Source organism: Camelus dromedarius, chromosome 12 (assembly GCF_036321535.1).
Source record: "Camelus dromedarius isolate mCamDro1 chromosome 12, mCamDro1.pat, whole genome shotgun sequence".
In the NCBI taxonomy this organism is placed as follows: Eukaryota; Metazoa; Chordata; class Mammalia; order Artiodactyla; family Camelidae; genus Camelus; species Camelus dromedarius.
Window position 1 is genome coordinate 11928284 of NC_087447.1, and position 136787 is coordinate 12065070.

The 136787-nt window shown below is 50.0% G+C and overlaps 6 protein-coding genes and 2 non-coding genes across 17 annotated transcripts; 3 read left to right on the forward strand and 5 right to left on the reverse strand.

Annotated features, from left to right (window-relative positions):
- Positions 1-7686: 7686 nt before the first annotated feature.
- SERPING1 (serpin family G member 1) lies at positions 7687-35467 on the reverse strand. Of its 2 annotated transcripts, none has more exons than XM_064492318.1 (8): positions 35389-35467; positions 17638-17715; positions 16241-16760; positions 14666-14800; positions 13029-13232; positions 12702-12841; positions 9247-9466; positions 7687-8195 (listed from the first exon to the last, which is right to left on the reverse strand). In XM_064492318.1, exons 2-8 carry the CDS (start codon positions 17689-17691, stop codon positions 7942-7944), a joined length of 1527 nt encoding a protein of 508 aa, XP_064348388.1. In that variant the 5' UTR covers positions 17692-17715; positions 35389-35467; the 3' UTR covers positions 7687-7941. The 2 variants fall into 2 exon arrangements, with proteins under 2 accessions (XP_064348388.1, XP_010992642.2); XM_010994340.3 differs by lacking the exon at positions 35389-35467 and adding an exon at positions 18232-18322.
- UBE2L6 (ubiquitin conjugating enzyme E2 L6) lies at positions 35463-45890 on the forward strand. 2 transcript variants are annotated; one of them, XM_010994341.3, is made up of 4 exons: positions 35463-35626; positions 39336-39431; positions 43514-43700; positions 45428-45890. In XM_010994341.3, the coding sequence occupies exons 1-4, from the start codon at positions 35600-35602 to the stop codon at positions 45577-45579; spliced, it is 462 nt and encodes a 153-aa protein (XP_010992643.1). In that variant the 5' UTR covers positions 35463-35599; the 3' UTR covers positions 45580-45890. The 2 variants fall into 2 exon arrangements, with proteins under 2 accessions (XP_010992643.1, XP_031315416.1); XM_031459556.2 differs by lacking the exon at positions 39336-39431 and having other exon boundaries at positions 35507-35626.
- TRNAV-CAC (transfer RNA valine (anticodon CAC)) lies at positions 40132-40204 on the reverse strand. Its single transcript has one exon. It is a non-coding gene; the product is annotated as a tRNA-Val (tRNA).
- Positions 45891-46947: 1057 nt separating the features above from the next.
- On the reverse strand, positions 46948-57064 carry SMTNL1 (smoothelin like 1). Of its 2 annotated transcripts, none has more exons than XM_010994343.3 (8): positions 56935-57064; positions 52342-53012; positions 51961-52093; positions 51798-51846; positions 50569-50727; positions 50274-50388; positions 49972-50123; positions 46948-47247 (listed from the first exon to the last, which is right to left on the reverse strand). In XM_010994343.3, exons 2-8 carry the CDS (start codon positions 53008-53010, stop codon positions 47103-47105), a joined length of 1422 nt encoding a protein of 473 aa, XP_010992645.2. In that variant the 5' UTR covers positions 53011-53012; positions 56935-57064; the 3' UTR covers positions 46948-47102. The 2 variants fall into 2 exon arrangements, with proteins under 2 accessions (XP_010992645.2, XP_010992644.2); XM_010994342.3 differs by having other exon boundaries at positions 51798-51849.
- A 3539-nt stretch (positions 57065-60603) lies between these two features.
- TIMM10 (translocase of inner mitochondrial membrane 10) lies at positions 60604-62895 on the forward strand. 3 transcript variants are annotated; one of them, XM_010994344.3, is made up of 3 exons: positions 60604-60736; positions 61245-61359; positions 62608-62895. In XM_010994344.3, exons 1-3 carry the CDS (start codon positions 60607-60609, stop codon positions 62807-62809), a joined length of 447 nt encoding a protein of 148 aa, XP_010992646.2. In that variant the 5' UTR covers positions 60604-60606; the 3' UTR covers positions 62810-62895. The 3 variants fall into 3 exon arrangements, with proteins under 3 accessions (XP_010992646.2, XP_010992647.1, XP_031315417.1); XM_010994345.3 differs by having other exon boundaries at positions 60686-60801; XM_031459557.2 differs by lacking the exon at positions 60604-60736 and adding an exon at positions 60831-60853.
- Positions 62896-71940: 9045 nt separating this feature from the next.
- Positions 71941-94488, forward strand: SLC43A1 (solute carrier family 43 member 1). 5 transcript variants are annotated; one of them, XM_064492321.1, is made up of 16 exons: positions 71941-72303; positions 72518-72617; positions 73608-73774; positions 80745-80922; positions 81036-81091; positions 81214-81290; positions 83502-83594; positions 85337-85470; positions 86482-86660; positions 87760-87906; positions 88001-88036; positions 88259-88385; positions 90132-90273; positions 90534-90607; positions 92269-92392; positions 93467-94488. In XM_064492321.1, exons 3-16 carry the CDS (start codon positions 73621-73623, stop codon positions 93611-93613), a joined length of 1668 nt encoding a protein of 555 aa, XP_064348391.1. In that variant the 5' UTR covers positions 71941-72303; positions 72518-72617; positions 73608-73620; the 3' UTR covers positions 93614-94488. The 5 variants fall into 5 exon arrangements, with proteins under 5 accessions (XP_064348391.1, XP_031315421.1, XP_064348392.1 ...); XM_031459561.2 differs by lacking the exon at positions 72518-72617; XM_064492322.1 differs by lacking the exon at positions 71941-72303 and having other exon boundaries at positions 72371-72617.
- TRNAS-AGA (transfer RNA serine (anticodon AGA)) lies at positions 80268-80339 on the reverse strand. The gene has a single exon. It is a non-coding gene; the product is annotated as a tRNA-Ser (tRNA).
- A 6806-nt stretch (positions 94489-101294) lies between the features above and the next one.
- Positions 101295-115402, reverse strand: RTN4RL2 (reticulon 4 receptor like 2). The gene is made up of 3 exons (XM_031459564.2): positions 115032-115402; positions 108874-109355; positions 101295-102088 (listed from the first exon to the last, which is right to left on the reverse strand). Exons 1-3 carry the CDS (start codon positions 115060-115062, stop codon positions 101339-101341), a joined length of 1263 nt encoding a protein of 420 aa, XP_031315424.2. The 5' UTR covers positions 115063-115402; the 3' UTR covers positions 101295-101338.
- Between the last annotated feature and the right edge of the window lie 21385 nt (positions 115403-136787).

The following is a 136787-nucleotide window of genomic DNA, read 5'->3' on the forward strand; positions in this document are numbered from 1 at the left end:
GTCTTTGGTTGAGGCCCTGGAACATGCCCCGCCAAGTGTGGGTCCTTGGCTTCACACAGGAAAGCATTCAAGTGTGAGCCACCGGTGAGTAAAGGTAGATTTATTTAGAAAGATACACAGTGCATAAAGTGTAAGGCAAGAGAAAGGCAAGGAAAGAGGTGTGGGAATTGGGTGCTCAGGTTAAAGTAAAAGTAGGTACACACTCCATAGACAAAGTGCGGGCCGTCCCAGAAGAGGGACTAAAAAAAAGCACTGCTAGGTGTGGTGTTGCCAGTTTTTATGGTCTCAGTAGCTTCGAAGGCCTACAAGTGGGACCATTCCAACTGCCCTGGGGAAGGGGCTGGGATTCCCAGGAATTGGGCCACCTTGGGACTGTCATGGCGCCTGTGGGCATGTTGTTTATCATGCTGTTACAATCAGCATATAATGAAGCTCAACGTCTACTAGAAGTCAAACCTCTTAATCTTTAAGGCCAACTGGGAGTTGAATCTTCCACCATTTTGGTGTTAAATTGCTGTCATTCCTTGAGTGGCTGTGCCCTGCCCCCCTCCCTCCTGTCTCATTGCCACAGTGAGGCCATCCTCCGGCTCCCCACTCCTCTCACCCTGGCTGTCACTGTGCGTTTTCTGCTCAGCCCCTGACCTTTGGCCCCTGGGGCTAGTCTTTGGTCTCCCACTGTGGGACTCTTTCAGACTTTGGCTCTTAAACTGAGAGGAGACGTGGAAGTGCCAGTGGGGTTTTCCAGGAGGAAATGCTCAGCAGCGTGCAGGCGCTTCAAACCTGAGCTGGTGAGCTGGGGAGTCAGCCACGTGGAGGTGGGGCGGGGGTGGGGGGGTGGGAGAAGCACTGGGGTCCTGGGATATGCAGACTGCAGAACCTGATGTGAATAGCATCTCTCACCTTCCCAGCGGGGTGACCCTGAGCAAATCATTCCTTAGAGGCTGCTTTGCTTCATTTGCAAATCTGGCAAAACATACCGAGTCACAGGCTTTTTGCAAAGTTCCAGTGAAATACTGCAAATGAAGCCCAGTGTGGGGCACATGGTAAAAGCCCGACTGAACAGGGCTTATGCAAGGGAGGGGGTAGGAAGCTTTGCGTGAGCTCTCAGACTGCAGAGAGACGAGCAGAAGGCTGACCATTGAGCCAGAGCGAACCCCTTGCTCTGTGGAGCCAATCTGTGCGGTCACTCAAGGAGAAATGGAGTGGAATGGGGGCGGGGGGCTGGGAGGCCGGGAGGTGGGCTCCCCAGCCAGCCTGTCACTCCAGGATGATGGATGAACCTAGTCGTCGGCTTATAATTAGTGCTGACTGGCTCTGAGATTCTTCCCTTGGGAGAGTGTTCCCTGCTCCTCCGTGCCTGGGAGGCCCTCCTCAGGGCTTGGAGCTGAGGCTGGATGTAAAACTTGCCCTGACTCTGGCACAGACTTCCAGAGGCTGGTGTGTGTGTGTTTTTGTACAAGTGTGTCAATGTGGGTATATGTGTATATCTGTGACTCTTGTGACAGTGTATGCATGTACACATGTGCACATATGTGTGTTTGTATACACTTATATCTACCTATATGAGTGTGTGTGTGTGTGTGTGTGTGCTAAGTTGCTAGCCAAGACAAGGTTAAATATGCAATGAGAGAAATACATAAAAGTCTAGATTTTTGTTGGGGTCATTTGAAGCATCAGTTTGAAGAAGTCAGTTGACACGTTGCTCTCAGTCATCCAAATGGCAGGCAGCCCCTGTCCTGAGGAAGGAAATAACATATACGCCCACGGCCCTCCCTGAGGTCCCTGGTAGCCCAAGGTCAGCGTGAAAGAAGTGTCCCAATTTGCATAAGGGTTTTTCTGGGATAAGGAGAATTCCTATTTCCCCAACATCTCTTCTGAAGATTCAAAATTGTGGTGAAATTCTGGAAATGGGAGAGTATAATTTCAATCAAGGCTAAGGACAAAGAACAACAGGAAGTTCTCTGAAATAAAATTACCTTGAGAAGAATGGAATCTAGGTTCCTAAGCACTGGGGTCTAATCCCATCTCCACTGTTCATCAGCTATAAGACCTTGAAGGGGTAGATTGATTGTTCTCTAAAGCTTCGTTTTCCATCAACAAAAAAGGGGATAATAATGGCCCAGTGTTATCATATATTATGTAAATTTGAGTTATGCAAATTTGGAAAACTGTAAGTATTCCTAAATTAAAAAAAAAAGTCATCAAGTTTGAGTCATCAGGTTTGCATGATTTAAAAATTGGTGTGCCCAGTGCTCTGCAGGCTGTTTACAAGTGTTGCCACAAATCTGCATCATGTGAGCCTGCAAAAGTGAAAAACCTCCATCAACGTTTCTGTCGTGAATCAAACTGTTGTTTCTGTGCACCGTAACTTTTGGTAGCAACATTAATGACTACTGTGCCGTTATGCTAATATTCAATGTTATCATTCAAAATATTTTCTGTATCCTAGAAAAAGACTACCTTAGAGTTCATTAAATAGTAGGGTTAGTGCCAAAAAAACACTCTCCGAAGTCAATAACGTAACGTAAGTTAGACATGATAAAACACCATGAAAAACCTCGAGTAACTGTCATGACATACCAAGACCTTAACTGAGGATTTCCCACTGTGTGAAACATGAGATTTCTAGTGTTCAGTAAATTTGAAAAACAGCACAAAGACAAAACTATTCTACAGTGGTTCAAGACTCCTCTCTCTACTTTTCACAGTTATTCTTCTGGAAAAATAGTGTCAAATTATGTAAGTCTTGAATTATCCGAGATCTTCAGTAACATATCCTTTTCATAAGGTGTGATCTCCTCCTAAATGAAATGATGTAAGCCGTGAACATTTCTTAGCTTGGTAAATGCTGGATGCCTCAATGCACGTTCCGTAGTTTTTGCCCCAGTTGTGGTTCCCAACCCCAACCCTAAGGGTTTGCAGGGACCAGGCTGATTCCGACGGCAGCATGTGGCTCAGGTCGGAAGTCTTCTGGAATCCAGTCAGAACCTGAAGGTATTGATCTTTTGGAAATGGTGGCCGAATTGTTGTAAACTGTTAACTTTGGAATCCAAGGTTGAATTCCTATGTTGGCTGTCTAAGAATCTGAAACCTTACAGGGAGTTTTGTGTCCAAAAGGCTACACAGGACAGAGTTTCAACAGTGACACCATGTGGCCACAGGGACTAACTGCAATGGAACTCTAATCACGTCAGGTTCTTTCTCAGAACACCCTCAAACCAAACCCATGAGTGAAGGATTCTGTCACTATGAGACAGGAGGGAAGGGGGCAGGGCACAGCCACCCAAAGAATGACAGGAATTTAACACCAAAATGGTGGAAGATTCAACTCCCTTATTGGCCATAAGGATTAAGAGGTTTAACCTCAAGTAGACCTTGAGCTTCATTATATGCTGATTGTAACAGCCTGATAAACAACATGCCCACAGGCGCCATGACTGCCCTAAGGATAACCGCAAAAGGCCAAAGAATGGGCGGTGGCCCAATTCCTCGTAATCCCAGTCCCTTCCCCAGGGCAGTTGGAATGGTCCCACTTGTAGGCCTGTGAAGCTACTGAGACCATAAAAACTAACAACACCACACCTAGTGGCCTTTTCTGCTCCCTCCTCTTCAGGGGGACTGCACGCACTCTCTCTATGGAGTGTGTACCTACTTTCACTTTAACCTGAGCACCCAATTCCCACACCTCTTTCCTTGCCTTTCTCTTGCCTTACACTCTATGCAGTATGTATCTCTCTAAATAAATCTACCCTTACTCAACTGTGGCTCACACTTGAATGCTTTCCTGCGTGAAGCCAAGGACCCATACTTGGCGGGGCACGTTCCACCGGGCTCAGTCGAGACCTGGGACATGGCCCTCCTCACACCCCCACATCCGTTTTTCCTGCATCAACCGGGGATCGGTGGTGGATCGCTGGAACTTTGCCTACCCCAGGGTAGGGCTGCAGGGCAGAGCCAGAGGGCAGGGGTCTTAGATACATGTGTTTATGGGGGGTTGGCTCTCTGTCTTTCTCAAAAGTCACATGTACAGGTGGAGGAGCTGGGGGTGAAGTGTGCCAGCCGCACAAATAGCAGAAAGGAAAGAGTAAAATTGTAAGCAAGCAGCATGAAACTTCATGTAATAAATTGTCTCTAATACTATATGACATAGAAAAAAATTCTTGATTCTTTTTTTTTTTAAGTGGGGTGTGGTGCAGGTGATGGGGAGATAAGGGAAGAAATTTCTGTTGTTTAAGCTACCCAGTCTGGTGATTTTTTTTTTAATGGAGGCATTGGGGATTGAACCCGGGACCTCATGTATGCTAAGCACACGCTCTACCACTGAGCTATACCCTCCCCTAAAAAGTTCTTGATGCTTTAAAGAAAATCTCAGAGTAGCAAATTGCTGGGGAAAGTTGCTAATAGTATGTCTACATAGATGTAAGGCCACTCTGGTAGATGGGGGAAGTGGCCACAATTACTCACGGTGCCTCATATGCATGCCCTTTGCAGAATGACCCTGCGGATCATTTCTTTAAAAGGGGGCATGTTTTCCTTACTTTGGTGACTTGCTTTGGCCAATAGAATGAGGCAGGAATGATGTTACCTTAATTCCTGGTTTCAGACTCAAGAAACTTGGCACAGCTCTGCTCACTGCAACGTCCATCTGAATTACACTAGATCAGCCTCCAGGAAGATGAGAGGCCAAATGGAGCAGAGATGGTCAGCCGATTCATCTCAGCCGAGGCCCCTGCCACGTGGAAGACCTACAGGAGGCCAGCAAAGCCAAACCCCATCAGCCCTTCCAGCTCACTCCTCAGCTGACTGCAGCAGGCTTGCAGCCAGGGCCACTTTGAACCTGCTGAGCCCTCACGGACTCAGTGACTCACAAGTGACATAAATGTTTATCATTTTAAACAAACAACCCCCCCCCCAAAGAGTTTCACATCCCCTCTTAGCAAAAAAGCTTCAGAACAGAAAATATTTAAATTCTCTTCACTCTCGGATTTTCTGCTCTTTCCAGATAAATAAGAATCCCCCTTTTTCCCCTACCAGGATGTGGTGATTCATTCATTCAATCACCCTTTTACTCAATAGATTCTTTTTTCCCCCAGTGGAGGTACTGGGGATTGAACCCAGGACCTCGTGCATGCCAAGCACTCACTCTACCCTATTTTTAAATTTTTTTTAAGTATAAGGCACTCCAGTAGGCTTGGCGAGGCACATGGTGCAGGGCATAAAACAACACAGGTCTGATTGATATTCTAGTTGGGGCAGAAAGGAAACAAACCCAGCCAAATAAGCCACCTAGTACATTTGTATTCGGACAACGTGGGATCAATTTACAGCTGCGTGACCTTTGGATAGTTACTTAATCATTCTGAGTTTCTGTTTCCTTATATCACAAGCAGGAATAATACCTGGCTCTCAGCATGGAGCAGGGGAAGTTAAAAAATTTGCAAAGCTCTAAGCCCATAGAGGGTCTGGCTCACTTTCTTCTTCAGACTTTGGGTTGGCGCTCAGCACCATTTTGATCACATCAGGATCCCCCCATCCTTGGGGGGATCCTCCTAAATTTGGGAGGTGACTGCTTTCACTAGTTCCTCACGTAAGAATCAGTGTGGGACCAGCGCCCCTAGAAAGGAATTTGGTGTCTTCTCAACATCCTGAGAGACTGACCAAAAAGAAGGGAAGGGCACGCGGAGATGGCTGTGCAGATTAAGCCTGATGTGAGGTGATCTCCCTGTGCCCTGGGGCCTCAAGTCAAGCCTGGGTGACTTGTTTGGGTCTCAGCCTTGGCTGGGAGACTGTGCTGCAGGGAAAGCCTCTGACCAGGGATCTGGCTTCCTGAGGTTTTTCCCCAGAAATAGTCCACACAGGAAGCCAGGACCTAAAGCACAGTCCAAGAGCGGGAAGTGAGCAGCCGGAGATGAACAACAGGGCAGGGGGTCAGCCACCAGCACCCACCATGTCTTCTTTCCTCCCCTGTCCGAAACCCCGGACCTCAACCAGAACATGCATCAATGAGAGAGCCCACTGGAAGTTTGGGTCACTTCCCATCCTGCATTTCAGCTCTGAGCTTGGCACCCCAGCCCAAGCCACAGAGAAGGGGATGAGTCCAAGGGGCAGAGCGCTGCAAGACCAGCTGCAGTCTCCAGCCAGGTCAGTCCCGCACTGCCCTCCCACGCCTGTTCCTCCTATCACCAGGGTATTCTGTGATTGGGGATGGGGAAGCCAGACTCTGTAGGTGGCTGAAGTCCCGAGGGTGAGAGCAGCAGTGATGTAAGCATATATCCTGGTGGCTTGGATGGCCCCCCAAGAAACATTTCAGGTGGGACTAGTGCGACCTAAGTTGAGATCCTATTAGAAAATCAAATCACCATGTAGTGCAGATGCTTGATGAATGTCTGTGGACTGATGGCTGAATCCCCACGTTCAGTCCTGGGGGAAGACATACCTCTGGGCTGTTTGTGGCTGGGAACCTGAGTGTCTGGGTGTGTGAGAGAGCTGGTGAGGGGGCCAGTGCGAGGAAACAAGAATGACTAGACCTGCAGCTGAAGGGCTAAAGGCAGAAATCAGTCGGCATGGTTGGGTTGACAACACGGTAACAGGGAGAGAGGAAGGAAGGGAGGGGGGTAAACAAATGCGGTGGGGGGCAGAGAAAAAGACAGAGACAGAGACAGCGGACTCTGAACTGGAAGTGAGGAAAACATATTAAGAGACATCCTCAGAGACTAAAAAAATGCTCTGTGTTAATATCAATCTTCCTATCCATCTCCCCCAGCAAGCTATAGGTTTTGAAGGAAGGCACTCCAGTTTAAGTCATCTTTATAGCCTCTGTACTTATTAGCACAGTGCCCAACACATGCTAGGTGCTCAGTAAGTTTGTTGAGCAAATAAAATAAGAAGAAAAGGCAGGACTTTAAGACAGAAGGGCAGAGACATAGACAATACTGGCTATAAGCTCAGCATTAAGAGTCAGAGGGTTGTGCTTTCAAACCCCACTGCTGCTGTCTGACTGCATGCCTTTGAGCAAGACTTAGCCTCTCTGAGTTTAGAGTTTACCATATAAAGTTGGTGTGAGATTAAATGTCCGCAAAGCTCTTAGGAGACCACCTGTGTAAGGTCCCAATAACGTTAGCTACTGTTACTACTACTGTCACAGCTTCGCAAACAAATAAGCAAGATAGAGGTTGTGGTAAATGGATTGCATAAGGAGCCCCTAATTAATGACTTTACCCTGTCACTTGGTCCTGTGTTTCCACTCTAACTCAAGTTCTGGCCACGTGACTTGCTTTGGCTGGTGGGACAATGGAAACTTGATGCCAGCAGAGATACAGGCTGTGAAAAAGCCTGCCCATTCTGACTCCTCTCCTGGAATTCTGCTACTATGGGCCAGCACTGCTGGAAGGATGTAGGAGACAAGCAGAGGAGAGCAAAGGTGTTCTAGCTAAGGCCATTGTAGAGCAGTCATCCCCCAACCAACCCACCAACTATTATAGATATATGAGCAAGCCCAGGGAAGGTCAGCCAGGGCCAGGCCAGATCAGCAAAACCACCAACCCCAAGACTTATATGTGACAAAATGAGTGGTGGCTATTTTAAGCCATAAAGTCTGGAATGACTTGTTACACAGCAATAGCTAGCTGATACAGAAGCTGTGGAAACCCTTGTCCTCTAAAATTGAAAAGCAAATGAGAGAGGAAGTTATGATCTGCTAGGTTTTATTTGTAGTCTGGTGTATTTGGACCAGAGAAAGCTGCAAAAGTGCCTTGGAGAGTCACAGGGAAGGGATGATAGAAGCAGGTCTCCCTCACCAGACCCTAAGGAGCCCTTCACGGGGAGGGCAGACCTGAGACGGGAAGTGGCTAGGGGCAAATCCAGGCTGGCAGCAGCAGGGCTGCAACTAGGAATGCTGAGGCTTGAGGGGTAGGGCTTGCCCTAGTCTGCCCCCTATAGGTCTCAGGTCCTGGGGTCATATACCCGCCCCATGAAGACAGGGAACTTGTGCTGCTGGTCCCAGAGCAGAAAGAGGAAAGGCTGCTGCACGTCAAAGGTCAACAAATTGCGGGCCACAGAGATAACCGAGGCTGCAGCCGCCTCCACCCCGGTCTCTGTCAGCTCCAGCATGGACTGATGCTGCATCCCAGAAACCTGAAGATCCGGGTCCTCGGTCAGCCCACACAGGTTGAGGTCGTAGGAAAAGTCAAAGAATTCTAGGGCACAACCAGAGAAAAACAATGAGGCAAAGGCCGGCACAAACCCCTTAGCTGCTGGAGACAATTTGTCCTGAATTTTCTGGATTGGTCCCAAATTCCAAGACTTCCTTCCTCTTCTTCCTCTTTGTTTATCCAATTATATATCATGCTTTCTGGTCCAGCTCATGGGATCTTCTATCAAGTGGGCCCATCTTTACTCCAACCACCACTTTCTCTCAAGTGATGAGAGGCCATGCCTGTAACCTCCAAAACCCTGAAAAGTGATGCCACCACTTCCTTGTCAATCAGGACCTTGGAAGTGAGCTAATATATCAGAAAAAGGACATATGTCCTCAAATGAGGTTATATGCAAGGGTGTGATGTCATATACTAGGAAACAAGATCATCTCTGAGGAAGTCAAATTCGATAACAGAAAATGCAGTGATGCATTTGGACATGAGGTCAAAGATAAGGAAGTGAGGCTGTTATTTAAGAAATGGAGTATCTGTTGCCTCTCCTAGACTCAGATGCCTCTAGACCCTTTTATCTAGATAGCTTCTTGCATATTCCATGGGGTAGTTGAGTTCTGTGAAATGTCTCTAAGGGAGGAGCGTCCACCCCCACCACGGTCACCTGTTTCCCATGTCTATGTTACAAGGAACCATAGTGGAAACAGTCAGGAGGGCTAAAGACCTGGATTGGGGTTCTCATTCACTTCCAACTGGCTCAAGGGACCTTGAGTAAGTCAAGCCAACTTTCTGAGTCTCAGCTCCCTCAATGATCCAATGGGATAGAAGCACCTGCCTTGCTAACTCAGAGGATTGAGGGACAACCTGAGATTATGGATGTAAAAAAATACTCAAGAGTATTTCTTTTTTTAGTGGAGGTACTGGGGATTGAACTCAGGACTTTGTGCATGCTAAGCACACGCTCTACCTCTGAGCTATACCCACCCCCACCCCAGCTCCCTTAACTGCGTTTTAAGGCCCGCCCCTGCCCCGCCCTCCCCCCTCCCCTAGTCTCTTCTCTTCTGATGGCCTAGGGGCAATCTAGGCTGCTAGGGCTCACCGAGCTTCTCCATGATTGACAGCATGTCCTGGTTGCTCTTTACTTTGATGCGAGGCATCATCAGATGAGTGGGGTGGAACTTGAGGGACTCCAGCTTCTCCATGACGGCCTTGAAGACAGGGGTGCTGAGAGCATTCTCTATTTCTTGGAGATAGTGTTTCATCGTAAGGGGCACCAGGATCACCAAGCTCAGGTTGTGGGACAGCTGCAGACGGCCCACCTGGAGAACAAGAGGTGCACCTTATCAGTCTTCCCGCCTGAATTCTCTCCTGGCTCTTACCCACCATATCCCCGGGCTGATCTTCCGTCCGCGGCTATGGTCTGTACAGTTTCAACAAGCAGCAACCAGAATTAGGCTCCCAGGCTTTGCCATGAGATGCGATGCCCGCTGGAGCAACAGTGCTGGTCTAGCTCTGCACTGGTGAGATGCAGAGGAATGAGCATGAGTTTCTGAGAATCACATCCTGACTTGACTACTGATTAGCTGTAGAAGGCAAGCAGATTGAGCTCTCTGAGCCCTGTTCCCTTCTTCTCAACTATTTTGTTCATAATGTACCCCTTAAAGTCCTTTTAAAGGCTTTTGATGGCTTTTCACTGCCTATGAAGTTAAGTATAAATCTCTTGGTGTGGCATTCAAGACTATGTACAAACTGATCCTAGTCTACCATTCCAGTTTGCCAGTAGAAGGACTTACAACTAGTGGCCAGACAAAAGTATGAGAGAAGTTCAGGACTCATGGGTTCAGTACAGAGGAGTTCTCAACTCAGGGCGAATTTGCCCCCAGTGGACATCTGGCAATGTCTGGAGCCAGCAGAAACAGAGGTTCACCGTGTTACTGGCATCCAGTAGGTAGAAATCAGGAATAATGCTAAATCCTACAATGCCCAGGACAGCCCTTTATAAACAAAGACTTATCTAATCCGAAACATCAATAGTGCCAAGACTGAGAAACCCGAGACTCATAAGATATAAGAGACTATCACTGAAATGGCATCATGGTTGAGGCTGAGAGATGGACAGGAATAAGCTACAATACAGAACTCAACTGGGCAATGAGGAAATTAACTGGAACCAATCAATTGTTGAATTTGACAAAAATGGCCCAGAATCAGCAGGTTGTAAATTGACTAATCAACTGATGAGCATGGACATGGGGTCCCTGTTGACAGAGGCTCTAAATAGGGTACACATTTGGCAGTAAATTCTCACATTGTGCTCTTGAATTTTCAAGCCCATAACTTCAGCATACCCGACTTGGTAATCCTAACCCTCTTCGTTGGGTAAATACTCTTTAAGTCTCAGGAAAATTTAGAATTAAGTACGGGAATGAAAACTTAGAATTAAGTATAGGAATGACTCTGTAGTATTAAGACCAGGTATTAAGACTTTTCAGTTCAGGGTAATCCATGTTTGTTATTTATTTATTTATTTTTTTTGGCAAAAGGGAAGTAATTAGGTTTATTTACTTATTTATTCATTTATTTATTTTAATGGAGGTACTGGGGATTGAACCCAGAACTTCATGCATGCAAAGCACATACTCTACCACTGAGCTATACCCTGCTCCCTGTTTTGTCTGTTTTTTTAAATAGTATTTATAAGTTTTGGAGACTCAGACATGCCAGTTTTATGCTTTTGAGCAAAAAGGTATAGGATAATTTCATTAAGTTTGAGAATGATGTTGAGATGTTTGTTGAAGGTTGATTTACTTTTCAAATTTAATTTTCAATTCACAGGCAGGCTTTAGGTACTAGGAAGATACGGCCAGGAAGGGTTGTAATTCTGTCCTGTCACGTACCTGACATGCTAAAAAAGAAAATCAAGTATATTAAATGTATAAAGTATATTTATAAAGTATATACATAAGCTCAAAATGTTTATGGGAATATTAATTAACCATATTTATAAGTGAAACAAATGGTTTAAAGGAGTTTTATCTGCTCAAGATGGCTTAATTAATTAAAGAACAAATGAAAGTTAGTTTTTTAAATAAAATTACTATAAATAATACAGAAAATTCAGCTTAAAATTTAAAAGCTTAAGTAAAATTTTGATTTTGAATTTACAGCATTAATATATTAAATCAGGCATTTGTTTATAACCCATATAGAACTATAAATAGTGGTTTCCGTGCAAAAAACTTCTCCTTCTTTAATATTAAAAAATCTTACTTTGATATCCTCTTCCCATATACTCTGAGTTAGAGTAAAGCCCAGGACATGCCATATATATTCACTTTTCTCTGTCTTATGCATGTTATTTCAGTTCTGTTAAAGAGCTGGGAATGTTCAAATTCATTGGATAGGAATGGATGGATGGAAGGGTGGAAAAGTGCATGAATGGTTAAGAATGGTCAAAAGTTCCTCCTCCACGAAGTCTTCCTAGTCACTCATACTAAGTGAGTTGCTCCCTTTAGCATCTGCCCCTGAATTCATTCCTTTATTCAGCAAACATGATGAACACTTATTATATGTGACATTGTTCTGGGCTCTGGGGGTGTAGTAGGAAAAAAGACAGGTAAAGTTTGTGTTCCCAAGGAAAGAGACACTATCTGAGAGAGAGAGACAATACTGCAATCAAATCAGCAAATAAACAACATAATTTCAGATAGTGATAAGTACCACGAATATAATAAAACAGGGTGAGGTGGAGGCTACTTTAAGGAGGGCGAAGCCTTCCCCACCAAGGTGACCTTTTAGCTGACACTTTGGGGAGCAGAAGGAACAAGTTATGCCAACATCTGAGTGAAGAGGCCCCAGGCAAAGGGAAAAGCTGAGGAAAGCTCCCAAGGTGGACACAAGCCTGGCGTGTTCCAGAACAGATCCTGTGCTTCTCAGCCTGGGACCACGTCACTGGGGACCTCCTGTTGTTTTCCATCCCATAGGTCTGTTTCTTGCTGCTCTAACAAGGCAGAAATCTCTGGTCATTGGGCATGAGACAGTTTACTAACTAGAATCTTCTGGGCTCCATATTCTCTCTTCCCTCCTCATCCACTGTAATCCTTCATGCTGTTCAATTTCTGCTAAGGAACGTAGAGCCATTTAACACATGTGCACACATGCACTGACCGTGTGCGCTGACACATGGAGATACCTAGACCCGTGCACACATATAGATGCATGCAGTACCCAGGTACATACACACTAAGCCACCAGGGTCTACTGGTGGGTTGACTGGAAAGAGACACAGAGGCACAGAAAAGGAACATGACTCACTTTTTGCCATTTGATGCAGTAGAGATGCATGAAGAAACTTTAGAGTCCTGCTCTCCAACCTAAAATATATAATGCCTGCCTCGACCAAGGCTGAAGAGGGGAGAAGGAGGAAAGACAGGGTGGAGATACGGAAATGCTGAATTAGTAAGGGTGTGCCCCACACCAGTGAGGTCACAGCAGAAAAGAAATCAGGACACGCATGAGGCTCTGAAACAGGAGTGGGAAGGGCCAAGAACTTACCCTGGCCTTCAACGTTCTGTCCACGAAATGGGCCACAGGGTACTTCTTGCTAGTCAACATGTGCACTTTTATCACAGAGGATTTGAGGTAAAAGGCCTCCTTGTTTTTTTGGACGGGATCAAATGTTATCTTCCACTTTGCTGGAGGGAAGAGTGGAGCAAGGGTTACTCTAATGCAGGTGGGGAGAGATGCTAAAAGCTTGCTGACCCAGGGGTGGGACAGGTATCACAAGATCCAGTGGTGGAGCTCTCAGCTGGGTGGATTTTGAAGCCAGCAAGGGAAGGAGGACTCAGGATGGGAAGATGCCCTGGCCCAGGGCCCCCTTACCACTCAGGTAGATGGCGTTGAGGAGGACAAGGCGGGTGTCGGCAGGCAGGCTGTTTAGCAGGTGGCTGATCTTGTGGTTGGTCTTCTTGGCCACCCAGTTGTTGATGAGCTCCAAGTTGACACTACTGTCATTTCCCAGGGCTGTGGGTCTGCTGCCATACAGGTTCCCAGAGGCGTTTATAAATGTGTCCCTGATGGTCAGGTCTGGCAGTGGGGGCAGGTGGAGAGAGAGAGGCCTGAGTCCCCTGAACACGCACTCCCCTTCCAAGAGCAGGCTTGGAGAGGGAGCTTGTTTCCCATCACTCTGTCTGCTTGCTCCTATGAACACAGGATGTCGGAGCAGGGGTCCAGCCCACTCCCCTCACAGACGTGCTACGTGAGGCCCAGAGAAGGCAAATCCTCACTGAAGAGCGAGAGAACTCATCCAAGCTCGAGGCCCATGCTGCCTCCACTTGCCATGTGACCATGGCTTGGCAAGGTAACTCTTCAAGATCTTAACTTCCATTTGCCTATATTTTATCGTTTTCTTCCCTTAATTCAGCAGGGAACAGACTCTGCTTTGCAGCCTTAGTGGAAGGTCGTAAGAAGACCTCCCAGGTTTTGCTCTCTCAAGCCTAGTTCCACTAAGAAAATAAGGGTTTGAAAGAGACATTTTTCCTGGACTAATTAGGTAATATTGAACGCAGTTGTGTTTTCCACCAACCTAGCAAGACAGAGGACAACGTCGATTTATAACAAGTAAGTAAATGCAACGTTTCTTGAATACCTCTGAGCCTGATTTTTTTCCATCCCTAAAAAGAGGCTGTGCTTTTTTTTTTTAAAGGTAATGGTGTGACAGGTGAGTTTCCTTTCTTTCTTTCTTTTTTCTTTTCTGTGTTTTCTCAGCTTTCTACAATGAACAAGTTTGCTTTTTTAGTTAAAAAAAAAGAAGACAGAAAAAAATTGTTTCCTTATCTAAAGAAAGGATGACACACTAGCTCTGTAGTTTTCAAACTGAGCAGAACTGAGTTTCAAGTAAAGTCATGTCTGAAGCCCACAATAAATACAAAAGGGCTCTGGTTGAGGCTGGGTGGCAGTTCAGAGCCCACCTGGCTCCTTGTCACAAGAAGCGGTACCTCACTCCCCACTCGGCCTCCCTAATCCCCCGACTTGCACCAGGACTCCAGCATCAGCTCTGCAGAACCCTAGGGCCCTGGGGAGCAAAATTTGAAACAGCTGCGTTAGATCTTTTGGGAAGCTTATTGCCCTTACTGCCTACATAATAATGTAAGGTATGAAAAAAACAACAAATTCATGTAACACAAAAGTACAAAGAAGAGGAATCCCAAGATTCCCCTGACCCAGATTAGCAAATATTTTTGCCTATTTTCCGCCCTAGCCCTCCAGCCCTGTCTATTACGGAATGCAGGACAGTCTTACTCTAAACGGAGTTGATGAATGCAAATGACTTTTCCAGGGTCTCCCCCGAGTACCTGTCCAGCTGCCACCTGGTACTTCTGAGGCCCTGACCTGCTCTGCACTCCCTCCTCATGTTCTAGCTTGGACATTCCCTCTGTCCTGTCTTTCTCCAGTGCTGGGTCCCCATCAGAATCCTGAGGACCCTGCCCAGCAGCTGCCATCCTTCCCCGAGCACTCACCTGGGCTGTGGAAGATTTGAGAGACTGAAGTGAAGCCTTCGGATGTGAAGGCTTTCAGGGCCTCATGGACACAGGTGAAGTCTTTGGGGTAAGCGAGGAGGCTTTCCAGGTTTTTCTTGGTTTCTCCTCCAGCCCCTACAACAAACAGCAGAGATGAGGGGCAAGAGCAGGAGGGGTGGGGAACTACCACTGGGGACTAGAGTGGAGGGACCAGGCTGGAATGGGGGGGATCACATATCATCAGAGCTAGAAGCATTTTGGAAGGCAATACATGTCAGAGAGAGAAGGGTGGGAGAATTAGGAATAAACAAAGTTAGGCTTTTCTAGGGCTTTGCGTACTCTCTTCTTCCCTTTTTCTCATTTTAATACCACTCACCTTCCAAAGCCTGGTCTAATCACTGCGTGTTCCACGTTAACTATTATTTAGTTGGTTCGTGTTTAGTTGGTTCTTAAGCAGAGATACTAGATCACTATCAAGAGGAGACATTGGAGAATCATAAAAGAGGATGGATGGTCAATACCCTTTCCGTTATTCATTATTAAACATTTATTGTACACGTTTTCTGTGCAATAATAGAAAAATTTATAGAGCACTTATTTGGTTTCAGGTATCGTAAGTGCTTCTCCCGTCTTATTTCACTGAATCTTCACAATAACCCTTTTCTGTAGGGACAATTACTCTCCCCATTATACAGATGAGAAAACTGAGGTTTAGGAGAGGAAGTAATCTACTCATTTTAAGATCACAGAGTTAATAAGTGGAGGATGGAGAAAGGACTCAAGCCATATCTTTTGGGGCTATAAAGAAATGAACTGGGACCAGTCAATTGAAATGTGCCTCCCAGGAGACATTTGGCCATGTCTGGAGACATTTTGGTTATCATAACTGGAGGGTGGGGTGCTACTGGCCTCTAGTGGGTACAGGCTAGGGACATTAGGATTCTGGGACTCCAGAAGAAAGGTTCTTATATGTTCACTGTATTGTCTCTAATAGCCTTCCCAGAATTCCCCCTTGGAGTGATAGTTCTGTCCCCTCTGCTTGTAGCACTTTGTTTTTGCCATTCCTAGGGTAATTACTCCATGGGACTTGACAGTGCTCTCTCAGGAAGGCAGAAGGATTAACATTTTTTGACCTTCTACCAAGTCAGGCACTGGGCTTAATTTTTTTAGGTAAATATAACCATTTCCATTTCACACATAAGGACTCAGAGAGGTTAAGTGATCTGCCCAAGGTCACACAGCTAAAAAGTAGCATTATCACAATTCTATTCTACGTCTCTCTCTTATAGTTCATCTTCCTTATTGCCTTATCTTGGTCGCTGGGACTTTATTTTATGTATTCTTGTATATAATCAATAGGATTTTATAAGCAATAGTGCCTATTACATCATTGTTAAATGAAGGAATAAATGAATGTTCGAGAATAGAAAGATTCCCCTCCCCACCTCCCACTGCCAGTGTAGCCCATTTTTACAGCTTCCTCCCTGAGGCATAACATTGTAGGGATCCAGACAGGTACCCCTCTCCTGGGAACACCTAACATATCACCCAAAGGGAACTCAGTCAGGTTCTTACCAAGCAGGACTTGAGTGAGGAGGCTGGCGATGCTGAACGGGGAGAAGACCATGTTGGTCTCAGGCTTCTTCATTGCTGAGAAAGCGTGGTAGAGCTTCACGGAGAAATCGGTCAAAGCCTCCCCCAGCACGGCCTCTGCTGAATGGCTTTCCGAGCCAGAGCAGGAGGTGTCAGGTGCTGGGCAGATGGGCTCAGTAGTGGGCTGGGTGGGTGGAGTGGTTGTCTGGTTGAAGGGTTGGGTGGTGAGAGCAGTATCGGCTAGGATGATGGTCCTGTTGGTTTCCGGCAAGATGGAAGAGCCCTCGGTGCGTTGAATGGGTACATCGTTCAGAATACCTCCCTCTGAGATATCTCCTTTACTGGGTACGTCCTTGAGAACATCTCCCTCTGAGCTATCTCCTTTACTGGGTACGTCCTTGAGAACATCTCCCTCTGAGATACCTCCTTCACTTTCCCCTCCTTGCACGCTCTCTGGATGCACAGGGTTGTTGCGGGTACCACTTAGCCAGGATGCTCCATCCTGTGGTTCAAGAAACTGAGTTTCATTTTTTTTTTTTAAATTATGAGGCACAGTCCCCTCAAATGCTCAAAGCAGGAAGAGAGGGTGGGGACGTAGAAAATGTCCCACATCAGAAAATTCTTCCCGGGAAAGCCTGGTGGGAGAGGGGGATGCCCTGGAGCTACCACTACTAGTTCCTTGGGAGAAAGCATGCCTTATCTCATTTCACAGATAAAAGAAAGGGGTGCTGAGACAAATCAAATGACTGGACCAGGGACTCACAGAAGCCAGAGGGAAAACTAGGAGTCAAACTTGGGTCTCTGATTGCAGATCCCCTGATTATCTGCTGAATCTCGAAGGGCATTGCCAATGCCAACTTCCACACACATGCACGGAAGGCAAAGCCAAAGTAAACACTCACCTTTCTCCCGGGCTCATCCCAGACCCCTGACCTCCCACACCAAGGGACCTTTCTTTGGGATTCAACCCCACCCAGGCCCAGGTGTGTGGGCAGCCACTTCACTCCCGTATTCACAGCCCCCGCCTGGCGAGAGCCGAGTTCTCAGCAGCCCAGCCCCAACCCCGTAACTCAGTTTTCCACAACCCCTTGCTTTTATATCACAAGATGCTGTCCATCTCCTCTGCTGATCCTTTTGCTTTATTCTCCACTTGGTAAATCAGAACAGGGAGGTTCGGAGAAGTGACTGGCTCGAGGTCACCACGGCTACAAGCCCGGATTAGACCCTGCGTGGGTCTGAGTCTCCCACTCTCTCCACGAGCTCCAGTGCGGGAATCACACTTGCTGATCCCAACAGAAGCTCTCCTCATTTTCCGGAGCCTGAAGGGTTAATCCTTAGCCCTGCCCGCCCCAACCCCACCCCGGGAAGGGGCCACTCACCCCAGTCAGCAGCAGCAGCAGCAGGAGGGTCAGCGGGGTCAGCCTGGAGGCCATCTGGGCGGCGACGTCAGCCCGGACCTGCAAAGCCGGCCAGCGTCGGTGCCAGCTCCAAGCCTCGTGCCCAGAGAGCGTCCACCCCTCTCCACCCCGGGGCCCGCCCCCATGCCATTCCAGGCGCTAGCCCCTCTCAGCGAGTCCACCGCCCCTCCCTCCCTCCCGAGGCCACCCTCTGCCTGGCTCCTCCCCCTGTTTTGTTTTCCCCAAACCGCTTCCCTTTCCCGGCACCGGCTGGCCCTTCCTTTCCCCCCAGGCCCGGGTCTCCGTCCATCTGTTCCATCCAGAGGGTCCTGCTTTAGCCAAACAATGAGGCCAGGGGCAGGGGGAGGAGGGGACGTCCAGAGGGGGCTGGGCACCACAGCCCTTGAGGAGGAGATGAAGGGAGAGGAGGGGGCGGCAGAAGTCTTAAGTGGAAGCAAGCCCACGGAAAGCCCACGGAGACTGCCCAGATAAGGGGTGGGGGGCCCTGGGGGAGGGAAGGAAGATATGAGAACGAGGAGACCTCCTTCCCCCCCACCCCCCGCCCCAGCACCAAACCTGCTCCAACTCCTGGTCACTAGGCAGCTTCAGTGCAGACTGAGTGGAGAGCCCCACGGGTTCAGGGAGGGTGGGGTGGCGGTGTTCCGTCTTAGCTATTGGCTGGCCCAGGACACTGCCCAGTTACAAATTAAGGATGATTGATCGCTGGTGTGAGTTCCCGTAAATCAGGATGGGACGGACCACTTGGTCCAGCTTTGTAAGCCAGGCCAGGAATTTAGCCCAAAGCCCCTTGGGAGCCAGGGCTGGGGGAGCTTGGGTGCTGCTGTCAGTTCTACACAACCAAGCTTCCTTCTCCTCCATCATCCTGGGTCATGATAAAAGCAGCACAGACACCAAGTGTGACAAAAGTTTACAAGAACCCGCTTTCCAGGAATCGCTCCTCCATTAATCCTCAAAATAACCCTTTGGATATAGGCCCCATTGTGCCCAGTTGATAGTTAAGAAACTGAACCTTATGGCCCTTAAATGTCTGGCTCACGATTGCCCTCACTTGGAGATTAGCCAGGACTGGACCTCCTGAGGTCCTAACCTTGCCCCTGTTCTCCTCTGTGGGTGTTCTGTTTCTCCTCTGGCAGACCCGGAATCGGTGATTCTTCCCTTGTATAGTAGACAAGGAATCTGAGGCACCCAGCCTCGCAAGCATTCCTCATAGGTAAAAACCAGAAAGTTGGGGTATATGTGTTGAGGGGTGCGAGGCAGTAGACTTGGCTGTGAGACCCTGGCCAGTGGTTTTCCCTCTCAGCACCTAGCTCTCCTCTCAGGGTTGCCCAGTAAAATACAGGAAGCCCAGTTAAATTTGAATCTCAGATAAACAAACAAAAAAACCCTTTATTTGGAAATACGTCTCATGCAATATTGGGGCATAGTTATACTAAAAAATATACTACTCAGCCATAAAAAAGAATAAAATAATGTCATTTGCAGCACATGGATGGATCTGGAGATCGTCATTCTAAGTAAGCCAGAAAGAGAAAGAAAAATACCATGATATCACTCATGTGGAATCTTAAAAAAGAAAAGAAAAAAGAAGACACTAATGAACTTATTTACAAAACAGAAACAGACTCACAAACATAGTAAACAAACTTATGGTTATGGGGGTGGGGTTAAAGGGGTGGGAAGGGATAAACTGGGAGTTTGAAATTTGCAAATATTAACTACTATATATAAAAATAGATTAAAAAAACAAATTTCTTTTGTGTAGCACAGGGAACTATATTCAATATCTTGTAGTAACCTATAACGAAAAAGAATATGAAAGGAATATATATGTATGTATATGTATAACTGAAACATTATGCTGTACACTAGAAGTTGACACATTGTAACTGACTATACTTCAAACACACACACACACACATTTTTTTTTGGTCATTTATCTGAAATTCAGATTTAACTGACATTTTTTTGTATCTTATTTGCTAAATCTGGCAACTCTACCTCCTCTGCAAAAGCAGCTGGTCTCTGATGACCTAGTACAGTTCTAAGGTTTTATGATCACCTCACTGCAGGGCCTGCCTTGTTTGGCACATTCAGGAAAGCTGGCTGCTTGTACCAGAACTGCTGCTCTAAGGGACTGACCAAGGACAGAAACAAGAGAGGATATTTGTGTGGCTCCCTGGGGACCACGTCTCTCTGAGCCCGACATCCTGTATTAACCCCTATGAATTACTGGCACATGCCAGGAGCCAGCCTGAAGCTGGCAGCAGAGGGCACATTCTGTGTCCAGGTGTGGAGTGTGGCGCTCTATGGACTGAAGCCTCGGGGTGGACAAGGACCAGCGGAGAGGTCTTCGCAGCGTGTAAGTATACTTCCTGCAGATGTCTTGGCTGTCTGGCTGACACTCCTTCTTCCGTCTGGACATTGAGAGGGTGTCTCTGCTCTGTGGAGACTGTCCCGTCTGGCGAGGCTGGTGCCAAGCTGAAGCCGTTCCCTGACTAAGACACTACTCTTCCCCCATCTGTGAATGGCCCGATGTTGACTTAATCAAGCCATTTGCAGAATGTCTTCTTAGTGTGGGCCTTCGGATAGTCAATCAGCTTTGGGTTCTGCACTCCTGGGGGCAGGTCCAGGGTTTCTCTGCCATGAGAAGCTTCCCTTCCGGTGGGTGAGGAGGGATGAGCCCACAGGAAGCTCCTTCCCTGTGTCACGTCGTATGTGATCATGGCCTCCCCTCCCTGCGGGTTTCCTGATGTTGGATGAGGTTCAAATTCTTGCTGAAGCTCTTTGTGTACTCAGAGCGTTTTATCAGATTTTTCCTCTCGGGTCCATCCTCGTATACTGAAGGTACAAATTTCTTGCAATCTGTACACCTGTAGTTTCCCCTCCAAAGAAAAACTACTCAAAACTTGGAAATAGGGCAGAAGAATCAGGGCCACCTGGTTCTCAGAACACAGAGAATCATTTGAGAGACTATTTCCTCAGCTCTCCCACAGACAGCCCACAGTGAGTACCACCATAGATGCAGAGAGAGCTTGATCGATCACATACAAAGAATGTCTTGGGCATTAGGGCTCAACCATCTCTTCAGAACCCTGGCTGAGAAATACCATTCGAGGAGAATTAAATTTTCTTTGATTTCTTATTTACTATGGATCAGGGCCCAGAGTCTGTAATGTCAGATATTGACCTGCCAAAAAGAATAAGATTCAAGTGGGAGGGTATAGCTCAGTGGTAGAGTGCCTGCCTACCATGTGCAAGGTCCTGAGTTCAATCCTCCAATGAAATAAATAGATAAACCTAATTACCTCCCCCTTCCAAAAAGTTTTTTAAAAAAAAGAATAACATGCAATCTTTTTTTTTTCTTTGTCTGGGAGAGATGAGAGTGAAATGGAAATATTTAGAAGAGAAGATAGTGATTAACCTCAAAGGTTATGGTCTCACTGCCCTGTAGGGCAGTTGCCAGTTTTGTAGGTAACTTAGCCATGTTATCTCAGAATTCTCTTTTCATTTGTTATGCACATGCGTGTGCGCACGTACACACAAACACACACACGCATGCACAGCCACACACCGCTTTCTTGCATGGTTCTCTGAACCAGCGTTGTCAATTTCATTAATGTTCATTAATGTTCTCGCTGTGTATTTGTGTGAGAATGATGCTTCTGCCATTCCGAGGACTGTATTTTGGCTTTTCCTTGTGTGGGTGATTGATGCTTTGTAAGTAAAGTCTGAACACTGACTGAACCTTGTTTCTTATTTCCTACAAACAGTGCTCTTCTCTGGGGTAACGGCCCAGCTTTGGCAGCCATGGGTGAGAAGGCAGTGGGGGTTCCTGCTGCCAAGGCTCCCCTGACCTCTTCTCACCAGTCTGGTGCCCCATGGGCTCTTTGCTGCTCAACTTTCCAGGGACCGCGCCTTCCTGGGAACCCACTAGAGAGCCTTAATTCACAGGACCTTCCTGCTGAAGACCCTCTTCTCAGACATTAGCATCCCCGTGTTCATTGCAGTAGCTAAAATGTGAAAACAATCACGCAAATCTGATATGTACATACACTGGAGTCCTAGTCAGCCTTAAAAAAAAAAAAGGATATTCTGTGATAAGAGACAACATGGATGGGCCTTGAGGACGTTATGCTAAGTGAAATAAGCCAGACATAGACAAGTACTGCATGATTCCACTTATGTGAGAGACCGAAAAGACAAATTCATAACATCAGAGATTGGGATGTTAGTTACCAGGGGCGGGTGGGGGAGGGGGACAGGGAATTATTAATTAACAGGCATAAAGTTTGGGTTAAATAAGATGAACAAGCTCTGGAAACCAGCTGTCCAACATTGCATCTACGGTCCACAATAAGGTACACTTAGAATTTGTTAAGAGGATAGACCTCGCGTTAAGTGTTCTTATCAAAGTAAAATAAAATCCAACACTCTCTCTTTCTACCTTCCTGTCAGTCTATCGGTAAGAGACAGATGGACATGAGAGACAAAGACTGGGATTAGATCCAAGTAATTGTTGAGAAATATCCCAAACCCTAGACTCACCACCTGTCTGAATGCTCTGGAAGGCCAAAGAATACAAAGGTTTTCTGGGTGGAACAGAAACATATGATCAGCCCCTCTGGGTGTTCTAAATGAGCTTGTTTATTTCTTCCTAACGAAATTTTATGTGATGCTTTCAAAGTGATCACTGCCATGTCACATGCGTACTTCGTAAACATTTTCAAACAATCCAGACATTTATCAAATGCAAAGTTATTCTAGATACGACTGCTGGTAAGAGTTCCAAATGCATTCCTTGAGACCTCCTCTCTATCAGGTTATCCTTACCCCTCCTGCGCGCATGGTGATTGCCCTTCCGTAACTTTTTTTCTCACTTGAGCGTCTTGGACATTGTTCCACGTTGTTGCAGGCAGCTCTGCTTCACTCTTCCTTCCAGCTGCCTAGTGTTCTGCTGTGTGGATGGTGTGCCTACTATTCCATGGTGTGGGTGGATCACAAACCCTTCCTTAGATCTCACACTGGGAGACACATGGCTTGATTCCCAAACCCCCTAACTGCATTCTGGTTCCAGAAGGCTTCCTCTTGCTGGCCTGCTTTTTTTTTTTTTTTTTAATGGAGGTAGCGGGGATTGAACCCAGGACCTCCTGCATGCTACACATTTGCTCTACCACTGAGAATAGCTATTCCCCACCCCCGCCATCCCGCTTTTACTCCCCTTAGCAGCTAACCTGGTTTCTCGGCCACATTTCTGCCTCTAACCTTTGACTCCAGCTCTCTGCTGCCACCTCCGTGGATAGAAAACCCAGATTTGGGCTATTAACTCAGCTGTCAATTTGGTTCCCTTCAGATTGTGATTTCTTGTTTTGACCTGCTGCACTGCTCCTGAGGATAAAAGTGCCTGCCTCAACCCCAGGAAAGCCACCCTGCCTGCCCCACCCCTCATTCATCCATGCCTGACAGGGGACAGGAAGCCAGTGTCCTCGTGCTTACTGCCCAGTCTGGACCACGCGGTCACCTTCCCAATTAAGGACTTTTCTGTGCTCCAGCCTCTCCTATATAATCACCTTTGCCCTACAAACCACGTAAGTATCTCTTCATCCAAATAGTTATCTGCCACGAATGGCAATTTTTTTTTCAGATAGAAGAATGGCTACACATTTTCTACCCCCAGGGTCATGTGTTATTAGATGCAGTGCCTTTGAGTCACACTGACTTGGACTTGACACTTGTTTTTCTACTTACTAACTGTCCAAGGGAACTTAACCTCTCTGAGGGGTCATGGTTTCAGAATCTGATAATGGGGGTTGTGTTGTCTCCCCTACAGAGTCATTTTGAGGATTAAGAAAACCAGGTGAAAAGTACTTAAAAGGTGCTTGAAAAGATAGCAGTTTTTGAGTGGTGATGGCTAATTTCCCATAAATTCCAGAAAAGTCTGCCATTTCTGTTCCCCAATAGAGTGGTCATAAACTGGGGGCTCATGAATGGAATTTTGCCTGAAGGGGGGTTTATTCTTGAACAAAGCATCCTCCTCGTAGGCCTAGACTTTTAGTTTCATTTTCTGGTGAGAAACATAATGCAAAAGGAATGCAATGGCTGCCCAGCCTCTTTGTGTTTGTAGCATTACAAAAAAAACCCAAAAAACAAACAAAAAACTATAGTGAGTAATTCAGAAAAAAATTACATAAAATAAACATGCATCTTAACAAAATATTATAAAGTTCACATCCATGGAACCACTACCCAGTTCAAAAAATAGAATTTTTTTTAAATAAAGATATTGAGGATTGAACCCAGTACCTCATGCATGCTAAGCATGCACTCTACTGCTGAGCTATTACCTTTCCACAAGAAATAGAATATTATTATCACGCCAGAAGGGTCCTCTGTTCCCCTCTTTTTTTTTTCTCCTTAATGGAGGCACTGGGGATTGAACCCAGGACCTCATGACCTCATGCGCGCTAAGCATGTGCTCTACCACTGAGCTAACCACCCCCACCCTGTCGTCATCTCAATCACAACTCCATTTCCCTACAGGAAACCACAGTCTGAATGTTATAGTAATCACTTCCTTACTTTTCTTTACATGTTTGCCACTTGTGTTACCACTCCTAGGCAATATTGTTAGTTTTGCCCATTTGGGAAGTTTATATCAGTGAAACCGTACAGTGTGTATTCTTAAGCATCCAACTTCTCTCCCTCAACATTCTGCTTTTAAGATTTGTCCATATCATTGCAGGTAGCTGTGGTTTGTTCATTTTCATGGCTCTGTAGGATTCCATTATGTTAACATACCACAGTTTTATCTGTTCTACTATTGACGGACACTTGTTTCCAGTTTCAGTCTCTTCTGTACAATGCTGCTATGAACACACCTGTGCATTTAGCCTTTTTCTCTAGGGTACATACATACCTAGGAGTGTCACTGCCAAGTTAAAAGATGTGAGCATCTTCCAATTCTTCTACCATTTCCAAAGTGGTTTTTACCAGTTAAATCTCCCCACAGCAGTTGAGAGAACTGTGGTAGAAAACCTTGTGATGGTTAATTTTATGTATCAAGTTGTCTGGGCCATAATGCCCAGGTATTGGTCAAACATTATTCTCGATGTTTGGATGTTTCTGTTGAGAGTGTTTTTTACAGAAAAGATTAGTATGTAAATCAGTGGACTTTGAGTAAAGCAGATCATCCTGTGTAACATGGATGGGCCTCCTCCGATCAGTTGAAGGCTTTAACTGAACAAAGACTGACCACCCCTGAACAAGAAGAAATTCTGCCAGCAGATGGCCTGTGGACTCTAACTGCAATTCTTCCCTGAGTCTCCAGCCTGCCAGCCTATCCATTAGATTTTGGACTCAACGAGCCTCCACAATTGAGTCAATTCCTTAAAATAAATCTTTCTCTCTCTCTCTCTCTCTCTATATATATATATATATTCATATACACATATATAATGGATGTTTAGATGTTTCCTGCCAGCCTGTAGAATTGCTGAAACAAATCAATCACATCTTCCTCTTGATATGAAGCCTGCTTCCCAGGGCCCCTGGTTATTTGCTCTGCTCCTAAGTGCAATCTCTGTGTGGCCCTGTACGGTATAAGGTGTCCTCCCCCTCGGGATATAAGTATATGTGACAAATAAGCTGCTGTTGATCTCAACTGTCCTAGTGTCAAGGGTTGTAACGTGTTTGGCCATCACCCTAACTATCGGACAGGAACCCCTCCCAACCAGTGGAATGAATGAGAGGTGTTTAAAACAAAAAGCAACTAAGCCATGAAATTCTCAGCAACACTTGTTGTTGCTGTAATTTAAACTTTTAGTCAATCTAGTAATATCTCATTATGGTCTTAATTTCTATTTCCTTGATCACTATGAGACTGAGCACCTTTTTATGCTCATTGTCCATTAGCATTTTTTTCTTTAGTGAGATGCCTTGTGGCAGAAAGCAACTGGCTGTTCATGAGAGTTATTTCCTTTTTCTCCTGGCTGTACAGCTTGACAGCATTTCCCTGCTTCCCTTGCAGCTATGTGAGCTACATGGCTGAGACCTAGCTAAGGAAATACTGGGGGCAGTGACATGAGCCATTTCTAGGCCTGGCCTTGAAAAATGCCCCACCCCTGAAACTCTCTTTTCTCCCCAATCTGCTGGTTGGATTTTGATGTCCAAGATGTCTTTGGAGTGTCTGTCAGCCTGGGTACCTGAGTGACCTTGTGGAGCAGAGCCAGTTAGAGGGGATTCCCACTGTTAGTCCCTGACAATTCCATCTTTGTGGTCCCTCTCCATCCTTCATCTGAGTAAGTCAAAGGAAGAAGGCTACCCATAAACAGGGAAGGGTGAGTGTTAAAAGAAGCACACCAACTGCACCCCAGTGTCAACTGCTCACTCCTGCTGTGGCTGGGGGCTGATGTGGACCATCCTCATGGTTCAGAATCAGAATTCTTGCCTGCCTTGTGAGAGGCTCGGATTCCATTTCTGGTCCATGCAATGTCCTTTCAGCCCATTACCGGGCATGTGGGAGAAACTCAATAGACATTTGTTGACTGATCGGATGAGCAAGGTCCTTTGATACTGACCATCAAGGACACAGATGCAATGGTCCTGCTGTGCCTCTAGTGGTGATTTCGTCCCACCACCCATCCCTACAGTCACTTGAAGCAGCTGCTACCAGGAGGCTGGTGATGTCCATTGTTATTGCCTCTAACGGACTGATAAGGCTAAGAGAGGAGAGACACAAAGGTATTACACAGAGGTGGGGGTGGAGCGGCAGAGGGGGTTTACAGCAAGCCCTCCCCCAGATTTCAGAGAAACAGCTGCCTCAGGAGCACATTAACAGTTCAAGGCTAAGGCATGATCTGTACCCCACCCCCACCCCAATGTAACTTTCCTTGTGACTGCCAGCCCTGAGTTCCTCTCATTTTCCTACTTTATTAAATAGTTAGAAATTTAAACATTGACATTCATTACCTCCATTTACATGTGTGCTCCAAGAAAATGATCTTTTGGTAAAAATTATAAAATGTGACAAATAAGGCTAGACTGATGTTTTCCACCCAACCCAAGTCTTTTCTATCATTGCTTAACCTCATCCCTGCATTTATTTGCTCAACTTAGGAGTCACTGGGGATCAAACCCAGCTGAATCTTTTCATTTAGTTGGAAGCTCCCTAGGGCCTTTCTGGGCCATGCTTCAGGCCTCGGGGCAGCTCAGACTAGTGGCAACAGTTCTCAGCTCAAAGAGCTCGTCTCCTGTCCAAATTTTCAAAGACTACGCTTTCATGTCCCACCACTGTTCTAATTTGCCATCTGGATAGCTGACCCGGAAAGCTGACCCACTGGTGGATTCTGGCTCTCCTGCTAGCCTCTGGACTTTCTCCTCAGTCTCTTCTCCTTTAGGCTAAAATGGAAAAGTAGTAGAGAACAAAACCCTGAGGAGAGAGGGGAGTAGGGTAGCCAGGGCCCTTCTTTCCACCTCAGATGTGTCCTCTGATCAGGATGTGGTTACCTGGGTGACAGGAGTCAGGCCTCAGGCCTTTGGAGAGGCCCCCTAGTCAGAATGCTAATTTCCTCTTCTTCAAAGCTCCCTCATTTCTTTATTATTATTATTTTTTTTAACAAGGTGCTGCCGCCTGGATTTAAAGGGGCTTTATCCTTTGTTGGCCTTTCTGAATGGTTTTTAAAGCAATGTTCTGATGGAAATAAAACCCATTTCTGAAGTAATTTCCTCACAGGGTCCTCTGGGCAGCAGACTCCCCAGGACCTAGGGCTTGGCTCCAGGGTAAGTGTCACATCCCTGTGTGGACCCTCCAGGCAGGTGGGGAAGGGATCATCCTATTCCGGGGAGGTGACTTGTCACAATTGTCCTGAAGTTTTGAGAAAGCTTAGGAATTCCAGTCCTGACTCCATGAGGCTCTATATTCCCAGACCTCAGTCCCATCTGTAAAACAGTGGACTTTTATTTTTCCTATATTCTCTCACCACTGTAATATTATGTACTTACATATTTGTTGCAGACTGAATTATGCCCACCCCTCCCCCCGAAATTCATATTTTGAAGCCATAACCCCCAATGTGATTGTATCTGCAGGTAAGTCTTTAGGAGGTAATTAAAGTTTAATGAGTGACAGATGGTTGGATAAAGAAGAGGTGGCATATGTATATTATTTATATATATATATATATATATATACACATACATATATATATACATATATAAAATATACATACAATGGAATACTACTCAGCCATAAAAAAGAACGAAATAATGCTATTTGCAGCAATATGGATGGAGCTAGAGATTGTCATACTAAGTGAAGTAAGTCAGACAATGAAAAATACCATGTGATATCACTTATATGTGGAATCTAAAAAAAATGACACAAATGAACTTATTTATAAAACAGAAACAGACTTACAGACATAGAAAACAAACTTATGGTTATCAGGGGGAAAGAGGGGATGGAAGGACAAAATGGGAGTTCTGGATTCTCAGACACTGCTGTATATAAAATAGATAAACAACAAGGTCTTACTGTATGGCACAGGGAACTATATTCAGTATCGTGTAATAGCCTATAATGAAAAAGAATATGAAAAGGAATATATTTTATGTACAAATGAATCACTATGCTGTACACCAGAAACTAACACAACATTGTAAATTGACTATACTCAATTAAAAAAATAAAAAATACAGTTCAGTGAGGTCATAAGGGTGGGGCCCTAATTCAATACGATGGGGGCCTTCTAAGAAGAGAAAGAGACCCACACAAAGGCCCCCTCCACCTGAGGATGCAGAGAGAAGAGGTCACCTGCGGGTCCAGAAGAGGGACCTCCCTGAACGCTCTTCTATGCCATCACCCTGATCTTGAACTTCCAGCCTCCAGAACTGTGAGAAAATAAATTTCTACAGTTTAAGCCTCCTCATCTATGGTATCTTTTTATGGCAGCCCAAGCTGACTAAGACAGCATTTTTTAATGGACTCATTTTGTTTACTTGAATACACTTACATAAAAAGGAAGTTTGACATCGCCTCTGTAAATGGGAAATCGATAGCCATCATTATAAATAGAATGAATCAGGGCCAACCAGACACAGGGCCCCGAGCCCAGAATACTTTTAGGGGCCAGTGAAAATGCTTTCATTTTAATTTCTTTTAAAATCAGAAGAAAAAAATTAATACAGTAACAAAAATCCAGCCTGGATTATATTCTTATTTATATCAATGAAGTCTTTTTTTTGTTTGTTTGAGTCTCTAGTGTACAGAATGGTGACTCAGTTATACACACACATACATATATTCTTTTTCATGTTCTTTTTCATTACAGGTTACAAGATATTGAGTATAGTTCCCTGTGCTATTCAGTGAGACCTTGCTATTCAATGAAGTTTTAAAATGTAATTTTTAATTTTTTTTTTTAATGCAGCAAGGGACCCACCAAGGCAAAAATGCCTAGGGCCCATGAAGATCAGAGTGTGGCCCTGGAATGAATGCACCTATTAAAAAAAAATGCAATGAAAATGAAATTATGTTCCTAAATTCCAGTAGCTTCTGCCTGCTGAAGTCTCTGTATCTCCTTCCTTCTGTGCCTCCTCATTCTTTGTTAAACATGGAAATTAGCATGTGTTAAGTATTAAACACGGATTAGCACCAAAATGATACTTTGTCCTCAAGAAATCAAGAAGGATCAAAAGAAATTAAAAAAAATAAAATAAAAGCTTTCTCAATCTGTGACATTGTTATTTAGTACCACCTAAAATTGCTTGACATCCCTTCAGTGGGTTCACCTTGTGCTTGGGAGACACTGGATTTGATGATGATGGTGATGATGGTGATAATGTTGACCCTTAGATTATTGTGGGCTGGGTTTGTTAGGAGTGCTTACCATATGTCAGGCCTCGGCTGAAATTTTTCATATTCAAATCTCACTTAATTCACAGAGACACTGGGAACAAGGTATTAATACCTCCATTTTATAGATAAACTAAAGCTTAGAGAGGTTAAGTAACTTACCTGCAGTCATTTAGAAAATGTCAGAGCTTTAAATCCAGATCTCACTGACCTTGAGTCCCATATTCTTAACCTTAGGTTATACTTTCTATTTTTGTTTCTCTCTTTTCAATTGATTTTCTTAAAAAAATATTGCATTTGTTTACAGTTTTGAATGTATAGTTATCCACATAGTAGGAAAATTTTTTAAGGAAATTAAAAAAAATACAAAGATAGTTGAAAGGAAGTCTCCCCACTCTACCCCAAGACACTCAGTTTCCCTTCATAAACTGATAAACCATCCATTAGTTTCTTAAGCATCCTTGCAGTTTAGTCTACAACTGTTTAAAGATAATTTCCAGAAAAAGGTAAAATCATGACTATCATTTGGATATAAAATGGACACATGTTAAATATTTCACTCTACTCATTAATCGGCAAGAAAAATAGGCAGATGTTAGAATCAAAGAGAATCTGAAAACAGACACATTTATACATCAAGAGTATTGAAATGAATATGTAAATAAAGGCACAACTGGTTTTTTCATGGGGTGGGGGGAGGAAAGTCAGTTAAACCTTTTGATTTGGACAGAAAATATTTGCATGTCCCTAAGAATTATTTTGCATCTGTTACTATAAATTACAGAATTTCAAAAAACAATAAAAGGCATACAGTCTGAAAAGGGTATGCTATATGTAGACAATTTTTTTTCCTCCCAAACTGATAAGTTCTTTATCAAGTTCTTAAATATCCTTCCAGGCTCTAACATGCAAACATAAATGTATACACTGTAGTCTTTTAAACACACAGCTAAGATGCCATACTGTATACGGTGTCTGAAAAGTTTATGTGTGTGTGTGTGTGTGTGTCTTAATATATTTCCTGACTCTTTATTCAGATGGTCTCTGAGACCCCCATCAATGGCAGAGCTGTCAAGAAGGAAGGTCCTGGCTCTTCCAAGGGTGGAAAATGACAGTTCTCCCCTGAGAAATGCCTGTAAGGGTCTTGAGCAGGGAGCAGGCACTGTCACACCTCCCAGAGAGGTACACGTCTGCATCTGCAAAGACCACAGCCATCACAGGCATGAAAAACCCTGACCCTGGGAAAGAAAAGGAAGGAGAGGGTCTGCGGGATAGGAAGGTAGCAAGTGCAAAGAGATTCCAGAGCAGGGGTCCCTTATGGGGCCAGGCAGCTAAAAAAACAGACGGTGTTGGCCAGGTGGGGAGAAACAGGGAGTGGTGAGGACTGCGGTGAACAGGGGCATGCTTTCCTGCTCTAAAGAGGTAGTCCCTACTCAGCTCCAGCCAGCCATTGCCATGAGCAGGTATGAGCCTAAGTATTGCCAAGAGCCTCATTTTTCAAGAGGAGCCAGAAATAAAAAATTTTAATGTAAAACGACTTTGGTTTTAGATAAACAACAAATTTCTTCTGTATAGCACTGGGAACTATATTCAGTATCTTGTAGTAGCCTATAATGAAAAAGAATACGAAAAGGAATATATGTATGTCTATGTATGACTGAAACATGCTGTGCACCAGAAATTGCCACAACATTGTAAACTATGTTTTAATAAACATTTTTTAAATAAATAATTTTTTTAAAAGACTTCAATTTTAAAGAGAGAATATTTTTTAATTTCAATGTTGTTCGTTTTCGAAAAGATAGTGCATTCACATTGTTCATAAATATGGGGGAGGGTATAGCTCAGTGGTAGAGCACATACTTAGCATGCACAAGGTCCTGGGTTCAATCCCCAGGACCTTCATTAAAATAAATGAACCTAATTACTTCTACCTCCCAGCCAAAAAACCAAAACAAAGAAAAATGTAAAAGGAAGTAGGGTTTCTAGTGAAAAGAGGTCCTCCCCCCCCATACCCAGCCTCCTAGTTACCCTCCCCAGACACCATCACAGAACCTTGTGTCCTTCCTGAGATGCTGCAGGCATGCAGAGGCAAATATTTCTCCTTTACTTATACGGATTATAATACACTTTTCACTCTGTACTGTATTTGGCTTTTTTCCCTTAAAGTGTATCTTTAAAAGTCTTCTCCATCAATACACAAACAGCTTCCTCATTCTGCTTACAGCTGCCTAATATTTCTTTGTATGCATGTACAATAATTTACTTGATCAGACCCCTCGCAACAGACATAGTTTTGCTCTAATAAATAAAACCTATATTTATGTTATTTCACACATTGATAAATATATTTACAGGCAAAAATCCGAGAAGCAGAGTGGATGGATCAAAGAAATGCATACTTATGATTTTGATAGTTACTAACAATTTTCTCATAATAGAGATTGCACACATTTCCATTTCAGCTAGCAATACATAAGAGTACCTGTTTTTCCAGGCTGTCTCAAAGATGTGTATTATCTAGCTCTTTTATTTTTCATCAATCTCATAGGTGAAAAATGGTACCTTGGTATTGTTTTCATATGTATTTCTCCTACTATGAGCATAGTGGCTGGTCTTTTCACATGTTTAAGAATAATTTCTCCATGATTTTCATTGGATTACCTTATCATAACTTTCATCTGTTTTCTGCTAGAGTAGTTAATATTTTTATTTATGTGTAGGTGCTCTTTATATATTAGGAGAATTAACACTTTGTTTGGAATAAGTTGAAAGTAAATTTCCCAGTTTGGTGCTTATATCTCACTTTCAAAATGTTGCATCGTAGTTAAAAACAGGCACAAGCCACACAAACCATACCTGCAAAATTGATCCTGTTTCTGAGCCACCCGTTCGCCACCTCCATTTGCTAATCTGAAGAAAACCCTCCCCACCTTGGGAAAACCAAGATAGGGAGGCTGTAAATTGCATTGACCAGAGTCAGGCAGCTGTAAGTATGGAATTCACCATAGCCTGGTTCTGGATCAGGGAATGCTTTGTAAATGCCAGCTGTCCCTAATGGCAAACCAACAGAAAGTGTGACCTCTTTGCTCCCATCAAAAGGCTCAATTCAGAAAGAATCATGGGCTGAGGCTGAGGCTGAGGCTGAGACAATTGGAGGAAGCCTCTGAGCACCCACTAGACCAGGCATAGGGATATCTAGGTTCCGATCTGTGACCCCGGTAAGCCGTTTCCCCTGTCTGGGCCCCTGTTTTCTCACCCACACTGTGGGATGTTGGAGAGTAGAGTGGCTGGAAAACCCTAGATGATCTCAAAGGCTGACTGTGAAGATCATTTCACAGTATATACAAACAGTGAATCATCATGTTGTACACCTAAAACTAATATAATGTTATATGTCAGTTATATCTCAATAAAATTCTTTTAATAAAAATAAGATATACCAAAAAAAAAAAAAAAAAAGAAGATCTCTAGGTTTGGCTTATTGTCTGGTTATTGTGGGGAAAAAAATGAGATTGAATACAAGAAGGGCATCTTGTAGGTACCAAAGTTCTTTACCTGTTTATAATGCAGAGCTCTGGGCTAGAGGTTCGAGTTATTCAGAAGGCATCAGTACCCTTCAGAGCATCTTTGAGGGGAGGATTGGGTTAGAAAGGAGCAGTTGTCCTCTAGGCCCTCTCCCTGGGCTTGTTCCTGTCTGGGGCAGGGAAGGTTAATTGCAGAATCACTCTAGCCCTCCCTGTCTCTGCATAGTTCAGAGACGTTCTCAGGGAGCCAAAGGCAGAAGAGAATTTCCTGATTCTTTTGACTGAGGGAAGGACTCCCTCTTCCTGTCCACCTCTCACACCTCCTTCTTCCGGGTAAATCACAGGCACACACCCAGGCATGTGCAACCATCTCTTCAAGGGCCGCACCCCATGAAGGTGAGCCCTGCCCTGGTGGGTGAGGTGGAGGGCATGGAGCAGAGGCAGCCCTGGAGACAAGGAGCCCCAGGAGAGGAGCTGGGGGGACTCTTGCCCCCAGAGCAGGCAAATGGCCTGGTGAGACGAGGAACCTGCTTCCTCAGCCTGCTTAGCCACTTGCTCACTTGCTCCTTGGGATTCTCTGGACAAGAGAGGTAACGCTGATGACAATGATGCCAGTAATAAATGCTATGTACTGAATGTGCCAGGTTCTATTAGTCAGCTTGGGCTGGTATATTTTCTTTTTATTAAAAAAATTTTATTGAGATATAACTGACATATAACATTATATTAGTTTTAGGTGTACAGCATAACGATTTGCTGTTTGTATATACTGTGAAATGATCTTCACAATCAGCCTAGTTAACATCCATCACCGCACATATTTATAATTTTTTTTCTTGTGATGAGAACTTTTAAGATCTACTCTCTAAGCAACTTTCAAATACAAACTACAGTGTTATTAACTACAGTCATCAGGCTGTACATTACACCCCCAGGATTTAGTGTAAATTGGTACCTTTTGACCCTTTCACCTAGCCTATTGCTTACCACTTTGCATTAAAAATGCAGGGGCTACAGTCTTTTTCTCTGTCCCAGTAGTGGGAGAGCTCCTCAAGCAGGGGGACCCAACTTTCTTGTTGTGGCGTTCCCTAAAGTCAGTGCTTGGCACTTGGGAGTAAATGGTTGTTAACGGAGATGAATGATCAGAGGCAGATTTAGTTCCCTAATCTCCACCTATGTGAAGGGATTGTGGTCAGTGACCTATTCATTTCTGGCATACAGAATATGCCCAGTTAAAGTTTATTGAATTGAATTAAACAGTTAATCATTCTGCAAATACATCCCACATCTGAGCAGAGAAGTCTTTTGGGTCCAAGCACTTGGATTAAAAAAAATCAAAAAACAAAAACTACGTGAGGTAGTGAGCTCAGAACTCAAACTATGTGCTCAAAATACTTTCTGATTTCCTTCCTCCTCTGGACTGAAAGGGATGACAGTGTGGAAGATGCGCTCAGTCCTCCCATGGAGTCTCATTATTACTAGGAGATTCTACCCCAGATGATGCTCCGTGCTCAGGGGCTGCTATTGCACGGTGGCCCCAGCTTTATACCAGGGGAGGGGGTCTCATCCCTTGCACAGAAGGATGGAGGTTCCTGGCTCTGTGTCGGGGCACACAGGAGGCCCGCAGTTTGTAATGACCGATGGTAAAATAAGGGAGGCTCTTGAAGTCCATTTTGGGTCTCCCACCACCCAACGGTCTCCCAAATCTCTATATAGTAGGCACTTACTAATATTAAATGTAATAACGGACGGAACGGTCTACCAAACCCCCAAAGCAAGAGAGAATGGGTCCAACCGCGCCCCTTTGCGGTGCTCCGCACCAAGCCATCACCCGGGAGAAGCGTCTTTGCAGTTCCACCCCCGAATGCTGGACAGCACAAAGGATCCCAAGTTGCCAGGGGAGGGGTCTTTGGAGGGGATATAGTCTCCCACTCATTTTTAGAGATGGGGCGCTGGGCCCGGAGAGGGGAAATGACCTGCCCTGGGGGCTCTGGGAATTCGCTAGAGGGGCTTAGGGCGGCGGTGTGACGGTGGAGGCCACCGAGCGACCTGTCGCGGAGCCGCATTCGCAGAGCATCCTGGATTTACTTAGGGCGAGTGTGTGTTCGGGGCGGCGGCGACGGGGCTGACGGAGGTGGTGGAGCCGCGGGCTCGGCCTCCGGCGGCGGAGCTACAGCTAGAACCCGGATGGGCGGACCCCGGCCCCGCGACCCCGAGCGCTCGCTGCCTGGTGCACGGCGCCCCCCAGCGGGACGCAGGGGTCCGGCAACGCCGCGCTCTCCCATGCCCGCCCCGTCTCACGACAAAAGAGCTCAAGTTCCTGGGATCCGAGCCCACCGCGCCGGGATCCGGGCGGGTCCTCCCTTCGGTGGCCTCTCAGTCTCAGCGGAGGTGGTGGGGAGCAGGTCGACCCGCTCCGGGTCCCCGCGGGTGGAGCAGCGCGTGGGCGGGGCTCCCGTTGGTGGGGTTCCCGGGGCGGGGCGCGCAGAGTCCGCCGGCTGATGCACAGTCCGGCTGGAGTCCGCCGGAGCCCAGCCTCGGTCCCGAGATGACGGCGAACAAGCGGGTGGCGAAGGTAACCGCGTGTAGGATGACCCCTTTCTCAAGGCTTCCTCGCGCCTTCCTCTTCTCTTCTCCCACCCTCCGTCCCCCAGCTCTCCGAGCGCATTTGTTTGTCTGGCTACAAGGACTGGCTGAATCCCTGCCATCCTCGCCCCCTCCCAGAGGAAGAGTGGGTCTGCGAGAAGGGCCAGAGCTGGAGTTTGGGGGGCTGAGGGCATATCGAGCGGGGGTGTCGCTGGCTCCCTGAGCTGTGCTGGAGATGGGGAAGAGCCACCTCCCCCGCCTCCCCCGCCCCATTGGTTTCGGTTTCTTTTCTCCTACCAGAAACTTGTGGTAACAATTACGTGCTTCTCAGGTGCAGGAAGGGTTCCTTGCCGTCTCCTTGGGGCCAGGCGCTCTGCTGGGGGGAGTGGCGGGTGTGTTTTAAACACCAGGACAAGGTCCTTGCCTTGGAATAGCCGATGGCCGGCCCCATCATTTGGTACCCACATTAGAGTCCCGAGAGGTATGGGATGCTGTGTAGGAGTCGGGAGCTAAGTTCTCAGGATGTGTTCGGAAAGAAAAGATTCCCCGGGCGAACCTAGAAGATGTGCTGGAGTAGGTGGCGTGCATGCATTTGTTCTACGAACGCCGTTGATTGCCTCCTATGTTCTGGCTCCTGTTCTAGGAGGTAGGGAGGCAGAGCTGAACAAAAATCCTGCCCTCTTTGATCTTTCATTCCAACCAGGGGCACAATTTGAAGTGAAGTCGGGAAGGATGGGGAGGGGACGATTTCCCCCAGGAGATGCGAAAACCCAGGGTGTTTGGAGGATTGTGATGTGGCCGGGATTGGAGATGAATGGGGAAGGTAAAGCAATCGTGGTAAAGCGTGTGTGATACCCTTCAAGCTCTGAGTCTCTCAGAAGTGCCCTTCGTATGTGCATAGTAGGGGGCAGGCTTCAAGGGAGCAGGGTTGGCGCACTACAGTCAGTCTCTGAGAAGACGATCGCAGACTGGGGCACACAGAGCAGGCTCAGCCCAGAAAGACTGAAATTTGGAGCTTGGCAGCAAAATGGGACAGTGTCTCTCCAGCCAAGTGGGAAAGAGCTAGGAGCCAGCATTTCCTGCACTGGCACCATTAAATTCCCGGCAGTTTACATTAGTTATCTCATTCTGAAAGCAACCCTGTGAGATAAGTCATATACCCCCATTTTACAGATGAGAAAGTTGAAGCTTCAAGAGAATAATTCAGCTGTCCTGAGTCAGTAGGGAGTGGTAGGGTTGGGCTTTGAGCCCAGGTTGGTGGGGCTCCAACCCACAGGCCCTTTTAGTGGCTTCTCTACTTTCATTTTCTGTTCCTCTGAGTCAGATGATTTACTAACAGGCCTCTGGAAAGAGCTGGGTGTCCTTGCTTGGGTTTCAGCAGCCCCAGGCTTTGGGAAAATCTTGACAGAACTCCTATATAAGAGATAAAGCCCAAGTGCTTCCAGTTATAGTGTATATGTATATTTTTAATTTAATAGATTTTATTTTATTTTATTTTGTTTTTTGAAGGGGGAGGTAATTATTTATTTACTTTTTTTTAATGGAGGTACTGGGGCTTGAACCCAGTAACTCTGCATGCTAAGCATGCACCCTACCACTTAGCTATACCCTCCCCCTAGTAATAAAGTTGGGAAAATGTTCATTCCAGAGCTTCTCTGTCCAACCTGTGGTTTCATCCTTGCTAAAGAGTCACAGATGATACTGGAATTGGGACTTACAGTAGAAGATGCTCCAGTCTACCGTAAAAGCTAAATGAGGGGTTGGAGGTTCTGGGCGGAAGTTGCAAGAAATGGTATCTTGGTGTGAACAGAGATGGAGTATGGGCTGAAAGATAAGAAACAGGGGCCAGGGTGTGTTTGTATGTTGGGGGGCCGAGAAAGTTTAGCTGGTGCCCAGTGTTAAAGGACCCTTCCCCAGCTGTGGACTGGATCTGGGCACCTTTCTGTCTGCCTTTGTTTATACCAGGATTTTGCAACCTTGTCGCTGTTGGCATCTTGGGTCAGATACTTTTTTGTAGGATGTTTGTCAGCATCCCTGGCCTCTATCCCCTAGATGTAGTAGCGTTCCTCCATTTGGGACAGCCAAAAATGGTTCTAGACATTGTCAAATATCCGGGAGTGGGGGGTAAAGTAGCCCCCCCGTTGAGAACCACTAGCTTACACCCATTTGGTGTTCCAGGAGAGTGTGACTTGCCTTTGAATGTCTTTTTATCTATTGTTGTTTCTTAAAAAGGTTTATTGCAGTGTGGAGAGGGAAGGAAGAAGGGGCAATATAGGGGTAGGGGATTAAGAGGTACAAACTATTAGGTATAAAATAAGCTACAAGGATGTATTGCACAACACAGGGAATATGGCCAGTGTTTTATTATAAGTATAAATGGAGTATAACCTTTAAAAGTTGTGAACCACTGTAATATTGTACACCTGTAACATATAATATTGTACCATAACTATACTTCAACTAAAAACATTTATTCGGGGGATGGTAGAGCTCAGTGGTAGAATGCATGCTTAGCATGCACAAGGTCCTGGTTTCAATCACCAGTACCTCTGTTAAAAATATATATACATATATTTTAAAAAAGGTCTATTGTCCCACTTTGGGATGGACCCCAAAATGGAGAGAGGGGTTCCTTGGTCTAATACATTTGAGAAGTACTGAGTGCTTGGGCTCACATTTTGAAGAATCATGATACACAATAGCATTTTAAAGGCTGTGGGGAGTCCTGGGGGAAAGACATTTGTTTAGCCTAGTGTTTCCCAATGTACTTGACTGTGGAACCCTTTTCCTGTAATAACTGTGAACTTTGCACGGGACACGCTGTACACATTTGCTCTAACTGGGCACTCTGCCTTCGTACCTTTTCCCTTCTCTGCATGGCGGACTCCTATTCATCCTGCATGACCCAGCTCACAGAGTCACCCTCTGCGAAGCTATCCTGCTCCCCTCTCCTCCCCTTCCCTATTTTGTGTCCACACATTTTTTACATAATCACATTCGTGTTTCTCTCATTACTCCAATGAAATTCTTGAGGGCTGGGCCTTGTCTTAGTCCAGTGTCGATAGAGGATGCTCAGGAGAGGGGCTGTTGGGAGAACTCAGTGATGTCCAGGTGACTGGGCCACATATCTGGGAAGGTAAGTCACTGCTTGTCCCCTTGTTTCTGTGCTTGGTGTGTAGAGTTCTCCCCTGCTCTGGTCCACTGAGTCCTTTCCCTTCCCCAGGCCTGGTCTGGAGGAGTTTGACTGGGCCAGGGTGTTGTCTTTGGCTGCCTGCTCTGTCCTGCGCACTGTAAAGGCACCTGTTTCTGCGGGACACTCAGTGGGTGCTATGGAAGGGAGGGAGGACCTCGTGACTCTAGGAAGAGGACAAAAAGACAGGCATTAAGTACCTTGGTTTCAGGAGAAAAGGCTCCTAAGAGAGTTTACTCCTAAGTTGTCACAACTGGAAGCAGCCATGTGCATCTTCCCTCCCCCGGTACCCACAGAGCTGCGGTGAGGCTGCAATCAGGGGATTCACTTAAAGCCCTGAGCTCCATGCCTGACACATCCCAAGTGCTCAGGGCTTGGGGGCTCTGACTCTGCCAGCCTCTGTCCTCCAGGGTGGCCTGTTTGGGACTTGGGACAGCTTGCTGTGGGGCGGGGGAGGGGGTTGAAGTGGGGAGACCAGGCCAACTGCCCACTCACTGCACCCCTGCAGGAGCTGGAGGACCTGCAGAAGAAGCTTCCCAGGTACCTGCGGAACCTGTTTAGCGATGATGCCAATGTGCTCGTGTGGCACGCGCTCCTTCTGCCTGTGAGTAGCCCCGGGATCATGGCCTTGGGCTGGGACCACTGAGGCCAGGGGCCTGGGCAGGAGGGTTAGGACCGTACACAAATTTCCCTGCATTAGAATCTTTGTTTTCAGTGGACATTATCTTTGGCAGAAGGGATCTCTTTCTGAATTGATTGCTTCCGAGGTCAAGGCCGACTGATGAAGAGGCTAAAAAGCTTTTGGACTTCGTAGGAGACCCCTTCCTCAAACCAATAGCTACCAAGCCCACCATGGAGGCTTCAGCAGACAAAGGGCATCAAAAAAAAAAAAAAAAAAAAAGAAAGAAAGAAAGAAAGAAAGAAAAAGAAAAAGATCTCTTGGACCTTTGTCAGGGGTAGGGATAAAGTTCCTGTTTTCCACAGTTGTTAGAATTTGCTCCCTTAGACCTAAAATGAATTTTATTTTCTTTTAAAATTCATATTTCAGAAATTTGTTGTTACATATGACAACGCAGATAACTCATCTCTACTGTTCTAATTTTTCTCTATTATTAGAGATCATCTTGATAGAATCTCTCTTTGAAGGTAATATAAACAGAGGACCTGTCAAAGTGCAGGGTGTCCATTTTATCCTCTAATTATTAGTGACCACAGATATTTTCGTTAAAAAATTTTGGTTTTGTTTTTGTCATGTTTTGTTCTGGGGGGAGGTAATTAGGTTTGTGTGTTTGTTTATTATTTACTGGAGGTACTGGGGATTGAACCCACGACCTCATGCACGTGAAGCATGAGCTCTACCGCTGAGCTACGCCCTCCCCTCCCACAGATTATTTCTTTCTTTTTTTTCCCCCAGATATTTTCTTTGAGAAATTCATCTATAGACCTTTGGGTACTTAGAAATAAAAATGAAAACAGTTGAGCTTTTTATTAGCTCTTTGGAATTTAATGGGAACAATTCATTGGATTCTTTAGGATCTGGACTTCTTACTGACAGTGTGGTGGCCTGGGTTGTGCCATCTTCTCTTTCCACTGAGCTGTCTTCCAGAACAATGGAGAAAGGCTTGCCTCGGGCCAACATTTGAACCTCTGTGGTGTCCCTTGGGCAGCCGGGTTGAAACAATCCACCTCACCTGCTCTGGGCTGGAAGAATAGCAAAATACGTTACTGAACCCAGAGCTTCAGAGGAAGTAGGATTTTCTTAGCGAAGCCCTCTGTCTAGTCCAACTTCCTCGTTTTACACATGAGGAAACAGTCCCAGAACTGCTCGAAGCTGCACTGCAAGCTCGAGGCGGAGCTGGGGTGGGTTCCCGGGGCTCTGCCTCCTCCTTCCTCTAAGACCCCAGCAGCCCCGCCCGCAACCCCTGCAGAAGGATACACAGACACTCTCCTGACCTTTTCTGAGGCCTCCCCCTTGGCCTTGTGTCTACGTCCTGGGTCCCAGCCTCTTCTTGTTATCAAGAACATAAAAGCCAAGACTTTTTCTTTATCTGCCCAGCAGTTGCCCCATCTCACACACACCCTGTGGCTTCCTTTCAGCCTTCTGCTAAGAGCGGGCAGCGCTCTCAACACCTTGACTCTGCGCTTACGTCATACATCATTCAGACTCCTCTGTCCTGTCCTCTCTGTAACGAAGGTTCTGAAGATATTTGGAGCTCTGGAACCAGCCTGAGGGTCCCTGTGCTCTGTGCTGGGGTTTCCCAAGTTCCAAGGTTCCTCCCCACGAGGGCTGGAAAGTACTGCTCGTGTGTACTGTGTACTGACATCTTGGCACTGTCGCTGTGGCCCTGGGCGAGTTACTTACATACGCTGAACTTGTTTCCTCGTCTGAAAATGGAGGTGCTCATTTAATCCTTGCCTAAGCCCTATAAAGATGTCTATTATTATTTCCCTATGGAAAAGCACAGAGAGGTTAAGTTACTTGCCTGAGGTCAAACAGCTAATGAGTGGCAGAGCCAAGATTCACACACAGGTTGGGTGGTTCCAAAGTCCACGTAATTCCACGCTGTGCTGCCTGGGCTAATGCACAGAGTAGGTGCCCAGGAAAGTCTTTAGGTTGCTGGAGGTTTAGAGCATCTTCTGCTGGCTCTTGGCAACCCTTGGTCACTCCTGCTCCGAGTTTTTGTTTGTTTGTTTTTTGTTTGTTTGTTTTTTGTTTTCAACACGGTAAGCTCCACATAACAGTATGTGCCATTGGAACCACTTACATTTTGAGTTCAGTGACACGAATGACATTCTCATTCTTGTGCAGCCATCTTCACCATCTGTCTCCAGAACTTCTTCATCTTCCAGAACTGAAACTGTGTCCATTAAACACTAACTCCCTATTCCTCCTCCCCTCCACCATCTGGTAATTAATTTTCTTTTTTATGCCTATGAATTTGACTATTCTAGGCACCTCACATAAGTGGAATCCTACAATTTTTTTTTTTTGTCAAGCTTATTTTCCTTAGCATAATGACTTCAGAGTTGATTCGCGTTGTGGCATGTATCACAGTGTCCTTCCTTTTCAAGGTTCGGTGATATCCCATTGGATGGATACGCCATGTTTGGTTTATCTGTTCATTTGTCGATGGAGGTTTGGGTTGTTTCAGTCTTCTGCTGTTGTGAACCATGCTGCTATGAACATGGTCCCTGCTTTCAGTTCTTCTGAATAGATTCTCAGAAGTGGAATTGCTGGATCACATGGTAATTCTGTTTACCTTTTTGAGGGACCGCCATATGGTTTTGCACAGTGGCTGCACTATTTTATATTTCCAAATCCCTGACTTTTTTTTTTAATTCAAGTATAGTCAGTTTACAATGTTGTATTAATTTCTGGTGTGCAGCATAGTGATTCAGTTATACATACATATATTCCTTTCTATATTCTTTTTCATTATGGGCTATTGCAAGGTATTGAATATAGTTCCCTGTGCTCTACAGTAGGACCTTGTTGTTTATTCATTTTATATATAGTAGTTAGTATCTGCAAACCCTGAACTCCCAGTTTACCCTTCTACCCCCCCACCTTTCCCCCTGGTAACCATAAGTTTGTTTTCTGTGTCTGTGAATCTGTCTCTGTTTTATATATAAGTTCATTTGTGTCATTTCAGACTCCTTATGATTTCCTCATTTTCTCCCTTTCCAAGCCCCCAATGATAACATTCTCCTGTACTTGCTAACAGCTCCCAAAGAGAAACGTCTGTCCTTTTCTTCCATAATTCTCAGAAAGACGTTAAAGCTGCGATGACCATTTGCAACAATATGGATGGACCTCGAAGACTTTATGCTAAGTGAAATAACAGAGAAAGATAGCTACTGTATGATCTCACTTATATGTGGAATCTAAAAACAAAAGAAAAATAGAGTAAGAGATCAGATCTGTGGTTACCAGAGGCCTAGGGTGTAGGGAGGGGGAATTAGGGATGAAGGTGGTTAAAAGGTACAAACTTGCAGTTGTAAGATAAGTAAGTACTGGGGACGTTAAGAACAGCATGATGACTGTAGCTAGCGCTGCTGTGTGATGTACTGGAAAATTGTTGAGAGTAAATGCTAAGAGTTCTCATCACAAGGAGAAATTTTTTTCCCCTTTTTTTCTTTTCTTTTTATTGTACCTATAGGAGAAGATGGAGCTTAGCTGAACCTACTGTGGTCATCATTTCACAATATATGTAAATCAAACCATCATGCTGTACACCTTAAACTTAGTGACGTATGTCAGTTGTTCTTCGATAAAGTAGGAGGGAAAATGTTAATTATCAATATAATAAAAAGGAGCAGCTGAGATGGTCCTTAGGGCTCATCTAGTCAACTTGACCCATTTTTCAAAGGAGGGAACTGGGGCTCTGGGATGGGAGGTGGCAAACCCCACGGTCACACAGCAAAAGCCAGGACCCAGCTTCTGTGACTCCCAGGCCGGTGTCCTTTTAAGACTTCACTGTTCCTCTAATCCATGGCTCCGTTGCCAAACGAACGCATGTGCCATGGATGGCCCCTTTCACGTTTCTTCCTGGGAGTGGAGCAGAGGGTGCCTGGGGCCCTGGGGTGGGGGCGGGGAGGGGGGAACCAGACCGAGGCCCTGGGAGGAAAATGAGCGTTCAGAGCAGCCATGCCTCGGAGCAGAGCTTGCGCCCTTCTCTTGCACAGGAGACGCCTCCCTACAACCTCAAGGCCTTCCACCTGCGCATCTGCTTCCCCGAGGAGTATCCGTTCAAGCCCCCGACGGTGACCTTCACAACCAGGATCTACCACCCCAACGTGGACAGCAACGGCCGGGTGTGCCTGCCCATCATTAGCAATGAGTACTGGAAGCCTTATACCAAGACCTGCCAAGGTGAGGCCGGGTCCGGGGTTATGGGACCGATTTCAAGTTAGAAAAGCCCAAAAGAGAGGAGGTAAAAATTGTGGGTCTTGGCTGAGCCTGTCGTCAGAGAGATCCTGGGCTGGCGGACCTCCTCCTGCCTCTGTGCTCATACCTGGGCAGGCGTGACAGAGCAGCGTCACTCTGGGTCAGGGGAGAGAGGAGCGGCAGGGCTGCAGAGGGAAGGGCTTGAGATAGAAAGCCAGCTGCTCCGTCCGTGGACCTCAGTGAAGTCTCTGTCCCTTTCCAGGGCTCGGTGCCCTACATGGCAGTTGAGGGGATTGGCCTAATAATGCCAGTAATGCCAGATAATGCACATCACATAATTAAGCACTTTTGGCACTGTGCTAAGAGTGTCACATGCTATTTTTTTAATTCACTTTTTTACTCCATTTTATATTTTCGGTATCTATCCATATCTATCCATGGAGCCAACAACATTCAGGCATACAAAAATGGAGTTGGGCGGTCACTGAGGACCTGGTGTCAAGACACATCCCTGCATCACTGAGAACTTGAACTTTCTGTGAACTACACCGAACCCAAGGACACCAGCCATTTTTAACACACCAACCTCATTTAATGCCCCGCCCCACAGCCCCCTGAAATAGCGCTCTCATTAGCCCCATTTGATGGATGAGGACACTGAGGCGTGTGAGAGGCGAAGCACGTGCCCGAGCTGGCAGGCAGCAGAGCTGGGGTTTGAAGTCTGCTTGGCTGACTCTGGAACAGCGCTGCCTGGCAGAACAGTGAGGGAATCATTTTCTCACTGCCCTATCCAAGGCCGTAGTCACTAGCCATGTGTGGCTTTTAAGCACTGAAAATGTGGCTGATGTGACTGTGAGTTGAATTCCTAATGGCAGTGAATTTCAGTTGACGTAAGTGGAGATAACCACACACGGCTAGCGGCTACCATGTTGGACACTGGCCCCAGAGCATGTAGACATAATCAGGGTACCATCAATCCTGCCTCTGCACCAGCTCGGGAGTTCCTATCCTGGGGGGAAGGGGAGGAGTGGTCCTTGGAAGAGCTCCAGGGTCTGCAGAATGCTCTGAAGGCAGAACTGCGTGTCTGTGCATGTGCGTGTGTGCTCGTGCCTCGGGGATGATGGGCCACTGTCTTCACCAGGTTCCCAAAGGCATCCATGAAAGATTAAGAGCCACAGTGCAGTAGTGGTTTCCAGTCTTCAGCCTCAAAAGTTTATTAGGAATCCTCAGGGGAAGGTGTAGCTCAAGTGGTAGAGTGCATGCTTAGCATGTACAAGGACCTGGGTTCAATTCCCCAGGGCTTCCCCTAAAAATAAATAAACCTAATTACCTCCCCCACAAGGAAAAAAAGTTTATTTGGAATCCTAATGACAAAACAGAGAAAAGCAGAGTGGTCCTTGTTGAAAAGGGAATTGAACCCAGAAACAACTCTGATCTCACTGACCCCCATGATGGGAAATTTCTGTGACACCATGGAGCAAAGTTTGAAATCCACAGATGCAACCAGTCGGGGCTTTGGGCATCATCAGCAAAGTCTGTGAGGGGCATCTGATTTGGTTGTAAAGTCGTCCTGAGACATGGAACCTCCTTGGGGAAGGTCCCCCCAGGAGTGGATATGGCGTTTTGGGGCGATCTGGGAGTGGGCAGCCATCATCTCCTTCGCATGATTGTCTCTTTCCATCCTGATGTCCTGATCTGACCTCTCTCCCCAGTCTTGGAGGCCCTCAATGTGTTGGTGAACAAACCAGAGCCGGAGCAGCCTGTTCGGTTGGAGCTTGCTGACCTGCTGGCACAGGACCCGGAGCTGTTCAACAGGAAGGCTGAAGAGTTCACCCTCCAGTTTGGAGTGGACCGGCCCTCCTAACTCTGGCTCTGACCCGTCTCTGCACCAGATCCTCTCTGTGTGATGGATGGACACACCTCACGGACTGGGGGCCAGAGTCCCTTTGTGGTCCATTCCTGCTCATTTCTTCCGTGTTTTCCTTTTGGTTGTTAGTCATTCACTTGTCTGTGTGTGTGTGTGTGTGGCGGGGAGAAGGGGACTGGGGGTGGTATGTGGTGTGTGGACCCACTGGCCACAGGCGTGCTATTCCCACGCCCTTTCCAGCTTCCAGTCCAGGGGGAGCCACGGAGACCACGTGCTTGCCCAGCCATTAAAGTCACAGGTGAACTGTGGAGTCCAGATTGTTCGTTGAGGGGATGGGGTGGTTCATCGGGAGGAGGCTGGGGATTCAACTGCCATCTAGTAATAGCTGTGACCCTGCTTCCCATGAACTGATGGCTCATTGGGCGTGGGGAAAGCTGACCACGAGGGACTGGACCATCCTTGGCCAGAGGGGTGGTCAACATGCCCACAAGGGTTATGCCCCCATTTTATAGATGGGGCAACCAAGGCACAGAGTGCTTCAGTGGGTTGCCAGGTCCTCTCTACCCATCAGGGCAGAGTCCATACCTCCAGCTGCAGTGCCAAGCTGGCCGGTTTTGGATTTTGTGTTTTTCATGAGCTGTTTTTCATCAGCACACATGCTCCAAATGCCTGATGAAGCCAGACAGGTTTGTTAGCAGGACATTGTACTCGGCCCCGGGGTTCATCTTGAAGGAGCAGTGGAAAAACAAAAACAAGCCAAAACTTCAGCCAGAGTTGGAGGGATTAACTGAACCCAAAGAAAGAACTTTCTGGGTGCAGGGTTTCTCAGCTCCTAGAAAACCACTGGCTTTTAAGAATCAGAAATGTGGGGCATCTTTGAGTCAAGGGAATCACCCCAGGCCCCCACCAGCCTAGTTTGGATGAGATTTCTAGAGAATCTTCGACTCCAGCCCCTGCCCTGGAATTCCCTCACCTGAGAGAAGTATGAGGAAGTCCCACGCGTGACTGGAAGTGTAAGATGTGTGGTTACTTTGGGCCGCCACTTACAGAACTTTGGTGACAGGCCCCAACAAGGCTTTTCCTCCTGTTCATTATTTCATTTAACCCTCACAGCGCCTATGAGTTTGAACTCCTGTTATTCCTGTTCAGATGGTAAATGGAGACTCAGAGAGCTTAACTCACTGGCCCAAGGACACACAGCTGGTTAGTGGTGGGACCCAGGCCACTATCCTTTCCCAAATGCCTTTCATGGTTTTTGAGAAAGTCATGTCAGGTACGGAACCCTGGCAGCAGGGGCTTATTTTCCCAGAGTGAGAGAGGTTCCTGGGAGGGGTAGGGAGGGAGCACTGACAGGCTGGGCAGGATTTTACAAAAGTACTTTTAATGTAGTTAAGACTGGTGCCACCTGCCCCTGCCCGAGCCCCAGCACTGCTGCCTTCATGAAGCAGAGGTGAGCCTCGGGGCCGCAGATGGGCAGCTGGGCACCCTGCCCACCTCTGCCCACATGGTCGGCCAGCCCCTCATTTCTTCTTGGTCTTCACCAGCCCCTTCTGCACGAGGCTGCGGTACAGCTCCTGGATGTAGGTGTAGACGCACTTGGAGTCAGGCACTGCCAGCCGCACCATGTCATCGACCTCTAGCAGCTGGGCGCAGTCAGCCAGCTTCCTGAGGGGCAGGATGGGGTGGGGGAGGTGAAGAGCAGAGAGCCGCTATGTGCCAGGTGCTTTATCAAATGCTTCCCCTTGAATGGTCTCATTGACCCCACCCCTTTATCCTCAACGGGCAGAGGAGGAGCTCGAGCATTTTAGTAACCTGCCCAAGGTCAAAGTGAGCGACACAGCTGGGACTCAACGCCAGTCCTGCCTGATGCCCCTGGTCTCAGCTGTCCCGCCTGCTAAACCGCACGGGTGCAGCAGTAGGAGAAACCAGGGTCCTAGTGGAAATCCTCTGTTGAAGCTGAGACAGCTGGGCTGAAACCCAAGCCCAACTGGCCTGGGAGCTGGGGGAGGAGCACAGACTGGAGGATTTCGAAGAATGGGACAAGCTCCCTGCAACCAACACAGTGCTTTCGGCTCCTGGGTGGGGGCTGGGCTCCTCCAGCAGCAAAGCTGGTGGAGCCCCCTGGGCCCCCAGTGCTGGCTGTTCCATGGGAATCAGAGGAGAGCTCTAGAAGGGAGCCAGTGAGGTGTGATGGCTGCAGCAGGGGCCCCCCTTCCTTTGCACTCTGAATCGTCACACCAAACCCTAAGGGAGGTTCAGTCCCCTGCTGAGGGTCAGAGAGCTAGGAAGGAGGCAGATTTCACACTCAGCTCCTCCATCCCCACGCATCCCTGACACATTCTGCCCTTTTCACGTCTGCTTGATGCTTCCTGTCGGCCCATCATCATCACCTGATTATTCCCTCTGCCTTCCTGTGGCTCTGCTGGCTTGGAACCAAGGCAAGGCAGCTGTAGGAGGACAATGACCCGTGTGCCCCACAGGCCAGGGACACTTTGTCAGGGCTGAGCCACGTGCCCTTCTGATGCCCTTAGAGCTCTCAGCCTGACTAGGAATTTCACTTTCAAATCCCAGTTCTGTCACGGCCGGTTCAAACCTCGCAAAACCTCTCTACTTATATCCAGGCTAGGATTGTCGTGAGAGTCAAGGAGATGATCCAAGGAAAGTACTTAGAATACCTGGTACCTAATCACTCCCGATTCACGTGACTTGTCATCACTGTTAATGGTGCTCTGGACCCCCCAGCACCCCCACTGCAGGGCACGCACCCCATCCCTTGGCAGGATAATGTGAAACTGGAAGGGATCTTCTGGACCATCAAGGCTGGTGGTTTTCAAATGGCATCCTTGATGCCCTAGGGCCCTGTAGACATGCTTCAGGGACCATCTTGGCAAGGGAGTCTGGGCTCTGAGCTGGTGTGCTCCAGAAACCCCTCCCAACCTAAAAAGGTCTCCCTTAAATCTGTTTAATGTGCTGGGCATTCACTTAATATTTTGGAAAAAAATTTTGGAAAGCACAGATCAATGTCAACCCTCTTGTTTTGCCAGTGGGGACACGCAGGCCCAGAAAGGGGAAGATTGCAGCCCCAGGCTTCCCTGCAGGATGGTGGCCAGGCCAGGACTAGACCAGAGAGCTCAGCCTCCCAGACCAAGGTGCTGCTAACATCTGCAGTGACTTCTTTCCTGTTCTGGGGCTTTAGAAATGCACTCAGCCATCCATTCTGGGGCCTCAGAGATGCCCTCATTGGCCACAGCATCTCTATAGTCCGGTCTCTACCAGGAGACTCAGAAGCTTCTCCCAGGCTGGAAAGGATGGGTCCCCCAGACCTGAGCTCCTTGGGAGCCCTAAGGGGCCGTGAGGGTGGGTTCAGGTCTTGCCAGTGGGTAGAGATGGAGGCCTTTGGCTGAGGCTGGCTGTGGTAGGAGTGCCTCCCCCTCCCCCACCACCCGGCAGCCATGTCTTTACCTCTCAGGTTCCCCCTTGGACCACATTGTTCCTCACATCCCTCCTGCCTGTCCAGTCCATCCCTTTCCCCATCCCACCCCATCCCCCAGCACCCAGCTGTGTGAGCCTCAGCAAGAAATCCCCCTCGAGGTCCCGCAGTGAGTAACAATTATCCTAACAATGAATGGTATCATTCATTATAATAGATAAAACCGCAGCTAAGACTTTTTTGAAGTGTTGACATAGCTAGGCAATGTTAGAAGGACTTTACGTAATTATTTACTTAATTCTCACCGTAACTCTGCCAAAGAGGAAATGTCACGCCAATTTCATTTGTTTGTTTGAGGTTTCTTTTGGGGGGTAATTAGGTTTAATTATGAAATTTTTTATTTAATGGAGGCACCCAGGATTGAACCCAGGACCTTGTGCATGCTAAGCATGCGCTCTACCACTGAGCTACACCCTCCCCACTTTATGCCCATTTTGAAGATCAGAACATGGAGGCTCAGAAAGGTCAAGTAACCGGTCGAGGGTCACACCGCGAACAATGGCAGAGTCAGAATCTGACCTCAAGTTGCTGCAAGCACCCTGTCTGAGACAGTGGGCCTGCCCCCCCTTACCCCTTACCCTGCCTGCATTTTCTTTATGGCACCTCTCCCTCGACATAATATTTCACGTGTACGTGTGTTTACAGTCTGTCTCTCCCTTTAGAATGTGAGTCACAGGCAAGCAGGGGTTTTGCCAGTTTCACCCACTGCTATATCTATGTCCTAGAACAGTTTCTGGCAATGAAAACACATTTATTGGCTGCACGAGTGTGTGGCCAGAGCCTCTACCTGAGCACCCCATACCTGATCCCCGTGAATCCGACACTTGCCGTCAGCATCCCTCGAGCTCCCACCACCTCTGCACACACCGCCCCCCACCTTCGCCCCCAGTGTGGCTCACTCTGCTGTGGAGAAGGCCAGGGTGAAGTTGTGCCGGCGGTTTGTGGGGTCCAGTGCAGCATAGTCAAAGGCGTCAGGGAAGAACTTGTGGATGAGGGCACAGAAGGCCATGCCACTGCTCCAACTGGATGAGAAGTTCTGGATGTCCACGTGCTGCGGGCAGGTGGGGCCCAGAAGCCTTTGTGAGCCTGGCCAGAAGGCCTGGACTTGGCCCCCTCTGGGCCTCCCTCCCTCTGGGCTTTGCACCACTCAGACAGCCCCGCACTGCTGCCCCAGGGATGGGTCCCCTGCTCCCTTGTGCACCTCATACTTCCTCGTCATGGCCCGGCACCACTCCAGAAGCATGTTCTTAACACCACCGATGGCTGCCCCAGCGGCCTTGGTGTTCCGGAACAGAGCCGTGGGGCCTGAGGCTGCCCTGTGCATGAGGGATGGAGAAGGCCAGGCCGAGAGGTGGGAGGGTCCCATCAGGGAGGAGACCCAGCCCCAGATGTCAGTCCTCCCACCCAGGCTGGGTCTGTTCCTACTGCCTTTCAGGCCTCCCCCACCCCTACCCTCCAAACAACCCAGCCCAGCCAGCTCCTCGCCCACATCCTACCCCCCAAACTTGTCCACGATGGCTTTGCGGTTCTGCGCACGGGGCATCCGGGGCCGTGTAGGGGCTGACACCCTGCGCTCTGGTGCCTTCTCTTTCTTCTTCTCCTGGGAGGGAGGGGGCTCCGCGGGACTCTGGGGCACGTTGCTGGGCGAAGATTCACTGTGTGGGAAGGTTCAGAGATGTATGAGAGCGGTTGGGACCAGCCCCTCTGGGGTACAGGGAGGAGGCAGGGGGCTGGCTGAGGTGGGGGGGGGTTCCCCAGAGTCTCAAGAGGCAGACGAAGCTGTGGCCCCCACTCTCGTCCACATTTCCTCTTTGCCCAGCACAGGGTGGGCTTGGGAAGGAACAGTGAGGCTCAGTCTAACTCTGGGGAGCATGTGGTCTGGTGGGGTGTGTGGGCAGAACTAGGGCACTGCTGTGGTCTGACCTAAGTTTGGATCCTGCCTTTGCCTCTTGTTTGCTGTGTGATCTTGGGACTGTCATGTCACTCCTCTGAGCCTCGGCTTCCTCATCTGTAAAATGGGGACAAGAATAGCTACCTGACAAGGCCGTTGTAAGGCCTGCGTGAGAAAGGGATGGGAGAGCCCCCAGCCGTGCCGGCCACGGGACTGCCTGAGCGCTCAGGGAACGTTCACCAGCTACCTTTGCCTAAGAAGCTTTCCATGTAAAGGAAGACTTTTCTAAAAACTCAAGCTGTGCGAGGGGAAGGCTCTTATTTTGTCCAGCCCCCACCAGGCACCAGGCACCAGGCACTGGGCCGTGTGCTTTATACACGTACAGCACTTGAGCCGCACGAGAATCCCATGAGGTGGTGCAGTGGCTGTGCCCACTTCACAGGGGATGGGGGTGAAGGGATGCGGCCCAGGTCACACGGTGGCTAAGTGGCAGAGTCATCGTCCACACTCAGGCTTTCTGCTCAGGCCCAAATGGGTGATGCTGCCACGACGGAAGCTAGCTGAGAGCGCCCATGAGGAGCCGGCAGGGGACCTGAGGAGGAGGCTTAGGTGGTGGGTGTGGGGCGGACCACTTGTGCCCCCCCTCCTCTTTGCTCCCACACTCTGGCTCCTTCGGCTTTCTGGGCCCTGCCCTGGGGTAGGGGGCTGAAAACTATGATTCCTGGCACATCTCCAGAGCAGAGGCTGGGGAGACCCAGGCCCAGGGGGTGGTAGACTTTGAAGGGAGCAGGCGGTAGGGGGGATTCGATCTGGGGAGCTGGGGCTTGACATTACCTGGCTGAAGGACTGGTCTCCCCGGAAGCTGCGGCGTCTGGACTCAACCCTTCTAGGGGAAAGGAACAGGCAGGAGGGGAGCTGGGGCGACCCACGCCGCACTCCCCGCACGCCCTCTCTGGCGGCCCGTGCAGCATCCATGGGCCCCTGGGCTTTCACTCACCTGGGCTGAGGCCGCTGCCCTCCTCCATGGGGCTCTCAGGCCATTCGTCGGGGGAGCTGGGAAGCACTTCTGCCCCTTCCTCCGACTCTCCCTCCATGCCCTGGTCCTGCTCTTCATCGGGACCACCTGGCTCCTGGAACAAACATAATCTGCGTGGACTCGAAGTCACACAAGCACCTGTGCAAGGTTTTGTGAGGGCTTCAGAAAGATCTGGAAGGCAGCCTGGGGCCACAGTGCTGCATCCCCCACCCCAGGCTCTTGGCGTCAGTGGGAGGAAGACTGGACTTTCCCAAGGGCATGAAGCAGGGACAGGGCTTACCCCTGGGGAGCAGGGGACTCCGGAATGTTGTGCGGGCCTCCTCCCTCTTCTTTCTCACTCACCATCTCCTCCTTCACATCAACCTCCTGCAGTTCAGCCGTGGCCTCATCTTCCACTGCAGCCTTCTTCTGAGAGTCTGACTTGGCCTCTGGAGCACTGGCTTTCTCCTGGGCTTCAGCCTTGGCCTCCTCTTTCCCTTCAGCATCCTTGCCTCCAGCTTTGGCTTCCTCCTTCCCTTCGACCTCCCTGCCTCTGGCCTTGGCCTCCTGCTCCCCAGCAGCCTGCTTTGGCTCAGCCTTGGCTTCATCATTCACATCGCCTTTCTCCCTAGATTCAGGCTTGGCCTCTTTCTCAACAGCCTTCTGCTTCTCAGAGGCCAACATGGCCTCCTCTTTGCCCTCAGCCTCCTTCAGTTCCAAGTTGGTCTCTCCTTTCTTGTCAGTCATCTCCTGAGGAGCCACGGTGGTCTCTTTCTTCCCATCATCCTCCTTTTGAAGTTCAACCTCTTCTTTGGATTCAACCTTGACCTCATCCAACCCATTTGCTTCCCCATGGAATTCAGCTGAAGTACTGTCCTCGGCTGGTGCCTGCTTTCCTGCCCCATCTGGAGGCCCCTCTTTGATGATCTTCTCATCTGGGCTTGTGGCCTCTTTCTCCGCAGAAGCTCCACCTCCCACCATCTCCGGGGCGACTGCGGTACCATCCTCAGGCTTCCCTTCCTTCTGCTCCATTTCTGGAAAGAGAAGACAAGCAGTCCTGGTCACGCCCCTCCCTGTAGCAGGTGAAGGCCCTGAAGTCTGGGGGCCTGCAGTTCAGTCCTGGGTCTCCCACTGCTCGGACATGTCACACAAGCATCCACTTTCCCTCTGGTGAAATGAAAGGGTACAGCGTTGCTTCCGTCAAAGTGGGGTGTTGGACCAGCCACATTTACTTGATGTTGAATGATGTTCACCTAACAGCCCTCAGCAGGTTGTGACTTGGGCTTTAAAAAACACTGGATTGCATAGTGCCTTTTCAGTGATTTTGCCTCTTTTTGATGAAGCCTGTGAGGTGTTTACAACTCGATACTCGCATCCTGGACTCCTGTGGAGCAGTTGCTCCTCTCCCCTTTTTAATGGAGATAGTTAACCTCAGGCTACAAGTCCAAATTCTCTAGATAGAATTTAATAATACTGTTTTGATTTCATTGTATTTATTTTTATAGTTACTTTCTATTTCTGGCCAGTGATAGTGAGTTTCCATGTCCAATAGTGATATAAAATTTCTTTTAAAAATATATTTATTGAATTTAAAATAAGTTCATTCAAAGGTAGACATTCAGGAAAGCAGGATACAAAATACCTAAATCACGGAGGTGGTATGAAAATGCCTGGAATTTGGGAAACCCTGGGCCAGCTTGGTCTCTGGGTCTCTGCCAGTTCCGCCAGCCTGTGTGTGGTTCTCTGAAGAGCTGGACCTGGGCCTGGAAGAGTTTCTTTTGGTCAGGAACAGAAACATCCTCTCCTTAACTAACCTCTGCAGGGAAATCTGACCCTCCAACTGCGGGGGGTGGGGGTGGGGAGGAGAGAGAGACTACAACACTTTAACGTGAGGTTTCCTATTCAGGTACTGTATATACAGTTAGCTCTCTGTATCCGCGGCTTCTGCACCTGTGGATTCAACCACAGATGGAAAATATTTGGGAAAAAAATTCCAGAAAGTTTGAAAAAGCAAAACTTGAATTGGCTGCCACTTCAACTGTTTACATAGCGCTTACATTGTTACTAACAACTGTTTACATAGCATTTTCATTGTATTGGGTGTTAGAAGTAATCTAGAGATGATTTAAAGTATAAAGGAAGACTGTGTAGGTTATATGCAAATATTACCCCAATTTATATAAGGTATCTGAGCATCTGCAGGTTTTGGTATCTGCAAGGGATCCCAAGACTATTCCCTGACAGGCACTGAGGGACGACTATACTGCATGACCTATAAAAACAGGTGGGTAGGGGGACAGGGCCAGCTCCTTCATCCTTCTGCCCTTCTTGTGGGGGGGGTCTGTTTACAGAGAAAATAATCCCCAAATAGTGTTCAGGGTATGACTCAGGCAGTAAAAGAAGTAGACACTCCTGTCACTGGCTAAAAATACCTCCTGCTCTCTGCAGTGCCATCGTCCTGGGTACAGTACCCAGAGCACCTGGATAATTGGGACAGAGGTGGGAACACAGGTATACGAGGGAAAGGGCCCTGTTCCTGCCACCCCCAGATTGGACTGCTGGGGTCCCTGGATTCGGTCCCCCACAATTTCCTAGGAAGCAGTCTGGGATTTTCAAAGATGCTCACGCTGCCCTCCCATTTCACCCCTCCCGCCAGAACCCCTTCATGGTTCAGCAGCTCCAGCAATGAATTGAAGTTAGAAACAAATGAGCCCGGGAGATAGAATATACATCAACAGGGAGCCAGGCGCCGGCCTTGACCCCCATCTCCTGTCACCCACTCTGAGGCCTGAGCATGTCTCTCTGCCTCTCTGGAGAGAGCCTCAGTTTCCAATGCAGTGACAGAATTGGTCTCCATCAGGTTTTCAAACTGTGTTCAGTAGAAAACGAGGGTCTTCTAAGATACTAGCATGGGCTGTGGGTGGGGGTCGGGGGAGATGTATTCTCTGGCTGAGGTTCCAGAAACAGCCTACTCTTGACCCTTTTAGAGACATACAACGTCATTAGTGCTTAAATCGATTCCAGATACCCCATAGGAAACAAACCTTAACTTCCGTTAGCTTTATTTATCTCACTTTTCTCCAAACCTATTTGACCATGGATTTTTTTTCTTGCTTTGTTTTCTCTTTGCTTTCTTTTCCCTGAGATGCACATACCACCCTCTTGAGCGATGCCACCTTTAGCAGCAGGAAGTGTGGAAAATGCTGGTCTACATGAGCTGCACAACCGTTCCTGCCCTGCGCTCCAGTTTGGCAGGTGGCCTGGAGCAGTGGTGAAAATCATTGATTCTGCAGCTTCCCACGATGGGATCCCAGATCCCACTGTTGGTTACTCCCACTGTGACCTTGAGCGAGCTGCTTACCCTCTCTGTTTTGATTTATGGAGATAAAAATAGGTCTCAACTCATAAGGATGGTAGAGGGTTAAGGAAGCCAATGCATAGGAAGTACTTTGAACTGTGCCTGGCAAAAAGGGCTTGCTCAGTATACATCAGCTGTTACGGTGGATGTCGGCCTCTGTCCAGCCCTGTGCCAGATTAAGGTCCTGACCTAGCCAGGAGGGCATTTAGTTGGTAAGATGAGGCAAAGAGAACTGAACACCAGAAAGATGATAACCAGCCCTTTTAATTTTTTATTTTTATTTCTTAATTTGTTTTTACATTTTGGGGGGGGTGGTAATTAGGTTTATTTATTTATTTAATGGAGGTACTGGGGATTGAACCCAGGACCTCATACATGCTAAACATGCGGTCTACCAATTGAGCTATACCCTCCCCACCCATAACAAGCCCTTTTTATGCCTCAAGGCGTGGAAGTCATTGGCTGAGACATAGCTGAGTGTTCAGCCACATGCTACACTCTCAGGGTGGAGGGGAAGGGCAGGCAGATGCACAGGGACACCTCAGCCGTCCTGCGTTCCTCACCTCAGCTTTCCACCCTCCAGGCTTGTCATAAATAGATGAGGAGAGAAGAAGCTCAGGACGCTGAGACACCAGGATGACACCAGGGTAACACCAGCCACGCCGGCACGAACAACACCATAGTAGCCCTTTACAGCCTGCACCGCAGTGCCCTACTTTCCTCCCCTAGTTACTTGCTCTAACCCTTCAGAAGAAGTCTTATTGCCCCCATTTTACAGATTAGGAATTTGAGGCTCCAGGAGTTGAAGTCCTTTGACGTAAAATCACAGGGCGATGAAATGGCCAAACCGTACTTAGAAGCCAGGTCTCCTGATAGCTGATCCAGGGCCAGTGCCAGAGACGTTGCCCCCACCAGCCCCTCAGCCAGTGTCTCTTCAAAGGCTCCAGACCAGGGGGAGGGGCAGCCCACAGGTGGGGAGGGCACTGAACATGGCTGAGGAGTGTGGCTCTCTCTTCTAAGTGCACAGTAGGCCCACCCCTTCCCCAGGAAGCCGCCGTTCCATCCCTGTTTTGTGTCCACCTCAGAGAGCTCCCCTCTCCCTCTTCCTGCTTTTCTTGGCAGACCAGAAGGAAAAGTACCCAGGAGCTTGAGCTCCAAGCTCCACATAGAATAGATGACACTTGGTGGTTCTGCTCATACCTCCACAACCCTCTGCCACCCCATCTGTCTTCTGGAGGTCCTGAGGCTTCCGCCATCCCCGACCCCAACCAGGAACCCTCCCTTGGAGACACCACTCTCCGCTGCTTGGAGACCCTGCCTCCCACCCCAACTGCACGAGGCCCTCTATACCACTGTCAGGGCCTCATGGCTGGCCACCTGCAGGCTACTCCATGGATGATCTCAAGATTTCCAGCACACCAGGGCTGAGTCTCCAACCTCTAGCTTCAAAAAAAGTTGACATAGTGGTGGCGAGTTAGAAGAGAGCCTGGATTTCTTCAACTGTGGGGCCCAGCTTAGAGGCTCCGGCCCTTGGAAGATGGGAGAGGGGTTGGAAGACGGAGAGGGGCACTTAGAAAGGGGCCCAAGGCTTCTCCTACCTGTAGAGTCTCTGCCTGGGGGCTTGGGAGCTGTCTCCTTCCTCTGGCTGAGTGGCCTCACTCCCGGGCTGTCTTTAAGCCCCAGTGGCTTCTAGCCCCCAGCTCTTCAGTCCCCGCCCCCACCTTCACCTTCCCCCACCTTCTACCCCACCCCACCCCCACTTGAAGAGCCTTGGGCTGCAGACGAGCATTGTTTACTGCCCTGTTGGTACAACACTTTCCCCTGGACTGGGAGGCTCGGGTTTCCCGTGGAGCCCTGACAGGTGGCACCTTTCAATCACAGCCAGTCCCTCCCCCCGACCCTGGCAGTATCCACCCTGTGCTCATCTTCCTTCCCGATGTACTCTCCTGGCCCTGGCCACCCGGAGAACCATCTGCAGGCCCATGTGGAGCATGGTCACCAGCTGTCTGGTCTCCCCTGTCCATCCAGAGCCCAGGCTAGGGCTCCTCTGCACGCCCTCGACCCCTCCACACACCATCTTCCTCTAAATAGCCCTTTTTACTCTTCCTCAGACTAACACAGCTGCAGAAGGGTGGGGTAAGGAAGGGGTGAACGGGACAGCTGCCTAGGTGGGGGTGTGTCTCAGGGCTCCCAGGGGGCAGAGATTTGGAGGGGGAGGGGCAGAGGGGAGAAGAGTGATGGCCCAAGCTGCTGGATCCCTGGGCTTAGAGCCTAGAAAGTGCAAAATTGAGCTCTATTTTGAGCAGAAGGGACTGGTCCATGGTAGGCTATGAACACATTTTTGTACTGAATTGAGAGTTTGCTTAGAAAAGCAAAACATCTTTACCTTCTCTTAGGTACCCTGTGATCTAAGAAAGGCACTGCTTTTGCAGAATGTGTGCAGGGGGGTACCTCACCGCTTACAAAGCATGTGACTCCTCCCCCACCACCACCTCAGTCACGCTGGCCTCCTTCCTGGTCCTTCAGCAAATCGATTCTTTTTCATACTCAGGACTGTCATTCTTTGCTTCTGCTCCTTGCAAGATGCTTCTTTCTCATTCTTCTGCTCTCAGCTCAAATTTCATTTCCTAGGAGAGGTCTCCTAGGACCTTCAGCTCCTCTCCATTGCTTCAGCCTATTGCATTTTCTTCTTACATAATATGCATTGGAATCCAGAATTACCTTATTTACTTCCTCATTATCTGACTTTCTCTCTAGACACCAAGATCCATGAGGGCAGGGACTTTCTCATGCTTGTGCTGTACGCCTAGGCCTAGCAAATTGCCTGGGTCATGCTGGATGCTTGATAAATAGATATTGAATAAATAATTTAATTAGTTAACAGAAATATGGAATGAGAACTTGGGGGCTTATTCCTGGGATGATCGAAGACCAGGTTTGGGTACCAGTGGTTGAACACTGTAATACTGTTGGTTGCCCGCTGCCTCTAGTATTAAGACGTCTATAATTTTGATGGCACAAAAACGGCATCGTTGAAAAAAGGTCTTATCGGTTAGAGATACAATTAGATGAAGAAAATATGGCTAAATGCTGACAGTTGTTAAATCCTGGTGATGGGTGTTTAGTAGTGTGTGGACGTTCAATATACGTGCTCCCCACTTTTCTGTATGTTTGAAATTTGCCCAAATAAATAAAAGTCTAAAAAAAAGAGAACAATGATTCCTTTTTATTGCACATCTGCCATGGACTAGGTGCTTTAAGTACATTATCTTTTGTGTTTGGGTTTTTTGGTTTTTTTTTTTTGGTAATGAATTGATTAAACTTTTAATTTTGAAATAATGGTAAGTTTACAGGAAGTTACATAAATAGTACAGAGAGGGTACTGAAGGTTAAGTTTTATTTAAGATTTATCCACCTAAAGCTAAATCTAACATAACTATATGCAATACCAAAGCCAGGAAATTGGCATTGGTACAATGGTGTGAATAGTTCTATGACAGCTCAGATTTGTACAAACACCTCCACCCACAATCAGGACACAGAACCATTTTATCAACACAAAGATCTCCCTTGTGCTACTCCCTTAGGCACACCTCCCTGCCTCCCCCCCACCAACTCTGACCCTAGGCAACCATTAATCCCTTTTCCCATCTCTATAATTTTGTCATTTTGAGAACATTATTTAAATGGAGACATACAGTATGTAACCTTCCAAAATACCAAATAAAAATCCCATCTAGGAAGCCAATTTCTCTTGTGAGAACCCATCTCCTTCTTTCATGCAATTTCGTAATATTCCACAATATGCTGACTATATTTTCAAAAGCAAAAACATATGTACAATAACATTCATAGCAGCATTATTATAATAGCCCAAACCTAGAAACAACCCAAAAGTCCATCAACAGGAGAACAGTTAAATGACCTCTGGCTTATTTATAAAAGCACTAGACAGCAATAAAAAAGAAGGAATAACAGAAATGCATGACAATATGGATTAAATCTTAAAGACACTGCATTGAGCTAAAGAACACACACAAAAAGTCATTCACAAAACAGAAAATACTGTATAATTACATTTAGCTCAAATTCAAGAGTAGGCAGAACTAACTGGTGCTGACAGAAGTCAGAATAGTGGTTAACTGCAGAAGAAGGGGTATTAACTGGGAAGGGACATGAGATACCTTTTTAGGGTGCTGGAAGTATTTTGTATCTTAATCTGAGTGATAGTTATAAAGACGAATATTTATTTAAAAGTTAAGCTTAAGATTGTGTATTTTACTTTATTGTCTGAATGTTATACCTCAATTTAAAAATATCTGGGCCAGGGTTTGACAAAATATTTGAATCCTTAGAGCAGTAATGAGGCCCAGTGTTTAAAATCGGGATTTTCGTAGGGAAGGATACGGTGACCAACCATATAAAGCATCCAGCCCACCTTCTCCAATGGGTAGCGTACCCTTGCACGATTAATTTGCATCTTCTAAATTTCGTTTACTGGGAAATTCCTTGAAAAATCCAGTAGTTGAGGTGGGTTCTTTTCGTTGGTGGCAGGTGGGGAGACAGAGGAATACACTGTCTTGAAAGATGAGTTCACAAGTACCCTCTCCTCTCTCACCGAAACGTGCTAGGTTAGCTCTGGTGGCAGCCACAATTGTTCCTATGCCTCTCTTTGTGGCCCAGGGCATCTAACAGAAGTTGAATGAAACCTACTGTACACTTGACGCATCTTTCTGCAGGCAGGAACCGTGCCTCGCTTGTTTATGAAATCTCAGAGAAAGCTTAGTGACCGACACACAGCTGTATTCACACAGAGGCCCTCGGAGCGCTGGTTCTCAAACTTGGCTGCACATAGGAATCACCCGGGAAATTTTCAAATTTACTGATGCCTGGGTCCTACTCCCAGGAATTCTGATTTAATTGGTATGAAGTGAGGCCTGGGCATCATAATTTTTTTTTAAGCGTCTTAAGTGATCTTAAGTGCAGCACAGACTGAGAACTGCTGTTTGGGGGCGTTCTTCCTTCTCCGCGCCTGATTCGAGCTCAAGCCTCAGCTCTCCCGGGCGAGAGCGAGCCTCACTGAGCTCCGAGGTCCTGCCCCTCCTACAGAACCAATAAAATCAAACCTCTCCGTGACACCCCTGGGGATTTGGAGGCTAACCAGGCTGCAGGCGCTCTGCGCCTCGCCCAAGACTCTATGATACTTTGGCATCCTCTCTAGCACTTGAGAAACGCCTTAGCCTTCAGCCAGGGCCGGCAGCTCCCTCTCTATGGTAGCGGAGTTTCCAGCGCCGCCTCGTTGGTGCTTCATTCCGGAAGCGAGTACGGGTCAGAGAAGAGGCGGGACTTTCCTCCCGGAAGTGACCCACGTGCTTCCGCCTTATCCTACCTGGGTACCCGGTAAGTTTGTAATGTTTGCCTGAAGCTGGGGACAGCGGGGGCATTGTGACAGGCCCGAGGCCGTGGTGAGTGACCTCTGACCTCAAGGTGACCCTGATGATGGAGCTGCCATTTCAGGTGTAGTCCCTGGGCGGGGGCCCGGGCGCCTTAATTCCGCGTATGATCGCATTCTTAGGGCCCAGCAGGCTCATACCGGCGGTTTAGAGTGTAACGTCCGGTCTCCCCATCTTCTCCTGGATAGAGGTGACTTCGAGGGATTGGGCGTCAGGGCTCTGGGGCTTGATTTCCAGGATTTCCAGCCCCGCCAATGATATGCTCTGTGACCTTGGGCTAGGCTATGTCCCCTTTCGGGGCCTCAGTTTCCAGAGCTGTGAAATGGGGCGGTTGAACTCATTGAGGTCAGTAGCACCTGCTGATCTGCTGCCCTCTGATTCCTCTGCATCCTTCCGCCCCTGGGATGGAAAAGTGAACGGGAGGAGTGGGTGCTGACCGTGATATCTGCCCCCAGGATTAGGAGGCAGAAGGGGATCTCTTACACGGTGCAGGGCTGAGATGGACCCACTCAGGGCCCAGCAGCTGGCGGCAGAGCTGGAGGTAGAAATGATGGCTGATATGTACAACAGGTAAGAGCTGACCCTGCACTACCTTGTCCCCAGGTGGATGACTTTGGAGAATTTTTTCCCTCAATCTAGAGGAACCTGACGTCTATGCTTACCCTTCCCGCACCCACCTCACCCTTGCCCCTCCCCCCCATTATTAAGAGCTAATGCAGATGCAGTATGGAGTCACTAAAAGGAATTGGGCATTTAGATTGGGATGGAATTGGTGATGAAGGAGCCCAGCTGCAAGAGAAGGTCTAGTCCACGCTCTGGTGGCTCTAGTTAGGTTCCAGGAATAGTTGAGCATTTGTCTCTTGACAAATAGCACATAGCACACATAGTAGTTAACATTTCTTAAACTCTTAGTCCATCTCAGACACATGTTGATCACTACATGCATTCTTTTTCATTTTTTAATCTTTTTTTTAATCTCACTGGGTTAATTTTATTTGTCCCATGTTAAGGTGAGGACATTAAGGCTTCTAGCAGTTAAATAACTTACTCAGAGTCCACAGCTGGTCAGTAACAATGTCAGGACCAGTACCTCGGTCTAATTCCTAACTAGTGCCCATAACCATTGGACAAATTTAGGAACAATTCGTAGCTGTACCAATCACCACTACTATGGCCTTGGGCGAGTTACTTGGACTGTTTGACTGGTATGTTCCTCATCTATAAAATGGAGTTGATAATAGTACCTTCCTCATTGAGCCATTATAAATATTAAAGGTAAAAATATATGACAAGTTCTTAGCATCAAGCCCAGCATCTAGGAATAAACAGCCAACAAATATTTGCTATTTTTATTGGCTTAAGCTCTGTGGTATCCTCCCTTGATCAATTGGTTTATCTTGGAGGCCATGTATTAGAATAATTTTTAAATGTCGGCTGTGAAGTCAGACTAGCCAGGTTCATAGCCCAGCTTTATGTGATCCTGAGGCTGTCTGTGCCTTAATGTCCTTATCTGTAAAAGAGGGAATAATGATAAACCTCATAGGGGTTATCATAAGGACTGCATGATAGAATCCGTGATGGCTGGCATGATGTCTGGAACATAGCCAGCATTCAACTAATGGTTCCTGTTTGATTAGTCATAAACATGGGCTTAGACAAGGTTCTTACTCTCAAGGACTTTCCAAGACGGTGGAGGTGCAAACTGAGGATTTACACAGCCTTCTTGAAAAGTGAAATCAGTATAGCAGGGCGGGAATGGTTAAGAGTTCCTCAGCCACAGGATGCTGCTGACCCAACCTTGCCCTTCCTTCTTCCTAGAATGACCAGTGCCTGCCATCGGAAGTGTGTGCCTCCCCACTACAAGGAAGCAGAACTGTCCAAGGGCGAGTCTGTGTGCTTGGACCGCTGTGTCTCTAAGTACCTGGACATTCATGAGCGAATGGGCAAAAAGTTGACAGAGCTGTCCATGCAGGACGAAGAGCTGATGAAGAGGGTGCAGCAGGGCTCTGGGCCTGCGTGAGGCCCCAGACAGGGCACCCCCCAAGGCGCACCCTGTCCCCTCCCACTTGTCTAATAAAATTGCCCCCACTGGGTGTCATCTGTGAAGACTGCCGGGCGTAGGCTCTTTCTGGAGAGTCTCTGGGAGCCTGGAGTATGACAGAGCTCTTTTCAGGTCGGAGAAGGGGTAGCTGTCACACGAGAATGTGACTGTGTGTGTGTGTGTACACACACATATATGTTAAAACCAGCTTGTTGACACCTACAGTGCACAAAGCAGCATGCCTGGCTCTCGGGAGTAGACACAGCCTCTTCCAGCAGAGGGAATCTGAGGTAGTGTTTAAAAGCTTAGACTGGTACAATGGCCTAAGTTACACCTCAGGTCCGCCACTTGCTGTGGGACCCAGAACAGGACACGTTAGACACTTCATTGCATGGATTCCTCACCTGTAAAATCAGGAGAATCATAGGGCAGTTGAGAATATTAAATGAGTTAGTGTGAGTAAATCATTTAGAATAGTGCCACAACCACTTGGTTCTAAATAGCAATGTCAAACCATATGAAGGGACCCAGCTTCACATGTGATGTGTGTGATCCAGGGATGGGACTAGGTGATAACCACTGCCATTCAGAGTTCACCTGGATCGGGGACTGTGTGCCTCACTCTTCATAGGGTTTCTGATCTGATGCACCCAGCTGGCTAAAGATCCCGTTAGGATATGGGCTCAGGGAGGTGCTTGCCTGCTGGAGGTCTCAGGAATGGAGGCCAGGACTGACTGCTGCACATGCTGTTTCACGGAGGAGAGGTTGCATCTAATTCCCATCCTGAGGGGTGCTCTTGGAGAACTTCGCGGCTATTGAAATGTGTGGGTCACTCTCGGTAGAATTTTGTGTGACACCAGTGCCACCATGACAGCAGTGCCTTCACAGTAGAGGGAGGTGTCTGGGAGGTAACCTCACCAGGTCGGGGGCTCACAAGTACAGGAGACAGTAGAGGCATTGATTTTCAGGCTTAGAAGTACTGGTTCAAGTCAGACTACCTGGGGTCAAATTTTCTTGCTGTGTGATCCTGAGTGAGGCATTCAACTACTCTGTGTCTCAGTTACCCCATCTACAAAGTGGTAATAAATGTACCTACTTCATTGAGTGGTTGTGAAAATTACATGTATTAATAACTAAGACACTTAGGAAAGTGCCTAGCTCATCCATGTTAAATACTCAATAATATTAGCTCTTCAAAAAAAAAAAATTGCTAACTGATGTAAGGAGACACCAGGTAGACCCCAAGAAAACTTCAAAACCGTTGCCTGAGGAGTGGCCAGAGAGCCTCCTCCTTTCTAGGTGTTGAAGTGCCATTTTGGGTCAACAGGTGGCGCTGTCTGCTCACGGGATCAGCACTGCTGTGAGCGATTCTACAAATGGGTATTCTTTGCCTATTTGTGGCCATTATGCTAGAAGAGGATAGTGATGAGGAAAACAGATATTGTACCTGCCCTCAGGTTTCACAAGGAACATCAAAAGTTCTCTGATAGCACATTGACGGAATGTCTAGAAGGGGTGGCAGGAGTGGAGAGAAGAGGTTCCAGCTGGAGAGAGAGCACTCGCAAAATATTTGAAGCAGCAGAAAGTGTGGAGCATTCAAGAAACAAATCTTCAGTGTGCCTGGAGCCGAGGGAAGGTCGTGGTGAGAGATGAGACTCGAGGGCTGGGCAGGTGCAGCTGCCATGAACCTGACGGACTGCGTTAAAAAGTTTGAATTTTCTCCTAAGGGCATCAGCAAACTGTTGAAGGGTGTAAACCCTGGCAGTGAAAATGACTGATCTGCATCTTCAGGGCTCCCTCTAGCTGCCAGCAAGGTGCACAGTGGTAAATGATGGTTTAATGGATTCAGGGGAGACACACCAGGGAGCCAGTGAGGAAACAAGGGGGATGATGTGAGTAAGAATAGCTATTGAGTTGCTATATTGTGCTAATAAGTATTTTATTTCAGTTACATCTTATAACAACTCTGAGGCAGGTAGGATTACTCTCATTTTATAGACGAAGAAGCTGAGGCTCTGGAAAGTTAGTAACTTGCTGAAAATCTTACAACAAGCAAGTGGCAGAGCTAGGATTCCAACTTACTCTGAGAGCCCACTTTTACCCACTCCCCTAGGACTGGAGGTGGGGAATGCTCCCTAATGAGATATATAGGAGCAAAGTCAGTGAAATCTGACATCAACATATTGTTGGCCTGCTACATGCAGACAGCTAGAGAAAGTGTGCAGGGTGAGTTAGCTAGGTCCCTGCCCTCAGTGAACCGGGAGGGGCGGCGGGGGGAGCGGGAGGGTGGGAACAGGAGAGAGAGAACAACGTGTAAAGGGTAGTGGAATAGGTTAGGCCTTTCCTTCCATAGAGAAGAGTCAAAAACTTAATCCTCAAATGTGTGCTAGCTAGATTATCACAGTTTGAAAAACCAGGAAATGCCTCGTGGCAATCTGGCTTCTTCTGAAAAGTTAGAAGACCCGACAAGTCAATCTACATTCCTGCATGGCAGCACTCTGCTGGACAGTGGGCAGAGGCTCAGCTGTGCGCCAAACCTCCCACCACGGTTTCCTCCCAGGGAATCGTCTTGACCTGTAGGCATTTGTTTTTGCTTTTGTTTGGGGGGTGGGGGGTCATTAGGTTTATTTATTCATTTATGGAGGTACTGGGGATTGAACCCAGGACCTCAGGCATTTGCTAAGCATGCGCTCTACCACTGAGCTACAAGTTTGGTCCATGCATTCTGCTCTGGGTTTTCAGATGAGCTGGATGCTGTATGAGAAAACCTGTTGTCAATGTCCTGGAGTGGGCAGCCTCTAAGATGGCCCCTAAGGACCCTGCCTGCTGCTGTCCATCCCTATTCATTCCTAGTGTAATCTCCTTCCCCTGAGTGCGTGCTCCATCTAGAGAGAGACTTGCTTCAACAAGTGGAGCACGGCAAAAGTGACGGGATGCCACTTCCAAGGTCAAGTACGAAAGATTGTAATGGCCATCGTGTTAGTGTGTTCTTTCTCTCTTTCTTCCCCTCTCCTCTTGCTTGCAAACTCTGATGATGCAGGCTTCCATGTTGTGAGCCGCCCTATGAGGAGGCCACGTGGTGGGGAACTGAGCGCAGCTTCCAGCCCACAGTCAGGGAACTGAATCCTCTTGATGACCGCATGAGTGAGCTGGGAAGCAGATCCTTTTCCAGTGGAGCTTTCAGATGACTGCAGCCCCCTGGCCAACACCTTGTAGTCTTGTGAGAGACCCTGAAGCAGACGACCAAAGTAAACTGCACCCTGACTCCCAGCCTGGAGAAACTGAGATAATAAATGCTGTTTTCAGCCCTTACGTTTTAGGGTACTTTGTTGAGCAGCAATAGATAACCACTACACAGACAGTCCTCTTGACTCTTACAATTGTCAGAGACTGTGTTTGGTCATTCTGCACCTACCCCTAGAAAGGGCCAGGCAGCATTCCAGGCATCTGGGGCATACTAATGAAAATCTTTGCTCTCTTGGAACTTACATTCTAAGGTGATGGTTTTGCATACACATCTGGGTTGGCAGTGCTGTTTTAAAGGAAAGACTACTTCAGGTTCTGGGAAAAGGTTCTTAACATTTCAGGTCTCGGACCCCTTTGAAACACCAACAAAAGCCACAGACTGACTCTTCAGAAAAATCGTACATGCACAAAGAAGTTTGCACTCAACTTCAGGGATTTTCATAAGAATTCTTGTGGGCTGACCTGAGGGGAGTCTTGTGAAAAGCATTGTTTTAAATGCTGAGATTGGGGGAAGGTATAGCTCAAGTGGTAGAGTGCATGGAGGTCCTGGGTTCAATCCCCAGTACCCTCTAAACATGAATAAATAACTAAACCTAATTACCTCCCCTCCAAAAAACAAAACAAAACAAAAAAAGAAAAAAAATGCTGAGGTTAAGAGAAGCAAGTCAGAACGTCAAAGAAGGGAGACATACTAAAATCAGGCACTTTTACAGTTGTGGTAAGTCCTGCAAGAGATGTCCGGAGAGCTGTGGGGCTCTATAAAAGGAGAGAATGTGTCCCCAGGTCCAAGTGCTCAGAGAAGGCTGTCCCCTAGGTGAGTAAGATTTAAAAATGGGTAGGAATTGCCAGGCAGGGGGCGTGGTGGGTGTTGGCGCCTGTGTTAAGCGGTGGGGGGACAGCGGTGAGGAAGATGGGCACAGTCCCTGCCCTCTGGCCCACACAGTCCATCAGAGGAAACAGACATGTTGTGATGAGCTTTGTAGTCAGGCAAGGAGCCTTCCCCTAGGAAGTGACTGGTAAGTCAAAATCTGACGGATTAGTTAGATAGGCCAGGGCAGGGAATGTTCCAGGCCCAGGTGGGAGAACACAGGCATTAATGGGTGAGAACAGGTTACCATGGTGGAAGCACAGAGAGAATAGGCCAGAGGGAGGTGGGGATAGTGGTGGGGGAAGCCCAGATGGACTCCGAGGGGCGTTAGGGGTTGTACCTTTGCCCAGCTGTCACAGGAAATTCCCAAGGGGAGTGGCCTGATCGAAGCTGTGTTTCCCGTGACTCATTCTATCTGGAAGGTGGGCTTAGGTGCCCGAGTGGAACCAGGAAGGCCAGGCCAAGAGGGTCGCAGGAGTCCAGGTTGGAGCTGAAGAAACCTAGGCTTGGGGGATGTCAGTGGACAGAGAGGAAAGTCTTTAAAGGTAGGACCCACAGCTCTCTGCTGGGTCAGATGTGGATATTCAGGCTGGGGATGGAGTCTGGATAATTTCAGTTTTGCCTCAAGCAACTCCGTAGAAGGTGAGACTTTTACGGACACAGGCAGCAAGGGAGAAAAGCAAGTTACAGAGCAGCAAGGGGATTCCCTGTCCTTACTGAGCACTTCTTATTTTCTTAAAGATCCAGAGCAACTGGCCAGTATCTGCTTTGCCAGCTGCAACCTCACGCCACAGTCCCCCTGATTCTATGTGCTTGTCCACCCTGGCCCTCATTCAGCTCCCTGAATGGTGCAGGCATCCTCCTGCTGTAGTGTCACCCCAAAACATAAAGACCCCAGTTCTTGTCATAGCCGGAAGATAAGTTTACAGTCAGGAGATGGTGCATTGTGTAGCGAAAGATTTTAAAAGATTTATTTAGAAAAGGCAAAGTACACCCCCAAGAACGGGAGGCGGTGGGGGGGGGCTGACCCAGGGGAGGAAAAGCAGCAGTTTTTGTCTTATCCCCTCGCTCAGAGGTGGTCTCTTGATTGATTGACGGCTCCTGTCCCTGGAGTGCTTAGTCATGTTTGACCCCTTTTGCGCATGTCCTTACCCATCGTGCACACAGAAGTCCCCATGGAGGGGGGCCTAAACCACAATGTTAATTACATTACAATGAGCATTGGGACATGTCTGGTTAAGACCTTTCTGCTACCGCAGACTTGCGGCTGTTAGGTTGCAACTGGTTTCTTGCTGGCATGCATTTAGAAGAAGTAAAGTCCCCTTATGCTGGAGGCGGGCATAATGCCATCTTCCAGACCATCCTCCATCTCTTCCCGGTGCCCCAGCTTATCCAACTATCTAACAGTAGGACGTCTGCATGTAGCGTGTCCTCCTTTTGGGGGTGGGTGAATCCTACTGATTCAGATATGAAAAGCTATCTTCGGCTCTTGACATGAACAGCAGCTTTAAGGACTCCTCCTTGACCGCCTGTCTAGATCAAATCCCCCTCCCCAGTGATCATTATAACACAATACCTCTCTCTTCTGAGGCACTTCCTTTAGATGCAATGACACTTACGTGATAATTTGATTCATCTCTGCCTCTCTCCCACCAGACTTTATGTTCTCTGAGGATAGAGTCTGTGTCTTATTCATCATCCAATCCTTAGTGCCCGATGCAGACGAAGGTGTTTTTAAATTTTTTCAAAAACTGAGATATCATTCACATATCATAAAATTCACTCTTTCACAGTGTACAAGTCCGTGGATTCTAGTATATTCACAAAGTTGTACAACCATCACCATTACCTAGTTACACAACATTTCATCACCCCAAAAAGAAACCCTGTACTCATTAGCAATCACTTCCCATTTCTCCCTTCCCCAGTTTTTGGCACCCCTCCCCAATCCACTGCTGTCTCTGTCTCTGCCTATTCTGGGCATTTCATGTAAGTGCAGGCCTACTGTATGTGGACTTCTGTGTCTGGCTTCTTTATGTTTTCAAGGTCTACCCATGTTGTAGCATATACCAGTACTTCCCTCCTTTTTATGACCAAATAATAATACATTGTATGTCAGGTTATCACATTTTGTTGATCCATTTGTTAACAGACAATCGGGTTGTTTGCACTTTTTGGCTCTTATGAATAACAATGCTATGAACATTTGTGTCCAAGTTTTTGTGTGGACACATGTTTCAGTTCTCTTGGGTGTGTACCTAGGAGTGGAATTGCTGGGTCAGAGTGGTGACTCTGTAACTATTTGAGGAATGGCCAAATTGTCTTTCCAAAGTGGCTGCACCATTTTATTTACAATCCTCATGCAAAGGTTTATAGTAACTATTTGTTTGGCTGAATAAATGATGTCTAGCTAGTGAACTGAATACTGTAATTTCCAGCACATAACAGACTGGAAGAGTGGAGTTCAGGAGAGTGAGTCCCTTGGGCGAAATCACACAACTAATCAGCCACAGAGCCAGGATGGGGACCCAGCCTGTGACTCGTGAGCCAGGACTCCTGTCCACTTGGCTGGGAGGCAGACTCAAGCCAGCAGCCTGCAGGAGATCCAAAGTGATCGCACTGTTCTACTCAAGCTCCAGGTACTGTCCGGGGAACAGAGTCCAGGAAGGGATCGCTTTTGGGAGCAGGAGAAGGGGTTGATAAGTCCTGTTGATTTGGATATGGAAGTGTGTCTTCAGTCTCTTCCCTTCTCTATTTTTCAATCTGAACTATTACAGTGGCCTCTTAATTGCGTTGAATTCCCTCTTGTTTCCACTATATCCCCTTCCATTCATTAAACACACAAATGCCATCATCCTTCCTCTGAAACAAACAAACTAAACCAAAAGAAAATGCGAAAACTAAATCCAGGAGTGCCCGTCACCCATCTCACAGCATGGGAAGACCTTGGTCTGGCAGAGATCATTTCAAGCTGACCTCAGCCCACTTTTCCAGCTCCATTTCCCACTACTCCCTTCAATTTATTGGACACTTGCTCACCATGGGCTGTTACATACCAGGTCCCAGGATAGGTAGCAGACATACAAATAATCCACAACGTGGGTCCCGTGGCCCCTGCCCTCCAGAGATTTCTAGCTCATGGGGAGTGGAGCGGGCAGGCAACTAAACTGCTGATTCTGGGTCGGTGTGAAGGTTTCATTTCAGGATAAAATAGTGTTTGGGTGGGGGTGGGGGTGGGGGTGTGGGGAGTACCTGGGCAGGGCGCCTGATCCAGCCTAAGAGATCAGAGCTTCTAGAAAGAGGTGAAACTTGAGGTGAGTTATGAAGGACGAACGAGTATGTTAAAAATGAAGAAAGGAATCTGTTTTTCCCACGAGAAGGAACAGCAAGTGCCAAGGTAAGGAGGTGTGAAAACAGCTGGCTTCATACTTCTCCCCACAGGTGTTTACTGAGTGCCTCTTAGGTGCCAGATGCTGTTTCAGATGCTGGAGATACAGCAGAGAACACAGCAGACCAGACCTTTGCTCTCATGGAGATGATAGTTCACAGGGAAGGGGTGGAGGGAGGAAAATGGAAATGTGGGTTGGAGATAAGGAAGAGCAGGCATTACAGCCATGGGGCCCATGGCCCCTAGAGCCTGGGAGGGATCCACAAAACCCCCGAAATTTGCGTAACAGGTGTGTGTTCATGTTCACACGTGCATTTTCACAGGGAGTGAACTCGGGACATGTTACTGTATTCTCAAAGGCATCCACCCATGACTGCCTGGGGTTATGGGGTCCTTATTCTATCTAGGGCCCCTTGTGTGAAGCTAAGGAATTTGATCTTGAGCTGGAAGTTCTGGGAGCCAGTAATGCATTTTAAGAAGTGAAACCATCAGACCCTGAGCCATCTGCCAGAGAGAACTCCTTTTGCCTTTTCTGCTAAGCCTTTGCCCTTGCTGTGTCCTCCAGGCCTGAAGGAATGGAAAGGGCCACATTTAAAAGCCAGACAGACCTGACTTTGCATCTGGCTTCTACCCACCATTTTCCAGCTGCCAGCCTCCAGTCTTCTCCCTCTGTGAAAAGCTGTGATGTTTAAATGAGCCGGGGATGTTTGAGGATTTAACGATAGTTTTTCCTTGGAAAATGCCCAGTGCATAGTAATCACTCAGCAAAGGTGAATTCCTCTCTTGACTTGGTGGCTCAGCTGTTCTGACACCCACCTCCTGTCCGAGATCTGGAACTTCCTGGGCGGCTGCTCACATTCCCACAGAGCTCTGTGGGTATCATCAATATCACTCTCAACACACCGTAATAAACTCACCTCTGTATTTAATTGCCTTTGTCCTCATTTCATTAATCCACATCGCAATCCAATTAGTGGTACTTCCCTTCCTTTTTACAGATAAAGAAACATGCTCAGGGAGGTTGAGAGATTTCCCAGGAATAGGTAAGTGTCTGGAATCACCCCATCACCACATCTTCTGAAATAATAATAATAATAATGACAGCAGTAACAAAGGTGAACACTTATTATGCTTACTCTGTGCCAAGTGCCGTCCTGCTGAGCATTTTATCTGCATCATAATCCCCAATTCCACCCCCCATCTCCCCGCACTACAATTGTAGGTACTCTTGTAAGGTAGATACTATTGTGATGAGAATTAACAGGAGGAAATCGAGGCTCAGAGAGGTTAAGCAACTTGTCCAGTGTAACCCAGGCCAGTCAGTTTTCAAGTCGACGCTCAGACCTCGAGCTGACTACAAAGAAACCCGTGTCTTTCTGCCTCTCGGAAAACACGACACCCAAATGCACAGTTCAAAACCCCACCCAAGCCTGTCCTGCAAAGCGGTCAGTCTGCTCCAGCAAGTTCTTTGTTTTGACCAAGGATACGGAGGGCGCTGCCTGATTCATCTTGGGGGCTGAGGGAGAGGGGAGGAAGTAAGGGTAGAAATTTTAGGGGCACGGGCGTGTGCCGGGGCCCAAAGGGCGAGTCACGTGCGCGTGAAACTTGAACTAGGAGGAGGGGAAGGCAAGAGAGCCCCCGCCCCTACCTCAGGACGCAGCCCGGGAGGGGTGTAAATACAGCTACGAACGCCGTCGATCTATCTCGTCCTAGCCTCACTTCGCGGATTGGTTGCGCCTGGCGGGTTCCCGTTCCTTGACTTCGGATGGGTCAGGGGAGGTGAGAACACCAGGCTGTCTGGCTGAATCTTCGAGGCCGCCCGGACCTGGCGCGCAGAGAAGCCAGGAGCGCGGCTGCGGTTCCCAGCTGGGCACCCCTGACACCGGAGGCCGAGAGGGTGCACCCGCCGCGAAGGCGCTGCGCTCCCGCGAGGGTGCGCGGCTGCAGAAGGCGAATTTGCCCCGATCAGAGGTGAGCTGCGAGCGTGGCTGGGGGTCCCTGGCTGCGCGTCGCTGAGAACCACCCTGGCCGGCTCCCACCGACAATCCCAGGCTCCCCAGGAGAAACCCGTTACCTGAGCCCTCGGGTCCCGCCTCTCCAAGCGCGTCCCTGCCTCCCCTTTAGTCTGGCCCCTCCGACTCCCCTGCACCTCCCGGCCCCTTCTTGCTGCACTGCCTCTGTTTAGAGCAACACTCCTGCCAGAGTGGACCTGCGGGAACTCCGGAATGCAAAGCCCCATTTCCCAGATGGGATTACTGAACCTCTCGGGCGAAGGCACTCCCGAGGTACTTTCCTCCGCTCCCTCTCGCCCTTTCTCTGTTGCCCTTCTGGTCCGTCTCCTCTCTGCTTTTCTTGGTCTCACCCCTCTAGCTGCTTTCCGCCCCCGCCCCGCCCCGGGTCCAGTCTCCTCCCGCGGTGGCGGCTGTGGCCGCGGCCCGGGCGCTCATTCCCTCCTTCTGGTAAACACCCCGGCCCGCAAGCCCATCCGCCGCCGCTGCCCTTATAAAGCCAGCGGTCGCCGGACTTCCTGCTGGAGCCCGAGCACCCTCCGCGGGCAGGAGAGGGAGGGCTGCCTCCTAGGCTCGCAGTATGGTGCCCGGGGCCCCAGGGAGGGAGTGGGTGGCGCCGGCGGCGCTGGAGGGCCCGCCTGGGTCTCCTTCCACGTGGCAGCTGTTGCCTTGGACTGAGAGACTGCAGGGACTTGGGTCGCCTGGTGCGGAAAGGGGGAGAACTTGCCGTCGCCCGGCCCCAGAGGAGAGGAGTGGTCCTATAGGGGCAACAGGAAATGGGGGGGGGGGTCCTTAGGCTAGCATCAGACTTCCCCTTCCTCCTCCTGCTTGCTTCTGGGGGGTCCTTCCTGGCGCGGGAGGCCGGATACTGGCCAGCGGTGGCTTCAGAGCGCGCTCTGCCCTTTGCTGACCTTTGGAACTTGAGGAAGTGCGGGTTAGCCACCCCCGCTCCGCTCGACAACCGGGCTTTGCGTGCCGTGGCCTGAGTGGAAGATCCTGGCAGCGCGCCAGCAATCTGTTACGCGCGGACAGGACCTTCCTTGTCTCTGTTAGTGACACGGCGGGAGCCCAATGCCACGTGCACCCCTGGCACTGCCAGAACTCCCAGAGCCAGCTAGGCTGCACCCACTGGGAAGCCCAGGGCTTTGCGAGGCCTCCATGAAGTCCCCTTTGAGGGCTGGCTCTAAGGGTCTCAGGGGCCACCATGATGCCAGGCATTCCTCCGGGTTCACTGGACCCTTCCTTCAATCCCCTATTCCTGTGCAGGCTCGTGGCCAGCATGGCCCCCACGCTGCAGGAGGCGTACCAGAGACGCTGGTGGATGGCGTGCACCGCAGTGCTGGAGAACCTCTTCTTTTCTGCGGTGCTCCTGGGCTGGAGCTCCCTGCTGATCATGCTGAAGAAGGAGGGCTTCTATTCCAGCTTGTGCTCAGGTAAGCCCGAGAAGGGGCCAGTGGGGCTGGCGAGGGCAGCAGAAGCAGAAGGTGGACTCTGGCAAAGGACAGGTGGCCAAGTGGACAGAAAGCCAGTCTGCTCACAACGCAGCACTCTGCAGGGGGTTGGACAGCCCCACTTATTTTTTTGTTGGGGGAAGGTAATTAGATTTATTTATTTATGTATTTATTTACTTATTATTTTTAATGGAGGTTCTGGGGAACTGAACCCAGGACAGCGTGCATGTGCTCTGCCACTGAGCTATACCCACCCCACTTCTTGACCTCTACCTCATTCATTTAAACCAGTCTTCACTAAACGCCAGGTGTCTGCAGGGCATCAGGATCCTGGGACTGATCCGCTGAGTCCTAAGCCTTTGGTAGCCTCTGGCCTGGAGCAGCTAGCTGGATGAGAGATGTCTTACTATGGCTAAAGGAGACCCTGCAAGGTGGATTTGAATGTAAAGGAGGGTACACTCCTCCTTTTTCAGGACTTTTGATCCCCCAGGTCTTCAAGTCACCATTTGTACAAAGTTAATAGCCTCATTTCCTCTAGGCTCCAGTCTTGTGGAGGGTCCCTGTTTTCCATTTCAATCACCTTGGCTTTGAATGAGGGGCCCTGAATTCAGGAGTGGGAATTTGAATAATCCTTGGGAGCAGTAGCCACTTCCCCAGCTGCCTGCAGCTGCCTGGAGGCAGGGAGGGAGTCATCCCTCCTGGCGTCTGCGATTCGAGAAGCTCTAATGGTCTGATAGGTATCTTTCTTTTCTGGGAAGGAGAGAGCTGTGCTGACAGGCTCAGCCTAAGGAGCTGGATGGATGTGGAGTTAGGCCCTTCCCCTTCCTCCTTATCCTCTTCCTCCAACCTCCTTGTTGTGGAACAGGCTTTGGAGGAAGGCCAGCTTGGGTGAGAATCCCAGCTTCCACCACTTTTATCAGCTGGGTGACATTGGCGAGTTCCTGAAAACATCTAGCTTCAACTGCCCGGTCTGCAAAATGGGAAGAAGAAGAATACCTGTTCCATTGGGGCGCTATGAGAGTTAGCAGTGCTCGGTCAGGGTCAGGGTCCTTCCTGGCTTCCCCGGGCTCCTCAGCTCTGCTCCCTGCAGGCACGTGCCTTGGCTGTGGGAGAAAACAGAAAACCGTTGCCTTGGGGGTGGGGCTAGGGAGCTCTCGATCTCTGCTCTGGGCAGCACCTGCTCCACCCCTGCCAGCCTTATCTGTAAAGGAAGCAGGAGTTGGCACAAGAGATGCAATGTGCATGCATCTCCTGGCCCCAATTACAGGGTGATGGGGGCTGAGGAGGTGTTGATTAGAGCTGGCAACTGGCCAGGGGAGGCAAGTTGGGTCTGGAGGAGCTGGCTTAGGATGAAATGCTGGGTGTTCCAGGGTGGCTAAGAGAACCAGGAAGAGGGGTGGAGGATCCCTTTGCAAATAGAGGTCAGGAGTTCCCGGGTTCCCTCAGAGTTATTTACGCTGGAGAATGGAGAGGCCTGCCCTTTGCTGCCTACTGGCCTTGGGTCCTGCAGTGCTCATCGGATAGCTTCTTCCTGCCTTCTCCACTGTTTTTTTTTTTAAATCAACTTTATTGAAGATTAATTTACATCACACAGTTTGATGAGGTATGACAAATTTATACACCTCAGGAACCATCACCACAATCAATATTTAGAATATTTCCATCACCCCCCAAACTCCTTCCCTTTTGCTGTCTATCCATCCACCTGTGCTTTTTAAAAATATGGATAAGTGCTTTATTTAAGATAAAAGAGATATAAATCACTAATAGAACTACCATATGACCCAGCAATTCCACTCCTGGGTAAATATCCAAAAACCCAAAAATGTTAATTCAAAAAGATACCTGCATTCCAATGTTCATAGCAGCACTATTTAGAATCACCAAGTAATGGAAGCAACCCAAGTGTCCATCAACAGATAGTTGCATAAGGAAGATGTGGTGTGTATATGCAATGGAATACTTCTTGGCCATAAAAAAGAATGCAGTTTTGCCATTTGCAGCAGTGTGGGTGGACTTGGACGGCATTATGCTAAGTGAAATAATTTAGACAGAAAGACAAATACCATATGATATCACTTACATGTGGAATCTAAAAAATATAGCAAACTAGTGAATAATATGAAAAAGAAGCAGACACAGATACCGAAAACAAACTAGAGGTTACTAGTGGGGAGAGAAAAGGGGGAGGGGAAGTATGGGGGCAGAAAAAGAGGGTTATTATGGGATTATGTGAAACTTTTTAAAACTGTAAACTATAGAGTTTAAAGAATCTTTCATTCAACTAAAAAAAAAAAAAAAAGAAGATATGTCACATGCCGTACAATACACCCTTTAAAAATATACAATTTAATGGTTTTTAGTTTACTCAGTTTTTACCTTCCCCACAACCAATTTTTATTTTAAATTTTGTGAGGGAGGTAATTAGGTTTATTTAGGTTTTTGGGTTTTTTTTGAGGGAGGCACTGGGGATTGAACCTAGGACTTCACACATGCTAAGCAGGCACTCTGCCACTGAGCTCTACCCTCCCCTTTCACCACAACCAATTTTAGAACATTTTCTTTACCCCCAAAAGTAACCTTAGACCCACTAGCGGTACCCTCTCCCCCCACCTCTCCCTCTATCCCAAGCACTATGCAACCACTCACCTACTTTCTGTTATAGGTTTGCCTATGACAAAAATAGATTTGCCTATTCTGAACATTCTGTATAAATGGCATCTTATAAAACATTATCTTTTGTAACTGGCTTTTTTTCACTTAGCATGATGTTTTTAAGGTTCATTCATGTTGGAGAATGTATCAGGACCTGGTTCTCTTCCAAATCCTCTGCTACCACATTTTATTTTTCAACAGTTGATAGACAGTTGGGTTGTTTCCATTCTGGGGCTATGATGAGTAACGCTCCTATGAACACTCATGTACAAGTTCTATGTGGACATAGCTTTCCTTCCATCTCTATCTATATATCTACGTCTGTCTATATCTATATATCTATCTAGGAGTGGAACTGCTGGGCCATAGGGTAACTCTGTTTAACATTTTGAGGAACTGCTAGACTGCTTTCCGGGGTGGCTGCACCATTTTGTATCCCCACCAGCAGTGTATGAGGGTTCCAATTTCCACATCCTAGACAACACTCATTACTACTCATCTTTTTTATGATAGTCATTCTCGTGGACATAAAGTGTTGTCTTTCTGTGGTTCTGATTTGCATTTCCCTACAGGCTAATGATGGTGAGCATCTTTTTCACGTGCGTGTTGGCCATTTTTAGTGTATCTTCTTTGGAGAAATACCTATTCGGATCCTTTGCCCATTTTTAAATTGGGTCGTTTGCCTTTTTACTATTGAGTTGCAAGAGTTCTTTGCATTCTAGATACAAGTCCCTTATGAGATATAGGATTTGCACAGTTTTTCTCCCACTCTGGGTGGTTTTTTCACATTCTTCCTGGTGTCCTTTGGTGCACAAAAGCTTTTAATATTGGTGACGTCCAGTCTGTCTTTTTTGCCATTTGTGTTTTGGTGTTACTTTTAAGAAACTGTTGCCTAGTCTAAGGTCACAAAAACTTACATCTGTGCTTTCTTCCAAGAGTCTTAAAGTCTCAGCTCTTACATTTAGATCTTTGATCCATTGGGGGTTAACCTTTGTAGGTGGTGTGAGGTATCCTCCCGGTGTTTTCAGCTGTCCAGAAATGAGTGTGCCTCTGAGCTTGGTTGTTTGGGATCGCCAGAGGTGACCGAAGTGAACCCTCCTGTTCTCAGAACTTATTTGTCCACTGTTGAAAAGCAGGGAGAATGTCTCTCGTTCAAGTGACTTCAGCCTCCAGGCATCAGAAATATCCTGTTCTGCATCAGTCATGCTGCCCTGTCGAAAGCACCTACTTTCTGCTTCTTGAAGCCTCCCTCTGCAGGGCCTTAAAAACACAAATCAGACAAGGAATCTGTGTCCCTGTCGTGTGTGGACAGAGGCAGGCCGTATGGCTTCCCACTCCGTTATGTACTGCTTGGCTGGTTAAAATAACTTTCTTATTTATTTATTTATTTATTTATTTATTTATTTATTTATTTATATTATTATTATTATTTTTTTTAATGGAAGCACTAGGGATTGAGCCCAGGAACTCATGCATGCTAAACATGTATTCTACCACTGAGCTATATCCCTTCCCTCTTGTTTCTCTTTTTAAAACAACATTTTAACAAGCATTTGTATAGTGCTTACCATATGCCAAGCATGATTTCAAGTACTTTAAAAATTATTCATGCACTCAACACTTATAAAATCCCTAGGAGTTAGATGCTCTGGCTACGCCCATTTTACAGATGGAAAGCCTGAGGCTCAGGGAGGTGAAAAAATTGTCACACACTTATAAATGGCAGAGTTGATACCTGGAAGGTTCTGAGCTATACCACTGAGCTATACCCTCCCCCCCTTAACTTTCTTAATATCTCAGTTACCCCGTATATAAAATGGGACCAACAATCCTTACCTTGTGGGGATATTGTAAAAATGAACTGGAGCCAGCACACAAAATTCAGACTGCAGGCGTGTTTTCCTGTTTCGTTCTGGACCCAGCTTTGCCAGCATTTGCCAAGTGACCTTAGGCAAGTCCCCCATCCTCCCTGGATCTCTACTTGAATGTCTGTAAGATGAAGTGGACCACCCTTGTCCTCCTCGCTGCGGAGAAATGACGTGAGGACCCGATGATGCCATTTAACAAATGGGGAGCTCGTTATCGAGGTGCTCATGGGTGGCGGCTTTGGGGTTCCCTGGCCACACCCTCTGTCTTCTCAGCTCTCCCTCTTTTGAGGTACACCCTGGGGTGGATGGTTGACCCATCTGTAGGAGCCTCACAGCTAGAGAGGGAACTGGTACTCAGATGCTAGGCAGCGGCAGTTCATTTTATCCCACACTAGTGCATATCCAGCATAGGTGCCGAAATAATAAAACAATGGTTACAGTTCATTAAGCATTTACAGTTTGCTGTTTAGATTTTTAGTCCTCACAACAAATCTGTTTGTATAGAAGAGAAAGCTGGAGCTCAGAGATGCTAAGTAATTTGCCCAAGGTCACACAGCTAATAAATAGGGAGCAGAGTTGGGTGGGATGGTATAGCTAAATAAACCTAATTATCTCCCCCCACCCCAAAAAATAAATAATAAACTGGCACCTGATTACGATTTGCAAGCCAAGCCAAACATGTGTGGGGTCCAAATATGTATGGGGTTCATTGCTGGTCACCTGTGTGCAGCCTCTGGTCTAAATTATCTTTGCATTTCTCCCCGCCTTACACGGAATTCCCATACAGTGCCTGTCACACAGTAAATAGATGTGTGGTGGAGAAATGAACAGCGATGATAAACACCACTAAATTAGGGGACGGGCTAACCTGAACCTCAGAGATTGTGTGGTCTGAATCCTCACCTATTCTCCCAGGTGTCTGAGCCCTCTCCCCAGCTTTCCCGCAGCCCATCACCATGCACTCATGATCTGGAAATGACTCATTATGTTCTTCCTTATGTGAGCACACAGGTCACTGCCGCCTGCATGCCCTTCGGGTATATCTGAAGTCCAGGGTCATGGTCACCATCAAGGGCAGATACTTCCCCTTCCCAGCATTCAGGCACTATCACCTCTTCCTGTTTTGTTCTCTTCCCAGCACCTGCTACTCTTAATATCAGGGTCCGTTTGTTCCCTTGTTTATTATCCAAGCCCTGTGAGAGCTGAGAGCTTCCTGTCTCGTTCACTGTGGGATCCCCAGCACCTCTAGAAGAGGCTCAGCACATCTACCCATCAGCTGTTTCAGGAGCCCCTTCTCTGGGCCGGGTCCTGTGCAAAGCCCTTCATTTCTCTTCTCCTGTTGAATCTCCTAAGGAGTCTGTGGGTTAGGCATCCTCTGCTCCTTTTTACAGGCAGAGGGCCTGAGCCTCAGAGGAATTCCTTGTCCAAGGTTGCACAGCTGGTAGCGATGGTGGTGGGAATTCAGACCCTGGCCTTTCTGCCTTCCAGGGACACTCTGAGTTTGCCCTTGGTAATAAATGATGCAAAAGTAACAGATAGGAGACAGGGGAGTAGACCCCTCAGGACTCACTGAGCATTGGGTGAAGTGAACCCCCCTGCTTCCCCCACCACCAGCCTTTCTCATTAACCTACCACAACTCCAAGTTGGCATTTTACCTGGAGGGTGAGTTTTCTCAGAGGTGAACTTCTGAAGGAGTACTGGAGGACAGTGCTGTGGTCCTACTTCTGCATCTCAGTTTCGCCATCTGGAAAATGGGGATACTTTGTAAGCTGATTCATGGGGCTGTCGTGAGTCAATACTGTGACCGTTGAGAACATGCCTAGAGCATAGTTAAATGCTCAATAACTATTAGTTATTATTTTATCAGAATGTCATTTATGGGCAAAGTTTCCTCTAAGTTTTTTTTGGGGGGGAGTGATGTAATTAGGTTTATTTATTTATTATTTTTTAATGGCAGTACTGGGGATTGAACCCAGGACCTGTGCATTCTAAGCACACACTCTACCACTGAGCTATACCCTCCCCCCTCCTCTAAGTTTTAAGTGAATTCTTGTTACAGCAGTTGAGCATCACTCACTGATGTTGTCCCTAGATTTGAGGGTGGTTCCTGTTGGGGATCTGCAACCCCCTAAGTTTGGACATTGAGTGCATATTACAATTTGATAAGTACTTTGGTGTCCATTATCACGTTTGAACTAGTTGAGGCCTCAGATTGGGTATGTGACTGTTCCCGGGTCAGATACTGATTGCTGCCATTTATAGACTCCCTTCTCCACCGGAATGGATATGATTCCAGGCCACCTCCAAAGTCACCTGACTAGCAGTCAAGTGGAGGCATGGGATTTGAGTGTAGGACCCCTGATCCCAGCCACTCTCCTTGCCCAGCTGCTCCTGCAGCCATGTGCTGCCTTTCCCTCCCCTCTCTCAGCTGGGAACACCACCAACACCACCCAGGATGAGCAGCACCAGTGGCTGAGCTGTAACCAGCAGGAAGAGATGCTCAACCTGGGCTTCACCATCGGCTCCTTTGTGCTCAGTGCCACCACTCTGCCACTGGGGATCCTCATGGACCGCTTTGGTCCCCGGCCCACCAGGCTGATTGGCAGGTGAGGTGGCCAGGCTGTGGGGAGCTGGTAGGGAGCTGGAGGGCTGGGACTGGGGCTGTAGGGGGAAGGGAGGCACAGCGTTCAACCTCTCCCCCTTCCACGCATCTTTGCAGTGCCTGCTTCGCTGCATCCTGCACCCTTATGGCCCTGGCCTCTCGGGACACCGAAGGTGAGATGTCTGGCCTCTCGTGGAAAGGAGTGGGTGGGATGAAGGTGGATATTACCCCAGCTCCTGTCTTTAGCCTCCCACAGCTCCCCAAATGCCCTCATCCATCCCTCCCCCCTTCCCAGTTCTGTCTCCGCTGATATTCCTGGCACTGTCCCTGAATGGTTTTGGTGGCATCTGCCTGACATTCTCTTCACTCACAGTGAGTATGTGAAGCCCTGACTTGGCAGCAGGGCACCCAGGAGTGCAGTGGGGGGTAGGGGTGAGGGAGGGTGTGGGTGGGAGACGGGTCAGTGGACGCAGATCAAATGTGTGTGTGAAACCGTGCTGGCTGCAGCGATGGGTGGGTGTGAGGCTGCGTATATGTGGATAAGACCGTGTCCGCATAGATGTTGTTGTGTGTGTGTCCTGAGCCCTTATGCCTATTGAGCTGTGTTCTAGGCACTGGGGCCACAGCACAGACAGAACTGACAACTTATTCACCTTTCTGGAACTTATAATCAGGGGTAGGGGAACAGGTAACCCTAAAAACAAGTAAACTAATAAATGATGTCCCTAGTCCTAAGTGCTGGAAAGAGTAAAACTGGGTAATACTAAAATAAGGGGAAGGGATAGCTTGAGACAGTGGGTATATGTTTGCATGTTGTGTGCGCGCGATGCTGTGCGTGCGTGGGTGACTGTATTTGTGTGTTAGATTGAACCATATGAAGTTGTGGACACTTGACTTGCTTGACCGACAAAAAAACGTTTTTTTCCACGGAGCTTGACCTCTTACATGTGTGTTTGGGGTGTGTTACTCTAAGTATATATGTGAACGAGTGAGCATAAGGGTTAAAGTCTTAGGAGCGTGTGGTTGGGGGAGGGGTTCCTGGCTGGGCCAGCCTCAGGCGATCTCGGAAGAGGGAGGGCCGCCTGAACGCCAAACTGGGTGTTTTTGTCTGAATATCACCTCGCCCTGCAGCCGCCTTTAATTCCAGCCCAGGACATTTCACAACTCTCTAAGGAAGCGGATCCCTTCCTCCTCGCCTCGCTCCTCAGCACCTTCTCCACTCTGTACAACTTGGTTCAAGGCCCTAAATCCCTTGTCTCCCCCGCCCTTCGGGGCCTAAGCTCTGACCCTGCCCTGAGGCCTAGGGGCCCTGGGCCCACAGCCCGCCCCCTGCTCCGCCCCCTGCTGCACCGCCTGTAGTCTCTAGCCAATGGCAGGGCTCGGCTCCGGCTCCGCCCCCTGAGCCGGCCCCGCCCCTGGACCTCTGCGCTCAGAGGCCAGAGCCAGGACGTCCGGTGCTGCTCCTTGTTAGCCAGGCTGGCTAGCGGGGTGCTGGGTGGAGACAGAGCTCTCAGACCCTGGTAGGGGTTTGGGGGAGTGCCAAAGGCCCGGCCTGGCCCTGGCACTTTCCCTGTCGTCCTTGGCAGCGTGCCTTGCAGACACACGGTGCCAGGGAAACCTTTGCCCAAGTGGGGTCAGCTTGGCCCCACCCCTTTTTCAAGACTCTTGAAGGTCGATGGGTCAGTTCTCTGTGTTTATTCGCCTTCCTCTCCAGAGCCATTTGAGATCCCTTTCTGGGCCTCGGTTTCCCACTCTGGAGAGGGTTTAAGCTTTGTATGGCATCTAAGACTCTTCCAGCTATGGGATCTGTTGACTGGGGGCGTAGGGGAGGGGTGGAGGATCACAAGGGGTTGTCTGACTTTGCTTTCCCCTCCCCTGAGGGCCTGACTCAGGCCAGTGAGCAAAATACATTATCATTTCTGTACTGGTGGGAATTCTGGGCCTGCTCTGCATGTCAGAACTATATCTTCTGGACACTTGGCCTGGCCCTGTCCCCTTCCTTACTCCCACCCTCACCTCCCTAGCCATCCTGTTACTTGTCTTGGTTCAGCAGAAACCATGGACTAGGGCCTTTGGGGCCATGGAGAAGGTTAAGGGGCACCATACTATTAGAGCCAGCCATGGTCACAGCCTTGGGGTCTGGGGTAGAGCTAGGATGGCCAGAACAGGAGAGAAAGTCACTAATGTGCCCTGTGAACTTGAGTACGTTTCTTTCCCTCTCTGAGCCTCAGTGTTCTCACCTGTCAAATAAGTTACACTAGATCAGCTTTCTTATTCTGTGGGCTAGGAGACCTGTCATGATTAAAGGTCTCTGTAAACAACTAACTTGGGAAACCTTGGGGCTACACAGAATTTCTCTTTAAGGGCACTTCTGTGGGTGGGAGGGGATTATAGCACAGTTTCTGACACTGGTTTTGCCTTAGAACTTCTCTGTTGCCACTCTGGGGCTAGTGTTCCTGGAGCGCACTTTGAGGATAGCTGGGCGAGAAGCTTCCAAGCTTTCTTGGGTGGGCCCAAGAAAGGGGAGCCCTGGGCAGGTGTCAGGGTCTCCCCTTGCTCATTGGTGCCGCTCTCTTCCCTCAGCTGCCCAACATGTTTGGGAACCTGCGCTCCACATTCATGGCCCTCATGTTTGGCTCCTACGCCTCTTCGGCCATCACGTACCCGGTAATCAAGGTATGCAGTTGCTTTGAGGGGGTCGGTGAGGTCGCTTGGCTTTCTTTTTGGGGAGGGGAGGCTATTAGGTTTGTTTATTTATTTACTTACTTAATGAAGGTGCTGGGGATTGAACCCAGGACCTCGTGCATGCTAAGCATGTGCTCTACCACCGAGCTGTTCCCTGCCCTGTCCCTGGGCTTTCTTTCTGCCTTGACACAAGAGCTGGCTGAGTGCATGGTGGCTAGTATGTCTGGTGACCCATTTCCTGCCAGTGAGGGGTCAGTTCCCACTGCAGGGAAAAACACTGAAGCATCATGGGAAGAGCCCAGGTGTTGCTGTGGACCAGTGGGTCTGACTTCTCTGCTCTCCTCCCTCCCTTTTCCATCACCCAAGTCCAGGCCTTCGTCCTTTCTCCTGGGCCAGTGCTGGTCTCCCTGCCTCCAGTCTTTTCCCTCTCCAAGCTGTCATTCACATGACTTCCAGAATGATCTTAGATGCAGGACTGGCTCCCACACCTGCTCTGCTCTGCCTACAGAATCAAGTGCAACCCCTTTACGTGCATTCCAGGCCCGCGACTTTCTAGCCCTACACCCACATCTTCTTCTCCTGCCCTGGAGAGGCCAGGTGGCTCAGGTCCAAGATCACCAAGCTAGTCCATGCCAGGCCAGCTCCCAAGGCAGGTCAGCCTGGTGGACCTAGAGCCAGAAGGCCTGAGTTCTAGTTCTGGGCAAATTTGGGGCCTTGTTTCTCCCACTGATATCAAAACAGCTTTTCAAATGGGCTGTAGCATGCCCCTCAGATTCTGCCTTGGACAGTTAACTTGTTAGTTTAGAAGGGTCTTGCTCAGTGTTCCCAGAGGGGTTGGAGAGCGCACCGGTGGGGGTGGCCAACAGTTGTTCAGGTAGGAGCAGGTCTGAAGGGTGGGGTTCTCCCTTCCCTCAGTGGGATTTGAGGAGCCAGATCTTTGAGGGTGTGGCCCCTTGAAGCTCTATCTTGCTTCCTGGGAAGAAAGAGCCCCAAGGCTTGAGGCTGAGGACTGGCAGAAGTTTCCCCAGGCAGCACTAGAACTGTGAGCTGGAGCCTGGCGGGAGGGCACACAGTAGTCACCCCAGGCAGACGGTGGCAGGCGGGACATCTATCTGTACCTGGTTTCCTCACTAAAGGGGCTGAGACATTGGCACAGAATCCCAATCAACACAAAACCTACTTGTCCTGGAGTTAGGAGGCCATGGGCCCAGCACTTGCACAAACCGCCTCCCTCCTCGGCTGTCACACCCCGGAGCACCTGTGAAAAGTGAGATAAGGCTTCTCCGACTGGGTTTGTCTTTCGCTCAGGGAACCTGCCTGGGAAAGGGCAGGATAAACACGGTTAGAAGTTTTAATTCTCCTCTGTTGTACATAAAGTGAAACGACGTTGGTACAAAAACGAACATGTGTCTGGAGCCAAAGACAACACTGGTGTCTCTTTTCAAGATAATAATTGATTTCAAAGACATTTTGAGCTTGTGGCCAGCAACTTCAGCACCTTTTGGGAACTTTTTCTCAGCTATTGGTGGGGGGCTGGGGCAAAAAAGGAAGAAGATGGCGGGGCTTCTAGGTCTGACTTTTAACTTCTGGTTTCCTCATCTGCAAATTGTGCGCAAGGAACGGGTGGGGGAGACCTTCTCTCAGCCCTCTGGGGCCTGGGTTCTGTCTCCGGCTGGAGGAGGTGGGTCTGGGGCCGCGCGGCCTCCTCCATGGGCCTGCCCCCTCCTCCACAGCTGATCTATGATGCTGGCGTGTCCTTCATGGTCATCATGTTCACCTGGTCGGGCCTGGCCTGCCTCATCTTTCTGAACTGTGCCCTCAACTGGCCAGGGGAGGCCTTTCCCTCACCGGAGGAAGTCAACTACAAGTAAATGGCCTTGGAGGGCTGGGGGCGGAAGGGGCCTCCGGAGGCCAGGGTGTGAGGGTGTGATGGACAGAATCAGCTTTGGAGTCAGAGAAACCTGGATTTGCCAATCACCTGAGCTTTCCTAGCTCTGCTTTCTCCTCTGAACCGTGGGCCTGATCCCACCCACCTGCCGGTGTGTTGAGCAGACCTGGCATATAACGGGCAGTCAAAACGTGGTGACTACTACTCTTCTTTCCAGGTTTGGAGGATGGGATCAGAGTAGGAGGGACCCCTGCAACAGTGCCATGTGGACCTAGATTGAGGAGAGACAAAGGAATGGCAGATCCCACCCTTTGTGGGGCAACCTGAATGCCAACTTTTCCCAACACCTCCATCAGTTCCCCAGGGGACTGGGGTGATGCTTGGGGTGAGCACACACAGTGCCAGTCCAATAACAGCTGGTACTGTCCGCGTGTCTCCTGTGAGCCAGGCGCCGTGCTCAGCCCATCCCCAAACAGCCCTGCGATGTGGATTTCTGTTATTAACTCCACTAATAACAAAGGCGCAGGGAACAGAGTGACTCTGCTAGGGTCATACCATTGAAAGGTGGGGGTGAGGGTGAATCTAAGGTTGGAACCAGGCTCTCTGACTCTGGAGTCTGAGTTTTGTTTTGTTTTTAATGGAGGTACTGGGGATTGAACCCAGGACCTCGTGCATGCTAAGCATGTGCTCTACCTTGGAGCTATACTTGCCCCCCACCCCCAGTCTGAGTTCTTAATGCTACCTCTGTGACAGCAGTCCTAGCAGAAAATAGCTCATCCACCGTTCACTCCCAGGTGCTGAGCTGGCCCCTGGGCTGGACCCTGAGCCGCACAGACACAAGCCCCGCGCTTGGGAGCTTGTCAGTGGCCATGTCGGTGCTGGGTAAAGGGGGCCTTGGCACCCCAGAACAACCCCCCACCCCACAGGCAGGCTGTTGAGGGTGGGCTTTGCGTGGCTGGTCCCTACATGCTGTGGCCTGGCTGCTGGCAGGGAGAAGATCAAGCTCAAAGAGCTGGCCCTGGATCACAAGGTGACAGGAGACCGCTTCTACACTTATCTGACCGCCGTGGGCCAGTGGCTGAGCCAGAAGGCCTCCAGCCTGGAGGAGGGGGTGGACACCTTCATCTCATCCCAGGATGTTCGAGGCACCTCAGTCAAGTCAGCTGAGAGTGAGTGTCTGGTCAAGGTGCCAGCCTTAGGTCCTAGCGCCTAAGTGCTCATCCTCCCTTCTTTAGTTCTGACAGCACCCCTCATACAGGTGGGCATGCTCCCCAGTTATAGAATGGGGGCGAAGTCAAAGCTCAGAGAACTCTGGGAAGCTCAGATTCAGGGGTACTCTGCTGGATTCCTGGGATGAGGGAGGGAGCAGCTTCCAGAATGGGGCAGGGTCTCCAGGCCTGTGGGAGAGCTGGTTTCATCGTGGTTCCCTGCAGTCTCTGAGCTGCTTGCATCAGGTCCTGGCAGGTGGGCCAGCCTCCAGGCTGGGTCCTCTGACGCCTGGCTGGTTGGCTCCCCCTGCTGGCTACAGGGGAGCTGCGCCTGCCTTCAGCCTCAGCCACTTGGCAAGGGGTCAGCTCCCAGATTAGTGGAAGAAAGATGGGCCTTGCAGTCAGGAGATGGGGGTTTGAGTTCAGCCAGTTACAGGCCATGTGACTTGGGTAGAATCACAATCCCCTCACTTTCCCCTGCCTCTTAAATTAGCATTGAGAACACCCAGCTCAGGGAAGTTAGCTGTGAGGATTGAAGGAAGCCGGGGATGTGGAAGCTCTTTGTAGACTTTGGAATGCTGTGCAGATTGAAGGTGACCCCTACTGCTGATCCTCCCACAGCGGAGCTGTTATGGGCATGAGCTGAGTCTAGCCAACCTGCAGCTTCCAGCCCTGTGAACTGGAGCAAGTCACTGAGCTCTCTGTGCTGCAGTTTCTCCTTCTGTAAAACGTGCTAAGGAGATGGTTGTTGTACTCCATGGGTTAATACATGTCAAGTGTGCGGCACAGAGTCAGCATTTAATAAATAGTAGCCAGAGTTATCACCGCCACCCCAAGCCTAGGGTACACACCCAGAGGTCAGCTGAGAATGTTCTAGTGAGATCGTTATAGAGCCGGGCGAGCACTTGGAGGCCGGTGAGGCTGAACTCTCGTTTTTGAGGACACCGGTCCCTCTCCAAAGTCTGTTAGGGTCAGAGCCCCTCTAGAATGGCATCAGCTGGGTTGCGCAGAGGCACATAGAAGCGCTGGCGCTCGGGGGCGCCCCCTGCTGTCTCCGCAGAGTCTGTCCCCTTGCGCAAGAGCCTCTGCTCCCCCATTTTCCTGTGGAGCCTCCTCACCATGGGCATGACCCAGCTGCGGATCATCTTCTACATGGCCGCCATGAACAAGATGCTGGAGTACCTGGTAACCCGTGGCCAGGAGCATGGTGAGGTGCTCAGAGCCCACTGGGGGCTGCGGGTGCAAGAGGGACCCCTGCCTGAGCTCCTCTCACCCTGGCTTCTCCCTTCTGCCCCCAACAGAGACGGACAGCCTGAAACAAAGGGCGACAGAGACAGGTAGGGGGATCAAAGCTGGGGCCGTGGCCCACTCCCACCCCAGCCAGTGCCCACTGTCCAGCGAGCTTGGGCCCAGCTTTGTCACTCTGGGCGTTTGGGGGATCTAAGAATTTGGGGTCCGAGGAAGGCTGTTCTGGCATCCCCTCTCCTCTGCTGAGGTGGGTGACAGTGCTGGTATCCCTCGTGGGATCCTGACCCCACTTCTCACCCCGCCCTGCCCAGTGGAGTTCTGCTCCTACGTCTTCGGGGCCATGCAGCTCTTGTGCCTTCTCACCTGCCCTCTCATCGGCTACGTCATGGACTGGCGGATCAAGGACTGCGTGGACACCCCCACTGAGGCCTCTGCCAGGTGACCTGCCCAGGGATGGAGACAGCGATGTGCTTTCCCATCCAGCGTCTCATTTCGTTCTCCTGAGAGCCCTGGGAGGGATACATCCCCATTTTACAGATGAGGAAACTGGAGACCAAGAGGAGACATGGCTGGCTTGATAAGTAAAGCTGACATCAAGGGCTGACTATGCACTGGGCACTTGCCTTGACATATTTAGACCTGTGCCAGCTCCCCCGGGTAGGTACAAACATTATTATCCTTGTTTCACAGATGAGACGCTAAGGCATAGAAAGGTTGAGTAACTTACTCAAGATCACACAGCTTTCAGTAGCAGGTTCCAGAACCTTTGTTAAAAATGGTACACTCTAGAGTTGGAAGGTTAGGAAGAGATAGAGTTGGTATATTAGATATCTATTGCTGTGTAACAAATTACCCCTCCAAACCTGGCATCTTTAAACAACCATCATTTATTATCTCCTCGTTTCCAAGAGTTGGGAATCTGGGAATGGCTTAGCCGGGTGGTTTTGGCTCAGAGTCTGTCCGAATCTGTTCAGACTGGTATAACAAAATACCACAGACAGGGTAGTTTATAATCAATATAAGTTTATCTCTCAGAGTTCTGGAGGCTAAAAGTCCGAGATTGGGGTGACAGCACGGTTGGGTGAGGGCTGTCTTCTGGGGGCCACAGTCATTGAAGTACTGACTGGGGTTGGAGAGTCACTCCTAAGCTCACTCGTGTGGCTGTTGGCAGGAAGCTGGTTTCCTCCCTACCTGGGCCTCTCCAAAGGCTGCTCACAACACAGCAGCTGGCTGACCCCAGAGCACGATGGCCAAGGGAGGGAGACCAGGACAGAAGCTGCAATATCCTTCAAAATGTAATCTCAGAAGTACCATACACAAGTGGGGTTGTCCTCTGTGGTCACACAGAGTAACTGAACAGTGTGCAAGGGGACTGTACAAGAGTGTGAGTACAGGAGGCAGGGGTCAGTGGGGCTGTCTTTTTGGCTGGAGACCACCATTGGGTCTCCTGACTGTGTGCTCTTTTTGTGTTAATCCAAAAATCTGTTTGTCCTGAGAGGATGGGAGAGGGAGACTAGGAGAGAAGGCGTCTAAGGAGCAACCCAGTGGCTTCCCTCCATATCAGTGGTGCCCAGCCCTGGTACCCAGTCTTCCTCCTCTACACTCTGTCCTGACGGCCATGGTCCATTAGCAGGGCCCTTCTGTCTGGGACCAGTGGGCAGCCTGCTGTCATCTATCTCAGCCTACTGACCTCTCCCCTGGCCCAGCCTCAGTGCCCTTGATCGTGCTGGACAGAGGGGCTTGCTGGGCAGTCAGGGGCCAAGGTGCTCTCCCCAGAGTGGCATCTACTTTTGTCCAGGCTGGAGGGCAGAGACACTTCTGTGGGGGCTTCTGATGAGAGAGAGGATGAGAACATCCCATTCTCTACCTTCCTTCCCATCGCTGATTCTCAGACGTCAGTGTGCTTGTGAAATACTTGGGATAGTTTTCCAAATGCAGGTTCCAGGGCCCCACTCCTGAGATTCTGATGTCTGGGATGAGGCCCTGGAATCTGCATTCTTACTAAAGGCTCCAGATGATGCTGGGGAGCCACACTGGGAGAACCATGGGGCTGGAGAAACGGATTCTCCCTTTTCTGCCACCCTCGTGGCAAAGGCACAGCCGAGGAGGGAGGGACCCGGCTGAGAACTGGGGGGGCTGCCCAGGAGGTGGAGGCAGCCACCAGTGACAGCCCATTCTCCTCAGGGATGGGGCTGCCACCAAGTCCGCCAAACCACGCTACCGCAAGATCCAAAAGCTCACCAACGCCATCAATGCCTTCACCCTGACCAACTTCCTGCTGGTGGGTTTCGGCATCACGTGTCTCATCGACAACTTACATCTCCAGGTACCGGTTTCCATCCTCCCTGCTTTGCCTGCCTCCCGGAGCCCTGCCAAAGGCCCGGTTCACCTGGCCCCTGCCTTCCAGGAAGCGTGGTTCCCATCCTTTGGGTCTCTTTTCCCGGTTCTCCAGGAAGGGTTCCTAGTAGGTCGGGTTGGTGAGGGGGCAGGCGTGTGTCACCTCTGTTCTCACCCCTCACCTTGACCCATCCTTCCTCCTGCCTCCACACTGCTCTGAATCTCTTCCCTCTCTTTTTTTGGTTTCAGTTTTTGACCTTTGTCCTGCACACTGTGGTTCGGGGCTTCTACCACTCGGCCTGTGGAGGCCTCTACGCCGCCGTGTGAGTCAGCCGGGGCCACAGTGCCTTCCTGAACATCCCCTCATAACCAGAGACTCCAGAGCAGGGGCAAAAGGGCCGCGGGCTCCCCTTAGCGCGTCCCTCCCCAGCCTCCCTGGACTGCTGACATCGAGGCTGTCTGGCCCACTGCCCTCTCCGAGCTCCTCTAATGACGGGGAGCTCACGTCCTCAAAGGCAGCCTGCCCCACTGCGGGATGACGCCACTGTCCGGGGTCTTCCCTCAGGGGAAGCGCAAATCCTTGGTCTGATGCCCCTTCTTCTGTCCTATGTCTGCTTTCTGGAATGGGCCCCAAAGGGGCTGCTCTCCCTATGTCAGCCTTGTCGAAATTTCCAGACAGTCTCGTTTGCCTCATAGCTTCCCTGCTTCACTTTGAACCCCCCAAACCCCCGCCACCGTTCCCTTTCCCTGCTCTCTTCTGGTTCACATGGCTGAGTCTGTCCGGTGTGTGTGATGGAGGCAGCGGGGTGACACAATTGTAACCGATGTGGAGAACTTACCCCCTGGTGGGCACGGTCTGCGACATGGATCCCCCCCTTATTCAGACCTCACTATGGCCACCTCAGCGGGCAGCTCAAGCCGGACCTTGGAGTCATCCTGGATTCCTCCCTTCCTCACAGCCCACAGCCCATCCATCTGCAACCCTGCCAGCTCCATGCTCCACAGACCCCAAACCCGACCCTTCTCACGCTCTCCAGCGATGCCACCCGCATCCTGGATTATTGCCGCAGCCTCCCAGCGGTCTCCCGTATCTGCTCGTGACTCCCTCAGTGTTTCCAACACAGAAGCTGGAGACACTTGTTAGGTCATGCCTCCCCACGGCTTCCTGCCTTGTCTCACTTAGAGAAAAAGCCAAAAGCTTTAGTAAGGCTTAAAAGGCCCTACAGGATCTGGCCCCCTGGGGCCTCCCTGCCTCGCTCACCCCCTTTCCCCACGATGGCTGCCTCGTGCCTCAGAAACCCCAAGTGTGTTCCGCTCTCGGGACCCTCAGACGTGCTGTCTGTCCCCTCTTCGCGGCACGTTTTTCCTCCCGATATCCACAAGGCTCACAGCCGTCTCACCTGCTCCAGGTCTTTACCCAGCTGTCCTCATCTCTGAGGCAGGGCTCCCCTGGCCTCTGATCTACAGTCGCAATCCCTTGACAACCTCACCCCCTTTGTCTGCTTAACCTCTCCCCTTGGCACTTACCACTGTCTAACGCACACCGTGGGTTTATCTTGCCTGCTGTGTGATACCACCCACCCCAGCAGAACGCCACCTCCGTGTCCTTTTGGTTCACCGCTGTATCTCCACGCACATGGAATAGCACCTGGCACGTAGTAGAGGCTCAGTACATATATGTTAAAAGAACAGACAACCAGTGAGGTTCGTGCTGCCCCTGGTTTTTTAGTGAAGAAAGTGAGGCTCAGAGAGGTTGAGCCACTTGCTATTATCACACAGCTCGGTAGTCACAGCTCGGTAGCCCTGAAGTCACAGCATGCAGCCCGGAGGCCAGGGACCACAGGGCACATGCAAAGAGCCTGACCTCTTAAGCTCTACCCTGCCTGGTGAACACAGAGTGATGCCCGAGGAGGGACGGGCTGGGGGCTGGGCTGGAGAGGACCACCTGTCCCTCATGTCTGGCCCTCCGTCCTCTCATTGACAGGTACCCGTCCAACCACTTTGGGACACTGACAGGCCTGCAGTCCCTCATCAGTGCTATGTTTGCCCTGCTCCAGCAGCCGCTCTTCATGGTCATGGTGGGACCCTTGGAAGGAGAGCCCTTCTGGGTGAGGACCGGGGGCGGTATGAGGGCAGCAGGACCCTCTTTTCTGGATGTGGCCGAGGAGTTGGGGGGGGGCTCTTCCATGTGACAGAATCCCTCACTCGCATCTCAGCCAGGAGGCACCTTGGAGGTCTCTAATCTGGGGGTTCCCAAGCTGGCTGCCCACAGATTCCCCAGCCCACTGAATCAGCGTCTCTTGGCCTGGGCCCAGGAGTCTGTTTTTAATAAGATCCCAGGTGATGTGTGATCCCAGTCCTGATCCAGTCCAGTTCCACCAGTGCAGGGATCCTCCCTCTAGTACTCCTGGAAAGGGGTTCCTCTAGACCCTCTTAGCTCCAACACCCCCAGCAACAGGGTGCCATTCCCACACAAGGTGGCAACCATTGGTCTTGTCAGGAAGGCTTTTCCTTACATTGAAATGACATCACCTCCCTAAAGCTGTCTGCCCTGAGGGACCCCCCACTCCCCTAAAGCCTCCTGCAAGAACGATGACAGAGTGACAGCTGCGGTTTACCGCATGCACACAGGTGCTAAGCACATGGAGTACTTTTTTACTGAACGTCGCTGCAGCAGCCCAGAGAAGTGGTTGTGTATGGTTGGGATGACTTGCCCAGAGCCACGTAGTGAGTAATGCAGAGTAGCCTATGCGCTGGGTCCAAGCCACATGAGGGCCCCTGTGCTGTGTCCCAGGCCAAGCCCCAGAGCCTTTAACCTCCTGAGAGCCTCTTCTCACCCCCTGAATGGGGGCCCATTGTCAATGTCCTCAAGGAGGTCAAGGTTCCCAGCCCAGAAGGTCCAGTTTCAGCCCTGACTACTCAGATGGCACCAGATAGTTTAGCCACTGGCTTTCTCCGGGGTTTAAACCAGGCTCTGACATGGTTTACAAGGCTGCTGAACGTTAAGGGGAATATTGTTGGACGGTGACTGCCCACCATCAGTGCTAGCTAGATTTATCATTCCAGCCCAGAACTAATAAGGCTGCCTTCTCCGGGTGGGGAGCCAAGAAGTGTCCCCGAGGGTGATGAGGGTAAAGACGTCCCTACCTGACTCATTTTCCCTCTCTCTCCTTGCCCTAAAGGTGAATCTGGGCCTCCTGCTCTTCTCACTTCTGGGGTTCCTGCTACCTTGCTACCTCTTCTACTACCGTGCCCGGCTCCAGAGGGAGTACGTCACCCCCTGGGAGGTCCCCCTGAAGGTGCTTGGCAGCCCCGAGGTGACTGTGTAGACCTCTGAGCCAAGGGACCTGGATGACAGGCAGCCAAAGGCCTGAGCAACCAAAGGGAATGCCTCATGGCTTTTCTACCTGTAACCTCTGCACAGAGCCAGGGGCCATGGATTTATAAATACCAAAAGCATTTTATTTTTGTAGGGACTTGCTAAAAGGAAAAAAAATCCCCCAAAACAATGCTCCATTGACTGAAGACATCCCCTGTGCAGGGATTGGGCCTTCTTGATCCTGGGATTGGAAGAGATCAGGGTATGGCCCTGCCCTTTCTCTGGACCTTGTCGTAGGAGCCCACCTCCCGGTGCCTCCTGGGGGCTTATGGGATCAGCGAACAGGTGACCCTTGAGGTCTCAGCTGTGCAATGCCCAGAGTGTGCATGCATGTGAGCATTTGTAAGGAAATAACCTTCCCCTCAGAGGGAAGGGACCTGAAGTGTCGGCTGTGTCCTGGACAGGGTGTGGGGGTTAAGCCCCTTCATGAGGCTGGAGGGTGGTGGGTTCCCTCCCTGGTGCTGATACTTGTAGATCTTAGAGGAAATAAAAAGGGAAGTGAGAGACTGGCTGGTGTGTGCCTGTGTCTTGTGGTGGGGGTGTCTTCCCACACCCCCATCCCTTTTCCTCACCCAGGCTTGCCAGGGCATTAAGTAGGACGACTCAAGTGCCAGCCTGTCCACCTCTAGCTGTCTGGCTCACCATCCTGTTCTCAGCCCTGTCCTGCCCTTAGTGTCTGCAGGGAGTCCAGATCCTGCCCTCTGCTCCTGCCCCCCACTTCCCAGGGTTTGGGGTACATCTGGGAGGTTGGCCTTTCTCCATACAGGGGATCAGGGCAGGATGCTTTGGAACAAATGCTAAGGAATGACCCTCAAACTTTCCTATCAAAGCATCCCTGGAAGTCTGTTGAAGGTAACACTTTAAAGTGTTTTATCTCAAAACTTCATGCAAATTTTGAGCTTAATTTTATGCTATATTTATATTTACTTTTGAGCAATAAAGTGAGGCTTTAAAATTACCTGCATCAAGGGAAGACACTGTCTTTGAGGACAAGGGACCTTCCAGGAAGCTATACTGTATTTATCCAACTCCTACATCTGATTTTGTCCCCAGGACCTATGCCTTAGTGGCTAGAGTAAGTTACAGAATGGAGGAATGGGGCAGGGAGGAGCCACTAACATCTGTTGATAATCTACCTGTTGGCGACACCTGTATCTCATTTCATCCTAACTATAGTGCAAGAGGTGGGTTGTTTTGTAGATTGAGGAAAACTCAGACAGATTCAGGCACGAGAACCGACGGCTGGTAAGTGGTGGAGCTGAGCTTGAAGCCTGGACATTCTGAATCCTGAGTCCTAACCATCGGTCTGCCAAGGCAATCGGAGGCAGAAAGGAGGTTCCAAGATTCCCAGCCCGGCTCTCTGCTGCCCTCTCAGGGCTGAGAGTGACCTCAAAGGCCTTACCCATCCCCCCAAAAACCTTGGAGACAGTATGACAGATGAGCCCTCCTTTCGTCTTAAACTATCTTTAGAAGCTGATGAAACAGGCTGACCTACCCATTTTACAGATGAGAAACATGCCCAGCGGGGTCTGGAGGCTCAGCAAAGTCATACAGATCCTTGGCTGCTCTGCAAAGGGTTGGGCGGTTTCCCAGAGGGCCTGCCCACGTCTCAGTCAAGGTCTCACTGCGCTGCCTGTCCCGGACCTTGACTTTTTGAACGGTCTGGTGAAGGCTGAAAGGAAGTGGGATCCACCAGATTTGGGGTGAGGGTGGGCGGAGGAAGCAAGGCGTGTGCGCCCCGTACTCGGTGTGTCCAGCAGGCGGCGCTGCGTGGCTACGGCTGGCACAGCGTGGGAGGGTGGGAGCCGGCGGCCAACCAGGAAAGGAACCCCGACACCCCTCCACTGACACTGCAAACCCACTAGTTTGCCTTTCCTGAGTCTCGATCTCCAGGCCCCTACCCTGGCCTGGGCTGCCCTCCCTTGGGATTTCCCCACGCCTTCCCCGACCCCCACCCTTTTAAGCGTTATCTCCAGCCCCACCAACCCTCGCGACCGAAGGAGGGGGTCTCGACGCTGCCCCTGCCCAGCTGGGCCGTAGGACCGGGTGGGAGATGCAGGCAGAGATCTCGGCTTCCTGGGGGAGGGTGTCTCTTCCCTCCGCGTTCCCGGGGTGGGGAGCTTGGGGAGGGGGCTGGGCAGGGGCGGAAGCGAGTTGGAGCCGTGTTTGTCGCGGCGCTGCCGAGTGGAACAGATGGCTGGGGAGGGGAGAGGGTACGTGGCGTAGAGGAGGAGGGGTGCGGGGGCCGGAGGATGAGGAACGAGGAATTTCGATGCCCCGAGTCTCCCAGGAGAAGCCCCCCCCATCTCTTCCCAGAAAGAGGGGCGGGCCAGCTCCTGCCTTTTTCCCGGAGAGCACTGGCCTCTGGCCTGCGGCAGAGCCCGCCGTCCCCTCGGGGCGCGCTCCCCACCCCCCAGACTCCGGGCGCGGGCCAGGCCCGCGGGGTCAAGGCTGCAGGGAGAGGCCCGGGTCGCAAGGGTTAATGGGGCCACAACTCCGAGGGGCGAGGGGGCGTCAGGCAGCGGGCTCCGGAGCTGGGAGCTAACTACTGCCGGGATCGTAAATAGCTGAGGGAAAATGTGTTAATTGGAACTTTATGCAGATGAGCTGGGACGGGGGCGGGGCTGGGGGCGGGTAGGGCGGGGGGAGAAGGTCAGAAGAAGGCCGGACCCGAGGAGGGGGCTGGAGGGCTCTGGCCGGGGTGGGGGTTGGGGAGTGATGGGTCGATGTGTATTCGTTTATCTGTACGTTGAACCTCCGGGAAGGGGCGCTGGTGTCTGAGGATGAGGCCTCCTCCCTGACCCCACGCCCCAGAAACAAAGGAGTCTTCCAGAGTCTTCACATCCCGGGACCAGACGTTCAGGGTCTCAGGTCGCCACGAAGGGTGGGGACACCCTGCAAGTGACTGTTTCTGCCTGTGGTTGCTTACCTTGGGTATCACATTCCCTGCACCCCCCTCCCCTGTCTGTCTTGGAGTCCTCTCACTGCCTCCTTCATCCTTTTTCCCATCCTGGGCATCACCCTCTCCATGCAGCATTGTCTGTAACTTCCACCAAGTGTGGAGGGGGTGTGTGTGTGTTTGGTAGGGGAGGGATCTAACTCTTCTCCCTTTGCTTTCTTCTGTCTGTCCCCAGGGACCACCCCACCTTTGAGGAGTTATTTCTTAGCCTTTAGAGAGCTTGATAACCCACCCCCACATGTTAAAATACAGATTCCAGGGCTCCCTCGGAGCTCTGGTTCAGCAGGGCGGAGGGGCTCAGGAATCTGCATCTTAGCAGTTTCCCACCTAAATCAGATACAGGAGAGCTTCATTTTTCAGAAACGCTCTGCAGGGAATTGATGGGCTGGAAAGATTCATCAACAGCCCTGGACCCCTACTCCCAACCCCTCCTCCGTGCTCCTGACCTCACCTCTGCTCAGGAGGGCCATCTCTGCTTCCGGTGAGAGAGTACTAGAGGATATGGAAGGTGCCAAGAAGGAGGGAAGGGAGGAAAAAAGGAAGGGAGGGAGGGAGGAAGGAAGGAGAAAGAAAGAATGAGTCTGCTCCTGGCTCTTCTCTGAGTAGGGCTGACCCTTCGTCTCTCTGCAGCCTGCTTCCCTCCCCTCTGCCTCAGCTGCTCCATTTTCTTCTCTCACCAGCCTTGCCTCACTGTCTCACTTCCCTTCCACCATCATGTCTGAAGTTTCTAAGAAGGCCAAAGAACCTTGGGGTAGGTAGTTTGGATCTTAGCAGATAATGGCGAAGCCAACGTTCCCACCTCCAAAAGAAAGAGCCAAAGGCACCTCTGGCGTTGGAAGAAAACAGGAGAGAGGCAGGGCTTGATGAAAAATAACAGCAAACATGCAGGTCACCTTTCCATGGGCTATTGCACGTACACTCCACAACTCAGTTTAAGCAGGTGCTATTGCCCCCAGGTTATAAATGCAAAACAAAACCAGGGATGTTCAGAGAGGTTAAGTAACTTGCTCAAGGTCACACAGCAAGTGAGAAAATAACTAGGTCACTCATTCTTCTACTTCCCCCAAATCATTTCTCAGGAGGCTGCTGCGTAGCTGACCCAGGCCTACCCTCCCTGCCCCACCCCCAGGGGCAGTTAGGGATGGGGAAGGGCATCACGTACAGAGATGAAAGGAGATGCTCGGGTTTCGGAACATCTGACAGATCTGGCTGGAAGCATTAAAAATTCATCTAGAAACCTGACCCCAGCTGGACCTTGGGCCTGCCACCTGGACTGTTCCTGGCCTGGTGGCCTCTCAAGAGTCTGATGGGCGAATTTCCTTTCAGCAGTGTCCTGGGAGCACCCCTCCCACCCTCCGAAAATCTTTGTATTTCATAGGAAAGGGGTTCTCTCATGGATTAGGGAGCTAAAGTCAGGAGCCAGCAGCTCAGAAAGCAGGGCTGAAAACCCGCCACCCACTCTGAGTGTAAGAACCTTAGAGGTTTAAGGGCTTATAAACCTTGTCATCTGGCGTCCTTCTCTTCCTCTCTCCAGGCAGATAGATGCTAACTCCCAGTTTAGGATGGGGGAGCCTGGCTGTGATACCCAAGGTGGCCAGTGGGGGGCAGCCATCTGCTTGGAGGGAACCCTAGCCTGAGTCTCCACCAGCAGCTTTGAAACACAGGAAAAGAACCCCCATGGATAAGATAAGGTCAGTGAGATGCAGTTTTGGCCTTGGGGTAGGGCTCTGGAGTCTGTCATCAGAGGACAAGAGGAGACGGTTCCTAGTTTGGAGGAGACTGAGGAACTTTAGGGAGGGTTCAAAGTAGGTTTGTGGGTTAACTGATGGCCAGCATGCAGTCCTTCTAGCTGGAGTGAAGGTTTGGGGTGAGGCCAGGAGAGGAAAAGCTAGAAAGGCAGTTGGAACCAGAATCTGAAGGGTCTTTGATGCTTCGCTTAGGGTGTTTCATCTTTAACCTGCAGGAAATAGGGAGCCATTGTAGGTTCCAGAGTAACATAATGACATAATGCAAATTGTGATCAGATGAATCCGGCTACCACGGGCAGGCTGAGTGGGAGGGAGAGAGAGACTGCATGTAGAAAAACCGGGAGGAGGTTACTGCTATTTTCTTCCATATTCTAGGCATGAGGTAATGAGATGAAGCAGGAAGGTAGTAGGGGGAATGGAAAAGGAGGGCTGGATTGGGGCTGGGAGGGGGACTGGGTGAGCGAGCAGATGAAAGACTAGAGAAAGGGACGAGGTCACTACAACTAGGCTGGGTGTCAGGCAGACTCACAGAATGCGGGAGGTGAGTGGGTTTTGTTTCTTTCAGGGATGGGGAGTCTTGACAAAACCCTTTCCCCTCTCTGGGCCTCCACTGCCCCCTCAGAGCAATGGTGGGGGTTCGACTGGATGGCCTTGAAAGTCCCTCTTATTTCAGGGTGTGTGCAGCTCAGGGCTGTCAATCTGGGTTGTTCGGAGAGGCTGGGGTCGTGCTTGCGAGATATCTGGGGATGGTTTCTGTGCAGGGGTCCCTGCGAGCGTCTGCGCATGCGTGTCGGCATTGGGGGTGCATCTGCCTGTTTCTGGGACCCGTGGGTGTTGGCATGCCTGCACGTGCTCTCTAGCTCCGCTTTGTGTAAGTGTATGTGTGAGAGCGTGTGAGCGTGGGTGTGCACGTGACGGGCGTCCGTAGGTCTGTCTGGGCGTGTGGGGGCCGGCAGTGGGGGTGGGGGAAAGTGGCACTGCTGTAGGCTTTTTCCTGGGGCTCACACACTCCTCTTGCTTTCACTGTTCCGAAATAGCATCTGGACCAAAGGCCCATGAATATTTCACAACGATAATTCTGTGACCTGGACAGCCTGCTTCTGATTTACCAGCATCCTCCCGCCTCCCCCTGCCCAGGCCCCAGCAGCCCTTCCTCCATCAGAGCTCTTGCCTGACAGGCCCCCTAGTCGCACTCATTGGCCTCCTCAAAGCCAGCCTGACACAGGTCCCTGTGAGACCCCAGATTCAGCACTGTGCCCTCACCACCAACCCCACATCCTTATCCAAAGTCCACCTGCCTCAGGCCTTAGATGTTCATTCTTTCACGTTTCTACCTCCTCTTCTTCCCATTCTTCTGACTTGTCTGGCCAGAGTCACAAAATCTCAGCATCCCTGAGCCCTGACACCCAGGTTCCCTCTCTTTCTCTTCCCAGATCCAAAGTTAGAGTTTTAATCCTAAATTTAAACTGTCAAATGTCTCCCCAATTGTTTCTGTCAGATGAGACTCACCCAAGTCCTTCTTAGCCAGGGCTCTTTCCTTTCCACAGCCTCTCCTCCACACACTGGAAAGATGAAGCTTCTGATCACACCTCAAGCCAGCAAGAGACCCCCAACTTGGGATTCTTGCCCCTCTGATCACCCTAGTCCCTTGGTTTCTCCTCTAACCTGCTTGGAGAACTGCTTCTCTGACCTGATTCCTCCCTGATGCCTTCTACTTCACAGGAGCCAAGAGAAAGAGACCATTTGTCTACAGGGTTGCTGTGTACAGCTGTACAGGCTGCACACTGCACAAGGGCACCCAGCTGAGGGGGGCAAGTGCGAGCTGAAATCCAGCCTTAGGCTCTGTTTGCTAACGTGTTTGCTCTGGTGTGGGGCTGCAAGAGCCCTGAGGAAGAGGTGCCATTTTCAGATGCCCCAAGCCCTGCTTGGGCTGGCTGTGACCATGGCTGTCCATGTTGCTCCTCCCTGCAGAAGAAAGTGGGAACTGCTTTTCTTTCCTGAAGGAACAAGGCCTGGCAGGGAACCATTAGCCAGGGCTGGAGGCCTTCCCCAGGCTTAGCTCCTCAGGCACAGACAACTGAAGGTCAGCTATAGCTGCTTCTCCTGGACAAATGAGGTGAGGTGCCATCAGCACCCACTCCTGGCAGTCACACTTCACCTGGCCTGCCTGGGACTCCAGGGTCACACCCCTCTTCCACAGGCTTCAGCTTCTCATCATAGGGAGAACAGCAAGAAGCACTTTGATGGCGTGGAACGGCCCCCCTGGCCCTGAAATCCTGATGGTTCTAAGCCCTCCTCCCACGTTTGAGGTCCTGAGCCAACAAATCTTACAGAAGATAAAATAATAGAATTTTTTAATAAATTTTTTTCCCAAACAACTTCTGTTGATATTCACCACACAGGGGCCATGGCGGAGAGGAAAGTTCTCTCCAGGCACCCTAAAAAGTGTCCAGGGTAGACTTAGGAGAAAAGTATTTCTCCAGTGTCGGGAGGTTGAGGGGGGGCTAGGATAAGCAGGGGCCGAGGGTTAGCCTGGCCCCGACTGAGGCAACCCTCCAAAGGGCTCCTGGGTGGGGCTCCCTTCCCGGGAGCTTCCAAAGGCTGTGCTGGTGGGAGATGCTCTGCAGACAAAGCCCGTCCCGAGTCCACTGCGGGCACTGGGGGAGGGGCAGCGGCTGCCTGCGGTGCCCACCCAGCCTTGGGATGGCGACGGGTATTAATGGCCAGAGCTAGGGAGAAGAGGGCTGAGCCACCGGACAGGCCCTCCTGGGGCTGCCATAAGCCAGCAGCTTGGGAGGCAGGGAGAGGTGGCCTGGTCCCAGGGGAAGAGAGGAGCTGGGAGGGGAAAGAAGGCAACAAGGCCGCAAGGGCGGGGATGGGCCAGAGCAGCAGCGGGGGATGGGGGATGGGGGATGGGGGTGGGGGGTGGAGGGGAGACACACCGGCCCCTTCAGTCTCAGCACCGCAGTCAAAGGTGGTGGGGCGCCAGGAGCAAGAGGCAAAGCAGAGGGCTGGGGAGCCCGGCCGAGAGCGCGGGGCCGCGGGAGTCCGGCGGCGCCTGGCAGGCAGCGCCGGGGCACGTCTGCTCGCCCCGCTGGTCCTCGCCGCCGTAGCCCCCCCAGTAGTCGTCCTCGGTGGGCGCGTCCCCGCCCTGGCGGCCCCGCGGGTCTTCGGCGGGCAGGTCGCGGTAGAGGGTGGAGGGGTCGGCGGGGGGCGCCCCGGCCTCGGCCACGCCGTACAGGTGGTTGGACGAGCTGTTGCCGCGCGCGCGGCTGCCGGGCCGCGTGGGCGCGGCGGGCGGGCAGGCCTGGAAGTCGGCCTCGCGGAGCGCGCGCAGGTCGCGGCCCTGGCGCTCGGGCGGGGAGGCGCAGGTCACGTCGGAGCTGGACACGCGCGCGCGCTGGAACCAGGCCCAGAGCGGCCGCGCGCGGCAGTCGCACGCCCAGGGGTTGGCGTTGAGCCGCAGGAACTCGAGCGCCGGCAGGTCGGCCAGCGCCTCGCCCGGCAGCGAGGCCAGGCTGTTGTTGAACAGGTAGAGGATGGTGAGGCGGCTGAGGCCGCGGAAGGCCGCGCGGTGCACGCCCTGCAGCCGGTTCCCGTGCAGCAGCAGCCGGTCCAGGCTGCCCAGGCCGCGGAACACGTGCTCCGTGAGCAGCCGCAGGCGGTTCCCGTGGAGGAAGAGGTGGCTCAGGTTGGCCAGGTCCGCGAACAGGTCATCCTGGCGGGGGGCGGGGGAGGGTGGCGAGAAGAAGAGAGTGGTCCTGAGACACGTGTGGATTTCGTCGTGGCAGAACAGAAAGGGTTTGACCTTCTGAGTCCTGGGTTCCAATCCTGCCTCCTCTAACCTATTTAGGGGTTAATGTGAGAGAAGCAATATCATTCTTAAAACTTTGAGGGGCATCAGAAGCCAAAGAGATCCCTGAGCCCTGCCCAGGGCTTCTGATTCAGCAGATCCTGAGCGAGGGAGGGGGAGGCGGAGGTGAGATTCTGCGTGTCTTTACAAGTTACCAGGTGATGCTCATGCTGCTGGTGGGAGGACCACACTTGGAGAATGAGAACCTCTGATTTGGCTAAGCATGCAGACTGGGAGCCAGCCTTCCAGACTTCAAATCCTGGCCCTGTCATTAGCTGACACTTGAGCTAATCTCTCAGTATCCCTGTGATTCAGTTTCCTCCTCTGTAAGATGTGGAGATGAAATGAAGCAACATGTATTAATACACGTGGTGGGCATTTTCTGCGTTAGCAATGATTGTGAACTTGGCCAAGCCAGCTCTCTGTTTCCTCAGCCATAAAGTGAGGGTGAGTGTCCCTCCTCCTGGGTTTGTTCTGAGGTTTCAAGAAGACAGTCCACATACAGATCAGATGGGGGAGGTGCTGGGCAGAGTGCCTGGCACACTGGGATTTGGCCCAGTGATGAAGCCTACAGGCCCAGGAGTCAGCAGAACCCCCGTTCAAATCCAGCTTGCCCTCTTCCCAGCTGCTTGACTTTGGGCAAGTTATTTAGTCTCACTGAGCCTCAGTTTCCTCAGTAGGTATAATGCAGAGAACAACCCTCTCAGCAGGCTAAGGGAGGGTTAGATCATGTGAGGATACAGTACCGGGTGGGCATGCAGATCACTATCAATAAAGGGTGGTTATTATGACAATAGGGATTCAGTTAGAATTAGGTCCCATCCCTTTTCCTCTAACACAGGAGCTACCTGGGGCCCCAAAGTTCTGTTGCTGGGCTGGGATATTAAGGGGACCAATTGTCAGGTCCACCCTCCCCAGGCCACAGCGGAGGGGAAGGAAGCCTGCTGCCCTGATGTCCTGCATCATTGTCCCCTTAGAGTGGCCGTCCCACACATAAGGCTGGGAGTCTCTGAATTAGACCATATTAGTGCTGGAAGGACCTTGAACTGTGGTTCAGGGGGTGGAGGAGTGGGCATGCTCCACAGAGGGTAAAAAGCAGGGGGCTGGATTCTGCATTTTACCCAGCTCACCAAGGTATTGGTGATGGGCAACCATATTTGGGTCCACCAGCCCAGCCTACTTTTTTTTTTTCACAGAGAGCACTGAGCCCCAGGACTGAGGTCCTCCCCTCCTGTGTAGGACATCACGTGGTCAGCAGGCCCAGGAGGCCTGGTTCTGGGGGCCCAGAGCATCCTCTCTGTTCAAGCCAGCTCATCCTGGGGTCCTGTTTCCTGTCTGTGGCTCTCCCACCCTTCCCTGCCTGGGGAGAGGATCCCCCTCCCCACCCAGGAACTTGGTCTCAGGCTCTCAGGTGGGGGGGAGGGCGCTGACTCCCAGCCCACACCCACAGCCTCCACCTTCCTGTGCTCCTGCATTTTCTCGCCCCCTCCCATCTGGCTTCCGCCCTCTCCGCTACAGGAACTGAGCCTGCCAAGAGCCCTCCTCTTGGCCACATTGAGATCCATCCCCCTCAACCTTCTCGGCTGCCTCTGACACCAGCGTTCTCCGCCCCCTGCTGCCATCGCCCCACGCCCAGCTCAGGTCTCCAGCAGGCTCCGAATCTCTGTGGCCTCAGCCTGGCCCAACCCGGCCTGGTCCCCTTGTCCTTTTCTGGCCCACCCAGTGGCAGGCTCTGAATTCCTTCCACTCAAACACCTATTTAAGGTTCTCTTCTTTATGGAGTGTCAGCAAGAGTAGGATGCACCCAGAGATACCTGGTCAAAGGATGAATATGGGGGAGGCAGAGAGGGAGCAGAGGTAATTGTCACTTTGGGGACTTCAGGAGGTCAGGAAGGAAAAATCAAAAGTTCAGAGACCCTGGGGAATTCAGGCACCTTTGACCCACAGCCTCAATTTTTGGGCTACAGAATTCCTGATTCCAATCACCCTATCTTCCCTTTAGTCCTTCTTCAAGAATCCTGCCCCTCCCCTCTCTGAGCCTCAGCCTGGGGGTCCATTCCCCACTGCTCCCCCCACCCCGCATCCAAGCTGTTGCCAAATCCCTCTGCCACTTCCTCAGGCGGGCTGTAACTCTCAAATCTGGTCCTTCCTCTCTCCACCGTTAAAACTGTTCTCTGTGCATTAATAAGCTCTTGACTTTCACAGCCCTCGCCCTCCCCCACCACCCTCCCTATCACCCCCTCCCTCTGGGCTGAGAGCCTCTGCTAAAGTCATCCTCTTCCATTTCGAAAACCACATTTCCCTCACCTCCCCCAGCCGGCCAGTTCACAGCTCTCTGCATCCGTTTGGAATCTCAAGGCAGCATCCCTGCCCCCTTCCCCGGACAGCATCCTGTTCTTAACCTTGCCTCCCTCCAAGCTCCCAGCTCATTTCTGGCACTATTCAAGTCGGCTGCTGGACTGTGTGACCTTGGGCAGCTCCAGGCACCTCTCTGAGCCTCAGTTTTTTTCATCTGTGAAACAAGGGACTTGAGATCATTGATCATTAAGATCCATCCTCATCTGATATTTATGAGCAAGTGAGCCCTGGAATGTACCTCATTCATTGAACAAAGCTGTACTGAGTATCTACGCTGTGCCAGGCACCGCCGCTCACAGTGCTCACCAATCTACGCTGGGTATCATCGCAATCATTTGCGTCAGCAGCTGACTAACCGAGTGCTCACTGTGTGCCAAGCTCTGTGCTACACAGATCCCGTGTAGTAACCTAACCGTCACAGCCCTATGAAGCAGCTAATGTTATTCTCCCCCTTTCAAAGGTTAGGAGAGGGAGGCTCAGAGAAGGCGAGTGACTGGCCTAGGGTTGAACAGCTAATATGTAGTGGAATGCAGATGTGAACTCTGGAGACAGGACTCTGAACAGCTGCTCTCTGGAGTCAGAGGGACCTGGGCCAGTTCGAAGCTGTGCCCCTTATGAATCGAGTGACTTTGGATTGGTCACTTAACTCCTGTAAGCCTCAGTGTCCTCAGCTGCTGAATGGGGGAAGTGATGCTTCCTCTGGACTAGACAAGCTGAGCCCTTTTCAAGTAGCATCTCCTTTAATTCTCTCAACAAACCCCTGAGGTATAAGCCTTTTCCTCCATTTCATGGATGGGCCCGTTGAGTCTCAGAGTAGTTGAGTAACTTGCCCAAAGCCACAGAGCAAATTGGATCTGCTTGAATGTAAAGACTGCTCTTTTACACCATGCAGGCTGCTCTAGTGATTAAAAGAGGGATGACTGTCTCTATCATCTGGTTCCACTCCAGTCGGAAATATGCTCCAGGAGAGCAAGGACACTGTTTTTTGTTCCCTCCTGAATCCCTGACACCCAGCACAGTGCCTGGCTTACAGCAGACGGTCCCTGAGACCCTCCATCCCACCCCCTTTCCATTTCCACCTTCCTCATCCTGAAAAGCTGTGGTCTTCTTGCCTCCTCCAGAGCTCCCGTCTCAGGGCAGGTCTGGCTCCATACTGGGTCACACCTGCATTTTGTGGCTCTCACCCCAGCCCGCATGCTTCCCCACCTGCCTGTGGCATCTCCCAGCCTAGTTTTTCCAGGCATTTCACAGGCAGATGCTGTGTCTTTCTTTCTCTTCTCTAAAGGGCCAGGTGTAAAGATGCTTCCTTCCCATGATGCCCTGGACCATTCATGCCAGGGCTGTGCAGAACAGACACTTCCCATTTCAGGAGACCCCTTGGCATCCACTCAAGGTCCCCCTTGCCCAGGTTTTTCCTGTCCCCAGACCCTGGTTGCCACTGTGGACTGAGTTGATGGGGGATCAGGTCGTGGTGACATAATTTATTCAGCACTGAACGATGTGCTTTACGTATACTAACTCATTTACTCTTTACAGCCATTCTTTATGGAAGGTATTATTTTTATTATTCCCACTTTAAAGATGAGAAAACTGAGGTTCAGAGGGGGGAAGCAACTTGCCTGAAGTTAAATAAGTCAGAAAACAGCAGAGCAGGAATTCAAACTCAGGCGCGTGGACCCCAGCTTCCCCATTCTGAACAACGAATATATGCTGATAAGGAGGAAAGGGTCTCAGTAGTAGTGGCCGTCAGACTACTAGTAATAACAATAATAAGAATTACGACAGCATGCATGTATTGATGTGGCCCTGTGCTAAATTTTAACCCTTACAAAACTTCTTAGATAAGTACTGTTGTTAAGAACATCATGATTGCCATTTTACAGATGAGGAAATGGAGGTGGAGAGAGGTTAAGTAATTTGTCCAAAGTCATACGGGAGCTGGGATTTGAACTTAGGTCTGGCAGACTCCAAAGTGTGTGCTTTCAAAAATGAGCCCGCTCTGCTGGACTTCGGAGTACCATCCTCCCTGCACCCGGACAGACCCCAGGGGAGAGTTCTCGGTGAGGAAAAGGGCCTGAAATGTCATCACGCCATGGAAGTTCAAGTACCACCAGGTCTTCCTAGCTGTGTGGCCTCATCCTCTGTCCCTGCCGCCAGCCTGCTGTGAGGTTGGGCATGAGAACGCATCAGTCTCCAGTCACACCAATGGTGGCTTTAGAGACTTTGGGACAAAGTCTTTGGGACCCTTGCTCTCAACTTCCTCATCTGTAAGGAGGTGTAAACAGTCTCCCGACAGGGCTGTAGAAATGAGATGAGGTGGCTGAGCTCACTTGGAAACCATGAAGTGCAAAGTTAAGAAGTGAAAATAAAAGGGGGGGGGGTGTTCTGGGACCCACCCATGGTCTCAGTATAATCCTTGAAGTTGACCATCCAAATCTTCAGGATGGGGTCCAAGATGGACCATTTCACTGAGACCAATATTAAATGAGGCTTGTTTCCCTTTTTATTTTCTAATAAAAAAGTACTGAGGATTGAACCCAGGACTTCATACATGCTAAGCATGTGCTCTATCACTGACCTATATCCCTCTCCTCTTGTCTTTTTTTTTTTTTTTCAATTTGTGTGTGTGTGTGTGTGGGGGAGGTAATTAGGTTTATTTATTTATTTTAATGGAGGTGCTGGAGATTGAACCCAGGACCTCACGCATGCTAGGCATGCGCTCTACCACTGAGCTCTACCCTCCCCCCTTCTCTTTTTAAAATAGCACTTTAACAAGCATCTGTATGGTGCTTACCATATGCCAAGCACTATTCCAAGTACTTTACAAATTATTCATGCACTTAACGCTCCCTAGGAGCTGGATGCTATGGCTACCCCCATTTTACAGAAGGAAAGACTGAGGCCCATAGAGGTGAAAAAATGTCACACACTTGTGAACGTCAGAGCTGATACCTGGAAAGTCCTAAGCACCGGGCCTGACACATAGTGTGCCTGCTAAGTGCTAGTGGGCTATTATCACTATTTATATAATAATAATAGCACACAACATATTTCCCCAGCATACTGTATACTTTACTCCTGGTCTGTCTCCACCACTAGAATGCTCTCTGTGAAGGCATGAGTTTCTGTTTCGTTCACTGCTCTTTTCTCAGCACCTCACACATCCTGGGGGCTCAATAAATGTTAAATTATTATTACTATAGCTATTCTCATTATCAGCCTCAAATCTGCACGTGGGCGACCAGTTCGGCCCCAGCCCCGGGGTGGGGAGGAGGAAGTGCCTTCCAGGTTGATGTGGGGAGAGGGGAGAGTTTGGATATCCAGAGAGAACTTTCTCCCAGAGTGGTTTGGAGGGTGTGTTATTGCTTCCTGAGGAAATAGAGTGGGAGGACCTGACTGTCAAACAGTCAGCATAACAACAACAATAAACAATATTGAGATCAATAATAATAACAATAAATAGCAATTACTGTTTTTCCTTCCGTTTTCAGGGCATCCACTTTCCAGCTACTTAACAGCTCTTTACCCATTTTGCTTTCTCCCATTGCACTGAGACAACAGGTTTGGGGGACAGCGTCTCAGAAGGGCAGGGTTCCCCCTGGTCCCACTACCCAGCGAGATGGAGAGAGGTGGAACCTTCTATGGGGTACCAGTTGCAGTGGCTCTGCCCTCTCGCTCCACCTCCCGATGATGTGGGAGGGCATGGGGGTGGGTGAGAAGAGCAGCCATGAAGGTCTTGGGGCTGGGGTGCCTGGGGACAGGCAGTCCCCCGAAGGCAAACACGGGGCGGGGGAAGGAGAGATCACAGAAAGAGAGACACACACACACCCAGACAGACACGGGGGTGTGTGTGGAGTGGGCGTGTGAAGGGAGATAGACAGAAGAGGCAGGAGACAGATGGGGGAGGCAAGTTCGGGAGCGAGACAGAGAGGGACAGAAAGGGAGAGACAGACAGACAGGCAGAGGGAGTCAGATGGGGGCTTGGGTGAAAGATAGCCAGAAGAGCCAAAATAAAGAAAAGCCCCTGGAGAAAGCGGGAGGGACAGAAAGTTGGAAAAGGGACAGAGAAATAGAGGGGCTGAGACCCTGAGGCCAGAAGGGTGTCCCCTGCGCACAGGGATGGAGGAGCCGGGAGGTGTGTGTGTGTGTGTGTGTGTGTGTGTGTGTGTGTGTGTGTCTGTGTGTGTGTGTGTGTGTGTGTGTGTGTGTGTGTGTGTGTGTGTGTGTGTGTGTGTGTGTGTGTGTGTGTGTGTGTGTGTGTGTGTGTGTGTGTCGGAGTGGGGCAGGCTCACCTGTAGGTGGAGCAGGCTGTTCTCCTGGAGGTAGAGGTACTGCAGGCTGACCAGGCCGCGGAAGATGTTGCCGGGCAGGCTGCTGAGCTGACAGCGGTACAGGTGCAGCGACTGCAGCCGCTCCAGGCCCTGGAAGGTGTCGGGCTCCAGAGAGCGCAGGTGCCGGTTGTCGCCGAGGTCCAGCTCCTCCAGGGCCTGCAGGTGGCGGAAGGTGCCCGGGTAGATGGTGGAGAGGTTGTTGGAGAAGAGCCACAGGGTGAGCAGGCTGGGCCCGAAGGTGCCTGGCCGCAGCGTGCGGATGAGGTTGTTCTGCAGGAAGAGGCGCTGCGTGCTGGGCGGCAGGGACAGCGGCACCGACGAGAAGTTATTGGCCTGGCAGCTCACGGTGGGCGGGGACGAGTAGCAGGTACAGAGCATGGGGCAGCTGGGGGCTGCTGGGGGCAGGGCCAGGAGCATCAGCAGGAGGCAGGCCGAGGCGGGACCTGCGGGGAGAGGGAGGGGGGCCTCTCTGGGTGGATGGCTGGGGTGGGAGTGCCAGCTGGTGGAGGGGGGAGCCCACCCACCCCTAGTGGGACCCTGGCTGGGAGCCTTGTGTTCCTAGTGGGGTGGGGGATTCTGGGTACAACCTCAGAGTTGCTAGAGGCCTCCGCTTTTTGAGGCTCCCAGTATATTAAAAAGTAAAGAAATGCCAAGAGGACATTGTAGAAAGCACTGCGATAGGTTGAAAGTTGTTTGATGAGTGATCAGAGTGACTGTCCACTTTCATTCCTGTTTTCACTATGGTAGATCTGACCGTGTTAACAGTCAGGGCTTCTCAACCTTGGTCTTGAGAGGTGGGCAGGGCAGTTCTTTGTTATGGGGCACTCCTATATGATGTCCTACGTAGGGTGTTTAGCAGCATCCCTGTCCTCAACCCACCACATGCATAGCACCTCTCCCCCTCTCCCCCGGGCCCCGTTATGATAACCAGAATGTCCCTAGACATGGGCAGATATCACCTGGGGAGCAATATCAACCCCATTTGAGAATGGATGGACCTAAATTGAGACCCTCTGTGAATCTAAAGACCGTGTGAAATGGCCCTCAGGCTTCCCTTGAGGTCCTGTCTTGCTGACCCACTGCTGACCGCAGCCTTCCTCCTTCACCTATCCACCCTGGAAGGGCTCTTGGGGACCAGGGGGCAGTGGGTCTTCAACAGGGGCCACCAGCCACCTACAACAGAATCAGCCAGGGATCCTGGAAAGCAGGCAGTGTCCTCCGCCCTGCCTGTGCGCAATCGGCATTCCTGGGGGTAGCCCGGGAACCTGCATTTTACACCCCAAGTGCTTCTCATTCAAAGTCACTTAAACAGTTTTTTTCAAAGTAACTTTTGAAAGTTGGCTGTGATCCAACCTTCTTGTGCTACAGATGCAGGGGCAGGCCCAGGGAGGCCCAAGGGTCTGGGGCTGAAGAGTTGTGCCTAGGCCCCAGTATCCCTGGGCTACAGCAGGAGGTGCAGGGCCCCTCATCCACCCCTGTCCCCTGGCCTTCTGCCCCTCTCCTGCAGCTGATGAAAGTTCTGGGCTGAAACTGGCTTGACCTCTGCCCTTCATTATGAGTTTCAGAAATCTTGGGATTTCCTTCTGGCAGGTTTGCCTGGGAGAAGGAGAGCCTACACCCCAAAAGCCAGGTGGTTATCCCCTGGGTACAGATCCAGTGAGCACCTTCTGCTCCAAGCAGTGGCCTAGGCCTGCCAAGGCAGAGGAAGACGCCATCCTTGGACCTAAGGACCTGAGATCCTGGGCTCCCGGGTTCCGAGACACGGAGGGAGAGCCTGAGGGGTCCATGACTTCTGTATGCCTCGTGTCAGAGGCTGCTGTGGGTGAATGTGTGTGTGAGCTGGGCGCTCTCTCCACGAAGTGCTGCTGAGCCCGGGGTGTGCACCTGGCGCCCACAGGCCCCGCGTGTGGCGTGGACATCACGGCTGCTCCTGCACCTCCTCCCGTGGGGGGATGTGAAGGTGCCAGGTGGGGGACCCGTCCCACGGCGAGTGTCCCCGGCCCCTCCCCGCGCCGGGCGTGCAAGGGTGTGTCCGCCGCCCTCCGCGCGTGTGTGAATACCGGGCCCCGTGCGTGTGTAGGCTGGGTGTGATGTAATACTCAGTGACACAGCGGCTGCTGTTCATTCGTTCACACCACCTCCGCGTTTCTCGGCCCTTCTCACCCCTCCCCCGTGCGGCGTTTCACGATTACTTTCTCCTCTTGAGTTTTTCAGAGCCACGTGGGGTGGAGGAGCACGTCTCTCACCCCTCAACCCAACCAGGCAGGGTGGGGTATGGGGACCCAGTAGGGAGAGCCCTGGGTGGGTTTCAAGAGGGCTGAGGTTCTGGGCTTAGAACACAAAATCTCAGAGCTGGAAAATCCTCCGTGTTCATCCTATTTGAACTCTGGTTCTACTGAGGTGACAGCTGAGGCTCAGAGAGGGCAAGCAACTTGCCCAAGGTCACACAGCAAAGTGGTTGGCAGGGCAAGGGCCAGAAAGGAGTCTCCTGATGACAGGCTAGGGCACTTCCCTTCCTGGTGGAGTCACCCTCTGAGCTCACTTCCCCCAAGGACTTGACACCAGAGAAAGCCAAATCTCTCTGTGATCCCTTAATCCCATCCCTTAGCCAGAAGCTCACAGAGAGTGCATTCAGGAGGCCGCCAGCCCTCAGGAGGATTACGGAGCTTTTTCCACAGCCTCTGGAGCCGACTGTTCCCCCAGGAGAGACAGAGGGAAGGACATGCGAGCCCAGAGTGCTCCAGAGTCAGGAGCCAGTACCCTGGCACCAGGGTCTCTTCCAGCTTGGAGGCTCAGCAGGGACTGGCAGGGGCCCCACTCATCCCTCTTACCCATGACTCCCGGGTCCCCTGCCCACCCACATTAGGGAGCTTCCTTCCCCACATCCCCTCCTCTTGCCCACTGTATCTCCCCCCATCACGGCCCACCTTCCCACGGCTGAGATGGTGTTCCCTGTGGGCTCTCTGAGGAGGGGCCCTGGGCCGGGGGCCCCTCCGTGACAGCTGCTGCGTAACAGTGACTCTGTTGCCATTTCTGGCCCTCGCTGCCACTGTGCAAAGCAGCTGTAACCCAAGGAGCCTCATCCATAATTCAGGCTGCGGCTCTCACTGGAAGCGAGGAGGAGGGGAAGGTGGGGGGCTCTGGCTGCCTCTGCCCCTGGGCCTGGCTGGAGAGCTCCTGGGCAGAGGCGGCAGACCTGGTGAATGGTGCCTTCCTCTCCCTCCTCCACCTTCAGCCCCTGCCTGGCATGTGCCCTTTTCCTTCTCGCCACTGTCCCTTCCCCACCCTCTGCTTCTCACGGCTTTAACCCGTCACTCCTTCCCTCCAGGCCCGTGTCTTCTCTCTCCCCAAGGACCACAGTTTCACTCCCGGCCCCCATTTTGTAACTCCCTGGCAAAGACTGGGGCAAGATGCACAGTGTCAGAGCAGGAGATGCAGCCATCTCATCAGGCAACAGGAGCAAACCCCTTATTTCACAGGGAGTACCCTCAAGGGCTGGGGAGGGGAAGGGTCCAGTTCTGAGTGAGCAGCCCAGGCTTCCTGACCTGAATCTCTGACAGCCTGCCTCCAATATCTTTCTCAAAGGCTTCGTGTCATTACTCCACTACTATCTGGGCCCAGGAAATCCCATTCTAACACCACCCTCCCCGCCTCTGCTCATCCCATCCTATCTCTTTCCTTTTCTTTTTTTCTCAAGTCAGCAAGTGATGGCTAGAGTTGCAGGCGAGCATGGAGCAGGGATGGGCAGAAACCATCCATTAGTGAGCACCTACTGCGTGCCAGCCACTGTATTTGTAGGTCTTTGTGTGTAGAATACAATATAACGTAATCCCCAGGAGATCAACATTATGGCCCCCAATTTGCAGGCGAGGGGAGGGAGGCTCACACACACATGAAATGAGTTGTTTCAAGTCATGCACCTAGAACAAGGTGGAACCCAGACTGGATAAGTCCATGTCTCTGACCTTTCTTTGGGAGATCCTCATGTCATCCACAGAAACCACCTGAGTGAGAGTTGCTGCACTCCAGGTAACAGGGGCAGGGGGACAGGAGCTGCACCCAGGGGCACAGGGCTGGGCCAGCAATGACACTGGGTCTGTTTGGCTGTTCAGGGTCAAGGCAAGGAAGGGACCCAGGCTCTCTGCAACTTTCCCTTCTGGGCTCTAGGCTGTGGTTATTCTAGAGGACAGCAGGGAGCCAGGAAGCAATGACCAGTGTCCAAAAGATGTGGCCAGAACTGACCGGGGGAAGGAACAGAGAGAGAAAGGCCAGAACCCGATATTGATCCTGGAAGGCTGAGGTGCCCAGAGCCAAAAAGTATCCATTCACCGAGGGACCGTTGTCAAGGACTCCGGGCTATCAGCCTGGAGCACCAACGCTCACAAACAAAGTTCTCAGCCCAGGAGGTCCCCCTTTAGTCCAGAGACCCCGGTGAAAGAAGAAAATTGAGGAGGAAGCAGACGGACACAGGCTGGAGGGCAAGAGCCACGGTGCCAACCTACAGGGCAGAGCAGCCCCAGGAAAATGCTCCCTGGAAAGGGAGTCCAGGCCTCTGGCTCTGAAGGAGGGGCACACGGGGTCCCAGACAAGAAGCAACAGCTCCACACTCAAAAGGCTAGGAAGGGCTGGGGCCTCTGGGCAGATGCTGAGGGGGCAGGGGCTGAGGAGGTGGTGGTGATGCCAGTGACGCAGGGGCCTGGGGAGGCACTGACGCGGGTGACGGAGGTTTAGAGCTGCTGCAAACAGCTTCTCACCCTGCCAGAATGTAACACCCCAAAATAAGCAGTCACCGTGGTGGCAGCGGCAGGATCCGACGACGAGGCCCCGAGATATAAATGGCAGCACAGAGCCAGCCAGAGTGCCTGCCCTTGAAGGCTGCCACCCCACTCAAATGTGAATGTCCGCCCTCACCGTTCACCCTCACAGCTGCCCCCAAGACCCTGAGCTCAGAGTCCAAGGTCTGGCCCCACTGGCCGCTCCCTGAGAGAAAGGATGTGTCAGGCAAGCGCTTTGGAAATGGAGGGCTTCCCACGTGGAAGTGGTTACCAGAAGCCTCTTTGTCTCATCTCTGGGCAGCCCCCCTGATCTCTCTCTCATCCTTTTCTCTCCTTTCTCCCCTCCCTTCCTTTCCAGCCCCTATCCCCATCCTGATTAACCCAGCCCCTCTCCCATCTATGGTTTCCCATCTCAACCTTAGTTCTCATCCTGACCCTCTTTCCCTGTTCCTGACACCCCATCTCTGTCCACCATTCCCATCCTCCTCTGGTTTCTGGGGTTCTGATTTTCCTACTCCCCTTTCCTTCCTGGCCCTCAGGGTCCCAGCCCTCTTTCTCTTTCTCATTACTGCCACCCTCAGGCTCTGGGCCCCTGTCCCTAGTGGCCCTAGTCTGCCCTCCACCCCTCGCCTAATCTGGTCTCCCCTCTCCTTCCCTGTTCCTCCGTCTTAACGAGGGTCCCACTTCCCTCCAAGCTTTTCCCGTCTAACCTCTATTCCTCCTCCTCCTCCCCATCTCCCTCTGCCAGCCACTCTCCATCCTTGACTGGGCCCTTCCTATCCCCCTCGGCCTTCCCCACCCCACCACCAATCCCTGGCCCACACCCTTGTCGGTCTGTCACTCAGTCTGGGGAACTAACCCGTTTCTAGTGCCCTCCCTCTGTTCTACCAGGGAGGGACGTTTGGATTTCTCTCTGCGCCCCCAGTCCTCCCAGACGGTTCCCTACCCACATTCTCCGTCCTCCCAGGTGACTGGAAAGTGCTGAGGCACCGGGCACTGAGAAGCTGCTGAGTCGGCGCTTCCCCAGCCGGTCCGAGTCCTCGGCGTCCCCCGGAGCAGGTGGAGCCGGGACAGCGGAACCTGAGCCTCCCTCCCCCTCCCAGCCGGGTCCGCCCGCCCCTTGCATCCCTTCTCGGTCACGAGCTCCCGGCACAGCCCGGCAGGCTCCGAGTCGGGTGCGCTGCTCCAGCCGGCGGCACTGGGGGCGGGGGCGGGGCCCGGGGCTAAGCGTTTTTCCCTCCCCGGGTGCCCCCATACCCACCGCCGCCCCACCCTCGCGCCCTCAGGGGAGGGGGCGCCCTGCTCCCCTCCGCAGGATGCCCTCCCGCAGGCTGGGATCCCTACCTTGCAGCAGGCTCCTGAGCCCGGGCAGCATCTTGTCTCGACGCTCGGGGGAGAGGGCGGCGGGGGGAGGGCGCTCCCACTCGCTCCCTGAGCCCGCCAGACGGACGGCGGGGACTCCGCGGGGCTCCGGGAGGGCCCGGGAGTCCCCTGGCTGTGTGGCCCGGCCGCGGCGCTCTACCCTGCGCCCCCCGGACTGCAGACCTCGAGAGGAGCCATCGGCCCCGACGGGACGGGGCGGGGCGTGACGGGACAGGGAGGGCTGTAGCTGACCGTCGACGACCGGTGCCCGCGCCCCCCAGCAGCGCAGGCAGCGCGCGGGTCCGTCAGTCCGTCGGTCCGTGCGCCCCGGCTGCTCGCGGAGGGAGAGTGGGGACGGCTCTTCCCAACCACCCCTCCTCCTTCCTGCACTCCCTGGCTCCTCCCTCGCTTTCTAGCTGGACGACTTAACTCTTTCCTGGCCACTAGGAGGCGGGAGCTGTTCTCTAGCCCCGTCCATCACAGACCCCTCCCTTTCCTGGGAAACCCGGAGGACTGTGTTCGATCGCCTTCGTGGCGCCACGCTTCTAGAGAAATCCCTTCCTGTGGGGGTGCGATAGTGTAAGGGAACCCCGTGGACTCCTCCAGTTTTTCCCCTCCCAACTTTCCTGGAGGAGCTGGGCTCCCGAGTCACCTCTCCCTCCTTGCCGGGTGCCAGGCACCCGATGTCCAGGCCTCCAGCGTTTCTCTCCTCTGGGAGAGCTCCAAGATTCCACTTTCCCTTCCGTTCCCGGACCCCGAGCCCTGAGTGTGTGCCACTATAAGAATAGTCTATGCAAGAGTCTGTGGGTGCAAGACCAGCGCACATACGCGTGCATGCGCGCGCAAGGACGCTTGTGCAGGTGTGACTGAGTGCTTGCACGCTTTTATACGGGCCAGGGGAAGCAGGGTTACGTGAGTGTGCGAACCGATGAGCCGCTGAATGCCCAGCAGCATGTGTGTCTGCCCTGGTGGGAAACGCGCGCCCGCGTGAGAGTTTGGCGCAAGCGAGCTTGGGGATGGGTGGCCAGAGTATGTACACCCTGGTGTGTGTAAGTCCCTTAACGCATTTACAAGCGAGTGCAAGTTTGGGTGCGCTTGTGTCTCATCACCCTCGAGGGGGATAGAAGATTTAAAGGTGAGAGGAGAGCTTTGGCTTCACGGGAGCTTCTTCTACTTCCTTTTCAAGAGGGGTGCATTCTGATTTCTTCGGGGCCCCTTGCGCCCCTCATGCCTCTCGTGGCCTCGTTCGGGGCGATACCAGCAGACCCGCGACCTAAGCGTCCCCTTACAAAGGAGGCGATGCAGATCACCCTGGCCTTGACCTGGTGCAGGGCGTCGGGCATCCGGACGTTGAGAGCCCCTTCGGCGCAGGACAGGCGCAGGGCCCTCGAGGTAGCCGTTTGGGGGACCATGGCCAAGCGGCGCAGGCGGGGTTGGGACTGCTGGAGCGGCGCCTAACCGCCGGTGCGAGGGCCATCTGCGCGAAGCCGGGCCCGGCCGGAGGAAGCGCGGGAGTCCCGGGCGGCCGCTTCCACCTATAAAGAAACCCCTCGCCCCTCCGCCTGACTCTCTGGCTCCTCCTCTCCTGTCTGCGCCAGAGCGCAACGCAGCGCCTGGCATACAGTCGGCGCTTTATAAATGCTGGTCTCATTTTTCCATTCATTCTCCGTTCCATCCATAATGTCATTCTTCCCTCGTTCTCATTCGATTTCTCTAATTTTCTCCCCCAAATCTTATTCATATTTTATGGTCTCCGTCTCTCTGTTCCCTCCCTCCCTTCCTCCCCTCCTTACTGTCTCCCTGTCATTTCCTTCCTTTATGCATCTGTTTCTTTCTGTCACTGTCTTCTCTGTCCCTCTCACTTTCTGGCCGTGTCTCTGTCGCTTCCCTTCTGTCCTTGTGGCTCCCTGCCTCTCCATCTTTGTGTTTTATGTCTCGCTATCTCTGTCCCTACGTCCCTTTCCACCCCGTTTCATTAGACGTCTCCGAGCCCTCTGGCACCTTGACGCTTGGGCGCCCCCTTCTGGCTCCATCCTTTGCCCTTCCTGGGCTCCCACGCCCTCCGAGCGCCTAAATTTCCTCTCCCCGCCCGTCTTATGTTCAGATGAGGTAGGAGCGGAAAGGGGCGTCTCTGGGGCTCCAGTCTCCCTCCCATCTCTAGAAGGCAGGGTTCCTGCGTTTCCCGGGACCCACCCTGCCGAAGGCCCGCGCCTGGGAGGAGGGCCTGGAGGGGGCGGCGGGGAGGCAGTGTTGGGGGTAGCAGGGTGGGATTTGGCGTCCTTCCCCGGAATGAGCCGCGGCACAATCTGTCGCTGGGTTTGTTTGCCGAGCTGCCTCCGGAGCGCAGTGGGGCTGGCTCCCGGGGAGCGAAATATCACAAGATGCGGAGACAGACGCTGAGGGGCGGGTGGGCGGCGGGGCTGACTCAGGTGTGTGCTGTCATCGGCTCCTTGGGCCAGCACTCTTCTGAGAGGGGTGGGGGGTGGGACCCTGGGCTCCCAACACAATTGGGGACCCAAAGCTGGGAGGGGTCCCTCCACCCCGGGATGAGCTGCAGGAAAGGGAGGTGCTCCTGTCAATCATCCTTGGCTCCAGTCCTGTCCTTCAGGCCTGGGAGCCCCAAAAGACACCGCAAATGTGGGTGTGCCACAGGCGGTCAAAAATCCCTCTGCTCGTATTCCACTATACAGGCGTCGGTTTCCTATAATTATCTGCTGAATCACCACTTTCCCCTACTAGAACGCCAGCTTTTTGAGGGCAGGAAATTCCTCTTATCCGTCTTCGTGTCCCCAGCAGGTGCTCAATGAACACTGTTGGATGGATGAATGTCGGGTGGGTGGATGGCTCTCTCAGTTTGCAGGAAACATCACAATGCCTTCGGTTTTCCCCGTGGAGCATTCTGATCCCTTGTTCCTCCTCTGCCTAGCCACATTTGCAGCCCCCCGAATTCCCAACCTCTCCTCCAGACAGACAGGGAATTGGAAACAGCTCTCCCTGAAGACCAGAGTCCTCTAAGAAAGTTACTCCCCTCCCCCGTGCCTCAGTTTTCTCAACTGTGCAGTGGAATATACCACCACGCATAAGCTTCAGCTTATCCAGTAAATCTCCAGTCAGTCAAGGTATGAAAAAGTGCTTAGTCAAATGAGGCTCTGACCAGTGTCTGTGGTGGTCACTGTTGCTACTACTCTTTTCGTGGTGATTCTTAAGACCGTTGTCTCAGTAGAATATGTCTGATCGAGTTGAACGTCTGCAGTTAGACGTTTTGAGATCGAAGGGAATAAACTGATGGTAAAATGTAACTGAGGGTTGTGCCTTGAGGGCATCTAGGTCCGTTCCTGGCTAGACTGTTGGCTCGGCTCTGGGAGGGGGCGGGGCGGGGGGGCGTCGTCCTCAGGACTTGCCATAGAGCTGGCCCGCCCTCTGGTGGCTGTAGGTGGATCTGCATCCCCAAGGGAAGCCGAGGCTCCTAGGGAAATGGGCGGTTGAACTGGATTTTCCCTGAGGATTCACCGTGCTGAGGGAGAACTGTGAGGTTTGGCAAGGAGGTCATGTAGAAGAAGCAGGACATTGACAGAACCGAGATAAATCTTAACTTCATCTATGAGTTCCCACTTACGGGACCTGTCTGTTGAGTCCATGGAATTTCCCTGGTTCTTTTCTCCACCTACTTGGTAACTTCACCGTATGACCCTTGGCAGTTGGCATATGAGGTTGGGCGGCTCCATGGTCGGGAGCAAAGGCTTTGCCAGGTTCATGCCCTGGCTCTGCTGCTTACTTAGCTAGATGACCTTGGGCAAGGTGTTCAGTTTTCTCATCTGGAAAATGGGAGAGGGGACAATAGTAGCTCCCAGCTCATCTGGTGGTTTAAGGATTAAATGAGATAAAGCATGAAAGAACCTCACAGCGAGCGTGACCCTATGCCCAATAGACACGAGTCATATTAGTGTTAATTTTCTCGTTTAGACTAATGTCCACCTGAAGAAATAGATGTTTCCGTCTAGGGGCAGAAAGTAAAGCTACGACCTGAGGTCTCAGAAGTCATGAATGGCAGAGCGCTGTCTGGGAGTCAGCCCTTAGTTCTTCCTTCCCACCTGGTTGTGTGTGTGTCTGACCTGCTCCTGCCGTAAACCAGGGCCGCCTGCCCAGCATGATGAAAGCGATCCAGACCTGAATTCAAAGTCTTGCGCTTTAGCTAGGACTCTGCCTCCGAGTGGCTGTGTAATGTGGGCCAGACCTCTCTCCTCTCTGGGCTTCAAGCTCCCCATTATTGAAAGGTATGTTTTGAATCCAATGCCCTTGAAGGTCCCACAAAGCATTGACTTGGTGAATCCTCCTTTCTCTGTGACTCTGGAATCAGAAGCTATGAAAATGAAGTCTCTCAGCTAGATTCCAGCTCTGGGGTTGTGATGTCCCAGAGGAAGACCAGAATTTCTTCCCCAGATTGCTCCCAGTGGCCAGCTGGCCTGATCTTGAGCCTTGATGGTGATCATACACTCTGGAGGGAGGGGAAAGAGCTGTGCCTGGACTTGCCACCCAGAACCTTTGCCCGTGAGCTCCACGTCCTACTCTGCCTGGCCTGATGAGGACGGGGCTGCCTTCAGGTCCTTTCTAAAACAGGGAAGAAAACCTACACTAGATTCATTTAAAGGGCAAAGGTGTCAGAACGTGCTTTCTCCTTCCCTGTTTGGTTTCTGGGGTCTCTGCCCATCTCTATTATTTATAATAATAACTGGCCTTTATTAACTACTTGCTTCATGTCATGAATTTATGTGTATTCGCTCACTTAACATTCAGAGCAGCTCTATGTTGGAGCAGGGGGAAGTCTATTAATATCGCCTTTTTACAGATGGGGATGCAAATTCAGAGACTTTGTACTACTTTTAGATCTGGGCAAGAAGGTCTTGCCCTGGGTTCCTTGCTTTAGAGACCTTTGCTCTGGTCCTCCTGCAGCCAGCACCCTCCATGAGGCAAAAGTCCCTGAGCCCAAGGGGATGTGCTCTGAAAGCCTGCATTCTCCTTTTATTTTTTAAAAAGATTTTATTGAAGTGTAGTTGATTTATAATGTTAGTTTCAGGTGTACAGCAAGGAGATTTAGTTATACATATACATACATATATATAGTTTTTCTTTTCAGATTCTTTTCCGTTACATGTTATTACAAGAAATTGAATGTAGGTCCCTGGGCTATACAGTAGGTCCTTGCTGTATTCTTCTTTTAAGGCTACTCTTTGGGTATCTAGGATTCTGGAATCTCTTGCTCAAATGGCTCTAGGCTACTTCTAGCACCTGAATGGGTGTCTTCTCCCACCTGCCTTCTGCCAGCATGTGTGCCCCTGGGGTGGCTGAGGGGCAGCTGTTTGGAGGGCATGTGGGTGGAGCTTGCACACGTGGGTGGGATATTCCCACATGTGTACATGAGGCCCCTTGTTTGGGACAGAGCTGTGTTTGGGAAGAGAGGAGGAGATGGCTGGATTTCTACATAGAACTCCAAGAAGTTGGATCATCCTAGATTTGAACTAGCCTTCCAACATCAGGTTCCTCTGAAGAACACTGAAGAGATACGTCGGTGTGGCAGGAGGCTAGGGGTACCTTGTGGGCAGGGGTTGCCAGGCGTGGACTGGTGGCGTGAGGCGGACCCTCTCAGCCTGTGGTACCAGAGCCTCTCTTGGCGTTCCGGCCTGCCTCTGCAGATGTTAAGGGCAGCTGGACCAAGAGGTCACCTGGCTGCATCAAAGGTGACATGGCTAGGAAGCTATGGAGCCAAGACTCTGAATCCAGGAACGTGTGATTTTTCCCTTCTTTCATGAAGTTCCATGCTCGTCTTGACCAAAAGTCAGAATTTTGGCTCCCTGGAGGTCTATTGGTTAGAAAGTGGGATCCCATTGTATCTGTTGCAGTGCCCTTCCTGGCAAAGAGAGCCTCCCTCTCTCACTAGACTATGAACTCCCGGAGTGCAAGGTCCATGTCTCCTTTGACTTATTTGTTTCGTGTACCTGGCACAGCCTGACCATGTTGCTGACCTGTTGGACCCCTCCCCACCCCACCCTTGTCTAGCGAGGAAGATGCTAATTGAACAATCATGGTGCAAGGCGCTACTGGTCATGCTGATATGCAGCAATGGGTGAAAAGCCTGGGCTGGAGAGTGGGTGTGGGGAAGTATTTGGAAGCCCTGGGGGTGGCTACGAGACTAGTTGCCTTACACCTTTAGCCTGGGAACCCATATTCTAGGGCGAAAGACTCTAACGAGTCCCCTTCCTTGTTGCATTGATTTTCTAACCCCTCCCCCACCTCCTTGGAGACACCAGGTGAGCAAGGGTGCTTAGCGCTTCCCCTCACTGTGGGATCCTCCATGGACAACATTTTTCTTATCTACACAGTGAATGAACAGGAGACAGTAATCCCATTCCCCTCCAATTCTGTGTGCTGAAGCCACTGAATTTGCAAGGGAGCATGAGGGGCATTGTTGGAGTCAGTACAAATAGCCACAAGTACACGGGACATGGACCCCCTGCCATTCCCACCCCCACTGCACAGTTCAGAGCCCCTCTACAGGATCGAGCCCAGAAGCCTACTGACAGATTTCTCTGTCTCTCAGCCCCTTTCCTCAGTTCATCTCAAAGTTAATCTTCCCAAGGTGTAGTTTTGATCACTCACCCTCCTGCTCAGAAGCCTCCCATTGCCAAATCTGGCTGGCAGATGATGAATATTTATCGACTGTGGAGTGCTCATTCGGATGGATAAGAAAGGCCTGCAGACGTCGGCAGATAAACAGGTGAAGGATGTGGATCACTCCTTCACCCAAGAGGGCAAGTAGAGAGTAAACAGATACCCTGAAAATAGTTCAACTGGTTAGTGATCAAAGAGATGCAAATGAAAGCAGGATGGAGATAGTGTTTCAGACTTATTAAATTAGCAGAATCTACAAACACCATCGCCCTGTACTGGCAAGGCTGGATGACGTCTGTGCTCTTCCATCTCTGGGAGCAGTGTGCACAGCTCAGGAAAACCACCTAGTACAAGGGAACCAGGGCCTTGAAAATATTATTACCTCTTGCCCCGTTAATCTCACTTCTGGGAACTGATCTTAAGAACAGAATTCTACAGAAGAAAAAAGCTCCAGGCATGCCCTTGGCATTATCCTCCTATAGTTCTCCAGGCAGTGAGATGGTTAAGATAAACCATGGCTAATCTAGTCAATGCAATATGATGCTGCCACAGAAATGATAATTACAAAGACCAAGCAGAAGTGTAGAAACTGTTTCTAATATCATGTTTGTTGCAGGATGCAAAATTTGCATGAACATTGTGATTACAACCACGAGCAGTAAGTATTCGGGCTGACAAAGTCCAGAGGAGAATATGCAAAGATAAAAATCATTCAAGGTTGGGGAAATGAGTGGTTTTCCTTTTTTGTTTAAGAATCTTCTTTGTTAATGTTAAAATATTTTCTCGACAGAATGGAAGCTATAAAATATACAACTTCTTTTATTGCTGTTAGGGTACAATCAAAACTCATTAGCCTGTACTCATTGTAATGATCAAATATTAAATATTAATAATTAACTTTAAAATGTGAAGTAATAGTTAAATAATTTGAAAAAAAAATAATGATCACACTTGTTAGTTGTTTACTAGATTCCAGGCAGTGAGGTGAATGAGTTGTGCATATGAGTTCGTGGATTGTTACCACAACCCTGTCAGCCAAAACTAATCTTATCCCCATTTTTTTTTTTTTCTGGGAGGCAGTTAATTAGGTTTACTTATTTATTTATTTTTTTCATGGAGGTACTAAGGATTGAACCCAGGACCTTGTGCATGTTAGGCAGGTACTCTACGGCTCAAGCTATACCCTCCCCCTCATCTTACCCCCATTTTACAGAATAGGAACCTGAGATCATGCCAGGTTAGCCCACCTGCCTCAGTTTATGCTTCAGCCCAGGCTGTCTGATTCCACAACTTGTGGTGACTTCCATCATGGGCTTTGGGTGTCCATGTTTAAGGAACTTCCATCATTAATGTATCACCAGCATGATTTTGGGGGGAAAACTGTGGTTCGCACACCATGTATGATGATTTACTTGATTTTAAAATTTAAATCAACTCAATTTTTAAACTTTCTCATGCCTATGCTAATATTATCCTAAGGAAGAATCCTCAGGGAATCATCTGTTCAATGTGTTGGTTGTATTTTTCAACGTACAATAAAATTTAAAAAGAACATTAATAGTGTTTAAAAAAATCACTGAAGATCATCTTTTTTTGCAGCCAATAAAAATTATGTATGTATATATTTTTTGCTGAATTTGCCAAGTGTGTGTTTTTTTCATTTGTTTGTTTTTTAATTGAAATATAGTCAGTTCATAATGTGTCAGTTTCTGGTGTACAGCATAATGTTTCAGTCATACATATACATACATAGAGGCGTTTTCATATTCTTTTCCATTATAGGTTACTACAGGATACCGAATATATTTCCCTGTGCTCTACAGAAGAAACTTGTTGTATATCTATTTTATATATAGTAGTTAGTTATCTGCAAATCTTGTGCTCCCAATTTATCCCTTCCCACTCCCTTTCCCCCCGGTAACCATAAGTTTGTCTTCTCTGTCTGTGAGTCTGCTTCTGTTTTGTAAATAAGCTCATTTGTGTCTTTTTTTTTTTTTTTTTTAGAATCCACACATAAGTGATATCATATGGTATTGTTTTTCTCTTTCTGGCTTACTTCACTTAGAATCATGATCTTCAGGTCCATCCATGTTGCTGCAAATGGCATTATTTTATTCTTTTTCATGGCTGAATAGTATTCCATTGTATAAATATACCACAACTTCTTTATCCAGTCATCTGTCGATAGATGTTAAGGTTGCTTCCATGTCTTATCTATTGTAAATAGTGCTGCTATGAACATTGGGGTGCATGTATCTAAGATCTTGTACACCTCTGTTTGGGAAAAACTGAACTATCTTATGCCATAATCAGTCCCAGCCTCCCACTCCAGTCTTACTCCCTCTATACCCCTGCTGTCTCAGCTACAGCCATCTTGAGGCCTGAATCCAGCCCAGCCAGATCCTCTCTATGGGCTCTCCCGGCCCCTCCCAGCTCCTCTCAGCCTGGCCCTGTGTCCCCTCTCTGCCCCCAGGCTCAGTGCATCCCCAGGGTTTGCCTGAGCCAAATCCAGATCAAAGCCATTAATGGACGAAGAGAACACTCAGATTCAGAGGCTGCTCAGCACAGTAATTAATTCCCATTTATTAAGCTCCTATTCTGTGCCAGGCCCTAAACTACAAGTTTTATATACATGACCTCAATTGGCTCTTTCTGTTTTCCATCTCTGGATTAAACTATATACATTAAAAAAATTCTTTTTATTATGTTGTGGTAAGAACACTGAATGAGAGATCTACCTTTTGACAGATTTTTCAGGGCATAATGCCACATCATTATCCATCGGCACAATGTTGTACAGCAGATCTTTAGAATTTATCTTGCATAACTGAAACTTGCTACTGGCTCCTTATAATGACTTTGTGAAATCAATATAATTTTTAATTTCTACTTTGTATGTTAGGGAACCTAGACTCACAAGGCTTAAGGCATCTGCTCAAGTCACACAGTGGGTGAGTAACAGAGCTCAGATTCAAATCTAAAACTGTTTGACCCCAGCGTCCTTCTTACCGCTCTGGTCCTGGGTCTTATTAGTGATGGGGCCAACAGCTCCCACCTCCATGCCCTCCAAAGGGGGCTTATGAATTTCTTGCCTCACCAGTGTGTGGGGAAAAGAGGCACTTATTCATTATGAGCGGGGGTTTCAATGGGTGCAACCACTTAAGAAGAGAATTTGACAATAGCTATGAAATTTTACATGCACACGCTCGTGGACCCCAAAAATAATTATCCTGTTATTATTCTCAAAATGTGCACAAAGACATCTGTAGCTTGATAGTCATTGTAGCCTTGTTTGTAGTCGCATGTGATGCAGAAGACACCACCTAAGTGTCATCAACAGGGGACTGATTACATTAATTTCAGTACATTCATACACAGCCATCAAAAAGACTGAGGGAGGTCTATAGGTTCTTATATGGAACAATACCAAAGATACTAAGTTAACACAGCAAAGTGCAGAACAGTGTAATAGCATATTACCATTTGTATCAAAACCCTGTGGGATGAAATATATATCTAATTATACACACATGTACTGAGACACACATAGCCTATCTCTGGAAGAACATTAACAGAACAGGTAAGAGTGGCTGCCCAGAATTTTGTATCTGAAGGACGCAGGTTGGGATGGAGGGAGGGGCTGATCTGGCAGCAGTGTGTGTCTAGCCTGCAGGCTGTACTGGGTCTCAGGGTAATCTGAGGTGTCTGTATGCGAGTAACAAAGATCTCCGCACTACATGCCCCCACAGCCACCCTGGGGCACTGCCCCACATCATGGGAGACTTATTTTTCACTAGGTAACCTTTTGTGCTGTTTTTTGTTTTAAACCTGTGCATGTATTACCTCTAATAATTAAAAATTTAAAATGAAATAAAGAAGAATTTCCTACCTGAGGCAAGACCCACCTAAACGGGGCCGGGGAGGTGGGGGTCATCTCCAGGCTACAGGTGGAGCCTCTTCCACAGCACGCCGGGACCCAGGCACCCTTTCTCCTTGTCATTTTTCAGTTGAAGATTTTATCCTCTCCCTTTCCTAACCAGCAGCCGGGTGGCTTCAGAGGCAGGATTTTGGCTGAGACTTACTTCACTAGCTTTGCTGAGTCCACGGACTTTATTTCCTTGTTTCTAAGATGGGGCTAGTGTATATTTCACAAGGTGCTTGCGAGGGGACAGGAGGCGGTCTTAAGCAGTACACAGAGATGGGACAGGACAATGGGGAGACCTTTCTGTGTATGACCTTGGCAAAAAGGGAATTGTTGGCCCGTGAGGGGGTCAGACCAGTGTGCACAGTGGGAGTGGAAAGGATGCCCCTCACCAGTCAGAGTACGTTGGGAATGCAAGTTATAGAAAAACCCAACCCTAACTGGCTTATCCAGGACTCCTCGTCCATCTTCAGGAGGAAAAAGCAGGCCTTTCCCAGTCATGGGATGAAACTCTTTCTCTTTTCACTGGGATATCTTAGGTCAAAACCCACTTGAACAGGGGAGGGTAGAGCTCCGTGGTAGAGCTCATGCTTAGCATGAACAAGGTCCTGGGTTCAATCCCCAGTACCTCCATTAAAAAAAAAAAAAACCCACTTAAGACAAGTGTCACCTAGAGGGTAATCTATCTTGAGTGACTTCAGTTGGGGTTCCTGAATCAGTCCCTGGCAAGGAGTGTGGTACCACTGTGATTATCTTGTACTCATCAGGACAGCCTTGCAGATGACATCAAACCCAGTACCTCGTTATTGCTGGACATTGGAGATGGGGAACAGATCTTTGATCTTTGGAAGGGGGTCAACTTCAAGGACCACCACAGTCCCCTAGATCTAGGTAAGCAGTGTCTTGGCTGGACGTTAAGCTAAAGAAAGACTGTCCATCCATTCGCCCACCCATTCATCTGTTTAATAGTTTATTAAGCAACTACTAGGTGCTAAGCATGGGGCCACGGGCTGCAGACTTAGCAGTGAGCGGCTGCTCTCTGCTGAGTCCTTGCTTCCTTCAAGGCTTTGCTCCTTCCTCCCCTTTCCAGTGAGGCCACCCTGAACCCCCCGGCTCCCACTTGGCACCCAGGGCTGCCCACACCCTGCTCTATTTTTTCTGTTTTTCCATAACCTTCCCGCGTACCGTGTAAGTTATTCTTTTACTAGTTTTGTTGTTTCTTCTGTCTCCTCCTATGAGAGTGTAACCTCCCTGAGAGCTGGGTTTTCGTCTTTTTATTCACTGATGTATCTGCAGCCCTTGGCGCAGTCCCTGGCATCCAGCAGTCACTCAATAAGTGGTCCTTGAATAGGTGACTAAAGGCCCCTGCCCCCATTGTAAGCCTGTGAGTGTTTACCTGCATGCGTGGTGGCAGAGAACTCAGTAATCAAATAATCCCAAACACAAATATGTCATTGTAAGTGGGGATAAACTCTATAGTAAAAGAGTATGGGTCACCGTGAGAGAACTTGTGCCTGTTCTGGGGATGGGGGACAGCATCCTACAAGCAGTGGAATTTGAGCTGGGCTCTGAAGGATGAGTAGGAGTTGGCTGAAGGTGAGGCAGCGAAGGACAGAGCAGGAGGCCTTCTGCAAGAGCTGGGCTGAGTACGGGGGGTCGGGTGGATTCTCCTGCAGGGCAGTGAGGAGAAGCAAGGTCCAGAAGCACTGCAGCCTGTCCAAGGGTGCAGATCACTTTAGTAAAGGGAGACCAGAGGCTCTTCCCAGGGTCCCGGGAGCTCAGCACTGACACATGGGTGCCATGAGTTGCTGGGCCCAGGTAGCCAGTCTCAGGGGTGACGAGCGCTTCTACCTCTGCCTTGGCTGCCTCCCGGCCCACTGTGTGCCCCAGGGTCTCAGCACCCAGCTGCTCTCAGCCAGAGCCCCTCACTCAGTGCCAGGGTTCTCTGGCTTGTGTCCTCCAAGGCCGATGATGGGGGGCAGGGAGGACACAGCTGAGTGGATTCAGAGCAGGGGTGTCCAGATGCTCACGGAGTTCCAGGAGTGAGCCCAGTGCAATTTCATTCCTCTTTTCAGGTTCAAGAAGGGGCTCAGAGAAAGAGGGACGTATCTAAGACACACAGGGAGAGAGTTCTCAGAGCTGGAGGGAGGCTGTGGACAAAGGGTGGCTTCACAGGCTTAAACAAAGATCATGACTTTGGACTCCCAATCCTCAATTCTGTAGACCTAGTGGGAGCAAAGCCCTCCCAGATACACCCCTGACAGGGTGTCCCCTGCACCTTGCTCCTTCTCCTGCTTCTGCTCACAGCCCGTTCCCACCAGGGCAGGGCTCCCAGCTGTCTACTGTACTGGTGGAGGTGGGGGAGGGTCCATTTCCTACTGACAGTGAAGCTCTTTAGTGAAAGTCTCAAGGCAGTTTTGATCCTCCAATTTTCTTGGAATCTCCTGTCTTGAGGAACGTGAACAAGTGACTTGGGGATCTAAGTGAAAAACAGCCCAGACTGCAACTTTCTCAAGTGCGTTCATCAAGCCAGCGCTCCTAGGGGTGGCCCCAGCCCCTTCCAGTCTTGCTTTGGGGGTCAGAGTCCAGCCTCCCTGGGGACTCCCCTCAGGTGTGAGCAACCTTAGTCCTGCTTTTTGATTGTCTGAACGCCAGAGTCTCAGAGCCTGAACGGATCCTTCACAGCTCTGGGCCCTCCTGGTCCCCCATCCCATGGAACCGTAGACGTCGGGGGTCCTCCTTGGACCCAGTCCATCCATCATCACCACTGTATGCTGATGGGCTCATAGACTGAGGCCTACACGGAGCTCAGTGGGGATCAGTTCACCCCTGTTGCCCTTTCTGGATCGATCTGCCAGGAGCCCTGTGTCAGCGCTCCCCCAATCCCATCACTTGCTTTGGACTTCTTTGCCTGCAAGTTTGACTTCAGGTCTCTCCTCTGCACTTGAATATGGCTTAAGGGCTGACCCTATGTGGGGAGCTAGCCAGAAACTCTGATGCGCCTTAGAGCTGAGGTGCACGAGTTGCAGGCTGAGGCGGGTGGGCTACCACCCCTTGCAACTTCAGTGCCCTCTATAGATGGCAGCGCAAGCTGGCAGGAGACGGGCGATTGGGGTGGGGACGGCAGGGAGGTGCCTCCTCCCTCGGTCCAGGCTCTCTGGCTGCCCCAGCTGCCTGGCTTTGTAGATGGAAAGGGAGGTCCTGTGGTTGACTTGTCGTCCGGTGGCAGGGCGCGATTACACAGACAGTACACTCAGCCGACATCTGCTCTTCCAGAAGTCTCCGGCCTCTGATTGCAAAACGGAATCTGGGGATCACTACCACCTGCTTCTCTCATCTTATGCAGGTGCTGGGTCGGAGCCTAATCACTTAATTTGTCAATGGCATTTCTTGGTGTCACTTCCTCTGAACCCAGGTAACTATTAGATGTGGGCTGTTAATAGCTGTTAACATATCTGTGTTACCTCTGGGAGGTATCCGCTTCTCACAGGGACTCTGAAACCAAACCCTTCCGTAAAAACTCTGCCTGCATCCCTTCTGCCTGGTGGGGCAGATGCTCAGGGAGGGCCCGGGGAAGTGGTCTGTTGGACAGATTGTAGAGAACTGTGTGTATCCGAGTGATTATTCTGTCTCTTCCCTTTCCTCCACTGGGTAGCAGCATCCTACAGCCCCTGTTCAGCTCTGAAACTCAGGGAGGGCATACAGGGAGGAGCGGACAGGGACCTGAGTGCGCTGGCGCCGTTCCTGCCACGGGCACCTCTGTGCTCCAAATGGGACGAGAGAGAGGATGACGCTCACTGTGGACTGCGTGGACACTTGGGCCACTTGCAACCAGAACTCTTAGGACTTTCAAGGGCTTTCCCCAGGGGAAGAGGAAAGAGGAAGCCCCTGCTCTTGGGGAGTGAGAACTTCCAGTTTCTGAAAGGCTCAGCCTCCAAAGATGGAGGCAGCTGTACTGGGCCTGTTCACGCCAGAAGAGGCGGATGTGTGGTGTCTGGAATGTGGGAGAGTGTTACGAACACAGAGAAGCTCCAATGCCTAGCAGTTCCCAAAGGAATGGTCTTTGAACAGGGGAAACTATTAAGCTACTTGGCATCTTAAAACCAAGAACAATTCAACTCCATAGATTGTTAACACACTTTCCGATGCCGTTACGAGGAAGGAGCTTTGTCTGATTAAGTCCCACGCTCGGGGTGACTTTTTGAACAGAAATTTGCTTTTTCAAATCCCAGAGAAGTAGGATTAAAATTGGATGTTCTCGCTCCTTGAAAAAGTTGGTTTTAGGATGAATTCAAGGATGACTGACTATACAAAATGGGGAGCGAATTCAAGGAGAAATGAGGCACAGGGTAAGGCTTTCCCCCAGAGTGGTCCTTAAAATGCATCAGAAATCTCTGGGGGTGGGACCCAGGAATCTGCATTTCATTTCATTTTATTTATTTATTTTTTAAACTTTTAAAGTTAATTAATTTTTTTTTTAATTGAAGTACCGCCAGTTACAATGTGTCCATTTCTGGTGTGCAGCACGATGTCCCAGTCATGCATATACATGCATTTCATTTTAAATGACGGTACATCATAGCATGGGGTAAAGAACACAGACCTGAAGTGTATAGCCCAGAGACATTTTACATATGAAAAGAGCTATGTAACCACCACCCAGCTGAGACATCCAGCCCTTCCAGGGACCCCAAGGTTTCATTATATCTCTTCCCACTAGAGGCAATTAACCTACCTTCCCATAATCAATCACCATTCTGATTTTTATCACCATCGGTTCATTTGCCTGTTCTTGAACTTCACACAAATAGAATTGCACATCATATATTCCTTTGTGTCTGATTTCTTCTGCTCCCATCATGTCTGTGAAATTAATCTAAGTCATGTGTCTCTATTATCGAAAAGAAGTATTCCACCCTATGAATATATGACAATTGCTTAGCCATATTCTTTATCGATGAGCACTTGAGCTGTTTCCAGCTTTTGGCTGTTATGCATAAAGCTGCTACAAGCATTCTTGTGCGTGTCTTTGGATGAACATACGCGCTCATTTCTGTCGGGCAAATATCTAGGGTGGAATCGCCTGATCACGGGGGAGGTGTGGTAGCTTTGTGATGTGCCAAATTGGCCAGGCTGATTTCCCTTTCTTGTATGTTTCAGGTTTGTGTGGGCCACAGGGGAGATTCTTGAGGGGATTTGGAGGGTAGAAGGGAAGCAGCAGCTGTCATGTAGCTCACACCATTGTGGCTGATCTGCTGACACCCCTTGTTGGCTGTGTTGGCTGGAAGCAGCGGCTGGCTCCTCCTTGGGCTTCTCCTGAGCCAGGCATGTACGTGTTTAGCTCCATGGTGAAGGATGCTGGCTTCTGCAAAATACCCGCATTATCAGTGACAGAGCCAATGAAAACTGACGAATTTCAGGGACTCAGTCCATCCTTGTGTGGTTCCAGTTAGGGCTTATGGGGTCCAGCCTGTTCCTGATCTCCCCTACTTTGCATCCGCCTCTGCTCCCAGCTGCCTGACTTACGGAATTCAAGTCCCAACATACAATGCAAAGACAGAAGCCTAGCAAGCCTGCATAACCAGCTCCCACTTTGAATAACGGCAGATCTCTGTGGCAAATCCATATGCATGTAATGGCTTTGCTTCCCTGCTGGAACCTGGATGATGCTGTAGGTGTTTGTTTAACTCAATTAGAAACAGCCTGACACTTTTCCAAAGTGGCTGTTCCCACTCCCTCCTGCATCCTCATCAGACTTTGATATTTTCATCCTTTCAAATTTTACTCATTCTGATGGGTGGATATCTGCATTTTTAAATCCATCTTTTTTTGGAGGGGGAGGGTAATTAGGTTTATTTATTTTTTAATGGAGGTAGCAGAGCTTGAACACAGGACCTCATGCATGCTAAGCATGCACTCTACCACTGAGCTAGTACCCTACCCCCAATGTCTGCTTTTTTTTTTTTTTTTTCAAAACAAGCTCTCCTTGGAATTCTTATGAGGGTTAAAGAATAAGAAACTGGTTTGGGGAAAGGCCTTGGCATTTGAAGGAAGCCAGTTTGACTTGGAATTAGATCTTCACCACTTACTGGCTGTCTGATATTAGTTGATGTTTTGTCTCTCTGGGCTTCAGTTTTTTCATCTATAAAATGAATTATTAATCATTGCTAACAAGTAATGAGTGCTTACCAGCTGCCAGACACTGTTCGAAGCACTTTATGCGTATTAACTCATTGAATTCTCTCAACAAATAATGAGGTAGGTGCTATTATCATTTCCAACTTAGATGGGGAAACTGACTTACTGGGATTCAAAACCAGGCAGTCTGGCTTCCTGTTTGTTTGTTTCTTTTTATACCATCTATCATCCTTCCATTGCCAGGCAGAGTGGAGATGAAATGATAGCATGGACATGAGGATTCTGCAAAGGACAGGACAGCTGGTGCAGACTGATAATTTTACAGCAGGTCTGAATGGGAAATTGCCTTTCAGTGCTATCAAATATGTAGAATTTAATCTAAACAAACAAGTGAACAAAAAAGCCAGTTATGATCATGATCAAAGCAGCCAGAAAGGTAGGCTCTTCACAGAAGCCAGAAAAATCCAGCACTGTCCAGAGAAGAGGACACCTGTATGGCTCCCTGCCTTGAATATTTTGGTCCGTTGGCAGTTGAAGGTTTTTAGAGGAGGGTGTTGGGCTTTACCAAAGTGTCAATCCATCAGTTCCCTTCACTCGACTTTGTACTGAACAAAGAACCTTCTGGTATTGATTTCCGTTCCCAAAAGTCCATCCTTCCTGAAAGAGATTGTGCTGACCAGTCAACCTCAGGAATCCTGTCTAATAGGGGGTTTCATTTCTCAGTGTCAATTAACAAATTGCATTTCAGGTTTAACCATCAGTCTTTTGTAAGTTTGTTTAGTATAGGTCATTCCCCCACAGCTAATCACAATTAACCTTCCAGGGAGAAGCAGAAGCACCATCAGAGTAGTATAAGAGAGCTGGTATGAAAATGCATGCTGTGAGACTGTACAGGACAGAGAGAGGACTTCTGGGGGGTAGCATCAAGGAAGACTTCCTGGAGGAGGACAACACTGGCACAGGATAGTGGTTAAAACAGGCTTTGGAGTCTGCCTATGTAGATTAAAAGCCTATCTCTTTTCCCTTATTGTCTGTATGACTTAGCCGAGTTACTTTATCTCTCTAGGCCTCAAGTTCCTCATCTTTAAAGTGGGCATGACAATGGTACCTGCTTTATGGGGTGGCTGTAAGGATGAGATGATTGTATGAAATGTATGTATATAGCTCTTAGCACAGTTCTGGGCCCACAAGCAACACTCAGAATGGCTGTCATTACTGTTGCCATTGTTAATACCCAAAATGTTGTTTTCACTGAGGAGAATTCCAGGAGAGGGAGACACAGTTGAGGCCTGCTGCTTTCCCAGAGGCAATTTTGTCTCAGAAGGAGCCAGAGCTGAGTTGGTGTTTGCTTTAAGACCCAGAGGGCAGAAACCTCTTTGCAGTTCACGGCTCCTTCCTTGAGAGCGGTCACAGCCTGTCCTGCGGTTTTGCTGCCCAGGAGGAAAGTGGCCTGTACAATCTATAAGAACCCATCAGCCTTGAGAACTTCCGTGGTTTCTGAGTCACTGTCAGGCCATTTCAGCTTCCAAGCAGAAACTCCCAGGGTGGACTCACCCCCTAGGCCTTTTCTGCCCTCCTTTGTATAGGGATGGGGAGGACAGTGTGGGGTGGGAGGGAGGGCTGGTGATCCCTGGTCACATTCAGCCTCCGCACAGAGTCCTAACATCATCGTAGAGTCAGGGCACTTGCTTCATGCTTTTTTCCTAAAGGAAAAGATGCTCAGATCACCTAGCTAGGGTTCACCAGACCTGGGCCCCAACCCCAGGCTCCTGCTTCTCTGCCCAGTGTTCTGTCTACAGATCTTGATGGGACCTTCCCCAGTTTCACCATAACCTTGACTCCGGTCAACACAGGGAGGATGGGTAGAGAGGGACAGGCAAGCATGTTAGGGTAGTGCCAGGGCTTCCGTTATATCTGTGCTCTCGCAGCAAGTGGAGATCCACCCTTCTCCGGGCTAACTCCTGATAGCCCCACAACCTTGCCCCTTCAGCACCATGGAAACTGTTCCAGCTTCTTCCTGCTTCTCTTTGCCTTTCCACAAAAGTGCTTTACTGGCCCCAGCTCTTTCCTGCTCTTTTCATCTTGTGGAAGCTGGACACCTGAAAAGTCCTATTGTCTTCACTCAGGGATCCTGTCTTATCCTCCTGGGTCTGTATCCTCTTTTCGTGAGAGTGCACTTGCGTGGGAGCAGGTGGTTGGCTAAGCAGGGCTGGGAGACCCAGACCCATGGTTGAATGGAAAGGCAGTGCTTCTCTCTTGTTTCAATCAGGGATGCCGTCTGAAAGGGGTACCCACCTCCATTCCTGTTACTAAGAACTGAGACCCATCCACTGAATTCCAGCCCACACTCTGCCCACCACTGGCAGGAGCCCCCTCCGAGGGGAGAGGTGGGGTCCTTGCTAACATCTGCCTAGTTGGAGCATCAGGGTGTAATAGCCCAGCCCTGCCACTTAATGCAGGTGTGATCTTGGGGAGATGCTTAATCTCCTGAGGGCTCGGTTGGCCCCAATAATGGATGCTGATAGCAACACCTATCCCCACAGGATGGTCGTGAGACTCAGAGAGAATAAGCTCAAAGCACTTAGAAGAGCGCCTGACAGGTGGTCAGGGCTCAGTGAAGATCTAGTACTATTGACATCTGTTATCCTTCTCTTCAGGGCTGGGGATGCCTCCGTGTTGACAGCATCCCCCAGCCTGGTCCTTAGCTTTGGAGACTCAGTGCACCCAAGGCACTCGGGGCAGAATCTACTCTGGAAGCAAAGTTACCAATAAATGGTTGTTTGATGAGCATGGAATTGGAGCTGGGGGGAGGGGGATGGGCAGCCGGAGGCTCACAAGGCTGAGTCTGGTGTAGGGGGTTCTGTGACACCCATTTCTATCACCAGGACTGGCCCAAGGCTCCTTGTGGCTAGTAAGGGAGCCTGGTTCTCTGCACCACAGACAGGAGGCTAATCTGGTTGTAACATCTGCTGACTCCTGCATCCACAGTGTTGAGCTGACTGGCTTGACTGGCCAGAGAAGCCCCCTCTCCTCAGTGCCTCTGGTCCTTCCAGATTCACTCTAGCATAAATAGAAAGGTCTTCTCTGACCAGGGGGGCCTCATCTTCATTCAAGGCTCTGGAGTGGCTCCCCACCCTTGTCAGATGGCTTTGAACCCACCAGGAGACACCCTGCAGGGGCCAGCTCTAAGACTCCTGCCCCTTCCTGTCCACTCCGGTTCCGGAACAGACTTCCTTCCCATGGCTCAGAGTACAGTCAACGCCCCCTGCTTAGGACAAGTCCAGTCAAGGGTTGTGGGAGGGCACCCTGGTACACAGACGTGCATTTGGGTTCTAGAGATCAGCTCTCTGGTGGGGAGGAGGGGCTTCTGGAACAGGTGACTGAGCTCAGCCATGACCCAGTGATTTTTTTCTCATATATTTCTTTTTCAGGGTAGGAGTACTTTGCCACGCTCCATGGTTTCCTCTCTCTTTTTCAGTAATTAAATAATTTTTCCTTTTTTTCTTTCTCTTTACATCTTTTTTATTGAGTTATAGTCATTTTACAATGTTGTGTCAGATTCCAGTGTAGAGCACAATTTTTCAGTTATACATGAACATACATATATTCATTGTCACATTTTTTTTCACTGTGAGCTACCACAAGATCTTGTATATATTTCCCTGTGCTATACCGTATAATCTTATCTATTCTGCATATGCCTGTCAGTATCTACAAATTTTGAACTCCCAGTCTCCCTTCCCACCCTAAATAATTTTTCTTAACAATAGCTGCTATTTATTAATTAGCTCCTATACTAATTGGGTGACTTTCTTACATTTTTAATCCACACAGCAGCCTGATTCCAGTCTTACAGAAGAGAAGACTGAAGCTGTGAGAACAGTAACTGGCCCCATAACACCAATGTGCTTTTTTCCCTTTTCTGTTTTTCTTTTTCTTTCTTCTTTCTTTTTTTTTTTTTCTTTTTTTGGCACTGCCTCAAGATGGTTAGTATTTCCCTTCCCCATTGGAATGCAAGAGAAAATGTTTGCATTTACCTTCTGTCTTCTGCAACAGGGTCTGGAGACCTCCTTCAGAACCGTAGCTGGGAAAACCAAGTAGTTTGCTTTGCAGTGGGCCCAGATTTTGAGAGGACAAGATGTTCGTGTTGTGTTTTGTTCACTTGGCATAACAGACATCAAAGCCCTTTAGCAGAATGGCCCACAGTTTGTCCACATATTTAACATTTGGAAGGGGGTGGAGGGCAGGAAATTGTATGTGGACCCTGCCCAGAGAGCGGCCATGAGGGTGGGGGTGGGTCCTGGCGGGGGTTATTTGGAGGAGGCTCGAGGAGAGAAGTCAGTGCAGAGGTAGGGCTGCATTGGAAGGTGGCCCAGCTGAGGACCAGCCACGGCTTGTGGTGGAGTCGAGGGTGGGGGGTGGGGTGGGAATGACTTGGTGTAGCGCATTCCTACTTCCCTGTTTGGCAAACCATCCTTCTCTGACCTAAGTAGATAGACCCACCTCCCCACCCCTTAGTCATAAAAACACCCACAGGGTAGAGACTGGATATCCACACATGTTGATAACAGGAAGGAAAAGACCGCCCCCAGCACCAGCACTCGGGTGAGAAGAGACCGGTGCTGTGTTCCCAGGCAATAACATCCCCATGGCTGGTATCCCCAGAACCTGGATGGGCCTTCACTTGCCAGTTGACTGGATCTCTGGCCTGCGAAGGGTTTTGAGCAAGTAAAGAGTGTCATCAAATAGGAACCATGGAAATCAACTCTTGCAGCAGAATGGTGATGGTTTGGCAGCAGGTACCGCCCGGGTGAGAGATGATCAGTGTCTGAATAGGGCAGTGGCCGAGGATGGAGAGGAGAGATATTAAGGGGTAGAATCAATAGGACCTGATTGACTGATATGGGCTGAAGCCCAAAGGCCTTCATTTAGGTGGCCACGCCAGCCACTCCCCTTGCTCCAGCTGGTTCCTGAACGTCCTTGCTCTGCCCAGGCCCCGTGCCTCTGAACGT

Excerpts from the sequence above, each read along its gene's own strand:
- SERPING1 (XM_064492318.1), bottom strand. The coding sequence starts at position 17,691 with ATGGCCTCCAGGCTGACCCCGCTGACCCTCCTGCTGCTGCTGCTGCTG. Across the intron at positions 12,842-13,028 it reads CAACGCCATCTACCTGAGTG|CAAAGTGGAAGATAACATTT; the intron begins GTAAGGGGGCCC and ends TCTTCCCTCCAG. Across the intron at positions 8,196-9,246 it reads GTCAATCATGGAGAAGCTCG|AATTCTTTGACTTTTCCTAC; the intron begins GTGAGCCCTAGC and ends GTTGTGCCCTAG.
- UBE2L6 (XM_010994341.3), top strand. The coding sequence starts at position 35,600 with ATGACGGCGAACAAGCGGGTGGCGAAG. Across the intron at positions 39,432-43,513 it reads GGCACGCGCTCCTTCTGCCT|GAGACGCCTCCCTACAACCT; the intron begins GTGAGTAGCCCC and ends TCTCTTGCACAG. Across the intron at positions 43,701-45,427 it reads TTATACCAAGACCTGCCAAG|TCTTGGAGGCCCTCAATGTG; the intron begins GTGAGGCCGGGT and ends CTCTCTCCCCAG.
- SMTNL1 (XM_010994342.3), bottom strand. The coding sequence starts at position 53,010 with ATGGAGCAGAAGGAAGGGAAGCCTGAGGATGGTACCGCAGTCGCCCCG. Across the intron at positions 50,389-50,568 it reads ATCGTGGACAAGTTTGGGGG|GGCAGCCTCAGGCCCCACGG; the intron begins GTAGGATGTGGG and ends CCTCATGCACAG. Across the intron at positions 47,248-49,971 it reads CTGGCCTTCTCCACAGCAGA|GAAGCTGGCTGACTGCGCCC; the intron begins GTGAGCCACACT and ends CCTGCCCCTCAG.
- TIMM10 (XM_010994344.3), top strand. The coding sequence starts at position 60,607 with ATGGTAGCGGAGTTTCCAGCGCCGCCTCGTTGGTGCTTCATTCCGGAA. Across the intron at positions 60,737-61,244 it reads TTATCCTACCTGGGTACCCG|GATTAGGAGGCAGAAGGGGA; the intron begins GTAAGTTTGTAA and ends ATCTGCCCCCAG. Across the intron at positions 61,360-62,607 it reads ATGGCTGATATGTACAACAG|AATGACCAGTGCCTGCCATC; the intron begins GTAAGAGCTGAC and ends CCTTCTTCCTAG.
- SLC43A1 (XM_064492321.1), top strand. The coding sequence starts at position 73,621 with ATGGCCCCCACGCTGCAGGAGGCGTACCAGAGACGCTGGTGGATGGCG. Across the intron at positions 87,907-88,000 it reads AACCCGTGGCCAGGAGCATG|AGACGGACAGCCTGAAACAA; the intron begins GTGAGGTGCTCA and ends TGCCCCCAACAG. Across the intron at positions 88,037-88,258 it reads ACAAAGGGCGACAGAGACAG|TGGAGTTCTGCTCCTACGTC; the intron begins GTAGGGGGATCA and ends CGCCCTGCCCAG.
- RTN4RL2 (XM_031459564.2), bottom strand. The coding sequence starts at position 115,062 with ATGCTGCCCGGGCTCAGGAGCCTGCTGCAAG. Across the intron at positions 109,356-115,031 it reads GCTCAGGAGCCTGCTGCAAG|GTCCCGCCTCGGCCTGCCTC; the intron begins GTAGGGATCCCA and ends CTCTCCCCGCAG. Across the intron at positions 102,089-108,873 it reads ACAGCCTGCTCCACCTACAG|GATGACCTGTTCGCGGACCT; the intron begins GTGAGCCTGCCC and ends GCCCCCCGCCAG.